We start from the raw sequence: 144179 nt of genomic DNA, 5'->3' as shown, positions 1-144179 counted from the left end.
TAATGGGGAGGAAATAACATAACTGGTACCATTGCTATTATCAGCAAATACAGTGAAACCTGTGTAAAAGAACATGTAAAAGCTGCAAACCTGTTCAATTTGGAATATTTCTACAGTCCTGGCATGCCTTATGGGAATTATTTATATTTAGTCTGTATAAGCTGAAAACTACCTAATATGAAAACAGAAAGGAAATTTGGAGGGCATTTGTAGAACCAACTTGCATATTCTGGTAAGTAACTACATATTTTGTGTGTTTGTGTGTGTGCATGGTATGAGCACAGACCAGAAGGGCTGGAAAGCAGAGGGAAAGAGAAACTGGAACAGGGCGATGAGAACTTTCTCCCTATAAGACGGAAAACTGTTTAAACTGGAACTTTTTTCCTGGCCCTGTGATTATGTCTTAGATAGCTTTTACTGCATATATGAGAGGCATAAGCACTTTCTGATATGAGAAGTTAAGTTTTCAGGCTAAGTGCAGACAGTCAAAAAGCCCAAGGCTAAATTGATCCTGTCTTTGCAGGTTAGTCTTAGCTGCATAGACTGAACCAATAAGCAAGTGTACAGGTATTTACTTTTGATTCTGGAAATGCAGCCACATGCCTGTAGTAACTCAAGCCACAAGCTAGGGGCTGCTAGAGCACACCTCCCTACTCAGCTGGAGCAGTCAGCTTGAGCCAAAGCTAGCCAGCCTACCCTGAGGGTTGGGGTTTGTAGGAGGAGCAAAGTATCCTGGGATACTGGAGGACTGTGAGTTAACGTGAATCTGGAGGGGATCTGGGACAGAAGTTCAATAAACTGATTTAACCTAAATCAGTTAAGTCTGATACTACATCCGTCCAGGTTTATCTTAAACCGGGTTCAGCCATTCTGAAAGCATTTTATGTGCGCTGAACTTTTGTTGTTACAGATTTGAGCCAGTTTCTGATCATTTATACCAGTTTATGTGCAATTTCTGTCCCTAGCCTTGGTGATAATGCTAGTTGTTGCTTCCTGAGAAGCATAAGTGAATGTTTCACTGAGTCACAAAAATCATATACTTCTCTCACTAAAATATTTAGCCAAGAAGACAGATCAAACTGTGACCCAGTCCTCTGACCAATGCGCTCAGAATCACTCACAATGGAAAATGCTGTTGCCCCAGCATACAGGGATATGCCCTGGATACCAAGGAATTGTTTAAGCCAGGTTACTGTAGTAGAGACCCCTGAAAATCACTTAAAAACTCAGGGTTAAAATAACTAATGTGCTCATTAAGTATTTTGCTGAATGGGCTCAGCATTAGATTAATGGCTTGCCTTGATAGCTCTTTCCAAGAACTATTTTAACTGTATTATTCCCTGTTCAGAGGTGAAGAAAAACCCTGCAGTCTAAAAGCATTTTTTAAATTGTTTCACATAGTTTAGTTATTCAATTAATGCAGGCAGACATTCCTTTTATTTTTCTTAATTGTTATTATGATCAACCATGTAGACAATACTTGCTTTTACAACCTAATGATGAAATAAGTTTAGGGTCTATAGGCACAAGAATTCTGAAACAATTCTATTTGTCATGAATAAGAAGTTAAAAATTAAAGATATCCGTTAGGAAAGTATTTATTCCATGCATATTCTGAACAGCAGGTAAGGCTATGCTTAACTTAAGTGCATACCTACATTTGACAGTTAAGTATCTGCTTAAAAGAGCAAGACTAAATGCAAATATGAAAACAATTTTTATTCTGACTTAGGGTCCACAAATACTTGCTGCATGTTGATCTTTTTCATAGTAAATAAAGGATGCAGGAAAGGTCTGTGGTCCATGCTGAGCAGCAACTTTCTCTACAGATAAATTAGAACTTGAACTGATCTCCCACTGACAGCTCTTCTTTTGGGCCAAACAAGTTAAATTATAGGAAGCACTGGTGAGAGACTCACTACTTTACTTCTCTTTTAAAAGTCTATAAAGGATTGTCAGTGTCAGATATGTTGTGATCCATTCTGCCCACGTTATGATGCAAGTAGTACATAGGGCCCAATTACTGTCAAACTGGTTAAACTGTTTTGTCGTAATTCCAATATTGGAAAGGTAACACTGCTGTGGCAAAAAACTACTTGTATGTAAAGGTGCTGAAGGGTTTCCTCAGAGCTTGCAAGCTCAATCAGGGTGTTTGCACTCTTGGGACAAGGATCTACAGCAGGCTGTGCACACAGGATGCATGCACATGATCAGACAGCTGTAACTCCAGGGCAGGAATCCCGGGAAAAAACAGGGGAGACTAGTGTCACGGAGCGGGGTCTAGGGAGCAGCCGTGATCTCTCTAGCACCCCCCTTTACCATGCCAAGTAGGCAATTCAGCACCCTCGTTCTCACCCGCCACGTCTTGCTGTTATATAATTTTATAAGGGAGGCTGCCCTCTTCCTCCTGGACACGGTGCTACGTTCATCCTGACCCCTATTCTGTAAGGAGTGACCTGGTGCAGCTCCCCAGTCTTATGGGCTACGTGTGCCTCCAACCTCCCCTTTAGCACGCTCCAAGCCTCACAGATCTTCCAGACGTTATCCCGCCAATAACAAAAAGGCCTCCGCTGGACTGCTCACCCACACCAGGCCCTTTTCTCCCATAAGTGCCCTCTCCGGGGCTTCTCTCAGTACGCGGCCTCTCCAGGGGCTTCACCCACACAGACAGTGCCCCACTGGGGCCAGTCTCTCCACGCTTCTGCATTCCTTGTCCTCACCGGGCTTCTCAATGGGCTTGCTCCCCTTCCAGGGCTTCTCAATGGGCTTGCCCCTTTCTGGGGCTTCTCCCTTACAGGCCGTGCCCCACTGGGGCCTGCCTCCTGTATGTCCCGCGATCACCCATACTCCGGCCTACGCCTCGCACTTCCCGCGGTCTCGACTGCACTCGGGCCTTGTCTCCTGCGCTTCCTGCGGCCACCCGCACTCAGGCCAGTGCCTAGCGCTTCCCAGGGTCTCGCACGCACTCGGGTCTTGGCTCCCGCACTTCCCACGGTCGGGGCTCAGGTGGCCGTAGCCGTGCCTGGCCCCCTAACCCTCCATCTGGGTCTTCCACCCTGCTCGGGCTTCTCCGGCTATCTCCTTCCCTGGCACCGCTCGCTGTGCCCTTACAGGGCACCAGGAACCCCCACACTACTGGGGAGCTCCCCTGAGGCCTCCTCCTACCCCTACAGCCTCGACCAGTCCTCCGTTGTAACGATAACAAACCAAGGAACATAAAGCCATGAGCCAACCAGCTATAACTCAAAAATAAACCCCCTGGCTAGAACGTAAATACTGTGCCACCATGGCTAACCTTCCAAGCCTCCCTGTCAAGGTTCTCTCCACCCTGTACCATGCTGCAGCCGCTCGAGTGGTCAGGCTGCTCTGCTCTGCAGCAGAGCCACTGCTCCCTAGGCTGCCAGAGGGGGACTGCACCCTAGGCTTCAGCCTGGGCTGTTTATAAAGGCCCGGCCCTGCCCCCTTCCGGTCACCTGACCAGTGCGGTTGCCCCAGCAACCAGCACCTGAGCTGCCCTGAAGATTGGCAGCTGCCCTTATCCCTTCATAGGAACAGGGCACCTAAGTCACCCTGTGACAACTAGCTGGAAAGAGGGAAGCTGAAGCTGAAGCTGTGCTGAGAAGAGCCACTTCTGAGGGGGCAGCTACCAGGACAATTGCATCTGAGAGGACTGGCTGAAGCACTGTTGCTGAGTGAGCCGCTACTGAGGGCCAAGGAGCCACCAGCTACTGAGTACCCAGATTGCCCGGTATCCTTTACTGAAGGAGCAGGGATTGTGCAAACAGGTTCCCCGCCCCACTCGGGTGCAGGGAGTCATTGGAGGGAATCGGGGACAGGGGTTGGTAGAGGAGGTTTTCTGGGAGAGGTAGAGAAAGCAGCAGTGTGGGAGCTCCAGCAGAGAGCTCGAGCTGAGAAGGAGCACTCCAGGTACCAAACACAAGGGAGCTGCCTTGGGGAACGGTGTGATTGATCGCAGGCATCTAGGATAAACTGGACAAGGGAAGAAACCCTGGTGTCTGGAGCAGCCACACCCGAGGTCCTGACAGACACCCCCATCTTCTGTCCAGATGACGGCATCGCCACCCCTCTTCTGAGGCAGAACGAGCACCGCTCCCTGGGGCTCCACGGCAGCCACTGCACAGTGGGCTACTTCACTGCAGGGAGAGTGATTTTGTGGAGACCTGGCTGATTAAGTGTATATACCTGTTAGAAGTTGCCTGAGTGTTACAGTTGATAACATAATTGTTATATGATAAGTATTTGCTTTATCTGCTGGTATAGATTATTATTAAGCTCATTGAAAATATTTTGTTTGTTATTTATGGGATGTTGAATTTGTCAATCTCTCAATTATTATTGTAAATTATAAATTATTGTAAATAGTTATTTAGTGTGTGGTCTGGTGCGGGGAGCACCACGGAAGAGTACTGCAATGAGTGGTGGCTCCCAGCCTGTAGATCGAGTGAGAGTAGACTGAGACCTACTGACTCCCCAGGATCCCCAAAATTTGGACGTGGCTGCAGGTAGCGCCACTGCCAGGGTCACATATATTAATTCCCAGTCATTCACAAGACTTGGTTCACTAGCTGCAAGGCAGTCTTTTTATATATTCCCTAGTATTCCCTATTATCCATTTGTATTTACTAAATATGAGCTTTTCCTTTTTTGAAAACTAAATAGAATAATTTATTCATTTTGCATGTGATGGGAGTTGCCAAATTGGATCCATTTTGAGATCCTGGTTCCCTCAACAAGTTTAATATCTGTGGGCCCAAGCTTTGCAGCTCACATCCTAGCATGGATCTAAATTCAAACTTCCTCATTACCTTTCAGTTTCTTCCCTGCCCCCAAGGTCTACTGTCAGCAGTAGGCATTTATATATGTGCTCCAGAAGTGGAGGGGGGGAAGGCACTTTAATTAGAGTAGCTCTCAAAGAGCCACTCTAATTGCAGTGTCCAGAGCATCTTGTGTATCAGTGTCCCCGTGCTTCTAAATGGCAATGGGGGCACTTTATCTAAAGCTCATCAAACAAGCTTGATAAAGCACCCCCACTTCCATTTTGAAGTGTGGGCACACCGATGCATGAGACACAGGATGCTGCTAGAGCATGGCAACTGCCATGCACCGGAATTACAGTACATGGAACCAGCCTCCCTGCTCATGTATAGTAACCCAGTGTTACTAAACAGCCTCATCTCTGATCAGTACTGAAAAACCCCCCAAAACCTAGAAACAAATTCAGACATTGTATGTGTCATTAAAAACTCCCAATAGCACTGCTCTTTCTTTTCTTTTGAATTGAAAATACAATAAATTACCAGAAAAGAAATGTGCTCTTTTTCTGGTTTCCCAGTTGCAGTAATAATATAAATACTTTTCAATTCAATCTCAATTATCCCTTCTTCTTGAATACACTGCCCTCCTTCTCAGACAGTTAATGCCCTTTTTTCTCCAAGTTTTGAGAAGTGGCAGTGTTATTCTTGTTTCTAAGAAGTAACTACCATATTCCCATTCACTAAAGCATGCTTTAAAAATCTCTGTTTTCCTTTCTTTTATGAAAAATACGTGTAGATCCTTTAAGGATCACAGGGCAATTCTCAAGGTGCTCAATGGGGGGATTTAGCTCAACTTCAGTGACAGCTGGATTAGACTCTTGGGCAGGAAATTGGATGCAAAGACTGAAAAATGAGCATTTATGTAACCAAGTGCCCAAATACAGAATCCAAATGCTCTACTTGGGCCTCCTTATTTGAATTCAATGGCTACAATAATTTTCCTGGATAGTAGAATTATGACATCAGAAATGACCCAGCCAATCATCATACACATGGGAGCCTCATGATTACAATGCATTTAAAATTCTACAATTCAGCAGTCTTTTTACATTTTGATAAAGTCACAGTTCACAGCTATGTCTGAATTCTAAATATGACCCTTTAATGACATTGCAGACAAAAATACTACATCTCTGCTTGCTAGCAGTGGATTTTTTGCTACACCTAGTGCACAGAATGATTAGATATTGGAGAGTATCTGTACAAAAATACTATCAGCAGTCAATCTGGAGCTAAAGAGTGCTTCAGGCACATGATACCATAGGTTATTTTCAAACAGAATTTAATATTCTCCTGAATGTAACATCTATATTCAAAGAATCACTGTATCTTTGTCAGAACACCAGTATTGTTGAGCATTAGCCTCAGCTTTTAACTTCTGGCCTGTTCTGAGCAAACATTCTTTAGATCAATAAAATCTCCATTTCACTTCATCAGGAGCTTGTTCCTAATTCAAAGAGGTCACAGTTAGTCAGACAAAAAACCTCCAACAAAACCCAAAGAAGTGGTATACATGGCTAATGGCCCACACATTTTCAAATAAGAGACTTGTGAAAGATTCAACTCTCACAACTAAATTGGAATAATTAGTTATTAAAAATGTCAAAATATTTGAGTATCTTGAAATTCATAATCCATATCAGAACACATTTCTATTTTTAAAAAGTAGAGGCCATTTTTCTCTTCCTGTGTTGTTTGTCATTTCTTAAAAACACTAAAAGGGTTTTAACCTTCCATTCTTCTCAGTCCTGCTAACATTTTTTAAATTGCATTTGAGAGGTTATAAGTAACCCCAGCTTTGCATCTGCATTACATGCCTTGAACTGTGTTCTACACTATTTCTTTTTGTCAACAAAACTATAGCATCAGAGGAGATAAAGACAAAGGACAAGCTGTATGTAATCTAAGGTCTTTATGGCCAGGGACAGAAGTTACACATAAACCAGTTTAAGGATCAGAAACTGGTCTAAACCTGTAATAAAGAAGCTTGGTGCATATAAACCAGCTTTAAAAGGGCTGAAACTGGTTTGAGATAAATCTGGTTGAATGTAGTATCAGACTTAACTGATTTGGGTAAAACTAGTTTCTGAAACTTCTGTCCCAGACCCCTTTCTGATTCAAGTTAAATCACAGTTCCCCAACAGCCCAGCATACTTTCCACCCCTGGGCTGGGGTGGGCTGTCTGCTCCAGAGAGCTGGGCTGGCCCCACCCTTCTGCTCCCCGCTTGGAGAAGTGAGGACTGGCTTACAAGAGGTGGGGGCAAGCCCAGCTGGGGATGCAGCCCAGTCTATGGGGGGGCTTCCTCCCCACAGGCAAACCCCGTCTGGGGTCTGGGAGGGGGCTAAACACTCCTTCCCCCACTCAAACTTACTGCTGGCTGCCATGGTGGACTACAAATCCCAAAGACACCTGGAAGCAGGAAGAGGAAGTGATGAGCAGCCCTGCAGAGTCCTGCTGCTGTAATTCTAGACTGCAAATCCCAGAGACTTTGAGGGCAGCAGGAAGAGAAAGTGAACATCATCCAAGAGGCTGCTCTAGCACCCCCTGGCTTCTGGCCTGAGCCACTGCAAGCATGTGGCTTCATTTCCTAAATCAAAGGTAAATGTCTGTTCACTTTTGTTTCAATTTAATCTGTGCATTTTAAACTAACATGCAAAGACTGAATCAATTCAGCCTCAGGCTTTTTGACTTTCTGTACTTAGCCTTTAAGAGTAAAAGTATTCGTCCTTTTACCAGCCTCCACCCACACTTAAATTCTTTGAATTAGGAAAGAGAACACAACACAGAAAATAAATCCAAATCAGAATTCAAATTTCCTAAAGATTAGCGGTGTCATATTCAAGCTTAGGCTTCCTCCCATTATGGAAATAAAGCTCAATACTGAGTTGAGCACCACAACTTCCATAATATTCAGAGGTGCTCTACTAAGAACTGCAAACTTAATTCAGGCTCATCTCTAACTGATATGCTTTCAAAGGTTGATATTCATTCCAGACCATTGGAGAATTTCAATAGTGGTTCGTGTATCCAAATTATACTAATATATTCATACTACAGCTTTTCATTTGGGGAATCTCAAAGTGTTTGAACAAATATTTAATTAAGCCTCATATGGCACAGTAGGAAAAATGTTTTTAATGATATCCTGTGGTCAAAATAAAAAAACGCTGGCAGTAATTTCACAGTAATATTCAAAATTAACACATTTTTCTTTGTAGATAAAAGGGAGTTGTTGGTAACAGAAAGCAAAATCTGACCTTTTTAAGGTCATATGGGTCATATCACCCAACTCCGAAGCATTTCTGGGATAAAATATGTTACCTGTTTGATAGATCATGGCTACCATATGTACAACATTTAAGACAGAAAGTAAAGAAGCATACTTTTTCAGATAAAATTGTGTTGGGAATGTTCAGGAGGAAAAACACAATTACTTAAGTTGACTTTCACCTAAAGAACTATATTCATCTTCACCACTTCTTAGAAATAGTGCCTACAATCTTTAATGAGTGGTCAGGACCTCAATAGCTGTTGTCTTAACCTAGAAAACACTGCATTTAGAACATAAAAATATTAAAGGTTTTTAACAGAGTTATAATTAGTTTAACCCACAAAGTACCATGCAAGTTAACCTTCAGATATGTAGGGCATTGCCCATTGGATTCCTAAAGAATTCTGTTTCCAGAAATTGAAATTAAAACTATTGTTACTCTGTAGAATTTATAATATTATTTGTAAGCTCTTTTCCTGTCATAGGGACATTATCCATGGGGATGGATAATTGAAGAGGTAGTACTAAAGAAGCATAAAACTGACTCATGAAATAACCCATGTCTTGTGAGTTTCACAATTTCTATATTATTTTTCCATGAACCAAATACTCAAAGGTTAAAAGGATCAAACTCCATGTCATTAACACTAAGTGGAATAAATAAGAGGAAGGAGACTTCATCTTATAGCAACTTGTAGCATTTTCTGGCTCTTACATGGGATTGGGGTTAGGGACAGACATTCAAAAATCCAGAGCCTGAATTGATTCAATATTTGGAGGTTAATCTAACCTGCCTAGATTGAACCAACTTGCAAGAGACTAGACATTCCCTCTGAACTAAGGAAATTCTGGCACATGAATGCAAATAGACAGGCTAGGAGCCAGGGGGCAATAAAGCGCACCCTTGGCTGCAAGAAAGTTGTCTTGCAGGGTGTGGCCAGCCCCAGCAGTAGCCTAGAGTGAACTGGCCAGGGAGAGGGTTTAATTCCCCACTCCCTGTCCCACTGACACAGACCCAAGCCAGGGTCCACCTGGTGCTCCCCCCTTGCTGCCACAGCAGCAAGAGTGGGGCAAAACTAGATGCCATCCAGAATGCCCCCCTGAGGCAGGGGGGTCAGGGAGGGGGGTTATTCCCCCCTCTGCCCCTGGAGACCATATCCAGGGTCTGCCTGCCCCAACTGCTGCCGCCAATCACTCCCTGTGTGGGGTGAGCAGTGGGATAAGCCCTCTCCTGCCCCCTCCACCAGATGCCAGAGGGAGGGTGAAATAACCCCCTTCTCTGCTTTCCACTGGAGTAGCAAGGGGGGAGGGACCATGATGGGGGCAGCACCCCATCATGGTATCCAGGAAGTGTGAGTCTCTTCCCAGTGAGGGGGCTATGATTGAGGGTCAGAGCTGCCATAGACTGCATGGGGTGAACTGCAGCACAGGGGAGGGCAGAGTTCCCCAAATGCTCCAGTGCTGCCATCACTTGCTCCACACAGTCTTTGGCAGCTGTAACCACCCCATAGCACAGCCCATCCACTGGGAAGAGGTTTGAGCTCCAGGACACCATGACAGCAGCTGCTGCCCCCACCATGGTTGCTCCCACCTCACCGCTCTAGTGGCAGGGGTGGGGGTGCACCCAGACACTGGCTGGCATGGCCTCTTAGGCAGGGAGGAGGTTTATTCCCCACCCCCATGCCCCTGGGGGACTGTAACAGGGTCTGCCCACCCTGACCACTGTCTCTCGCTACCTACATGGGGCAAGCAGTGGGATAAGCCCCCTCCTGGCCCCTTCACCAGATGCCAGAGGGAGGGGGAAATAAACCCCCTGCCTGTCCCCTCACCTAAGGGGCCAAGCCCCCACCCCTGCTGTTGGAGCAGCGAGGGGAGAGAAACTATGATGGGGAATACAGCCCCTGTCATGGTGTCCCAGAGCTTGAGCCCCATCCCAGCATGTGGCTGTGCCCTCACCCCAACCACTACCCTGACAGCAGCAAGAGAGGAGTCCCAGGCAGACCCTGGCTGGGGCCCGAGCCAGTGGGACAGGGAGTGGGGCATTAAACCCCCTCCCTGGCAACTTCATTCCAGGCTACTGCCAGGGCTGGCCATGCCCTCACTACTGGAGCAACCAGCAGAGAAATGCAGCTCCATCCTGGTGAGGTGGGGGGCAAGACTAAACCTCTTCCCTGCTCTCATCTGGGACCAGTGTCTGGCCAGGCCCCTGCCCCTGTCTGTCCCTGCTCCAGCTGGAGAGCAGAGAGGCAGGGCCAGTCCTACTTTCTGGAGCAGAAAGCCCATCCTAGAGAGCATGCTGGGATGGTGGGGGACTCTGGTTTAACTTAAACCAGGAAGGGGTCTGGGACAGAAGTTGTATAAATCGGTTTGAACCCAATCAGTTAAGTCTGATACTACATTCAACCGAGTTTATCTCAAACCAGTTTTGACCATTTTGAAACTGGTTTATGTGCATTGAAGTTATGTTCTTACAGGTTTAAACCAGTTTCTGATCATTTAACTGGTTTATGTGAAACTTCTTTTCCTAGCCTAGGTGTTGTTTGGAGGTTAGGGTTCCCTCATGTTGGAAATGATATCATCACCTCTCACTTCATATTGAACAACATCTAATTCCAGAACAAGCCAAGCCAGGAAAGTCCTGAACCTGCACCAGCCAAAAAACATCACTCAGCATATACAAAAGGGAAGATGTTCTGTGTTTGTCACAGTCAACCACCAAAACCTGCTTGCCAAAGTCTATGATATGAGGCACAACTTAGTGCAGTTTATCCAATCTCTTTTGCAGCATAGATGTTTTGCAGTGTTTATAAATGTGCTCTGGGAGTTGGGAAGGGGTTCTTTATTTAGAGTGGTTCCAAGAGCCACTGTAATTGAAGCATCTGGATCATCTCGTGTATCAGCATCCTCACACTTCAAAATGGGTTTGTTTTTTTTAGATCAAATAGGATTATTCTAATGACATGAATACATGTGAGTGCAGTGAAGTGTAGACCATAAAGCACCTCCTCAGTTGCTGACTCCCTTGGAGAAACCTGCATGAAGTAGGAATTCACTGAAGCAATGGAAAGAGCCATTACTTGTACACAATTCCGGAAGATGTTTAGTCAATGATAAGGACATGAGAAAGATATTTTTTCCAGGTAGTTCTTTTGGTTTACATGTTTACACAAACTAGAGGTATTTTTTTCCAGTAGGTACCTGTGACAGGTGCGCTTCTTCGGGGTCTGTCCACTTATGGCCTCTCCCACCTGTAGAGGCCAACCGCCCTCCTTCTCGCCTGCCATGCCTTGTTGTTAATTGCTTAATTAGAAGACATTAATTAAGAGGGAGGCTGCCCATTTTACTGCCCTGATGCAAGGGGGCACCATCTGCAGCTCCTTTCCTCCCCTTACACCACAGCCCAAGCCTCACAGATGGTACTCAAATCAGACCTTACTATATTCTGGCCCCCCTTGTCCTCCCTGGGCTCTCCGTGGCCCTGCTCCACTGGGTGCCGCACTGGGTGTTCATCAATCCTGCCCCCCGTCTCCAGGGCTTCTCCCGTGGCCCCCTTGGCTCTGGGGCTTCTCTCACTCAAGTGGGCTCAGGTGGCCGTAGCTGTGCCTGGCCCTAACTCTCCTCCTCGGGGTCTTAAACCACCTAACCTGGCCTCCGACTCTACACCGCTTCTCTGTGGCTAGGGTCCATACCCCCGAAGTGCTGTGCCCCCACAGGTGCCAGGGCCAGTGCAGCCCAAATGCTGTGCTCTCGTAGGCGCCAGAGTCAGTGCACCCCAAATGCTGTGCCTTCGCAGGCGTCGGGGTCCCCACGCTACCAGGGGTCCCCTATGAGGCCTCCTCCAGCCCTTAATAGCCTCACCCAAACCACCAGTTGTAAACAATAACAGAAAACTCAAACCCCTAGGCTATAACATAAATCTCTGCCAATCGGCTATAACATCATTCGAGTCCTCACTTCACCGAGTTCCTTCACCTTCAGCTGCCAGCAGGGAACTGCCTGCCTGGCCTCATCCTGGGGTTATATGGGAGCTAGGTCCTGTCCCTTCTGGTCAGCTGACTCCCACCGGTTACCCTGGCAACCTGCAGCTGGATTCCTTACTTATTGCTCCGCAAGTAGCAGGCACCTCAGTGCCCTGCTACAGTACCTGAAAGGTATTGAACCTCTGAAGAAGTGAGGAAGGGAAGTGCTGGGAACTGATAAACATTCCAAAGATCCCATGAGCCCAGAAGTCTTCCCATGGATGAGCAAAACAAGGGCATTGAGGAGTGAAATTGTGTTACTGTTAACTGCTCCTGGCTTTTGCAATTGTCTGTCTTGCCCAAACTGCACCTGTAGCAACCTTGCCTGTATATGAAAAGAGAGAGCTCAGCTGACAAATTATGAAGACATTTGCCCAACCCCAAAATATTGCTAAGTCTTGTAAAAGTTGACTTTAACAACTCCCAAACAATTCTATTAATGCATTTCAACTACCAATTAGTATCTTCCATGCATTATTTGTCATACTAAAAATTATATCATTCTGCTAATTTACAAATACTAGGAAACTGATTGACTTGTAATGAGAATCTCAACCACAGTGAGAAATATCTATGGTGAGAAATAAAAAAAAGACTTTTAAACCTCCTTCTGTTTTAATGTCTTACTAGTTGCATGATTTTTAAGAATGTTTTCTTAATTTATTAATTTTAGTCTGATCATGCAGGTAATATGCGTCTCAACCATCTCACTGACACTGTACAAAATATATCTGACTAAATGTATTCAATTAAAGAAATAGGGTAAAAAAGCTTGCCTATTAATACAAAACCTTTTAACATAAGAAAAATTACACACTGATTGATCATTCAGTAACTAGATGTTCTCCTACTTTTTTCTATACACTGATCTGCAACTACACACACAAGCAGACCTTTGACTGGTCAGCAAAACATAGAAATCCTTTTATTGGGCTTGGCACAGGGGAGAAGTTTTCAGGATTGACTCTATGAATACAGTATAATCTTGTGACAAGATGAGGGTAATTGGCTTCCCAAGTGTTAACTACAAGGTACATTTTCAGCAGGAACAAGCTAAGGACATCACCTACTGAGTTGATCTATCTGTTTAACCATTTTGACTTCACTCAAACTTTGATCTCAAGTTCACAGTCCTGATTTAATTTTAAGTTGCACAAACTGTTCATACAAAGTTCAGTTATGGGACTGAGGAATTTGCTTACAAGTTAACACCTTACTTAGTTAGCATATAGCTATGTGGCAGAAACACAAAATAGTACCTTGGACATATTAGATATAGGTCCAACATCCATTACAACAATTATAATCTCCTTTGGCCCAAAACTATATATACATTTTCCTTAGCATTTCAAAATGGTAAAGAAACAAAAACACACATTACAAAAGCTCCTTCTTTTCCTACATTAGGCCAGAACTGCCCCTTTTAAAAAGGCAGATTTCTTCTCTTGTGTATTTGTATTCTTTCCAGGAAGGAACACCAATACAAAACATACCCTATCATCTTTTTTTTTTATATCAATTTGTATGAACCATTTCAAATGAGATCAGAATGAGCCTGGAAACTCTGAATTTACCTGTGATACAGTCACTACTATAATTGCCTCTTTAGTTTTAAGTACTCCTGCTAAAAGAGTAACAATTAGCCCAAATTAATCCTACTTTGAAACAGTTTTAAAGGGCAGCACAAGATATATCATGTATCTGTTGCTCACCATCCCATTTATTTAACCTTATAATGTCACTCTTTTTGGATAGTAGCAGTAAACAAATCCCATGTGAAAGCTGATAAAATACTTCTTTTGTAATGTTAATGTTACTGGCTCTGTAAATCTCTGATTCTAGACACAGCCTGAACTCCTTCCTGCCTTTGATTTATGAGTGGGCTGACCTGGGCCTAACCCTGTCAGCTTTAGTTCTGAGACAGTCTTAGGATTATGGGTCTCTGATCTGGTAAATTCCTAAGAGGAAAAATTTAACTGTGGAAGGCTCTCTCTGACAAGTGATAAAACCCTGTTCTTTTCAGGTTACACCAGAGACAGAGCTGTGGGCAGAATTAATTGAGAGAAACACAGAGGGACTAAATTCAGGAAAGAAAAAAAGAGAATAAGGAGCTTATAGGAGACTTACTGCAAAAGCCAAGAAGGTGGATTGGAAGGAAGCAATCAATTCCCATTTATAAGGAAGGGAGTCTAGCAATGTAATTAGCATCAGAACTAGATCAATTTTTAGACAATGTATTTTATTAGATTGTTACATGACAGTGTACTAATTAAAACTGATTGGCCTAATTAAACTCGCATTAATAACATGGCTGGAGCTGGCAGGAGTATTGCTTTGTCCAGTATGTGTTTTAAAGATAAAGATAGGGCCGAGTCACCGCATACGTTCCTTGTTTTAAAATATCACTGCTTTGTAAGAAGCCAGCAATGTGCCTGTGATAACTATATCCTTGCACAGCTTGTGCCTTTTCTGGAATGACAGAACAGGAAGAGGAATGGCAAATTGGCTAGGATGCAAGGCAAGATTAAAGGACAACTGGAAACAATGGTGTTGTTATAAAAGCAACTGGTGACAAGCAAAACCGAGGCCCTAATTCATCCTTGTTAGGCATCTGGTGTAGACATTTACACTGATGCTAAGTGAGTGGAAGCCGCCACAAGATCAGACTGGTAGTATTCAACTGCTGTGACCTGGTGTAAATGGCTACACAAGGTGTAAGGCAACGCAGGGGTCTGGTCTATATTACAAAGCATTCCTGATACAGCTGTATTGTCAAGGGGTATGTGAACCAGCCAGTTCCCTTGTATGGACACAGCAATGCTGACAGGAGAGGCTTTTGTAATCTGAGTTTTTTCTGTTCAAGGGGGAGGTGTAAGCAAGTGGGCAGAAACTCCGCTTCAGCCAGCACCTCATGTTTTAACTCAGCTGACACGGAGAGAGAGAGGTTCTAATGTAGACAAGCTCTGGGCTAGAAGAACATGGCTCTTGGTGCTCAGTAAATTGCAGCCATCAAAGCTGTGGAGATTAGCCCACCCACAGGTTTTCTGTGTTCCTCCATGGACTTCCTGAATAAACAAAAAGTCCTAAGAGGAAAGGCTGGAGGAAGCTGCCTAGATTTGAGTGTTGCAGTGAAATTCCCCTCATAATAAATGTTTTATAGGAGGGTGATACGTAGGCAAAATTCTACTTCTATGTTCAAAGTGAATCATGAGAAACACTGCTGAAATAAGTGGAATAAAAACAGCATAACGAATAGCTATAAGTGAGGGGACCAGACAGACCCTTTAAGGGTAGGAACAAGCATTATACATAAACCGGTTTACATGATCAGAAATCCGGTGGAGGAGACAGCAGGCGGGTTATTCTGCTGCAGGGAGCAAGCGTGACAGTGATGGTGGGAAGACCCAGCTGCCGGTGGGGGAGAGGAGAGACTAACCCTCCTCCCTGACCCCCTGTGCCTCAAGGGCCATGGTGTCCCACTGCTGCAGCAGCAAAGGTAGAGTGGCCAGCAGGCCTGGCTCAGGTTCCTGCTAGTAGGATAGAGAGAGGGCAATTAGACCCCACTCTGGCCAGTTCAGCCTGGACTGGCCACATCCCCCCACTACAGCTTCCCTGCGGCCAAGGGCATGCTCTAGCGCCCCCTGGCACCTGGCCTGAGCAACTGCAGGCATGTGCCTGCATTGCCTCAGTCCAGAGAGAAAGTTTGTGCTGTTACAAACTGGCTTAACCTAGGCAGGTTAGACTAACCTGCAAAGGTTGAATCAGTTTAGGCTCTGGCTTTTTGAATGTCTGTCCCTAGCCTAAGGGACTTACCCTCAGTGGGTGAAACTGGTGTTATTCCACTGAAGTCAATGGGACCTCATCAGTGTATATAGCCTGAAAATCTCACCCCGTATCTTAATAAGCAGCCTTCTGCAGATTTAGGTACAGGTGTTGAGAAGATTCCGCTGTCACCTGTGATGTACATGGGATTTCATTTTAAGCAATTAAAAGCACAAGTCAAATTATGTTTGCAATAATCAGCCACGCCAGTTTCAGTCCCAAACCATCACTTACTGTCTACTTGGGTAACTTCCATAACCTTTCTATGCCCAAGTCCCCCACCTATAAAATGGTAATAATGATCTGTAAAGTGCTTAAGGTAATGGGGGAGGGGGCTAGAAATGATAAGGTACAACACTAAAGCCGTAGCTACCTGTGGCAGCAATCTGCTCCTGCCAGGATGCCCCTAATCATACATTGTCCATCTGCTCCCACTGACAAACTTCAAACCAGGAAATGCCCCAGTGAGGCTGTTTGGGAAGATCCCTCATTCGTCACTCTTGAGGCCTAAGATGTTTGACACCAATTTACAGGAACAACCCTAGAGCAATGGCATAAACAGAGCGGGGCAAGTGGGACAGCCTGTTCTGTTTCCCCTGCCCTGCCCTCCCCAGAAAGCCTTGCCAGAGCAGATACAGTCCTGTGCCCAGTATGTATTTATGTGTGGTTGAGAGCAAATGGGGAGCCAGAGTTGATTCCCAGGGAGCCTGGCAAGAGGCTGCTGCTACTGCTGCAGCAGAGCTTACATTGCTAGAGCAGTAGCAACACAAGAGGTAGCATTAGCCCAAGAAGCTAAGTGGCTATATGCCTTCCTTCCCATAATACACATACCCTGCCCCACTTCCTAGGCACTCAATAAGCTCCCTACATCTCTGCCCCAGAGACTCTTCACCAACATATTTCTAGGTTATGAGCACGTGTGAGGGAGTGCAGGGGATGAGTTCTGCACTGGAATATCCTGAGTCGTGCAGACTAGTGCAATGTAGATGAGCCCTGGGGAAACAGAGAAGCTTTTAAAGGGTGACCACTGAATGTCTTGTTGGCAAGTTATTCACATCAGCTCTCTCATATTCCTTATGCACATAGTTGCTCAATCTAATTTTTGTTTCTGTCCCTACTTGAGATGAGTAACGCTGAGTAAGGTTTATAAAAACAATGGCAGTGTTAAAATGGTGGTAAAGCTGTGACAGTCCAGGAATTATGCGAGGGGCAAGGATTTCTTAGGGTGATATCTTTTACTGGAGCAACCGTATAGTTAGGACAGCATTAAACAAGCTTTCAGATGCAAGACATTCTTTCTCAAGTCTGACTTTCATTTGAAAGCTTGTCTAATGCTATCCCAGCTATGCAGTTGGTCCAATAAAAGACACCACCCAAAGAAAACCTTGCCTCTTATATAAACACTACGTATTTTGGGGGTACATGTTTAGTACTTGCATTTCAGGAAGAATACAAAATCACCTGTAGATGTGTTCAAAGCAGAGAACTATTCAAAAGTCAGTAGAATAGTCTCAAACAGCATTGTAGAACATTCACCCAATGCAGTTTGCAATGTAGGTATCATCCACTATAATTTTGCCTTAACACACACTACTTGTCACTTTTAAGAGAACACAAGAGAGCATGTAGGGTGCTTACAGATGTGGAAAAAAACCCCATGCTTTACTTTCAACTCAGCACAGCCCCCCACAGCACATGCCTAGAAGAAGCACTGCATCAGTTTGACCCAGCTCACCCAACATCTGTATAGATCGCACACACTTCAACAGGGCTTTTTGGTGCTTTTATCCAATAGTTGACTCAATCAGCCTGTAGATGTGTTCAAAGTATATATTTTATTAGATAAAAGCACCAAAAATCCCTGTTGAAACATGCACTCTATACAGATGTTGGGCAAGCCAGATCAAACTGATGCACTTCCCCTTCTGGTAATGCACTGTTTTGCTTCTTTTTTTTTTCTCCATGTCTGTCAGCAGCTTTAGTTTCCAGAATAAGCAGCATTTTCTAACCTTAGAAGAACTATATGTTTAAGCCTCTCCCAATGTATTTCTGACCCATACTGTCATATTGCATCACTCCACAGTTGTGGGGAGATTAGTCAAGCAGAAAGAGAACCACACAGCTTACATGGCTGGTAAGTTTATTGTTCTGAACAGAAACCAAAACTAAAAGTAAAACATGGTGCCTAAGGAGAAACACAGCCTTACATCATTTAAAGAAACAGCACCATACATAATGATTAATGCACAATACATCATACCATGCACACATACCATACACTTATTGATTACAATAACTATGAATTACTTCAGTAATGGAAGAGATAGGAAGGAAAAGGGCTGGGCTACCACAGTATGACTCACAAGTACATAGCATAAAAATGCTATGGTTAGAAAAAGCCTGCTAATACAGGGTCTTTGTAATGTCCTTGTGCACTTTTAAACGTTAATAACTTAGATTGTAGGTATGATAGAAACAATCTGTAAACGGCATTTAAAAGCAAATTTATTAAGGTTTTAGGACAACTAGAGTACATCAACATAACCACCATCCGTCATAATACAGTGCTCAATCTGATCTTCCAACAAAGGTAATGGATGCCGTGGGCACACTCTAGAGGAGCAGATACTTTAGAAAGATAGTGGAATCAGAGCCCTTCTAAACACTGGTGCATGACCTTCTAATTTAAAACTAACTTTGGTAATAATACACCCTTATTTGTCTTGTGCTGGAATCAGTATTTAAATGGACAGTGATTAAATGCAACACTCGAAGACCAGAGTGAATAATGTGCATTGCAAGTTAAGTAACTGTGGTTTGTCTGTGAAGATTCAAAAGTATGCCATCCTCGACCTTTTCATTTGTGATTCACCTGTCCATGTTTCTGACAATTCATACGTTTCTTAGGTCTTCCTTATGCAAGGAAAATTGACCAGCATAACTATTGCAGTGTACTTTCACTTATTCTGAAATAGCTCTTCTGTATGAGTTTAAATTCCAGAATTTAAAAAAAAGGTATAATTCCCCTGCTTTGTGAGTTAATCAGGACTGTCCAACCGGCAGGTGGTGAACCATATTCAGCCTGAGAGCAAATACCATGTGGCCTAGAGGCATGGTGAGTAAGGGCCAAGGGAGGAAGGTGACATACACTGGTGGCTCAGCCAGCATGGAGGGGAAAGGAGGGACAACGTGCTGTTCACATTGCTGGGGAGAAGGGATCATGCACTGCTGCTGCTGCTACCTGCATAGTAGGGGCTCTGCACCACCAGAGCTGCCTGTGTGGCAGGAAGGGATCATGGGGAGACCACCGCTGGTGGCCCATGCAGCATGTGCGACCCCTCACCATGCCAAAGTTGGACACCATGAACTAAGTAATTGTTCTAGAATAAAAAGTCATGTTTATTTCAGTACAGAATGGCCATATGCTATACTTGGGAATACCTCCTGCAGAACAGTTGATTCTACATGTGTAATAGTGGCCAATTTCCCCATGAAGACCGTAGTCAAAACTTCCCTCCATAGAAAAGAGAAATGGCAAACTCACAGAGATCCTAGAAGAACCATAATAATCATGTAGGGCATAATCTCAGTTATTAAGATACCCCATATGTTTATGTATACATAGTTTTTAAATAAATATCCCTGAACATTACCGCTTCTTAAGGATGAACATATACTGAGGCAAGGGATGCTCTAGAGCCACTAAAATGTATACAGCAATTAATGGATTTTTAATATTTTAAGCTTTCCAAATCAACTTTAAATAATAAACTTCACATTAATTATGCATAAATGAATATAAAAAAGTGGTTACGAAGATGTATATACCACTAAAACATTGTCTGTTTCATGAAGTGAGTCCTTGGAGAATCCAAAATAGCTAATGGTTCATGGCAGTTTGGTGAGAAGCACACAGATTATTTTTGTGACCTTCCATCGTGCACAATAGTTTTCCAAGTGCATTGGTGGGAAGGGTGTGGTATATCATAGCTGTTGGGCAAGGGATTTTTTTACATGTATTTGAACATGTCTATATTACTCATGAGCAATTCCAAATGGGTTATATGCAGCTCACTGCAAACAACTACAAAAATAGGCACAGATTCCCTAAAACAAAAATACCTGTTAGGGTGACAATATTTGGATCTTGGGGAGCACTGGATCTTCAGCTGAATAAAAGGCTTTACCTGTGGCCTAGCAAAAGCTGCTAACCACAAGACAGAATGATATCTAAGCCAGCCATTTGCTTATGCTAAGTAACCATCCTAACTGTGACAACCATTTTCTGAGGAAAAAGCAGTGAGTGAATCTCTTTGAGTCTGTGTGCTGTGAATGAGGTGATGTTTTAGGAATGTGGAAGATGGTACAACATGAGACAGAAAAAGAGACTGGAATGTGAAAAACAACACGTAATTGGTAACAGAATCTGAAATGAACATATGCGAAAAGGTGAATGGTGATCAGTGGAGAAGCCTCCAGAAGCTTCCAGATTTTGGTCAAAGTCTGCCCATTGACTGAAGAAAAGGATTCAAGGTCTTAGACATGCGCTCACAGCAAAAAGACATGTAAATGAATGAAATGCATAGGTAATTCCATGCTAATGCAGCAAACAGTAAACAGAGGTGGAGCTTGAGATGGGAGGAGAAATGGGTGGAACAAACGGAGGGGCAGGGTGAAATAAATATTAATGAGTATAAACCAAAGTGTATAAATGTGGGAAAAAAATATTGTTCACTGCAGCTCCCCAGTTTATTAGTTTTTCGGGAGCTAGACCCAAGCTGTCTCCATTCTAAATAAAGCTGTTGGGAGCAATTTGTGCAAGGAGCATTTGCTCCCTGTCTGCTCTGCCTAATGAGTAACAGAACCCATAAGCATTTGGATCACCATCTCCCTAGTCATTGGGCACCGCATGGAGTCGGGCTCTAACACTACCCAAATTCAGCACCTGCACCTGTATTCATTTCATCATATGGCCTACCTAAACCCCCAGAGTTTGACATAATGACTTTGGGTGACATGAGCAGGCTCTTTCTTAATCTTTCTTGGACTGAGGAAACTAAGGAACTGTCTCTTTCCTTGGTCCCTGGCTTAATTCCCAGGTACAAGTCCCATGTCCATTACCTTCTTCATGGAAATGAGACTTTGAAGGCCAACTGACTAAAGCCCGGAGACCTCAGGACTCTGCAGTTACTTAAATATAACCTTTCCCAGAGCTCCAGAATTAAATCAGAATTCATAAGTTATACACAGACATATTTTTCCAATCACCACAGGAACAACAGCAATATTACATAATTTTCACAAATGAGGGTCCCAGTTCTTCAAGTAAATTACCAGATTTTAGTATTTTTCTGAAAATTAGATTACATTTATTCACTTGCCTAAGTGTGGATTTGGCTACTTAAAGTTAGGCAGGTGGGTTTGCAAATTGTGGTGTAAATCTTCAGTCCATCCCGTAAAATTCAGTTATTCCAGATTTATTTCAGTGTAACAGAATTTAGCCTTCTGCATCTAAACTGATACACAGACAACCATGCTGAAAGCAAGAAAGAAGACCTAACTGCCCTCAGTCATGTCTGTGTAAAAACACTGATTGTGTTTGGTTTACACAAATGTAATCAGAAGTAAATTTGTCTCTGTATTAGACAATTTCAGAATATTTGTACAAACTCCATACCTCTGAGCTATACATTAGGGATGTTTTTCATAATTATTTGCAACACTGTAGTCTTACATCTGTTCTACATGTTTAAATACTTTGAACAGACAGCTGTCTCCTTCTCCAACAGCACCTGGAAGTAGATTATAATGCCAAAAGAAGGGCGTTTATAAAGCAAAGGTTCATAAAATATGCAAAATGGAAAAGTATGGAAGATACAGAAATTTTAGCAAATGTAACCATGTTTTTTAAGTATATATTTTAAAGCGAATTGCTAATGCATGTTCAGTATAATGGACCATATCCTCAGTGAACAAAACCAGTAAGCTAAGACAGTTTTATATCAGCTTTGGCTCTGGTATACTGTTTTGAAATTTGCATTTTTGATCGTTCATTTTTCTTTATAATCCCCAGGCTGTTTGTTGAGGGCCATAAATTCTGTAAAATAATGAGAAAACAGAGATATTTGAGACTCTTTTTTCTGCAACTCTCATTGAGGAGCATTATTTTTTTTTTTCATATAATTCCGTGAAGATGGAAATTGTTGAGGTAGTTTTGCAGTTTAAAAGATGCTTAACATCTACTCTCCACTGGTTCAGGAATCTGAGAGTGACGTGTACTGCTGTCTTATGAAAACTGCCTGGTTCAAAATAAGTATCTGAAGTAAGAATAATCTGTACTTTCTATGTTCTTTTCCTACAAGGTAGACTGCCAATATTATCTACACAGCCTCCAAATCCTTCTTCACAATTTTTACCCATTGGTAGTTTGGTCACCACAAGGAAGTGACCCTTAGAAGTCTGTGAGAATAATTTGAAAAATGTGAGTGGGAAACATTGATAGTTGTATCATCAAATGCATCAACTGCTAATGGCAGGGGTGGCTACCCTGTGGCACAGATGACATAACTGATATGGGTAGCCTCTCTGTATGGCACACGGCAAATGGCAGATAGAGCAGGGAGCAGAAAGCTGAGCAACAGATCAGCAGGGATCTGGGATTTTACCTTTTACCAGGGACAAAACACAGAGTTCTTGTTTTACAGGAGAAACCCACAAATTTTGCCATTTTGCAATGAGCTCCCTGCAGGCTGGTAGAGTTCCAGCCTGCAGGGAGCTGGGAGGGAGCGGAAGGAAGGTGGAGAGACAGGGGACACCACGTGCATGGACATGTACATGGCCCCAGGCAACCTGAAGAGCAGCTCCAGCAGATAAGGGAGAGAGAGCTGGCCAGAGCTGAGACTACTGCCCAGCCATGTGGGGCTTGGGGCCTGGGGCTGCAATGCACGGCTACAGGGCCCCAAAGGGGAGTAGGACAAGGCCATGGGTGGCTCATCCAGGGCAAAGGGAAGGGGAAGAGGAAGGGGAGGGCTGGCTCCCCACTATTGCGTGCACTCCCGGGGAGAGGGGGGGACCTATGCCCCCCAGATCTGTACCCAGGGTAGGCGCAGGCTGTGAACTCAGTCTTCCACCCTGCTTCCCTCCCCTTGGGCCTCCAGAGCCCAGCGGGCATGACCCAGTGCGGCTGGGGACAGCAGGGCCATGTGAGGAATGTCCTTGCCAGTGCTCCCCACCCCCCTGCACTGGTGATGCATCTCCTGCTCCTGCCGCTGCTTTGAAGGGTGCAGCCCCATGCCACTGCCCTCAATACAGCCCCACGCGCAATGGCAAGGAGATCCCCACACAGCTCTGCTGTTGCCTGGCATACCGGGTTGTGCCCACTGGGCTGTGGAGGCCCCAGGGGAGGGAAGCAGGGCAGCAAGGAACAGCAGAGCCACCTGGAGAAGCCACTAGCTGCTGTTCCCTGCCACCCTGCTTGCCTCCCCCAGGGCCGCTGAAGTCCAGTGTGGCAGGCAGCAACAGAGCTGTGCACTGATCTCCTCACTGCTGGTTGCCCCCCTTCCCCGCTGCCTCAGTGATGCACCTTCTGCAAGAGCCCTCAGCCTGTGTCTGCTCAGGGTACAGATCTCAAAATATGATACAGATTTCAGAATATGATACTCTGTTCTAACGTGAAGCAAAACCAAAATGTGTCTTGTCTAAGGAAATCCCAGTTCCTGTACGGCTTGAGATTTTTCTAGGTCAACAAGAGTCTGGTTAGGAGTAACATTCTTGTTATAAATTATAATCCATTCTGCACTGAAAACATACCCTTCAACATCTCTTTTAGCACTGCTAACTAGCCAGACTGCTGCAGTCTGGGTGCCTTGATCAGAGCTCCTGCTGGCTGTTGCAGAGACTGCTGCCAGATGGGTCTCCTTCAAGGCAGGAAAATAAAAGAGAAATAAAACTATCCCATGAGCTTCCTCCCACTGAGGTGGTGCATAAGGTCCTCCAAGGAAGAAGCATTTATTACAGTAACACATCTGAAAACAGGCACCTTTATGCCAGATGTTGGACACGCTTAATTAAAAGAAGAGAAAAAACAGTGTGGGAAGAGAAGCAGAGGCACAGAGAGACATGACTTGTGCAAGGTCACATGGTGATGGCAGAGGTGAGAATAGACTTCATTAACCCCCCCCAGTGACCAATCCAAGTAGAACATATTAAGTACAATTTCCCCCTATATGGGGATAGTGAGGTGAGAACATAAAATAATACTTTTTTAAAAGAATGGAGGAAAATAAAGACAGGATAACATGTAATTTTGTAAATCATGATGGAACGTGACTTCAACCAATGTCAGGAATGGGCCTATATATTACTTGCTTGCCTAAGGTTGTATTGATTGTAGACAGATTAGAGGAATTTGTCAAAGGCCATTTTGATTGTAGGCATTTAGGAACTGATTCATCAAAGTGGTACTAGTACTGTGGAGAAAAATAGGTAACTGCACAGAGGTTTTCTTTTTAAACACCATTAATACTGGATTCTATTAATACTGGATTTACATTCAGATGATTTGCATACAGACAGCTTAGTCTGTTCTCTTCTGCTTCAGCTAGGGCCAAGGGAATGTCAGAACATTAATTTTTATTCTCAGAAATTATTGCTCTTGATCTGTGAAAAGTACTTATTACTCTAACCACCAATATAAGAACTCAGACTTATAATTAACCCTCTAAATGTAATGATATAGAGAACACTTCACAATAGCAAACATGTCCATAAACAAAATATCACATTCAGTGAAGCTGATAAGTATTTCAGGAGGGGTAAAAAGGGCATATTTTGCTTGTGGATTTACAAAGCCACATTTTTATTTTAGCATTTTCTTTGAAAAAAAACAAAAGCAGAGGTGCTTTGTATGTGACTCATTTTATCAGAACTATCCACGTTCAGACTGGTTCGCTATCTATTCCCTATTAGGGCATGGAGATAAATCACCATGCTCAGACCCACATATCTCCTGGGGCATCTTCTCTTATTCTGGGTGCATTTCACATCAAGAAATGGAATAACTGCCACACCATATTTAGCACAGGAATGCAGACATGGAAAGCAGCTATGAACAGCTACCTGCTTGAGTGTGAGGCATCTGGCTTGTCTCCCCAACAAAGGAAGGGCTCCCTAATATACCCAAAGCTCTTTTTTCTTTAACAAAACCTAGGCAAATCAACACAGCAGTCCTCCTGCCTACCTGACAGTACCACTCCAAGAAGCTCCTTCCCTTGAATACCCATTTCAGTATTGGCTATGGGGCCTTCCCTGTTGCCCTCTGAGCCCTTTAAAAGAAATAATCAATTACTTCCCAGCTAAGTCTGATAATTGTACAGGGCAGGCTGGCTCCTTGCTGGTGAAGGGAAAAGGCATCCTTTTATAAAGGCATTCTTGCTTGAAAGGGAGAATAAAGGTGTGATTCTCATAGAGCAGTCATGACTACAGCTGTTTCATAAAAAATACTTATTATGAAACAACTTTGTAGCAAGCTTGAAAAAAAATCTGGAGCTTTAAATATTTTCTAAAAATTAGAAGTTTGAATTGAATTTTTTACCTCCCTACACTGTTCTTTTTGCAGAGAATATAAAACAGAATGAATTACCTTCTCCCTCCCAAATTTCTCTAAAGGGGAAGAAGCTGCCAAAGGAAAAAAAAAAGTTATATGGTAAAAGAAAAAATTAGGAAGATGAGAAAAACAAAACATTCCCCCTCTTACAGCTATGAACTAAAACAGAAAAAAGGGTGTATGAGGGAGAAGAGACAAAGGCAGAGATACAGGATCAACACACACACAAGTTTATTTTGAAAACATCCAGTTTCTGACAAAATAACTGACTGAAAAACATTGACTGTATGCAATCATGCTTTTATACCAGATGCCTTGGTCTGTGTAGAATATATACAGCACCCTCATTATGTAGAAATTTACCGTTAATATAAAGCATTAACTTCAAGCAACAAAGAGTGTATGCTCGCTCCATAAAAGCTGTCCATCCCATTGCACCTGTGGATGAGTCTCTGAAGGATGTGTGGTTGCCTGCAATTTTTAAGAATGTTATATGTTCCAGTTCTCTGAATGTTACTGCATTTTCTATATGATTAGAAGTTGTTAATTCAAGCAGAGATTTGTTGTACATCTGTAGGAAAGCACACACAAACTTAAAAACAGCTCAGGTGAACTCAGCAGTCTGGTTTGTAAATACAGCCAGTGAAATTCAAAGAATAAAAACTGGAACAAAGAACTATGTAGCCCAAAGAACAAGTGAGAAAACAAGTCAGAGACTGCCAGAGAGGAGTCTAAGTCTTTTCACAGTCACCAGAGATTGGGTTGGTGTATAGGTTAAGGAAAGCCTTTAGGTCAGATATGTATGTGGAACTTCTTTTGTATTAAAAATGCTTTTCTGAAGTGATGCTTTTGTTTGCTTGTCCCCCTTCCCTTCCCCACCCTGCTTTCTTCTAATTTTTTAGCAGTTTGATTCGCATTATTGTACTCACTACTGATTACAGCTCTGCAAGGGAAGATCTGCAGATGCTGAGCCCAAGTGCTGGGAAATCATGGTTGGTTTTCAAGCTGCTGTAGCCAGGGGATCAGCTCTACAGCAATCCTGACTGGGAAGGTTAGATGCAGCCCAAGAAATCAGAGTAGATGGAAGGGGCAACGATATCCCAACCTGCCATCAGCAACACATCAGAGACTTCTGGATATTAAAGCACATACTTCTATTGCCTGAGCTGGTACACCCATCTCTGTTAACCAAAGGGTATAAGAGGTTCTTCTAACTCTTTGTAGCCCACAATGGAAAACAGTAACATGCCTCTCAGACAATGGTCTAACACAGGGGCAGGCAATTATTTCACATGGAGGGCCACTTACTGAGTTTTAGCAAGTTGTCAAGGGTTGCAAGGGTAACCCCACCCCGTGACAGGTGACCCCCTGGTCACCATCTTGGGACCAGAAGTCCCACCCCCTAACCCCTGACCTTTGCCACTGGAAGCCTCCTCCCACCCCCCAAAGTACTCCTTTCAGCAAAGGTTTGTAATCTCAGAAGCAGAAAAATACTAAATTATATTCTAAAAATCAAACATCTACTACAACATTCATTAATTTGATTTCAAAAAATATCTTTGTCCTCATTTCCATGTGGTTGTGTAGTGTACATAAGTTTAAACTGAAGTCTTACTCTTGTATGTTGTGGGGGGTACAGGTTTGTGGGGGGCTGTGGGTGTGTGGGTATGTGGGGTATGGGGGAGGGTGTAGGTGTGTGTGGGGTTTGTAGGGGGATGCATAGGCATGAGAGTATATTAGGGGTGGAGAGGAGAGCATGTGGGAGTATGTGTGGATATATGGGGTGGAGTGTGGGTGGCTATGGGTTTTCTGGGGGTCTGTGAGGGGGGGAAGGGTAGCTAGGGAGGGTTGTGGCATGTGTGGAGGGGGAGGGCATGCCTACAGGTGTCCCCCCTGCCCCCTGCAGTAGGCAGCACTCCTGCCAGCCAGGGTTCTGCACTCCTGTCATTCCTGACCCCAGCTTCTTGTCTGAATTTCCCTCTTGGGTACAGGGAGGCAGGAACAGCCCCATAATCCCAGGCCAGAACCCTCTGCTAGGCAGGGGTTTCCAGATGGGACTGGGGGGGGAGATGGGGCCAGGCAGGCCTTACTTCTGCAGCAGCTTGGTCCTGCCAGTGGCTTCCCCTGGGTCCTACTGCCTCTGGCTGCTGTCATCTTTGACAGGCAGCTGGGGCAGATAAATAAAAATTTAGAAAATGAATTAGGGGTCTTGTGGGCCAGATAGTATAGGCTGGTGGGCTGGATTCAGCCTGTGGGCTGTATTTTGTCCACCCCTGGTCTAACAGTTACTACAAGTATTTGTTCCCCATGTCATCTGCACAGCTGCTGACCCAACACACCTTCAATACTATTACTGTCTTCTGGAAACAACACATGGGGCAATACCCAGATACATAAACTTGCTCATTATCTTTGGACCACTCCAGCCTAACTCAGTACCCACACAAAAGCAGGGCCTATCCACTACTGTACACAAAACTGCTTCTTTCAAACTGCTAAGGAATATGAAATCATACTTTTTTAAAAAATGAAGGAAAAGGAAGGCAGTATAACATGTAATATTTTTAATCAAAAGATATGACTCTGACCACATCTATCACTACTCCTAGCCCTCTGCACTCACTGTGTTTTTTTATAGCAAGAGATCATCTTTATTTCAGTCTCATGTGCATTAACAATGGCCCATTACTACTATCTGTGTGCATCTACATGTGCAATTAATATGTAGGAATAAATTCTGGTGCAGTTTGTGCTGGAGTTCCTCTCTCCCGGGTGTAGCTTTTAAATGTTCTCCCAGGACCACAGCACATTGAGCTGGGGCAGAGGAGCCCCAGCTGGCAGAGGACCTGGAGGGGACCCAGACCCCTAACACAATGTGCTGTGGAGGAGCTAGCTTGGGCACAACAGTGCTACAGTGCAGGGCTAGCCAGCAGGCAGCCCTCTAAATGTGCATTTTGGCACACAACTATTCTGCTGTACTTGTCCCAGAGTTAATTCATTTATAGTTTCCTAATATTGGTTCACATGTAGACAGCGATGCTTTACTGAGGAGCTAATTAGTCTACTCTACAAGTAACGTGCATGTGTAGATGCTCCCACTGCAAACCAAAGAAAGCACCTCAAATACCACTTCTAAGCTACACAACTGCTAAGGTAACCTGATTTTTGTTAGCATGTGGAGGACTGGTAGTTACTTATGCTATACCACTTCCACTGGAAAAGAACTGTATGGAAGATTAACTCTTAGCTTCCCATCAAAGGTATTTACTGTATTGCAAGCAGGTGACCATTAAAAAAGAAAAGGAAGTGACTCACACAATTTCATGGAACAAAACAAGAGGCTCCACAAAAGCCAGACTAAAGGTTTATAGCCTAGACAGAAACAGAAAAGAAAAAGTGAGGGTGTCAGTCTGATATAAGCACAGGATAAGGGGAAAAAAACAAATTTAGAATGGCTAGGATGGCACTGGGCAAGAGCAGAAATAACAAATTTGGTGTATGAAGATCTCTATATCTGGGTATGTGTTAAACCTCACATTTTATAACATGTGCCACAGCATTGCCTTGCATGCAGAATGGTTGCACAAGACATGGCTAGTTTTGGCAGAGGGCAACCAAGAAGTACCTGGTTCAACTGAGAAATGGTGGAAAGAAGCAGCAGTTCAGAAAGCAGGTATGCTTGAATGAGTCACTCTGACTTTCTTCTGTCTTAATGTATGAAAAGAAAGAGAACAAAATTGTGTGCAATTTTTTTTCAAGAAATAGACATAAGCTGTCCAATGGGTAGCCTGTGAGGGGTTATGTTGCAGCCCCTCCTACCTGGCTCCTACCCAGGCACTATCCCCCTCCATTGCTCCCTCTTCCAGCTTTCACTGCCTTACCCCCCGCCCAGGGGACAGGACAGTGCAGTGCAGCACAACATGACTGGAAGAGCTGAGGGTGAGCCTAGGGTGGTGGCAATGTATAAGGGGTGCATGGGGATGCACGTGTACCTCCTTAATGCACCGGTGCACCCCATGACCATCTGTGATCACCGCTTAGGCAACAGGTGGGGGGTGGGGGGCAGGTGGGAACATGGATGCCCCTCCTGCAATCACCAGCCAGGGGGTGGGAGTGCCTGAGCACTCGGCAACCTTGTGCCTCCCCTACAAGCTGGTGCCCTCCCTGTGAGCACCAGCGGGGAACACCAGCTGCAACTCTCTCAGGAGAAACTATGAATGGGTGTATGTGGCCTCTGTCAGACTAAGAGTGGCTCATTGTTGAACAGATCATTTCTCACAGCAAACGAATACTCATGGTCTGAGTCCTCCCTTCCTCATTACCCTGTATAAAGTCAACCAGAAGGAAAAGACCAGCTGTGACTACATGCCGATTCCATAATTTGTCTCATAACTGGCATTCTTTATTAAGTTAAGAAAACTTGAAGAATATTTGAATAACTTGTAAAATTATTGGATAGTGAACCTTTACAAATGGGTTTTTAAAATAATGGAAAGTCTTAGATATCTTTTGTTTCATTTGACAGGAAATATAGAACAGGTACTTGCCAGGTTGGATTTTCTATTCCTATAACAGAAGTTGTAAATGGCATATTATCTACTTTCCTATCCTATTTGAAAAGTAGAAAAAAATCTATTTTATTGAACTGGATGCTCACTTCTTTCTCACTAATGCAATATTAAAGGCCCTTTTATATTACTAGAGCATGAGTTTCAAATTAAATGCAAAATATATTTTGTCAGTTAAAGTAAGGCAAATGTGGCCAGTTTTAAAGAAAGTGACAGTTTTGCTTTGTGCCATGTAAGACTATCTTCAGGCATTACAGACTAATGTATCATTGCTGGATAGACCGCAGTTCTTGTTCACAGATGAATATAAGTTTTATTAAATGGGATTTTATTGATATTGGTTCTCCTATTAACAATTCTTTTCTAAGTTCCATCAACAGATGTTTAAGTAAGTTCAGAATAGAAAATAAAAGGGGTTTTTTGTTTTGTTTTGTTTTGTTTTTTAATTACTTCAAAAGTTGGGGCAATATATTTCTTTGACCAAGATGAAAATATGTCTCTGGACTACAGATTTCAATCACAGCAGTTTAAATATAGCAATCATTTAGCAGTGTTGAGGTAATGTTGTTGTTATTATGGTCCAGATAATATGCAAGAGGCCAGAATTCTTGTGTGTGATATCTTTTATTGGGCAAACTTCATGTCTATCCCAACCATGCAGTCAGACAAATAATTTACATCTGCATCTAACTGATGCATATATTGATTTAATATTATGAAATGGCACGTTTTGATCCTTGCCATCAAAATCTGCTCCTTCAAGAGGCATCTAACCAAATCCATTCTTATTTGAGGCTCCACAAACAGTTATAACTAAAATAGGATTAAAAAAGTAAGGTTACATTGTGCTCTTGAATAAACCCACAAGGTTTTCACTTAAGTCAACTGAACTGACATAGACAACTGTATTGGCAGTAATTTGTCAGACAGATAATCTATACTGGCAAGTTTTACCTGTATACACATTTCAGCTAGAAGCATGTTTTAAAATTGGACTAGCTATATCAGTAAAACAATAAAGTGCATAACATTATTGTAGTGGGTGGTTCATGCAAATAACACAGTCTTAAATTCCCCTGGTGAACTTGCCTCACAGGACACAACATAAGTCATCAAATTACCAAACAAGCATAAACAAATAAAGAATTAACTCATATCCTACAGTCTTTTTCCAGACCCTGAGAAACTACCCTAGCTGGATGCTGCTGCTTCTGAGGCCTGAAGTCACCTTCTTACTTGGCTGCAGCTAGCTTGCAGCCCAAGTCATGCAGCCTGCTACAAATATAATATAGTTTCAGCCCCCCAAAAATCATGTTATTTGGTCAATTTATGCAGTACTGAATCCTTTTTTCTAAAACTAATACCTTTCAGAGACTCAATTTTGTCAATCAGAAATTGTTTTAATGAACATTTGCTATCAACCATGCAAGTTAGCTTGAAGAATCTAAAAAAAATATATCAGATATTATAGTGTACACCCCTACTATCACATAGTATATATAATAGGGTGTATGTTCACATTTGAACTACCATCACTAGCAGTGGTCCCATTATAGCTTTGTCAGGTAATGTAACAAACCACTACAAATAGCTCCATTTGCTGTAATTTTTAGCATGGGAGGTTGCTGTAAGAGTGCACCACCCAGAATCCTTTACAGATAATCATGTTATTCTTTTAGAGAATGGAAGGGGGAAAAAAAAGACTAGCCAAAGCAAATCCTTAGCACTCAAACTCAAACCTTATATGTAGTCTAGATAATGTTGCATAGGGGTTAATTACTCTGAATGGTTATATTTCCATATATGGGACAAAATGTAAAATAAATCATTTAATCTTAAGTAGGCAGGAAGAAAAAGTGACAAACAAATACTATATTTGTTTGTCTGTAACCTACAACTTAGCATTCAAGGTTTATTTTACATAGGAAAAATGTTAAGGCAGATTTGGGTTTTTAGATACGATTTCTAGGGCTGTGTGGAATTTTGCTGGCTGTTTCATTTTGACAGTTTTGACTAGTTTCGAGCTCGAAACAGCAACATCAAAATGAAACAGAGGACTTTGAAAGAACCTCGAAATGAAATGAGGCCAGTCGAAACGTTTCAAAACTTTCTGAGTTTCAAAGCAGCAGCCAGGTGGTGGGAGGCAGGGGAGAACCAAGTCTGCGGCATGTGGCTCAGCCCAGCGGGGAGCGCAGCCCTGGCTGTCCCCGCTTCCCACCACCAGGCTGCACTCTGATGGACTCCACCAGCCCCATGGAGCTCAGCCTGGTCCCGGAGCTGGCTGGAGGAGGGTGCGGGGCCCAGGGCAGATCAGCTGGTGCAGGGATTCTCCCCCGCTCCGGGATTGGGGTGGCAGGTCCCCACACCAGCTGATCTGCCCTGGCCTTATGCTGCTGGCCCCAGGCAGCAACACCCGTCTCCTGGCAGGCAGATCAGAGGCCTGCCGGCACTCCCAGGAGGGCTGTGGGGGCTGTGCCAGAGTCCTCCTGGGGCCGCAAGCCCCAGATCTGCCTGCGTAGTGATAGGAGCCGGATGCTGCTGTTTGGATCTGGCGGCAACACCAATCTTCCCAGCACCAGTCAAAGGTGGCAGCACCCAGCTTCTCTTATCTGGCAGGCAGATCGGGGGCTCACACCCCTGGGAGGACTCTGGCACAGCCCCCGCAGCTCTTCCGGGGCTGCCAGTGAGCCCCTGATCTGCCTGCCATCTGATGCTGCATTTTACGTTTCCCCATAATAACTACAGGGAAAACATCAAAACAGCATCAAAACAGCAAAACAGTTTCAACGAAACAGAACAGTGGTTTCAAAACAAAACAAAACTCAAAATGAAACTGTTCAATTGAGTCATCAAAACTGAAGCTGAATCAGAACAGTGCTGTTTCACACAGCCCCAATGGTTTCCACATATCATAGGAAAGCAGGGCTGGAAGGTATCTCTCAAGGTTATCTAGTCAAGCCCCCTGCTCCACCAGCCAAGTGCTAAACCAGCCAAGGCTCTGTCCAACCTGTTCTTGAAAATTCTCAGGAATACGGCTTTCTCAGCTTCTCTAGGGAGCCTCTTTCCAATGCCTGATCACCCTCAGAATCAGAAATTTCCTCCTAATCTCCAATCTTAATTTCCCCTGCTGCAGTTTAAAGCCATTACTCCTACTCCTGTGAGGAAAGAGAGAAAAGCCCATCTCTATCTTGTCTATTATAATCCTTCAGCTATTCAAGAAGTTATCCAATTTCCGGCCCCTCTCCTCCCATCACCTCAGTCTTCTCTTCTCCAGACTAAGTAACCCTAATTCTTTCAGTCTTTGCCTCATAAACCATGCTTCCCAAGTCTGTAAGTATTTTTACTGCTTTCTACTGGACTTTTTCCAATTTGTCCATATCCTTCTTGAAGTGTGAGGCCCAAAACTGGACACAATACTCCAAGCGAGGCCTCACCAGTGCTGAACAAAGCATAAAAATCATTTCCCTTGATAGGCACTTCTGTTAATACACCTTTTGTTAATATAATTTAGTACACTGACACTTCTGTTACTACAACCTAGTATGCTGTTGGCATTGTTTTGCAACCAGAGCACACTGATGACTCACATTAAGTTTATGGTCTACTGTAAGCCCCCAGGTCCTTCTCTGCAGTACTGCAACCTAGCCAGTCATGTATATATTTATATATAATCATAGCTACCACATTTAATAAGTAGTTACTTGTACAAACATATTTGGAATTACGTAAGCCTTGATAAGGGCAGCTTGCATGAATGTTATCACCTAAATGACAAACAGTTCCACACAGAAAAAAGGACCTGCATTTACTGTCATTGTCTAGATAACTATTGAATAATTACTCTAAACCAAGGCAATTAGTGTTTCTTTTGGTCCTGTATGTATGATAATAAGAGTCATTCTCTTTGTAATAAGACATATGATTAATATGGGTGTCTGGTAATTTCAGATTAGTAATTCTCCAAACCATAAAGTGATACCCATGCACTAGCAAAATTGATGTAAATTGATGCTGATATAAATTATCTAACACAAATTGAAATTTACAAAAACCATTAAGCACCACAAATGTGACGATAAATCATACTCAGCTACCCTTTGGACTTTGTCAGCTCTTCTGTAACACAGATTACTAAAAAAGAATTATTCAAACTTTTGGCTCTGTTACTATGAACACAAATGAGGTAAAACAAGGTCAGATTTTAGCTGGATTAGGCTAATCACCAAACCACAATGATGACTCTATCTCCTCTAACACAATATATGCTATGTTTAAACATTCAATAGCCCAGAGAGTAATTAAAAATATTGTATAATCCATGGCAGTCTTTTCCATTAACATTATTAAAATATTTTTGTTTTCCCATATCCAATAATCCCAATTCATAATTTTAAATGGTGGCATTAACTTAAAACAGCCAGATTTTTCAAGTCACTCACCCTGCAGCAAGCTAATATGCTGGAAATAGAAGCTGTGCACTATTCAGCTAATGCAACAGAGAATTAAAATTATAAAACTGCTTTCTAAACCCACAAATCACAGTATTTGATTATGTTTCATTTCACTTCCACTAGTATAAATGAGGTTATACTAGTTATAAAGCCCATAGCTACAGCCAGCCATGAAGCTCTGAGCTGGCCCAGGGTGCTCTATTGTGGATAGGTTATGCCCTCCACAATAACCCAGCATTCTTATTCAATGATCACATGACCTTTCTCTTGTCCTGCTTCACCCGACACTACGAGTGATCCCCTGTAGCTCCAGCTTTCCTGCAACAGACTTGCCCTCCCCATAGCTCAACCATTTCCCACTTTGGTGCTTCTCCTCCACACCTGTCTCTGGTTCTGCTTGTTGAGGTGTTTAACTCTCAGTGGGCCACTCCCTCACTACCTTTCCCACAGCTACAGCCCCTCAACCAGGCTGGCTGACTCCTCTTATAGGGAGTTATAGTACTGGCGAAAGGGGTTTGTGCACCTGGACACTATATAGAGGCTCCCATCTTTGGAAATAGCATCACTATACTGGAAAATACAAAGGGAGCCAATATCAAAGGGAGTAGGTCCATTGGAAACTAGATAATGGGTCAGTTCTTGTGTCTGGAAGAATGAATACCTCTCCATTTCCTCCATTATGCCATCCCTTTGAGTAGAGAGTCACAGCTCTGACTCCTGTTGAGGTATAGTAAAGCCATGACAAGTAGGATCTCCAGAAAGGATGCTTGGTCCAACACAGCTGCCAGTGAAGCCAATAAGATCTAAAGCAATAGGATTTAAAGGCCAGTTCTGACTTCTGAAAATCCCAGTAGCTGTCAGCCACAGAAATCTCCTATCCTAAGGTATTCTCAGGACAGTTAAGGAGAAGAAACTAAAGGTCTAACATTCATTTATGTTCATTAAAGCTTGTTAATCCTATCCTGTAATGATGCTCCCCATTTTCCTGTAGGAGTAAAGTGAACTTAGACTGCTGTGCTTTACTCTCTACTTTCCAAAGTATCCCTCATCGATAGCACCTAAATTATGGGAGAAGTATTCTAGTGGGTAGCAAACTTGGACTTTTTATTTGTGACTTCAGTATCATTCTGTTGGTGACCTATCTTTAATATTAATTGGAACTAATAAATATTCCTTTTTTAAAGAAACAGGTCAAATATTTAGATACCTAAACATAGATAACGGATCCTAATATTGAGCTCTTTTATAGAAATATAACCTTGGCAAACAGGTTTCCAGAATTCTGCATAAGGGCTCAAGTACTAAGAACTATGGGTGGTATAGAAATTTTTGTTATTAATGATGTAAAATTCTGGTAGCACCTGAAGTCTTCAATCAGTATAGAGGCCCCAGTACAAATAAGTGTTGTCAACATTCACATTTTTATTGCAAGTTTCACATTTTCTGATGTATTACCTAAGACTGCATGTGCTGGGGTCAAGTTCTTAGCTTTAATTTAAAATTACATTTCCAACCACCACAAGTGCAGAGAAAATTTTGAAATATGAAGCCATCATATAATAAATCACTTAGAAACCAGAAAGAAAACACTGAAAACCAAAATTGTATTATTTTCACTTTTTAAAATGATTTTAAAGCCCTGACTCATGGCTTTTGAATGTTTGAGGGAGGCAATTATGAACCTTACACAAAGACACAGAAAGATCTCACTGCCTGAGTTTGCCTGGTGATAAAACAATAGGGCACCTAATCAGGAATGATCTAATCACATCAGTATGACATCACATTTGTATTTTACAGCTGAAGAAACATGCATGGGTGACTGGTGCCACCTTAGTTGGGGGGGGTACATGCCCCACCCACGGACCAGCCAGTGACTGGTTGGGCCCCCCCGCAGCCAATCATGAGATGGCAGATCACCGCAGCCACTTCCGGGAGTTTCACAGCACTCCACTCCCTGGCTGGTGCTTGCAGGGGGGTACACCAGTGCTCCCATCTGCCCCCTCTGCCCCACCTGCCACCTAAGCAGCGAGCACAGTTGGTCGGGGGTGCACCAGCACTCCCAGGGGGTGCACATGCACCCCTGTGCACCCCTATGCATCACCACTGGGAACAGGAGGGCTTCTATGAATGACAACAGAAAATCTATTGACAAAATAACTTACACTATTTCATGTTGGTGTCTTTAGTTTCCCTGTTTCTAAACCACATTGTATCTTGACTTTAAATGTCTATATCCCTTGCTAGCTAGGAAGGATGGAAGTGATATCTTGCATCTTTCTCAACTTAATTAAAATCTACAGCAATGATCCTCAACCTGGGTGCCAGGAGATCCTGTTCAGGGTGTTGCACAATATTAGGTATGCAAACACCTACAAGTGATTCACAAGATAAACCCATACTTTTCAAATAGGAATCCATAGTGTCAAAAATATTCTGATATGTTATGGCCTGTCTAAGCTCTTTGCAACAGAAGAATTTCCCATTTTTTCTGTACTCAAAAATGAGTGAAAGCCAAGAGTGGCATTTTCTGAGGAGTATCTAGAATTCAACATGGGTGGGTTGAGTCACTTATCTACAAAATGTAAAACTGAGGCCAGGGAGGTGACAGTGTAAATTTAGGAAGTCACAGCATTGCTTAGAAGTAGAGACATATGCTCTAAGTAATGTTTTGCTACGAAGAGTTACTCCTGGCTCTATGCTCCAGAATGGATAAGTTCTAACATACTTGCCTAAAATCGTTCCTGCATGAGACTTGACATAACTGTTTTGGTCAAAATAGCACCTGTCTTTCATCTCTAGTTACCTTATACTGAAGTACCATCAATACCCACTGAAGTAGGAAAAAGTAAACATGCTGTATCAAGAACAGCATTTCTGAAACACAATGTCTTGTGTCATGGTTTAGAACACTGAACAACAAAAATTCAGAACAGGACAGCCTGTTAAAAGAAAATAAAATGAAAGAGCCTGAAAATGTTTCTCACTGCCAGCAGCGAGTTTAAAAATTATAGTTTTGAGCACTAGGGTAGAAAGGACTGGGAGAAGAAATAAGAATGTGCAGTCAAGATGTGGCTTATTTGTGTATAAAATATAGGTGTAACTGGGTGGAACGCTTCCAGCAGGGCCTATAACAACATTCATCAGCCGGTTGTGGGTAGCTGCTAAATTAAATGGGAGAAGGAAATATTGGCCTTACTGAATTGCAAGAGTGACTGGTTAGTTGATATGCTCTAAGAAAGCTACTGTGCTAACTGTCACAAAAAGAAGAAATATATTTGTGGTAAGTGCTGCTGAACTGTGGATGAAGCCTACAAATAAGGTAGTTTACTTGGTTCCCCCACTTCTGCTTTCTCTCTCTGGCTAGCATCTAGATATTAATCTCCATGGGGCTAAAGAATAAAAGAAAAAAGTGATAGGCAAGAAGAAAAAAGTGATAGGCCAGCAAAATGAAATCAAACCATTTTTATCAGGAGCTAGCACAGAAGCCATCCTGTCAAGCAGAGTGGTTCAGACTTGTTTGTTCTCTTAGGAACATATAGGATTTCTATAAAATGTTGCATTTTAGTGCATAAAGTTCCTTGTGAGTGAAAAAGTAATTAAACCCCAGGTTTCTGTTGGTCTCTTTTAAGGTCACTGCACTGGAACCAATCATATGGTTTGTCACAAGGCACAGGTTACAATTCCCTGATTGGCTCCACCTACCTCATGAACTCAGAAGGCCTCTAATGTAGAACTTCATTTCATCAGCACCTTGAGAAAAAGGAAAATCAGGAAAAATACTGTGAAGTACTCCAAAGTAACAATTATCTCCTGCTGTTACTCCACTGAAGTCAAAGGGGTTTCATGAGGGATGAATTTACCTAGGCTTCTTTTTCAAATCAACGTAATTATTACAAGTGCTCAAGAACTCCTTTTTTTTCCCCTGTACATGACCTGGCATAACTTGTTGCAGCTGTTTCACTTCTGTTCATTTTTCATTCATATTGTACAAGAAACATTAACTTGACAAGAATGTTAGCAGAGAATTTTAAGCAAATATTAAGTACTATTGACTGAAAATTTGAATTGACAAATACTAATATTTGCATAATTTTGCAAACCAAGCGATATGCTTATCTAAGCAGGAACAACAATCTAATGATCTGCATACCCAATTCCAAATTAACCACATACCTTAGACATGAGTATTCTGAAATTTTTCATGAGAAAGCTGGAAATCAGGAGGCAGTGGCTTCTGCTCTGTAATTAATCAACAGACAGATACTGGAAGCAATCAGTTCAACCGGCCCTACAAAAATCTCAGTTTCAACAAAAAAGTATTATTTTTTAGAAGAAAAAAATCTATAATTTTTCTTTCAGTTCTAATACACAGTTAACAATTTTTAAAGAACCAATGCAATATTTTATTTGTGAGTCATCTAAACAGAAAGAATCAAAATTTTATTCTTCAAAATAAATAATTGGTGTGGCTTATCTTTCAAACCAGTACTGGACTGAGACAGAGATGATCTGTCTCTGATCCTATTCAACCTGGCAGTGGAAAAAATAAACAGGAGCATAAATATCATGAGGGGAGAAGTTCAGCTGAATGGAGAGCAGAAAGTCCTCGTACATGCTGATGATATAGTTCTCATCAGTGAGAACACGAACAATATAGAAGGTCTCTATATGTGCTAACAAGTTAAGCAAACAGAATCAGACTACAAGTAAATATGGACACAGCATAGTATCTGGTGGTAAATAGGGCAGCAGTAAATTAGGGACCTCACATAACAATAAACAACATTAATTTTAAGTGGCTCATTTCAAGTATTTAGGTTCTATCATAACATGGGATGGTACTCAAGGATAAAATTAAAGGAAAAATAGGAGGAAATAGGGCCTACTTTGTATTGCACAATTTCCTGTTATCCAAACTCACCCCAAGGAAAATTAAACTTCAAGTTTATAAAACCCTAATCAGGCTATGTATAACCTATAGCAGTCACATCTGGGTTCTCTCACAAGCCAACAAAATACTACTAAATCATACTAAAAAGAAGATTGTATGGAAAATCTTTGGTGCACAGTATAATCCCTATTCAACCCATATGAACCAAGAATGAGTTACAGGCAACCCTCGCCATCCGCGTGGTATGATGATCCCTGAGAATGGCGAAATCCACCAATAGGGCACTGCGTCCATGAATAAAGTCTGCGTTCATGAATATAGTGCCCCTGGTGGCTGGGGATGACAGCGGGAGCAGGGTGGCAGGAGCGCAGCAGTGGGAGCCTGGCGGCAGCAAGCAGAGAGCTCCTAAGGGGCTCTGGTAAGTGTTTAGAGTGTATTTTAAATGCGGGTTTGGCATTCACGAATATCTGAAACCGTGAATACTGAACCTGTGAATACCAAGTTTCCTGTACATCAACTGTAGAGAGATCCAGCTCTAACACAGGAAGTTAGAGCACAATGACTATAGTAGCTAAGCCATGTCAAAAGAATAGAAGCAATCTAGACACCAGAAAAAGTGCTTCTCTGCGGGCGGGAAGGAAGAAGGCCACCTGGACAATCAAAATGAAGATGTCCATTAGGTGATGCAGTGTTGGATCAACAGAAATGAAATGTGGGTGACTGGAGGATGAAGACACAACAGACAGGAATAGTTTAAGATAGTGGAAGCAGCCAAGGGCCTCTAGGCCTTTAGTGCTAAATTACTTACCTATCTTTCAAGACACTTATAACTTAGCCCAGCGTAAGCAATGACAAGTGATAGTCTGCTTTTCTCTAAGCAAGTGTCTTCTTGTAATGGGATCACTTACATAAACTACCTAGATCAAAGTAAGTTAGCAAAAGTGGTTTTTTCCAGACATTTAAAAACATTTGACTGTATCTTTTGCTTTTGCATTCCTCTTCATATGAGCTAGAAACATAAAGAAATGTCTTGTAAGCTGCTTCAGAAAATCTCTGTATGATTTATATTAAGCTCAGATTGCAGCAGGAATCTTTCCAGCATGGTCCAGAGAAGAATTGAGTTATAGAGTTTATAGCTTGAGGCTATCAACTGAAACTGAGCTTTAATTAAAATGGATTTGATAAAGCACAGTTGAGTTTAGGATGACTTCAAATCTATTTTAGAAAGCTGATCTGGTTTCCAGCTTTAATATGAAATAACGGTACTATATGGATATTATGATTTTAAAAGGATGCTTAAAAAGATAGAGATGAAATGTAGGTTAGACATTAGAGCTATCGTCTTCCAAACAAAAAGCTATTAACCCCACATCTGTTGTCTGTGAGACTTACTCATCCTAGGTCAGCTAAGAAGTAGCAGATCCTTGGTCAGTGGCTTGTTAGATCAAATGATTACACACGAAGTCATCAAGGCCTGAAGAACTTCATGCCAGAAGGAACTGAAATAGATTAATCCAGACCCCTTGGCAATAATATTTATGAAGTTGCGGGAAATGTCATGATACCAGAGGGCTGGCAAAGAGCCAAATAATGTTCCCCTTTAAAAAAGGCAAAAAGGAGGACCTGGGGAACAACAGACTGGTTAGACTCACCTCAATACCTGGGAAGCTATATTCTAAGAAAACCCATTTGCATTATCTGGAAGATAAAAAGGCTGATCACAAGTGCCCAGTGTAGCCCGACCCAGATTTGGTACCGCTCATATTAATATTAATGTTGAAGAATGTAAGCATGCACAGTAGTGGTCAGTTCAAGAACCTCCTAGAAAGAGTGAACTTCTGAACCACTGACCAACTTAAACATGGTGAGCAGATGTGTTTATGGAGTTGGCAAGAAAACAAAGAATGATTTCTGATGTAAATAAATGCAAGCAACAGCTTTGAGTGATAGTGAATGCATCTGATAAGGTATCGTACTTGTTGTCATGCATTTTTGCTACAAAAGGACACTGTAGAAGTATCTCTGCACATGCCCGGGTCTTCTGTGAGACTGTTTAGATCACTCCAGAACTGAGTTTATATGCATCTAAGGGACAGCAAGTTCGGGGCTGTGTTTGGCATGTCTGCAGATCTCTATGCTTGATTGTGTGGTCCTGTGAGAGCAGCCAGCTTACACCACAATCAGTGAGAAGAGCTTAGACTTTGATGAAGTCTCTGAAGAGTAGTGATCTCCTGGCTGGCGTGTGGCTTATCCCATCATCTGCAAGGTAGTGTACTGATTATTGTCCCTGCACTGTCCATGTCCATTTCAGACTGCTTTACAATCCAATGTTGTTGTTACTGACCTTTCTTATCTGTGCTTTTATTAATAAATTCTTAGGTTTTCTTATAATATCTTTTGTTTTTATTATTGTTTTCTCCCAATACACCAGAAAACCAAACAGGGCATCCTAACCAGCATTGCTGGTTGGTTCAGACTAATCTGACCCCGTTGGCCCCCCTTTCTGGGCCAGAGAGAAAAGCAGAAACAAGTCCCTCCTGCAAGCTGGCCCTCAACACCCTCATAGATTTAGTAAGAACAAATCGTGTCAGATTTGATTTTCCACTTTGACGAAGTAACTACTTGGGTGAATGAAAAGTTAAAGTTTCTAAATTACATAAGATGACAAAAATAACCTTCCAATGTGAATAGATGTAGCACTGCTGTAAATCGCTTTAACAGAAGCCCCAAAAGTAACACATTTCTAGCATTCATATAATAGGCAGATGTTACTCTCATTTAAAGAACACAATCATGCATCTAATATGTACATGCAATTACTTATGCACACAAATTAGGATATTGCTTTAATAAAGTCCAAATGAACCAAAAGATACTGGCTGCCCTAAAATGCCCTTCATGTTGCTTGGCAAACAAGGTTCTTTGGGTGAATATGATATCCTTTATCAGATTCACCAACTTAAATAGATGGGGGGAAATATTTAGCAAGCTTTTGGGTTTAAAAATCCTTTGTCAGGCTGAGGAAGCATCTGCAGCTGGTGTGTGCTCTTCTGGGATGGAATGAACAAGAAAGAAGCCAGAGGCTGGGCTGGTAGGCATGCATACAGGCCGTCAGTAAAGATGTAAATTAAGGAGTCAGTGGGTGAAAGAGAGGTGGTGGGGGGGAAGGGAGAGAGCAGGGAAAGGCAATGAATGTAGCAGGTAAATAGTGGAGAGGTATCTGGGGAGATCTGGGGAGTCTGTTGTTAGGCAGGTTATAATGTGTCATAAATCTAATGTCTATATTTAGTCCATGATTTTTTGTATCCAGGAGGTTGATGAAGTGAAGTTCATAGGCTCGTCTGTGAAGTGTTTTGTAAGTTCCCTTTGAGGATCAGGACTGAGAGATTGGCGAGAGTGGTTTTGGTTTTCTTGTCAGAAATGTGCCCCCACAGGTAATTGGGTATTCTTGTCTTTGATAGATTTCCGGTGTGCATTCATTCTGGTGCACAGTTGTTGTTTGGTCTCTCCTATGTATTTTCCATTAGGGCATTTGGTGCATTGGATGAAATATATTACATTTCTGGAGGTGCAGCTGTAAGATGCAGGGATGCTCATGGCTCTGTTGTGGGGTGTAGTGATTGTGGAGGTGGTGGAGATGTGTTGGCAGGTTTTGCATTTCGTGTCATGGCATGGTCTGGATCCATTCGGTGTGTTCTGGGCCATAGTAAGTTTGCTTCTGGTGATGAGGTTAGCAACATTCGGTGCATATTTGAAGGCTAGGATGGGTGGTTCTGGGAAAATCTCTTTAAGAATAGGGTCTCTTTCTAGTATGGATGGCAATTGTTTGAGGATTTTCCTTATGGGTTTGATGGAGAGGTGATATGTTCAAGTCGTGGGGGGGTTTCTTCTATACTACAGCAATTCGTCACGTGGTATCCATGTGGCTATTTCAAACGTGCGATCTCTCTTTCTGGAAGAGCGTCCTTGCTGGATTGGTGAGGTGGCAATCCTGGGTGTTCTCCTCAGTGCAAATTCGGTGGTATCAGAGGGCTTGGCTTTCTTGATGTGTTTAGGGTGATTGCTGGTTCTGTGCAGATATGTAAGTTGGTCTGTGGGTTTCTTGTATAATGTAGTCTGTATTTTACCATTCTGGATATTTAATGCTTCATGATAGTTAATGCATATGTATTTAATAGCTCACTTATTACATAAAGGCAAGCTTTTCCCTTCCATAATTGCGTCAGTAATCTCTTGTTGCTGGGGTAGATTTGATTCACTGGTAATGGTTAGTAATTTGGCCCCTAAGCCTACTTTACCTGTAGCACAGTTTTGGGCACAAAGTAACAGGGCTTGGCTCCCCATCCCAAACCCCTTCTGTGGAGAGGGCCAGGGAGCAGGTTCAGGATAGAGAGCCAAGCCCTGCGATTCTAGGCCTTGTTTCAGTCTGAGAGGTTGGAGTGTCTATGACTACGGGTGGCTGGGTCCAACCAAAATCTCACTGTGGTGCCGTAATTCCTTGGGCTATACTACATAAGAAGTTTAAGGGTGACAGTTCAAGAGTGCACAGCCTTGGTTATATGTCAGGGCTTGGAGACAAAGCACAAGTTCAAAGCTGCCCTTGTCTCCTTCTGACTCAATAGAGATGCTCAAGAGCCCTAATATGTATGTTCCTGTAACAAAGGCGCTTGACCCAGGGGGTGGTCACAGCTCCCCCTGGTGGCCACTCAGCCCTTGGTTGGTCTGCCCTGCTTGGTCACTCTCCTTTTTGCTCACTCGCCATGCCTGATGTTGTTGCATTAATAAGAAAGGCAATCTGCCCCAGGGCTTCCCAAGCCTGGTCTCACTCCGGCTCTGGGGACTAATTACATGTTTTTGGGCACTTAGCTCTAGCGTGACACTAGGCAACATCAGCTTTTTATATTATTCTTGGGACTTGGCCTTTCCCGGCCTCATCCCCCCTTTTCTGTTGCTGGTTCCTATGGCCTAGGCACACTGCACTGGACGTGGCCTCTGGGTCCCAGCCCTGTCCCTGCCCCTGCCCCGTTCTGGGCTCTGGCCCCTCTGGCCCCACACTCTGCCCTGTTCCGGGTTCTGGGTTCTGCCTTGAGCCTGCCATCAACAGGTCTCAAAGCAATCACATGCCCTTAGGGTACTAATGGGATCTCCAAAAACTGTCCTTCACGGTCCCTTCCACAACCACCAGTTCAAACTCCAACCAAAAAGATAAGCAAGATAAGCTCCCAGGCTACAGTGCAAATTAACTCCACAATGGGCATGTCAACACATTGCCCTAGGGTGGTGGTGTTACAGTACCATGCTTTAGTACTTCCTTTTGGAAGTAACTGCCCATACTGTGCCATGTGCACAGTGCACGGTTAGTTTTTGCCACTACTTCACCATAGCAGCATGCTAAAATGGGAGAGCACACCACTACAGCGAAGTAGGTGCTGATCACATGTAGGATCACTTGCTTGCTACATTGCCGTAGCACACTGCAATGTGTAGGGAAATGTGTAGACATGCCCAATGGGGTTCAAACCTAAGCCTAGTTCATTGACTGTATTCTCCTGTAAACCAAAATCACCTTGCCAACTGTTCCCCAGGCAGCTCTGCTGCCAGCCAGGCTCTTCTCTGCAGCTTCCAGGCCAGAAGCTCTTTCCTCTGCAGCACCCAGGGTCAGACTGCCCCTCTCGGCCTCAGAGCCTGTGTTTATAGGGCTCTCTGGCTCCACCTCCCTTGCCTGCCACAGGTGTTTTCTGATTTAGCTTGCTAGGGTAGCCTCAAGGGGTCGGTCCCCATGTACAGGGGTATGTACTTGTAGAGGCACCAATAGTAATAGCACAAATTTGTGCCACTGTTTGGTACCCCATCATATGCCCCTGTGTGTGCATTTCAGCGCCCAGCAAATTGTCCTTAGGGGTAGGAGTAAGGGTAGGGGTAGGGATAGGGGAGGCTGGGTACAAGGTCCCAGCACTATTACCCGATATCCTGGTGCAGCAGGGGCACAGATCTGGCAGCACAAAGCCTGGCTGGCAGCCAACGCGTTGTTCTGGATGGCCAGCCCTCCATTTGTTCTTGCATGCTCCTAAATGGTGTGCTGCACCACATTTTTCCCCATGTTTTTATTTGTTACCATGATTTCCCAGTAGCAAATTTTGCCACTGTGCTGCAAATCTGCAGTGTAGCTCATGGTTCCACATTTCCCACATGCTGCTTGCAGCATCACAAACTGGACATCCCTACACATGGGGACCTGCCTAGGGAGGACATCTGCTGCCAGGGCCTGTGGTGTTTCTATGTAAGCCCCTGACCCCTGATGTTTCTGTTACTGCCGGCACTGTGGTAAGTGTTCACTCAAGTTTTTTCCATCCTTAAGTCTGCATCTGGGGGCTTGTCTGGCCAGCAGGCCCCAGGGTTTGCTCCTTTTCAGTAATGGGGTAGGGGCCCTGTTACAGTTCCTAAATGGTATTATACACTGGAATGCAATATTGCTGCCCTACAGTTAACTAAGCTTTTTTATTTTTTTAAACATACAGAATTTTACAAATGAAATTTGAAAATTTTCTTTTGTGTGTATTAGTCAATGCTTCCAATATTTTTCCCCATGCAGCAGCCCTTACATTAAGCAGTCCTGTATTTCAGGATAAATTACAAAATAAAGTGATGATCAGTAAAATAAGTGCATCAGAACCCAACCTTGGATTAATGACTGCTGTTGTGTGACAGAAAAAAGGATTTTCCTTTTTTCAAAAGCAAATGCATGTTGTGCATGTTCGAGATTGTTCTTAGAATTAAGGCCCCTCATTAAATATCTGCCTAACTGAGATTTGGCCCTGTTTTCACTCTGCTCAACACACTGCTAATTATCTCAAGTCAAGGAGTAATGCTAGTCTACATGCTCCACAAATATTAGATTCAGAACACAAATGTTTGTTGATCATCCTAAACTGAGTACTCAAACCACAAAAATTTGTCCCAGATAAACAGTTACGGTGTTGAGTGTCCACAAAAATGCTTGCAGTTTTGTTGATTAACTGGAATCTGACCTACATCTTTCCAATAACTGTCCATATTGCAGCAGCTTGCTTCTTCCAAAGGAAATACCCTTTTTTCAGGAGTGAGACTCTAATCTAAGTACAGAAAATTCAGGAGGAGCTTAACCTATTGAAAAAAATAATAAACGACATGCTAATATCTTGGAGAAGAGAGTAAATTAACAAAGAAGGATGGGGGATGGATGAGGGATGTGGTAGTGGGATAGAAAGATCATGGGGAAAAGCATAAATCTGACTGAGTAGTGAGGGAGCAGAGAGGAGCTGGGATCAGGTATTAAGGAGACAATATGGAAAGGACATTAGGAATAGAGATTCCCTGTCAGCCCTGCATTGTACTTTCACACTGGAATCTCAGATGCTCTGTCCCTCAAGGGATAACTGCTCCCCTCTCCCTGACCTAGACTCATCTGGGGTTTGTGGGGGATGCCCCTAACTCTCTGAAGATATCTTTCTTCAGTCGGCAAATGATTGGGGAGCTGGAAAAGGGATGAATTCTTTCCCTGACCTCCACATGTTGGAAACAGGGTCTTAGGAGTCCCCAAGAACATAGGGAATTTTGAGCCCTCATTCTCTCACATTTGAGCCAACATTTGTACTGCTACATGGGAAGCTGAGAACACATATTCTGGAAACACTGCACCAAGCACACAACACTGAGATTGGGCTTGAGGGTTAAGTAAGGGCATGCCTGAGTTACACCACCGTGCCTCTCAAGCATTGGTATTGGATAGGAGAGATGTGAACAGCTGCTGAGATGAATGGAACATCTGTTTGTAAGACACTCCACACACGTACTGATAATGCCTTGAAATCTGGTACATCTCAAATACATCCCGTAGCAAGTTGGGGTCTCTCATTCAAAAAGCCTTTGTTTTTCCCTTGGATAAACTGGCTTCCCCCGGGGATCATCTCACCCTCTGTGGTCTTTTCCCAGACCAGAAGAGAGTGCCTAGGCATGATGTTGCAGCCACCAGTCCCGCACTCATCACTCGACCTCAGTTTCACTCCAGGAAACTCATGGTCTCTCAGCTTTGGTCTTAGCTGCAAACCCCAAGAGAGTCAACACTGGTGTGGTGTGGTGCAGTGCTTGGGGCCAGCCTGGGAGCTGACCTGCCTGCTCTCTCCCTCTCTCAACCCTGGAGGCTTTTTAACTCCCACACAACCAGCCAAGTATCTTTATCAGCTGTGCCCAGTCCTTCAAAGGAGGTCTGTAAGCACTCTCTGCCTGCCTGCAGCTAGCTGCAGCCTGTTCCCCCACCCCCTTACCCCTGAGGCATGCAGCCTGCTACAATTCCACTAGTCCACCAGATAGAATTCCTCTCCAAAACCCAGCATTATCAAAGATGGACAGCTTCTATACCAATTTATTTTGCACACAGCTGGGGAATGCATATCTACTACCTCTTTAGAAAAGCAATGCTAAATGTAGTATTTAGAAAGAACTCTGCTGTATGGATAGGCGTTAGTCTAACACTTGATACTTCAGGGTCCCTTCCTCTCTGAGTGTGTCTATGCTTCTCACCCAATGGAAGTTTGGAACATCCCTCTACAAAGGATGCAAGAGAGGACTAAGTACTTCTTCTTTTTTGCCTCCCTTTTATGGCGGTAGTTTATGTGAGGACCTTGCTTTTCTGGAAAAATGAATTTCTACCCCTCCACTCATGCATAAGACATGATAGGATAGGGGACGGAAGGTAACATAAAATTTCTCTTGTGAAAAACAGGAAACACAGAAGTAAAGAATCCACCACCTACAACAGAAAATACAAAGCAACTTTTTATATACTAATGGCTTTTAAAAAGCTAACAGCTTACTGGGACGGGGGTCAATGAACTGGAAACAGTGAAAAAGGAAACTCTATTTTTTGAAGACTAGAGATAAAGCACACTGATTTTCTCTCACATGCTTAATGTTACTGTAATACCATGTAATTACATTATCAAGATTTTTGGGAGATAGATCATATCAGTTGTTTCTCCCATGGCACCTCCAAATTTTTCAATGAATAACTATAATCCTATAGTCTATTTTAGCAAAGCATAGAGGAAAGAGGAAGAACATAATGCCTTTATTTAATTTCTACTAAGCTACAATATCATCTCAACTACAAGAAAGAAACCATGATGATTGAATTAAGAAAGCATTAGTAGTACAACTATTTTGATCATGCTGGAGATCAGAGAGATGCTCTCTAATGCTAGAAAAATTACCCTCTCTGCAGGATTAGTTAGAATATTTAGTGGGAATTACTATCTCCTGGGTATTGTTTTCAGACAAAGACACTGCAGTTATCAATTTACCACCTGACATAGAAATACGGGATTTATCATAAAAAACAGCAGGAAGAAAAAACAATGTTCGTGTGTGAGAGAAAAGATTATACAGCCTATTTGTACTGGTAAGTAAAAGGCTTTCTGAAATAATACATTACAAAGAAGGATTCACACAGGGAGGAAAAATTATTTTAAGACTGGCATGGTGTCAACAGCCGTCCAACAGCACTTGCACAAAAAAGAACATGGGTGATTGAATAGAAGTCCCATTGTCATTCAGCATATGAAGGGTTTGTGGGATTGAGCCAAATGACAGTATGGGAAGCTGTCAAATTTGACTTGTATCTCTTTGCTTTTCTTCCCCCCCAAAGAGGTTCATACAATAGTGCAAGTTTCAATCTATGTAATTTCATCCCTCCCCACTGGGTCAAGTTCTGTATTAAATAATAAGTTGAGTTCCCACAAGACAAACTCATTGAATGGCTAGTTTCACTATAAAATTCCTGCTTTCCACTTGGTTTTGGTGAAATACCATATGAATAATTAATACTATTTGTACGCTAATTTAGAAACAGGCCAGGTTTGTTCCTGGTCTGAATTTTGGTTTGTAACAATAATCCAAAACCAGATGAACTGTTCATGATTTTTACATATTTTTATCCCACGTTTTTCAGAGTTCTAGTTAGAAACCAGTCACCCATAAAGATACATCTCAGTGTGAATTTCTCTACGTACGTATTTACTGCCTTAAATTGCACGCATCTTTCTCCCGAGACTCGGCCCTCCAAAATTGGTGTATGTGTCTTAAATGGGAAAGGTGATTATTCATTTTTCCATAAGAGCACAGTGCTTGCTTCTGAAATGGCTGCTGCTTCTCTGACATAGTAAGCATATGGGGGCGGCGATCTGGGTTAACACTCTCACAGGTGCTAAGCCTGAGCTCTTGTAACATATGGCTGAAGTGGCAAGTGAGTATCTGGATGAGGCTGGTAGTGTGGAAACAACACTTTATTATTCACAACAACTTACATAAAGAACTATTTATACTAACTGAGTAATAGTCTTACTACTACCCTTCCAATGGCCTGGGACCTAGCCTTGTTGCTCCTGCTGTCTCACCCTGACCTTCTCCTGGGCTACTACAATTCCTGGACACACTTTGTGTCACATAGTCTGCCATGACTGGAAAAATTATTTTTCTACATTCTGCCTTTCAAAAACAAGGTGCACATCTTATCTGGGGACATGCAGAATGTGGAATAAATATGGTAATGTGAAAAGCTGAGAACTCAATCTCTTGATTTTCAACATATTTAGATATTGTTCTATACAACTCACATGCCCAACTGACTTCAGAGCATGTATCTTATTTTCAGAAGTTACTTTGACTAATGACTGTGAGGCTCTTAAATCAACCAGACACTGCAACACTCAGCAGACCAATATCTAAATATCTTGACAACATCTAGCCAAATGTCCTGATCTAAGGGTGTTTTTACATGTGTTCTGGGGCTTGTAGGGCACTTCAATTAAAGCACCCGGAGCATCTTGTGTACCAGCATTCCTATGCTTCAAAATGGTGGCAGGGGTGCTTTACCTAAGTTTATTGAAACAGCTTTAGTTAAAGTGTCCCACCAACATTTTGAAGCATGGGGATGCTGATCCATAAGACATAGGAACTGCCTGAAGCACGCTAATGCCCATGCTTCAGCAGATTTGATTAATTAAGTCTGCTCAGATATGCTGTAATTACAGCGTATCAGAGCAACCTCCTGGCTCGTGTACAAGCACCCTTAGTCAGCAGAAACTTGAACCTATGCAAAGCCCTATTGAAATAAATGGAGTTCTGCACTAGTGATGCGTCTTTGCCCATTTGCAGAAGCCAACATTAACTGTATGCACTAAACTGTAAAAACACTGTACAGCAAGCAGGTGTTAAATATTTCAGAGCTTGCTACATTATGAATGGCTTTGATCAGTGCTCAGACTTCTCAGACTAGTAACAGATATCTATGTTTTGATAAGTATCATGGTGTCTTTCCCACCAGGTTGGTTTGCTTGAGATTTGAACATTATTTTGATCTAGATCTGGGCAAAAGAAAACCAGAAACATGTTAGTCATGGAGCAGCTGGCATATGTAATTTAGTACTCCTGCCAGGTGTTAAACAAAAACAGCAGTTTCTTGGTTTAAAAAAAAATTATATTAATTAGATAAGCAATCTGGATGGTATTTATATGTAACTGCTTCTGTGATTATCCTATAACAGGGACATAGGTTTATGAGTATCTGTTAGCCTGTGATTTCTAAATATTATATTTTTTGGCATTGCCAGCTAAAACAATCGTAATGATGCTGAAAAAGCAATTGATTGAGATGTACCTAACTACGTCACTGACTACAATACTCCAAGTACCTAATTGTATGGATTCATTTACTTTAACTATTGGCCTATTTAGTTCACAATCCAATTCAAGGAGCCAGGTTCTCTTGACAGGTGTTTTCAGCTAAGGCTGGAAGTCTGATAGTGGAGTACAGTACAGGCACAGGGGTAGGTACAAGGTCATAAAGTGCATCACAAGGACCAAAGGAAAATCATGATATCTTAGGAGTGGGAGAGGGGGAATCTCCAATTACTCATCTCTTCACAGACAAGTTCTGTTAGTGGACAGGAATGTCTCATATTTCTAATTCATATTCCCATAAGAGGTGATCTTGAGGGTGCCACAGAATTTCTCACCTACTCTGCTGTTCAGAGAGCACACTGGCTCCTATACATGACCAAACTCTATCCTAAGGTATACCTTTTCAAACCCCAACTTGCCTCGCATTATGAGCATGTGAGTACCAGACCTGCAGTTTTAGATCAACACATGCAGTTATCTGTTTCTGGGTTGTGCACCCACAATGATCAGTGAAAGTGGATAAGTCAAGGCAGAGAACATCTGTGTTACCCTGTGTTTATAAAGGGACTAGCACAATGGAGTTCAGGTCCATGTCCTGAACTCTTAGGCACCACCACAGTAAAAATAACACTTGTGTATATACATGTGCCAATACAGATTCCAGATCCACACATTTAAATCCAGCACAGACGCTTCTGAAAAATGACAAGATATGTCCAATCAATCATCTAACCTGTTAAGAACCACTATATTCCAGACCTATTTGTAGTACAATACAATTCCCTGGGTTTGCTGCTAGATATTATTGGAACAAATGTCCAAACAGTGCCCCTTATTTATGCTATGACCACTCTACTGGTTCATCTCTTTAGTGCAGCCGTAAAGTAGATTTACCTACAAAAGACTGAATTTAACCTAAAGAGAAAAATAAAATGCAAAACAAAAATTTCACAGTTTTGAAAGTGTTGCTGTGAGCCCAACAAGTCTCTAGGCCCGATTCTGAACTCATATAAAGGCAAAGAAGAAGAAACCTTATGGAAAGCAATGGACTGTACTAATATAAAATCACTATAAGGATGCTCAGATTCAGGCCCTCCATATTTACCACTAAGGCTGTTATTCAGTCAAGGAATTTGTGGCATTCTGGATCGATCATCAGTTAGTTGTGACATTCTGCGCTTCAGTGAAAATGTGCACTGAATAAACACTGTAAGGATGACAGCTTAATATTGGGCAGCAGTTAGAGAAAAGTCAGGTCATATTTTTCATTTCCAAAAGCAATAAACAAAGGACCATCCCAACTGCTAGTAATCATTTAAGTAGATTTCCTTCACATAAGAATCTGGCAGGGTTACAGCACTGGAACCTTGATTCTAGGTTTTTTGGATTATTTTTTTTTTTTTACAATAGCACTTACTTGTCAGCTCTAAGCCACAATGGAGAGAAGTTACTGATGATAAAAAGTGGACTTGGAGAGCTTCCGGCCTGCATCTTCTTTCTCTCCATCCATTTGTGGTGCTTGATGTCAAACTAAACACAACTGCCATTATATCATCCCATCACTAGAAAGCCTAGTTAAACTTTCAATTCTAAACTTCACCAAAGGCAGAAAGGAAACAATTTCACTTTCTAGTGCATTGGCTTTACCATCTTTTCCTTTGCAGTTTCCAGTAAGAATCAACTGATTGGTATTATTACTTCTAGATAACTTATTTTCCAATGATTCTTTTTCACAGTATAACCTGCAATTACTGGCTATGTCCACATGAGCATGGACATTTTTTTCCCCAGGGACAGCAAGCAGGAGAGGACAGCTTATGCTGCTGCTATTTGTCCCCAGGAAACACCTATGCCACACACCCTCTGGCATGCAGCAGGTTACCCTGGGGGGAGGGGACCCTAACTTGGGTCCTGGGGTCCTCCTGGGGCTGCAGCCACAGCAATCCAGCCACCCAGAGTCTGTTCAGGAGCTAGAGTGTGACTCCAGCTGGCCAGGCTCCAGTTCTGTGTGGCACACGCTGTCCCCATGCGTGCTGCCCACTTTTTTTTTTTTATGGAGAATACCTGAATGTGTCGCATGTGGCACTGCAGACATGCACTGCCACACTCATCTGGATATGGCCACTGGGTCCAATTCTGCCTTTGGTTCTCTTCTGTCACTCCAAGTAAAATGAAGGAGAGTTGTAAACCTTTGATGTCTGAACTGGTGCTCCAATTTAGAGGTTAGAAGACAAAGACCTACTCACTCACGCAGCCCATTTTTCATCTTTCTTCTTACCAGCATATATTTTAACTCTATAGATTACCCTTCAATGTATTATCATTTTTTTTCAGTTGAAACTCTTATCTGTAATAGTATGAGCTCTCTAACTGGAAGTAAATTTGCCATTAGTGCAGGTATGCCAAAACCTAAGTTGTTGTTTTTTTCATTATGAAAACCTGTGCAAATTCCAAAACGTAGCAGATATACGACATAGCCTATCATTCCTTTGGACGTGAAGTTGCATCTTTCTAAACTCTAACTGCTACAAGTTCTTAGCCAAATACATTGAGATACTTACCATATGGTTAGTGAGAAATAAACCTGCCATTGTACAAGCAACATGCAAATCACAGTCCCTCAGCCTGCAAAGTACATACCAAATCCTAGCATCTACAACATAAAGCCGTTCGTCTGCATCCTATGATATAATTACACCAATTCCACACTGGCCTACATCTTTCACTAGATCTTTCCCAGACCCTCTTTTTATAATCAGTGCAAATATAATGATCCAGCCATGCCATTTCTCTTGCTACCTCTATGTGGGGAATATATACTTAACATGTATTGTATGTGTTCTGCAGTTTAGGGATTGTCTTTTTTTATTTTATTTTGTCTTGTCTTGTACTGAATGCATGATTTTCAGTGATTGATGAAAGTTAGTACTTTGTGTAAATGAGAATTAAGGATGTAGTCATGGATCATGACAGTATTCTCGCCCTCTGAATGACTAAGAGAATTCCATTTCATAAGAACATAAGAATTGCCATTTACTGGGTTAGACTATAAGCCCATCTTCCCAATATCCTGTGTCACACAGTGGCAGATAGTAGATGCTAAAAGGGACCGTGAACTGGGTATAACCAAGGGTTTTTTTCTACTGTTCCTCTCTCACTTGCAGCCTCCAGCATTTAAAATCTAGGAAGTTCTGCTTCAGAGGCTGTATCCCTAACTCCCATGCTCAATAGCTACTGGTGCCCCTTTCCTCCAAGAATTTGTCCAATCCCATTTTTGAATCTGGCTAAACGGTCAGCTTCTACAACATCTGGTAGCAATGAGTCCCACACATTAATTACATACTGTGTGAAAAAGAACTTCCTTTTGTTAGTTTTAAATTTACTACATACTAGTTTCATTTTGTAACCCTTAGTTATTGTATTGAGAGAAAGAGTGGGTACATCTATATGAGACACTTACTGCAGCAAAGACTCATCAGCCCCACAGTAAAGCATCACACATATGGCTCTATTAGGTCAGAGTAAACTAATTTACTCCAGCGCAGAATAGTACTGTCAGATACAAGAAACGGACTCCACTGAAATGAACATGTAGATGAAAACCCGGGTGTCTGGGGAACAAGGGTGTTAGAGTGAGGGGGCTGCCTGCTGGCTAACCCTGCACTGTAGCACCCTCATGCCACAGCCAGCCCCTTTGCAGCATGTTCATTTCAGTCAGAGTAGCCTTGAGCTGGTGGCTGAGCCCCTGGATCTCCTGGCAGCCAGGGCTATGCCTCCTGGGGTCAACATGCTGCAGTCCTGGGTGCACATGAAAATGATGTGCCCAGGAGTTTAATGCATGTGAAGATGCTGTGCCTTGGAGCAATAAACTTTGGCGTGAACTGTGCTGAAGTGTATTGCTTCAATTAATTTCACATGTAGATGTGCCCAGTAAATAAAAAATCCCTATTTACTCTCTTTGTCATTTAGAGTTTTGTAAACACTTATCATACCCCCCTCAAACATGCTTCTATAACCTTGCTGAGGTATGGAGACCAGAACTGTATTCATAGTGTGGATGCACTGTGGATTTACAAAAAGGCCTTAATGATACTTTCTGTTTTGTTTTCAATTCCGTTCTTAATAACCCCTAACATTTTGTTTGCCTTTTTTATGGCTGCTAAATGCAGAGCTGATGTTCTTAGCAACTTGTCCACAATGACTCTTGCCTGTGTGATAAAAGCCCATCATAGTGTTGGTATAACTTGGGTTATTTTTTTTACCCAGGTGTATCACTTTACACCACGGGCAACTGGTACCACCTTAGTCAGGGAGGGCACAAGCCCCCCCAGTGACCAATCAGTGACTGGGAAGGCCAATCTTACCAACCAGGTTGCAGCCGCACTGCTCCCAGAAGTGGTCGTGGTGCTTCATCCAGGTGGTCACACTCTCTGGCCAGTACTCACAGCAGGGGCACTGGTGCTCCCACCTGCCCCACCTGCCTGTCAATGAAGATAGGAGCGCAGCCTGTCAGGGGGTGCACCAGCACTCTCAGGGGGTGCACGTACACCCCCTACACATTGCCAGTGCTTTACACTTCTCTACACTGAATTTCATCTGCCATTTAGTTGCCCATTCACTCAGTGCAGATCACTCCAAGACCCTGTCATTGACTACTTTCCATCTTGAGAACTGGCTATGGATACTTAATCTATGCTTTCTATTTTGCAGCTCATTTCTAATCCATGAATGGACATTCACTGTAATCCCATGACTAGATAATTTAGTTAAGAGCTTGTCATGAAGGGCCTTGTCAAAGGCTTTTTGGAAGTCTAAATATACTATGTCAACTTGATCACGCCAATCTACCTATTTACTGGCACCCTCATCAAACTCTAGTAGGTTTGCAAGGCATGATTTTCATTTGACAAAGCTGTGTTGATTCCTGCTCCTTTCAGTATCATAAGAAAGCCTATAAGAATAACTTCAGTTTAAGAGGTTTGGATTTACCCAAATGTTTAATAATTGTATCAGAAAAGTCAATTACTTTCCTAAGATCAGTCTTCATGAAGACAAAATAAGATTCATTTGATATATCCACAAGCAACCCAAGGAGGCAGGAAGTACAGCACTTGATTTATTTTATAGCATTTATAGGATATCTGCTATGGGTCATTTTTAGGGAAATTATTATCATCAGGTACTTGTACTGAGTTAGGTGTTAATACTTCTGTGACTAACAGGCTAATAGGCTTAAGTCCTTATCAACAGATCCAAAGTTTGTAATGCAGTCCAGCAAACTTACCCCTTTACAGAGTGGAAGAATGCTCTAAAGAAGAATCTGTGATAATGGACTGACCAAGGCTTTCCCTCTTCCAGATGGTAAAATCTCTCGTATCTTCTTCACCTTCTAAGAGCTGGCTGAAATCAGCTGAATTAGTGATGGATGACCATCAAAAGGGCTGAACTAAGGCAAGTACCCATAAGTTGGAAATGTTTATGTAAACTACCTAAATCTCTGGTGTCAGCAAATCGCATGATCTTTCATCTCCCCAATTCCATTTAAATTCTTGAAGTACAAATAGAAACTAGAAGGAGAAAAAATGCAGGTTTTTTTAAAACTCATCACTAAATTGGTATTGGCATCTTCATTTATAAATCTCATTTCTTTGACAGTTACAATTCCACGGGTGAAACCAGCAATATAAAATGTCAGAATGTAACAGGGAACCCCTGCCCCTGTTACTAGGAAATCATGAACAGATAGGAAACCAGGAGTCAGGCAAGGCAGCCAGCATCGAGGTCCAGCTGGACTGAACCAGGGATTAAAGGTCCAGATAGATAATGAAGCAGTTAGCTATATCTGGCCCTAGGAGAGAGGGACAGAAGGCCAATCACATGACTGGAAGGAGGCTGAGGAATAGAAGCCCAGTCTCTGAGTAGGCAAGGGAGAGAGAAACTACTGGAGGGAAACATGCAGGCACTACACTGAAGCTACCTAGAAGAGCTAGAGGTGAGCAGGTTCTAACAAAGGTATGGCCTGCAGGCAACATTTACTCCAGAAAGACTACTTTTTTTTTAGAAGCATCTGGCTTTTGTTTCCTTTTGTTTTGGACTTGGGACAGGAGGACTGGATTGTGGCTACATGGGTACAGGGGACCACAGGCGGGGTGCTGGGGTGCATTTTCCTGTTATTGGTGCTAGCAGTTAGCCCAAACCAGACTGGCCTGGTTAGGCTGAAACCTTAGGAGGGGCTACTGCCAAGGCAGCGCCAATCCCCAGGAGCTGGAGTCCTAATCAGTGCACCAAGGTGGAGGGTGTGGCTAGACAGAAAAAGGGGGTTCAGGCTGTAACAGCTCTAGCCCCAACAAGTCCTCCGAAGCCTACCCTTAAAGAGGAAGTCTTAAGGGAGAGCTAAGAACCCTGGCTGGGTCTGGCCCGGCCTATCCTGGCTGAACAAACCAGGCTGCCCGCGAGGTTACTACTGGCCCCAGGACTGCCTTCTTCAACAATAAATAACACCAACGGTATGACAGGTGAGAGATAGGAGGTGGAGCAGGACGGGTCATGAGCTAGCAAGTAGTGAGGACCCCTGCAGGTCCTATACAGAATATTAACTTATTCATTTTTGAATTATGAAATCCAATTCTTTATTACTGAAACAAATACCATGTAAAAATCTTGCAGCTGGTAGTTTAAAAAACAATGAATTTATAGAAAACGTCTCCAGTGCAGATAGTATATATAAACATATCTTTGAAAAGAAATTAGTTCTTTTTCACCTACAAGTTTTTAACACTGACAAGTGCAAGGTGTTGCACATGGGGAGGAAGAACCGGCACCACACTTACAGGTTGGGGAACTCTCCTCTTGCCAGCACGGAGACGGAAAAGGATCTTGGAGTCGTCATTGACTCCACGATGAACATGGGCCGGCAGTGTGGGGAGGCAGTCAAGAAGGCCAATCGTACCCTATCATGCATCCACAGATGCATCTCGAGCAGGTCCAGGGAGGTGATCCTCCCCCTCTATGCGGCACTGGTCAGGCCACAGCTGGAGTACTGCGTCCAGTTCTGGGCGCCACACTTCAAGAGGGACGTGGACAATATGGAAAGAGTTCAGAGGAGGGCCACTCGTATGATCAGGGGTCAGCAGGGCAGGCCTTATGAGGAGAGGCTACGGGACCTGAACCTGTTTAGCCTCCACAAGAGAAGGTTAAGGGGGGACCTTGTGGCCTGCTACAAACTGGTCAGGGGGGATCAGCAGGTATTGGGGGAGTCCCTGTTCCCCCGTGCGCTGCCAGGAGTGACCAGGAATAACGGTCACAAACTGGCGGAGGGTAAGTTTAGATTAGATATTAGGAGGCGCTACTTCACAGTCAGGGCGGCTAGGGCCTGGAACCAGCTTCCAGGGGAAGTGGTGCAGGCTCCTAGCCTGGGGATTTTTAAAAGGAGTTAGATGAGCACCTTGCCGGGGTCATCTGACCCCGGTGCTCTTTCCTGCTAAGGCAGGGGGTCGGACTAGATGATCTACCTAGGTCCCTTCCGACTCTAGCTACTATGAAACTATGAAACTATGAAACCTAACCAAAAAAAAAAAAAAAACAACCAATATATCAAGTATTTTTTTCTTAACTTTCAAAATAGTTGTTCCATGAGGAGAATGCAGGTAAAAAATTTCAGCAACAGATTCTCTGATTCTGGGGACAAAACTTTCAATAAAGCTAGTAGGGAGTTTTGGTTAAAAAAAATTCCAGAATCAGGGAAACTTCACAAAATTGTTTGAGATTGTAATATTCCAGTAGTTAAACCAACACTATCAGACATCCATGATGTTTACATGTAGATAAAATGAGGCAAATGGCTACTTTGCTGGATCCAATCTGGTTTGGTGCAAGAAACAAGGAAAACAACAAAGGTGTTTCAGTTTTCTGCTACCCTCAATTCCCATTTCTCCAGCACCTAGGAAACTTCTGTCCATTGCATCAGCTAGAGCCCCAGAGATGTTTTAACATGCACCCCACTGCAGTGTCCCAGAAGGGGCAGTTCTGGCTCTGGAGACCACTTCCCTTTGGCCCCAGTCCCTATGTTGTAGGCAGGAGTGGCTAACCTGCTGCACAAATGCCACAAATGGTACAGGCAGCCTCTGTGCATGGCAGAGGGATGAGTGAGGGAACAGGGAACACAGCAACAGATAAGCCTGGGACCAAAAAGCAGAGCAACAGATCAGCCAGGAAACAGAACAAGGAGCAGAAAGTAGAGGCAGATCAAACAGGAGAAGGGGATCAGAGTGGCACTCAGGAAGGATGCCAAAAAGGTAATTCTAGCCTTGAGAGGCCTGGAAGGGCTAAGCCTCACAAAACATAAATAACCTTGCAGAATTCCCTCCAGAAACCTCAGGGAGGTAGCTAAATCAGCTTCAGGGATGATGATCCAGGTACTGGACTACAAAGTTAAAAACTTTCCCAAGGCCAGTGAGTCAATAGCAGGTTGGGGAACAGATCCAAGAATCCTTGCTCCCCTGTGCTTCGCTCTAATTACTCCACTGTGCTCTTTCTGACTCAGCGTGCTTATAAGTGCCAGCTCAATCCCAGTTCCCCATTTTCTTTTCAATTTATACCCCATGGTTTACGTTTCCCAGATAAGGGCAGTCTTTTGCACGATACAATTTTCTCCCTTTAGTATTATAAACCAAAATTATAGTTTTATTTTATTTTGTGCTAGACAGTTCAACTCTTGAAAGTATACACCCTATTTTGTTTTTATCATGGGTTGTCACAGAAAGCCCTGTGATTGATCAGGGATTAATAATTGTGACATCAAGTTGTCTGTAACACAGCCCTTTTCCAGGAACGTTGTGTTTGTTGTCTTGAATGAGTCTCATCAAGTTGAAGGTCCAAAAAAAATTGCACACTAAATGCTCCTTTGGGCACAATCCATCACCCGCCCATTTCCAAGTCACTGACATGCAATTAAAATAGCATCATATAAATAGATGGAGAGAGCTTGAGATTCTGGTAGCTCCTCTGAGAAGACAGTGCATTAACATATATTTTACTACTATGCAGCTTAGGGCTCGGATAGAAGGCTAGCTTACAGTTAAACAGAGGCAAAAATTTACAAAGAAATGTTCAAGGTAACAGAACAGTCTGACTTAAATGAGGAAAAAGCCCTGGTATACAAGCTGAGTTGTGAGGGCTTAGCTAAGAGTTAAAAGCCCAAGCAGGGGGAGGGCAAACAGCTTGAGCTGGGAAAGAAACAGCCTAGGGTTTGGAGGCCAACTGAGGGCACTTACCCAGGTTACATTATTTTCTGTGATCTGGCCCCTGAAAGCACTCCACAGCCATGACATAAAACACATTCACAGGTGCAGAGCACTTTTAAAACAGCCGATTGCATGAAATATTAACCCTCAATAAATCAGGTATTAGCTGAAGCCGCTCTATAGCAGAGTGCCTTACAGAATTTTGTTCAGGTTCCCTGCGAGGGTTAATTTTTCACGTTGACTTTTGTGGGGCTGAGCTGGTACTCATGGCAGTGAGAACCAGCCCAGCCCAGCCCAACTCCCAGGGCCGTCATGGGGAGAAGGTTTCCTCTCCATGCAACAGAAGGGTATACCTGCTGGTGTTTTGGGGGGAGCTGGCCAAGCACACAAGGTGAGATCAGGGTGCTCTGTTTCTTCCTCCCCAGCTCCAGGCATGGTGAAGCCTAGCAAGCTACTGTGTGCTGCTGCTGCTGTCAAGAAGCTTGGGCATGGGGTAGGAGAAAGGAGTCTCCCCCACCTTGCGGGCCCCAGCCTGACTTCCCCCCCACCCCATACCCTAGTCAGGGTAGCTGGGGAGACTCACGAGGCAGTGGGGGATCCCTTTCCCCACCCAAGACTCTCAACAGGGACAGCATACAGCTGCCAGCTCATGGCTGGAGCTGGGATGGAGAGGAGAAGGGAGTGTCAAGGATGGGGAGAGAAGTGGTTCTATTGGGTTCAGTGATGCTCTGACATAAGGCACTTTGTGTAAAGTGCCATGAGTTAGTGCACCTCCCTAACAGGCTGCCTAAATGTCTGTAGGCATCCTGAAACTCAGAAGAGCTTGCTTCTAGGGAAGGCCAAAACTGCAAAGCCCTCACCTGCCATCTGGGATAAGACCAAATGTTTTGGTTTTGCTTGTTTGTTGTTTTGGTCAAGTGTTACTGTTTGTGTTCTGGACTATTGATTGGATTGGTTCTGGACTGGATGGGGCAGTCTGCATGAAAACTGCATGAGAGCTGGCACCCCCACTTACAACAGTGTATACACTTAAAACCTGTATTTTTCATATCTGAAAAGGTGACCTGATTTTCTGACAGGGCCTGTTAACCCAATGTTTACTGCTGGATGCCAAGAATTTTGAAAATCACTACTTATTTAGAAGATAAAATGTGGCTTCAGTAACCTAGATTTGACAGCTATTTCTGGAAAAAAACAGGGATCTTGTTTAGTTTAAAAATTAAAATGGAAAAGGTTTTGTTAATATAGAGAGTAAATTCCAAAGCAACCTGAATACTTTTGAAAAGTACTTTTACAAAGGAAGATACCTTAAGAGAAATAACTTTCATTTTTCAAAAGTACAAAGCAATTTAATGGGAAACAAACTACTCTGAGTTTTCAACAGTTTGAAATTGTGCAAAAATAATCATCTTTTTTTTTCCTTTTAGAAAAACATGAAGGGGTGTTTTTAGTTATATACAGAGTAAAATAAGAAAGGAGTAACACTTTTATCTTAGGGAAGCAACATTACCTGACAATTTTTCAGCTGACAAAAATTGGAAGACAGAGCATGAAAGCTTGAGAAAGTAGTTTAGGGTTTTCCATACTTTCATAGTTCTCCTAATCTTCATACAGGAAAACATGTCATGACAAAAAAAAATTATGTGAAAAATCTGAAGGTTTGCTTTCTAGCTACAACAAATATAAAGTTTGATACTTGTGAAAGATTGCCAGAACCTTCAAGATCCATATATTTTATTTCAAGAGCAGGTACAAAAAGCTGATTTTGCCACAGCCTGATGTTTTGTCGACTGATCGGGAAGGACTTCATCTCTAACGGCAAGCTCTTTGCTGGACATGCCATCATTTTGATGTGTGTGTGTACTGAATATAGCACAATATGATTCTGGTCCATAACTAACAGCATGCGTAGATGAAATGGGGGCCCTAAATTGAAGTAGTGGGTTTTTAAAAACACCACATCGATTTAGGGTCAAGTAAACTCCTGTGTCGTACATACACCCATGCATTTACCTGCCACTCCAGTGGTGGAGAGGGGACAGTGAGCTGCTGGCAGGTAGAGCAGTCCCTGGGTTGCAGGAGGGACTGGTGTTTCCCTCTGTGGCAGCGGCAGCCCCACTCTCCAGGTGGCACCTGCCCGCAGGCACCTGGCATGGGTGGTCCCAGGGGACACAACAGCCACAGAGGGAAGCACAAGGCCCATGAACAGCTCGGGCAGGTAGGCAGAATCCAGGAATACAAAAAAGATCAGGTTCACTGCTTTTTTTTTTTTCTCCCCCTTGGGCAGAGCCTGCCTTGCCAGGCTGTCTGCATGGGCTTCCGGCAGAGCCTCTGAGCTTCACAGAGCCTAGTGCTTTGCTCCGTGACTGTAGGGAAGCATACTAAAACTGCATTTAGGACGCATTATGCCACCAAACTTGCTACAGTGGCTGGAATTACTGCGCAATACGCTGCCAACACATAGAGACACAAACACCATTAAAGAGATGCAAAAGCATTTAACTTGCGTTAAAGTGTTGTGCACATATGCCTTTCATTTTGTCTACACATGGCCAAAGGTATCAAGTCCACCAAAATACAAATAAATAATAATAAATCACCAATGCCACCTCTGAGATATAGTGGCAAGTCTTCATACTTAACTGTTATCCTTTAGAGAATGCCTTCAGGGATGGTGTTAGATTTAATATATTTAGACATCTGTCCATTAAATAAAAGATAGAGACCATAAATTCATCTTGTACCAGTAAGTCAACAAGCATCTATCAAATGGGTAAGAATCTGAGCTATTTTGAAGCCTGAACTATATGTAGAATATATGTCTCTGGGTGCATTTACACATGCAGTTAATGCGACTGAATAACTAATCCTGATGTCACCATCTGCACGTATGTTTAAGTTCAGTAATTCACTACACTGCCAGATTCCACTTGTATCTGACAGGACTATCCAGCAGCGCAGTAAATTAGTCTGAGCCCTAGTTGCCCCGCATGTGTAGATGGTGACACAGCAAATTAGTCCACACCCTCTAAACTCTATACTCTATTAAAACTTTAATACTCTCTTCTCAACTGGTCATTTAAATCCTATATCTGAAATGTTTATACCTTTTTAAAATAAATACACAATTGTTTTTGAAGCATTTTCTTTCTGATGCTTATCACTGTGCAAGGCACTGTGTATGCCACACAGGAAATTTATGATTAGAATTTTTTTTATAAAACTAGTGGCCTAACTCTTGTTCGTATATGTTGTTAAATTAAGTAGCTGCTGGTTTTTGGATTTTCTCTGCAGATGGGTTATATTATGTGCTTTTCACAAAAGAAAAATATTGTGTAAGGCTTAAACCAATATTTTTTTTGAGGTAAATGTAAAATCCCAGTTCTGGAAAACTTTAAACTCTCCAGCTGTTTATACTACAAGTAAATGCTAAAACTTCTTTGCTTTTCTCAAAAACCTTTTTTTAAAATAAGTGATTTCCTCTTCCCTTCAAATATTCACATACCACAAAAGAACTATAAGTCACTTCATGTATAATTTATGATCACTACAGTAAGCTCAAATGCACCTTACCTGTCCTGCAGCTGGGTGGAAGGACAGGTCTGAATGGTTGTTGGAGATGAACAAGAGGGTTAGGCAAATGCAGAAGCCTAGAATGATGGGCTGGAATGATTAGGAACAAAGATCTATTCTGATGGGCAAATGCTGTCATGTTCCATAACTTAAGTTATTGTACAAATGGATTCTTGAATACAAGATTCAAACAGTGCCTTTAAAGTATAGTCTTTCACTGTAGGTAGTACGGAAAGAACTAAGGCCCCCGACACAAGGAAGCCCACTTTACTATCCCTTAAATGATATTACATGCAACTTTTTCTGTATCCAGCCATCACCAATGATCAACAACAAAAAAAAGAAGCTTATTGCCCAGCCTTGTCCAGCCTGTATGTTTTGTGGTGTTATACACCTGTAGAGGGCTAGGGTAGTATGAGCACTAAGGCGTATAGCTGACAGCCTAGAGGTTGCAAGTTTAAGCCCATAGCAGAAGCGTTCACAGTGCAGCCCTGCCAGATTCAAATGAATCTTGTGAATTCTTCTAAATACTTTGTCACAAGGACATTAAAAAGGAAAGGAACACCTCTAGGGATGCAAGAAAAAGCAGTACCTATAATGAGAATAATACATCGTCTATGGTTGGTCCAGAGCATGACAACGAGAGGTGTGGAGAAATAAACACATTTCATGCTTACTTTTCCTTTTGTTTGACTCCAAAGCCTATCTGCTTGGGGAGAGGGGGGAGGGGAGGAGGGTGTTATTTCTGGCCCTTGCAAAAAAATATCTACAAACTTAAAATCTACAAACCATAAAAATATCTACAAACAAAAAAATCTACAAAAGAACAGCAACCTTAGCTGTCTTAACTGTCTAAATATGAGCATCCTATCAAAAAATAATGTTTAGCAGCTCAATATAAGCTAGAGTTAAAAGAGACTCTCATTCTTGATATACGTCTCCAGTTAAGATTCAGAAGAAACCTAACTGAATTTCCAATTATATGAAAGAGAGGTTCCAGTGAAAAAGTGCCATATAGGGAGTCCAATTTTTAAACAGCTCTCATTCATGTTAATTGGTCATATTTTGTTTCTATTTAGAAAATACTTTTGACAATAAACAGTAAAAATTTATTTTTATGGTTAATTTTTCAGACCTGAGCATGAACTTGCGCAGGAGGAATAAAAGGGGGTTTCTTGGAGACAACCTGCAGATGCAGGGAGGCCTGGCCACTGACTGGACTACAACTGTCTAGCTCAGTGCTTTTCAACCCATGGGCTGAAATGCAAAAGTGGGTCACAAGAATATCTGAAAGGGTTGTGAACAAACTTTAAAAAATGGATTCTCCTTTAAAGGAGAAAAGCACGGGAGGCTGTAGCCTTTCCCTTGCAGGCTGGCAGAGCTCCAGCCTGCAAGGACTGCTGGGGTCCCCCATGCCCCACACACTCGGGGACTGGGGTCTGGGGGCAGTGGTCAGTGGATCAGGAGGAGAGGCACTGGATCAGAACTGGCCAGTGTTTACAGATGGGTCTTGGTACAAAAAAGGTTGAGAATCACTGGTATAGCTGATGAACAGAAAACTTGGATGGGTTTGAGGGGAAGCCAAGAGCTTCTTCTGAGCAGAGTACTGGCTGGAAAGGCAGGCTTAGATTTGTGAGCAAGGAAGCTGCTTCCTGGTTGCTTTGCTATAAAAATGACTTCACATACAGTCTTTAAAAAGAAATAACTAACTTACATCAAACATTATTCCTTCTGTTTGAACTGGATAATTAAGATAACGGATAACTGTTTGGGTCAAAAAAGCCACAGTCATTCTTGATGGTGGAGGGGAAAGAGAAGGAGGAAGAAGGGGAGAAAAATTTTGAAATCCTTTACTTTAAGACTTATTTTCATAGTTTTGAATACATGCAAAATTGTCAGCCAGCTAGACTAAAATCTCTTTCAAAGCAACAAAGGGAAGGGAAGCCTTCCCTTGACAAATGATAGAAATCATGCAAAGGCCTGTTGGCAGCAGCACAAATCGAAGTAAGCTTTAATAACAAATTAAACCAAAGGTCTGTGTGGTCATACATGGCTAGGCAGACATAAAGACTTGCCACTTACCAAATTCAGTAGCAGGGGTTATCAGTGGCTGAACCGTTGTCAGTTGTGATCAGGTTGGAGTAGCACTAGAACATCAGGCTCCCTCAGTTTGGGTGGTCTCTGCGTAGGTTTAGAAAATATCATTGGTCATAGTATTACTCCTAATGTCCTTGTAGTTGTAATAAAAGAACCTCCAAGGCCACCAGCTCCAGTTCTTAGTAATTAAGAGTATTTGGGGTTCATTGTTCACAAACAATGAAACACTAATATCATGCATCAGGCCTGGTGCTAGCAGGCTTATCTGAGAGACATACCATAAAATATGGCCCCATCATAGTACTAAGTTTTCAGACTTTCCTGGCCCCTTTCATACATTGATCAAAACACCTTTATGTTAACAGTTTACATCCTAGTTCTACCAATCACTACATGTGTTTAGAAGACATCATTCACATTCAACTTCCAGTAGACATTGTGACCTTTGCACCAGATATTGAGAGCTGTTCACCAGGATACTGTGAGCTCTGTTTTGGTGTCTTGTACCCATCTTACCCATTGTTTTCCATTTGTTGGTCTTCCAAGAAGCTAGTGCTCATAAAACTACCAGCAGTTCCACCTAAACCATGCTGCTTTCTGGTCACCAAGTTCTATGACTCAAGCTCTTATTGAGGCCTACATTGATTCATGCTGGGAACAGAACTCTGCACCAATCCATTCTCCAGCAGCACCTACAAGAGAGTGAATAAGGAACCAGTATGCATCACAGGCACCCACAAACTCAGCCTACTAAGACTTTATACATAGAAGTCAACCCATTAAATTGAATGTAGAAGCAAACTTGAAGCCAGTACAGAGTGTAACAAACAGGAGAAATATGTTCTACATTCATCCTAGTCAGTAGAACTGGGTCAGCAGTGCAGAGCAGAGTAGCTCCCATAAATAATGATTTGACTGTTTTCATTAAATCATTGTGCTTAACAACAACATTTGAGTGATCATGCGTTCTTGGCACAAATATCTGTGGAAAATTAATTTCAAAGTCATATGCAGGAGCATTTGTGCCAGAAGGGTTTGAGTAGTCATCCGATGAGGAAAACTAACAAACACAGCTCAAACAGCAACTGTCAGACAATCATAGGAAGCGGTCAATAATTGGGGCTTTTAAAAATAACTTGTGCCCAAAAAACCCAAATAAATTAAACATACTGCAGTAAATTACAATCTGCCAAAGAATATTTAGCAATTAGGAATTAACAATTGCATGTGATTTATTGCAAACTGGCTAAAACCTGCAAAACATTTGCAATTAAATTTGTATTGAAAAAGAATTTCTTTAAATACAGGATTTTTAGTAATCTTTTGACTGAATACTTTAACAGAATCAGAACTTCTCACCCTTGAAAAGGCTATATAAAGCTGTTCATGTGTAAACACAAGTGTGGGAATATAAATATATATTTTGTCAAAAATCTGACCTTGTGACTTGTCCATAGTCATAAAATAAGAGGGCCCTTGTTCACATGACTAAGGGCCTTTGTACATTTGAGTAAATTGCCCCTTTTTGTGGTTTAAATGCCCTTTTCAGTGATTTAATTGTGTACCAATGTACACATTTGGTGGCATATTACATTTAAATTTCTTAACAGTGTACACTGTGGCGTATTTCGATTTAAATGACCTTTTTATGTAGCAAACTAAAACACATCCCATGTAGTTTAGTTTGCCATGTAACAAATTACAGTGATATTTCTTTCATGTACAAGGGCCGTATCTGGAGAAGGCAGCGGAGACGGTGCATGGGGCCGTCTGCCCTCCTGCTGCCTTCCTGGGGCAGCCAGCCCATTCCCGGGTAGTCCCAGGCAGTGGGAAGGCAGCAGGGATGGTGCACGGAGCACTGGAAGCCTGGTAAGCCCAAGCTTCCCCAGGAATGCTCGGGCTTCCAGTGCCTTGTGCACCATTGGATCCAGTGGCTGCAGCCTGCGAGCTGGGGCTGCACCTGCACAACTAGCACCCCACCTGAGTGGCCCCAGGAGGCACTGCCACTGTGCACAGAAGCACTGGGCCCCTCCACAACTCAGGAGCTGCGCAACCTGGTGGCAACTCGCGCAGGCAGGTTATGCCAAGGAGAGGGAAAATTGTTGATGGGCCTTATCTTTTGTTTTTTATTCTCCCAGAGCCTGCCTGCATCTCCCGTGGCCTGGGAGTGACATGCTGCTGTGTGTCACAGCCCCTGAGCTGTGGGAGACCCTGGTGCTTTCCCCTGTGGTGGCAACACGCCCTGGGCAGTACCCATGCAGTGGCACCCTGCCCAGGAGGTCCCAGGGTGCCACTGCCATGGAAGAAAGCAGTGGGGGCCCCTGCAGCTTTGGCGGAGCCTGCCTGCTCCATGGTAGGAGTCCCCAGTGCTTCATTCTAGCTCCTCAGGATCCATAATAATAACACACTTATTCTGTCTGTCCAAAGCACTCCTATTGGTTCTTTCAGTAAGCGTTGTGACTGGCTGCCAAGACAACCAATCAGAGTGCTCCAGATAGACAGACTAGATTCTTTAAATTCTAATGCAAAATGAAAGCAAATCTCAACAATACTTTGTCAGACAGAATTCTTGTTTTATAGCCAGCCCAACACAGACTTCTAGTGCAAGGGAGATCCAGTCATTTGCTCCCCAAGCTTTGGCACCTATGTACACTAGGGATAATTAAAGATATAGTGTGGCTACACTTGAGGATGGTACATAGACTGTGACAATAAATACCAAAGAGAAACCTGTATGACTAATAAATCATACCTAGGCTGACTGTAGTTTCTAAGAGGCATAAATCACAGTAATCTAATCTTAAAGTCATAAATAGTTAAGTGATTAACAGGGTCCATATCACAGAACAATGGTAACAAATACAGATGATACCTGACACTTCAGGAGCTGTTACTTTGGTAAGGAAAACAAATACAGCCACCAAACAGAGAGGAAACATGCAACCTATGTAAATTCTCCACGTAGCACATCCTCCTAACTTGTCTCAAATGAGTTTTAACCAGCTCCTCTGGCCCCTATGGTTATCAGCAAATCCTGAAGCATGAGATCTGATTGTGCTTATTTTATCTTGCATAACTAGAAATGGTGTCATTGATCATAATATTATCAAGCCCTTTTTAAAAATGCAGCTACAGTATCTCTCTGTAACCACCTGCAGTAACAATTTCCACAGGCTGAGAACATGCTGTGAAATGAAGCTTTTTTTTTTTCCTCTTCCTGGTTCTAAATTTATCTAACATTATAATCCTTATCTATCAAAATACATGTTTATAAATAAAAATCACACCTAAACTGTAAAAGAAGGGCAACTTGTTTTTTGTTTTGTTTTGTTTTGTTTAAATCTGTTTCTGATATTCCTTCACTGAATCACTTTAAATACAAATTGCAAATTATTGGCATGGGATGATGGATAATATACATCACAAGAAACACAAAGTGAAGTCTGGACAGTTTTGCAAGTTTACAAGCTCCCTAATGATCTATTGTCTTCTATCTCTGACTGCTGAGAACCTATATACACACTAATAAAGCTAATCAAGCCAAGCATACATTCTTTATCTCAGTCATCTTGGGCCAAATTTTAAAATGCTGACCCCCAAATCACCCCTCTACAACTCTTATGGGACAGATTCCATTTTTGCTTGGACAAAATGAGAAACCAGGTTTAGCTCAGGGGTACCTAAAAATGTGTCTAGAGCACCCATTGTTTGTCTGAGAATCATTAAAGAATAATATACTAGACACTTAAGTACTTGTATGCATTCATTTTCCACTGGCTCTACTACTACGTTTTTCCTTTGAGTTTTGGTTCAAGCCAGAAGTATAATATTAAAGAGGTTTGGTGTATGTATACAGATTTTCAAATGACTATACTTTGTCATAATGCATAACCATGCATTAAAGCAAACCAGAAATTTACTTCTGCAAGTGTTGATGAAAACAGCTCTTTAATATGCATGCAAAAAAAAATCGTTCACAGTTATCTAATAAGAAAACAGTAGTAATACGTTTTGACTTTCGTCTGCATTCAAAATGGTTATTTGTGACTAGTCCAATCACAGTGAGTTGTTTATAAACAATTTACAGACTTAAAATAGAACAAAAGTATTGCTTGGAACACAAATTTAAAGTAATTAAGGTCATCTTTGGGTTATTCTGTGAGCAACTAAAAAAGAAAGCTTGATTACAATACTGTCTCAAATTTAGCTTTGTTTACCCCCTTCCCACCCCCAATAAACCAATAAAGAATAGCATAATGAGAGAGAAAAGTGGCAAAGCCCCAACAATCTATTACACACACACATACACAAATGATGGCCAGTTCTTTCTGATGAATATACCTCTTCTGCTCGTGCTTGTAGGGAGGCAGTTAGACAGGCCAAAGCTACCATGGAGCTGAGGATGGCAACCCAAGTAAAAGACAATAAGAAATTGTTTTTTAGATATATAGGGAGTAAAAGGAAGGCCCAGGGAGGAATAGGACCCCTGCTAAATGGGCAGAAACAATTGGTGACGGACAGAGGGGACAAGGCTGAACTCCTCAACGAGTTCTTCGCCTCAGTGTTCCTAAGCGAGAGGCATGACAAGTCTCTCACTGGGAGTGTAGGGAGGCAGCAGCAAGGCACCAGACTTCCATGCGTGGACCCTGAGGTGGTGCAGGGTCACTTGGAGGAACTGGATGCCTTTAAGTCGGCAGGCCCGGATGAGCTCCATCCGAGGGTACTGAAGGCACTGGCCGACATCATTGCAGAGCCACTGGCAGGAATATTTGAATGCTCGTGGCGCACGGGTCAAGTCCCGGAGGACTGGAAAAGGGCCAATGTGGTTCCCATTTTCAAGAAGGGGAGGAAGGAGGACCCGGGTAACTATAGGCCAGTCAGTCTCACCTCCATCCTTGGCAAAATCTTTGAGAAAATCATCAAGGCTCACATTTGTGAGAGCCCGGCAGGACAAATTATGCTGAGGGGAAACCAGCACGGGTTCGTGGCAGGTAGATCGTGCCTGACCAATCTAGTCTCTTTTTATGACCAGGTCACAAAACGCCTCGACGCAGGAGGAGGGGTGGATGTCGTATACTTGGACTTCAGGAAGGCCTTTGATACGGTATCCCACCCCATACTGGTGAACAAGTTAAGGGGCTGTGACTTGGATTACTGCACAGTCCGGTGGGTGGAGAATTGGCTGGAGGGTCGCACCCAGAGAGTTGTGGTGGATGGGTCGGTTTCGACCTGGAAGAGTGTGGGCAGTGGGGTCCCGCAGGGCTCGGTCCTTGGACCGATACTCTTTAATGTCTTCATCAGCGACTTGGACGAGGGGGTGAAATGTACTCTGTCCAAGTTTGCAGATGACACTAAGCTATGGGGCGAAGTGGACACGCCGGAGGGCAGGGAACAGCTGCAAGCAGACCTGGACAGGTTAGACAAGTGGGCAGAAAACAACAGAATGCAGTTCAACAAGGAGAAATTCAAAGTGCTGCATCTAGGGAGGAAAAATGTCCAGCACACCTACAGCCTAGGAAATGACCTGCTGGGTGACACGGAAGTGGAAAGGGATCTTGGAGTCCTAGTGGACTCCAAGACGAACATGAGTCGGCAGTGTGACGAAACCATCAGAAAAGCCAATGGCACTTTATCGTGCATCAGCAGATGCATGACAAATAGGTCCAAGGAGGTGATACTTCCCCTCTATCGGGCGCTGGTCAGACCGCAGCTGGAGTACTGCGTGCAATTCTGGGCGCCGCACTTCAAGAAGGATGCGGATAACCTGGAGAGGGTCCAGAGAAGGGCCACTCGTATGGTTAAGGGCCTGCAGGCCAAGCCCTATGAGGAGAGATTAGAGAAACTGGACCTTTTCAGCCTCCGCAAGAGAAGGTTGAGAGGCGACCTGGTGGCTGCCTATAAGTTCGTCAGGGGGGCACAGAAGGGAATTGGTGAGTATTTATTCACCAAGGCGCCCCCGGGGGTTACAAGAAATAATGGCCACAAGCTAGAGGAGAGCAGATTTAGATTGGATATTAGGAGGAACTTCTTCACAGTTCGAGTGGCCAAGGTCTGGAACGGGCTGCCAAGGGAGGTGGTGCTCTCCCCTACCCTGGGGGTATTCAAGAGAAGGTTGGATGTGTATCTAGCTGGGGTAATGTAGGCCCAGCACTCTTTCCTGCTTATGCAGGGGGTCGGACTCGATGATCTATTGAGGTCCCTTCCAACCCTAGCATCTATGAATCTATGAATCTATGAATCTATGATTCCTTAGCAAATATAAATTGGATCAAGATGGAAAAGCAAATTTTCACTGTCCTTTCATTTCAATAATTGTTGTACCAAGCACCTGCAAGCTGCACAAAATTGTTCTCAAATTGATCTGTTCCCAAACAAAAAGAAAGAAGGCTCTTGCTATTTCACCTGACAACTGGCCACAGCGTAAACTTCCCTTTAGAAAATAACGATTCCATATATTTAGGGAATGGGGACAAGGAGACATGAATAGGATAACTCACTGAGATGAAGAAAATGATGGACCAGGAACCAAACAATAGATGCTTTATCTCTATTTTAGGTTGTGAACCAATGAATATATATCAGACACTTGACAGTAGAGGGCTTCAGATCACCTACTGAGCATTTAGAAAGGGAAAATTGAGCTCTGAAGTATCACTTTGAAATTGTACAGTCCACTTATATTTATTTTTCTTATAAAGTTTAGTAATTATTCCAAGGGGAAGAAAGTATAGAGCAACTTCTGTATGAATAAGAAAAGAATCATGTAATGATTACTATGGTACCCTAAAACTGCTCCTTAAAAATCCATAAAGATGTGAAAGAGAATATCTGTGGAAGCTGACATACCTAAAAGTTGATGTGAATTCATAATGCAATAGCTACTCTGCGCTAATGCTTTGGATGAGCACTCTTAGGGTATGTCTATACCATCCCCACTGCAATCCTGAGACCACCACTGAGAAACAAACCCTCCCTACTGGCCCTGCCTCTCACTGCGATCATTTTTCAGAGTTCACTCAAGATGCCAGTTTTGGCCCTGCTTCTGAAGGTTGTGCTGATGGCAGCCAGCACTACTCTAAACAGTGACCAAATGATAAGTTAGGCATATCCTTAGTGTACAAAAAGGGACAGAGTCTACTCCACTTACTAAGCATGCAAGTAGACCTAGATTTAGGGTGTGGACAGATGGCACACATGAACTGGTCCAAGACTGTCAGTGACTGGAAACTGGTTCACAGTTGTCTTGAGTCAGAAGTGTTCACACATACACTGTTAAGGGTTCTCAGCAGAACACTCACCTTTTAGGCACGCTGAAGCACCAGAGCTCTGGGTGCTCCTGAGCTACCAGAGGTTTTGTGGCTTTTGAAGGACATTTCCCCCTCACAAGTCACTGATCGATTTTACTTCAGTTCCTGGAAACTGAGCAGAGTTTGGTGAATCCCAGGCAGAGGCAGATTTGGGGATGGAGAGGTGGCCAGGCTGAGGTAGGGACACTGCCTTGACCTTTGTTTCTGTGTGCCTGGGGGCTGGGAGCTCAGGGGATCAGTCCCTCCATTGATGGCACTGGAGTTCTCGGACAGATCCCCTGCCTCAGGCACACAGAAGGAAGAGACCATACAGCTCCCCTCACCTGGCCACCCCCCACCCCAAGCAAGCCTGGGATGCAGAGAACCCTGGTCAATTGCCACTAACAGAAGGAAACTGACCAGCTATTTAACAGCTGTGGAGGACTGCCCCAGAGCTCAACTCAGGGATGCTGTGGTCAAGCAGAGATTAAGGTAGTAAGGTTCCAGCTGTATACCAGGGCAGACAGTCGCCAGGCAGAAGTTGGGGTGGGTGTGGTGAGGAGCAATGCAATGTGAGATTCTTGGATGACTAACCTGACACTGGTCACGGAAAGCTTGGTGTCCACAGGTAACACTGAAACAGTTCACGGAAAACTGGTTCAAAATAATACTTGGTTATGTATCTGAAATTGTTCAGGAGATGTCAACTGTTCTAAATGAACTTGTATATCTAGAGACTTGCAGTTTAAACTGCATATAAAACAGTTGAAGGGCACGTGCAAATATCTGCCATACCCAATCTACAATCATGTGGTTTAAAGCCTTGTGATCATAAAGTAAGTGTAGTGTGTGTATTCTTTTGCCAGTGCTGAGAGCTGCACCAGGAACCCAGTTCAAGAAAGTCAGGGTGCAGAGAGGAGCAGGCAGGATCAGCGGGGCTAGCAAGTCCACAAGGGAAGATTGGTCAGATTGGAGGGGTGGGGGCCTGGTGGGTCTGCAGGGAGGTTGAACCCACAGGATGGGAGTCATCTGTCAGGGGTCGGGAAGCTCAGGGTGCTAAATATAACTAAGTCAGGTATGTGTGTGTGGCGGGGGGGCGTTATAAGAAATGTAGACCCAAGTTTGGGATGAGTGGCTGAGTTTTCCCAGTTCTGGGACTGTGCTCTGCACGTGCACAGGTGTTCAGTAGATTGGAATAACTTAATGCGCCTCCTCAGAGGAACTAAATTAAACCAGGCCAGCCATTTATTTACCTGATCCAATCCCACCCCTGCCCCACCCGCTAGGACATCTGTACAGTTCAGCACTTAGATCAACCTAACCCTGGTTAGGTCAATCTAAGTATAACCTAACTCAATCTGCTTTCACCCTAAGTGTTTCATCTGTCCCTACCCTTACCCACTTAAGCGTGATCTTATTCTACACTCTACTTGAGTCCCTGGAAAATAGTTAATGGATTGATCTTCTTTCTCACTGCTTTGTTGAGATTCAATTTTAAGGGTAAGATGACAGTGTGTTACAAAAGTAGATGCATTAATGGATTTTTCAAGATGCATTAATAGATAAACAGCCAGAAAACCTTCTGTCTCTCAAAAACCAGGATAAAACCAGTCAGCAAGTTCAGAAAACTTACTTTGAACTATTAAAATACTGCAATTTGTTTTGTGAACTGTTAGCTTTCGAAGCAGATACTAAAATGCTTATCAAGGTCGTAAGGCTGATAAAATTAACCTGTAATAAGAAGCCTTTATTTATATTTGTATAAAGTATGCTACATGACCCCTATATGAAAGATATTTTTCTGAGTAAAGTCCTCTAGCAAGAAATACATTCCCCAAAATAATACTGCTATAGTCTGCATAGCTATAAGTTTGTCCAAAAAAACTGCAAAGCTAGACAAAGCTAGTTCTAAGGGGTTATATTATTTCCCAGAAAAAAATAAATTAGCAAAAGTTGGTAATGGCTTCATGCTATCCAATATGCTTCAGGCTGTTAAAAACAAGAAGAGAGTTGATGAGATACATTGCAGTGGTTTTTGTCCATTTTTGTAAGGGGATGTATGTGTTCAATTGACTGAATGTGTTCAACAGTGCTGAGATTTTTTTTTATTATGTTTCATAGAAAAGTAGAAAGGTTAGCTTTATGGCTGGAATTAGGAAACATCTTCTGCTTGCAGATTCGGTATCTAAATCCATAGTTAGGTACTTTAATCAGATTTGTTTCCTCTTTTTGATATAAAGTAGAGGCTCAGTGTTTCAGAAAGGCACCCAGATAAATTATATGATTATCTCAAAAGTTTGAGAATCACAAGTTTAAATATTTCATGACTGCATTTCAAATATATTTACTTCTATGTTTTTAAACTAATATGCATCTTTAAATAAATACAAATTAAAGTAACTACAAATATATTAGGCGATACACCACATATGTATATTTCCACATACACACATTTTTTTAAACTCAAAATGTTTGCATTCCTAAGATGAGGGAAGGAATGCATGAAAACAAACTGCATAAAACCAGTTATGCTCTGAGACCATCTTGAATGTAAAGATAATCAAAACTTACATCAGGAAAAAAAAAGATAACAGAGTAAAAAGAAGAAACAACAACATATACTGTTTCTGTAATTCTCAAAGTAGCACAGAACACTGAAAAGATTATTAGAAGAAATAAGATGAGATGGATAGGATATAATTTGAAATCTGTATAGAAAGAAATACCAAATGCAAGTTACAGCCCCACCAGCTCCATGAATGCTTCAATAGCAATTGAATTGGTGAAGCAGGTGACTGGAACATTGCAAGATGGAATGGGAAATGAAATTGCAAAGGATGGTAAAATGCCTGAACTATTAAATAAATATTTCCTAACTATACAGTCAGACCTGGTTCATCCAAATCAATTTGCAAAGGCTCATTTTTGCAGATTTAAGAACCCTTCAGATTTAAAAGTTAATGGCAAATGCATCCTGGAAGACTGATTCCCATTTAACTTTCTTTGGATACCTAGGCACAGTGATACGTAGATCGCATTTAACTGCGATTGAGTGCAATGAATGAAAAGGAAGACTGAAAAGTATTGTTTGCATTTATTTATGTAATAATTGTCCCTTAACACAACTGGCTGAATGAATATAAACCTAGGGAATGTGTGTAAATAGTAAATTACTGTCTTTTTAAAAAAATAATTAATTCTGTTTATTTCAGAGCAACTCACAAGTCTTGAGTTTTGTTTTGTTTTGTTTCGTTTTGTTTTGGGGTTTGTTTTTGTTTGGGTTTTTTGGGGGGGGGAGGAGGGTTTACTACACTTCCCCAATTCCAAAAATGTAACCTTGTGCGGCTTTACTGTATGTGTTTTAAACTTTAGTTCAAGTGCCCATGCCACTATTTTCAAGCGTGGGGATGCTGATACACAGGATGCAGGAGGCTGCTGGAGCACAGTAATTGCCACGCTCTGGCAGACTTAAATGAGTTTGCTCCAACACACTGGAAAAGTGCCCAGAGGCACTAGATTTAAAGCACATTAACTAAACTACATTACTGCATGTGTAGACACATCCATAAGCACCACACTAAACCAGTAAATAAATTAAAGCATGTAGTATTTATTTACCTTTTCAGACTATATTATTATATGAAAAATGAGTGAGTTACACTTCAGAAGTGATTGTACATTTGCTGTTAGTTTTACTGAAACCAGAATGTATTGCAACATTAAATACAGTATAGTAAAAAAATCCTCTATGCTTAACAGAAGAAAGGAAACTAAAAGCAAACAGCTTCACTGCAGGAAATTCACACTGGCAGGCACCATTTCACACTTATAAAATGGTTCAAATGGGCTGACAGACAACACACTTTAAGTCACATCACTTAAATGGTCTGGATGTAGCTTTTACCAAGTTTAGAGTTACTAAAATTCATTGGCATGCATGTCTTCTCCAGAAATTTTCCAGATTAAATAAGCATGCTGTTTATCAGAGTACCAGTTAAACAGAGGATGGTATAAAGTGGTGTATAGATGCAATTGACACTCCTATAATTCTAACTATTTTCACTGGAAGAGTTTAGTTTGTATACCTTGCATTTGAACAGACAAGGTTTTTTGGGAAAATGTGATATCCTTTATTAGATAACTAAGTCGTTGGAAAAATTGTTCTTTACAAGCTTTCAGGCACAAGCACCTTTCTTCAGGCATAGGGACAGTCTCCCTGTGCATATGCCTTCCTACGCCTGAAGAAAGCTGCTTGTGCCTGAAAGCTTGTAAAGAACAATTTTTCCAACTATTTAGTTGATCTAATAAAGGATATCACATTTACCCAAAGAACCTCGTCTGGCTGTGTCTTTAGACCAACACCCCTACATTTGAACAGCATTCAATCTTGAGATAAAATACTGGACAATTTTTTGTTCAGAAGTTCACATGACTAAAAGAAAGTTTTAGACTGAATAAGTAAGTAATCAGTCAACTAACTAGGACATTGTCGCGCTCATGTTCTGTGTAGAAAAAGCAGTAACAGGGGAGAAAAATAAACACAGCTGGCTGCATCCTCAGCTGTGCTGAACAGCACTCTGTTTTATGTCTATGCCAGCTTGTACCCGACCCCAAAGCCTCTTATATTAGCTGGAATCACCAGAGCATAGCATGCTCCCAGCAAGCATCATATGCCAAGCGGGGAGGTTAGCAACTATTCCTTTGGTCCCCTATGCTGTGGGAATCCTTGGTGACCCACTTTGGTTCCCCTTGCATCACTTGAGCTGGAGCTGCAAGTATGAGCCACTGTCTCTCTCTTAGAGTCAGCAAGGCACTCAACATGTTTCAGCTTCACTTCTGGGGTGCTGATCCATTACCAATATGAGTTTCTTTATACCTTAAAAAAAACTAAAGGAATAAAATTTAAAAAAAAAACACAGACAAATCTACCATTCAGAGAAGTAAAAATAGTTTGTGAGGTTTGGCCATCACTGGCATTGGCCATTAATTTAGCTTAATTCACTACGCACCATTTAGCTTTCTAAAATTTTGGTAGGGAACCAGTACAGCAGGTGACATTTTAGAGCAAGGCTAAATATACAGTCCTAGATTTTTTTTAACTGGTACAATGAGAGTTAGATTTACCTAAAATGCATACAAATCTAAAGCTCTCTTTCAAGTGGGCGAACTTCCCCAATATGAAAGAATGTGTGTGACGACTAACCTTCTTTTGACCTCAAAATGTAAGTAGTTTCACAAACATGAAAAACTATTCACTCATCTCAATCTTTTCACCAGTGTTATTCTTAGAGCTTTGTAAGACACAAAGCAAGATGTATAATAAAAAATCGAAATGCAATGCAAATGACTAAGGTTTCATAATAGTGACAAACTTAAACCTCTGTTTGACTAATGAAAAATGCATTTCACAAAATCTTAGTGGTAAACACCATTTCAGCTCAGACTCATTCTTTGTGAAAATGAGTCCACTGTCATGAACACTCTAGGTTGCTCTTTGTAACTTCTCTCTCCTTGTCTTTATGCAGCAGTACAGAAATGTGTATAATCTGCAACTGCATATTATACATTAATCATACTCTTTACAGTGTTTCAGTACAGTTAATTACTCTACCATAAGATAGTACTGTCCCAGCCAATACTATCTTATGGCAGTGTTAATTAGTTTACTGTGCCCTAAAACCAGCATATGTGTAGGCAATGACATATTACTGCGGAGCTAATTAGTCCACTCTGCGGTAAAGCACACGTAGATACACACACTGTGGGATACAAAGCATACACATTAGCAATTACCACAAAACAGCTAATGCACATTGAATCCTCAGCCCTTCTGCCCTTATAGTAACTTGTTCCTGATCTGTGATCTGTCATTTGAAAGATGCATCAGGTTAGAAAAACCTCAGAGAACCATCCAAAACCTTTTGATATTTATTCAGTAAAACTAAATCTTTCAAACAAAAAAGAAAAATGCTATGCTTTTCCTTTGGCATGCATCTGCTAGAATCAGTTAGCAAAGATTTGGGATCAAATGCTTACAATTATTTCACCAAATGAGAAACAGTTGTTCACATGTAGTGCTGCACATAATTAAGCAAGATCTCTTTGTGCATTTTACTGATTTTTTTGCTCTGCTCTCATCATCCCCTGATAAATGCTAACAGGCTAGACAGACTGGGGAAAAAAATTTATAATCCAGCTTTTTGTATTACAAATACTAACAGGTGAGAAGCCAACTATAGGGAATTACTGAACAGTAACTTTTAACATTTTATTTTTATCTGAAAATATTTTCATGTCTATCTAAAATGCAGTTAAGAGATTTCACTATCTGGTAATGTGTCAAGGAAATATCTTTGCTGATAAGATAGCCAGAGTATTAAGATTCATGTTTGCTTTACCAATACTGCACCAATTTAAATGGAAATTCTCCTCTTGTCTTCTTTCATCATTTTTATGGAGCTATAGAATTGAAAGTGTTCCAGACCAATAGTATTTATGATGGCAAAGCAAACATGGTTTGCAATAGGAGAACCTTCTGTTTCAACTTTCATATTAGACTAAAAAGTCAGAGTAGGTTGAGATGAAGTGCTTCCATTTTATATTCCATTTGTCCAGTGCATGCATCATCATTGTCTATCCTGGAGCTGTGAAAATTGAATTCTTTTCCAAAACTAGATTCAGAACAAAATCATATGCTCAGCTGAATATATAACAGAGATACCTTTCACAGTACAGAAGGCTGTTGAGACAGAGGGAAAGAGAATACTAGTAATTTTCAAGAGCATAAAAGTATACTGGCATCCTAATAAAATTGCATACAATGGTGATATTTTATGTTATGAGAGTATTAGTTAATGCTAAAAATAGACTCTTTGAGCTCAGCGGGGCCCCTGGCAGGGAGTAAGGGTATAACTTCCATAGAAAAAATTACAAGATAAGTACAAATAAATACTCTGTAAAACAAGATCTCAATTGTCTCTCTCTCTCGCTCTCTTTCCAGCATACACATAAAGAATAAAACGGACAGAGATTGAATTTATCCTTAGTCCTGATTTTGTTTCTCCAGTATAAGAATCAACACATGGGTAAGGCTTTATGAGGAGTTATGCATCTTTTACATGTACTCTCACCAAGTCTAATTATTTGTAATCTTATTTCTTAAAATGATACATTACAATAATATATCTCTCTCAAAAATAAATATGAGTAATCGCCCATTCTTGAATCAGCTGAATGCAGTTACATTATGTTATGTTATATGGTTTATAACATAATCATTAGTTATGGCTGACAGTTTTAAAATAGTTGAGCATCTAAAACACCATGTATTTCTGATTCCTATTTCCAAACACTGTAGGCCTGATTTTCACAATTTTCTGTTGTGGTTCTATATGCTTAAAATACCACAAAGTCATGGTATATGTAAATTAGGTATATGCCCATTGAAATAACATATTATGCACTTTAGTGGCTGTAACTACTTTGTGCATGAAAATGCAGTGGTTGTTTTTGCGTAATTCTGGAAATCAAGCTCAGATTTTCTGCTCTATTTGCATCTTGGATCACCTCTCTTTCAGGTACTAACATAAGCTATGCTACACTCTGTAGAACCAACAGTGAACATAACTATGGAAAACAAATGGATCCTATGCCTCTTTATGCAGTAGCAAAAATCATCAGCTACATTCTACCTGTAAAATCTTTATTAACAATTCTCCAAATGCTGTTTTTTTCACTGAGTGCAGGAAATTAGATATTTTTTATGTTGCAAACATGCAAAAATCATATCTTTAACTATCATGTGATACCATTCCTTCAGAACAAGATGATTTCTGGTTGGAAATAAGTTTTCCTTTACTGAAGGAACTAGTCAGGGGGGATCAGCAGGCATTGGGGAGTCACTGTTCCCCCGAGCACCGCCAGGAGTGACCAGGAATAACGGTCACAAGCTGGCAGAGGGTAGGTTTAGGTTAGATATCAGGAGGCGCTACTTCACAGTCAGGGCAGCTAGGGTCTGGAACCAGCTTCCAAGAGAAGTGTTGCATGCTCCTGCCCTGGGGGTGTTTAAGAGGAGGTTAGATGCACATCTTGCTGGGGTCGTTTGACCCCCAGTACTCTTTCCTGCCATGGCAGGGGGTTGGACTAGATGATCTGCTCAGGTCCCTTCCGACCCTAGAAACTATGAAACAATGAAGGATTAGTTCTTTCTTCTTAACAGAAAATCTGTAACACGTGGCCTAAGTGTCAGGTAAACTGGCTTGTTTTCAAGCTTATAATGAGTGTGAAAAACCAAATGTCCAGATGTATTTATAAATATTTCACATATCCCAACTGGTGGCTACTTCGACAGTGTCAAAAACAAAGCTCAGTTTCCAGATATTATACTGACCTTGCAGTGATGGCAATTAAAGAAACACACACACACACATATAGTTTGGAACTGATTTAAGGCAAAGGCCAGAGAGACATAACTGCTATCCTGACTAAGAGCACATAACTCTCCAAAATCAGTGTTAATCTGGAGCTAATACAAGCAACAGCATGTACCACTTTCCTGTGTAGTCTTTTCTAATGAAGCACACACTTAGGTAGCGCTCGGCTGTACACACCAATTATTGCCAAGTATAGGTGTGTCCTCATAATATACAGACTGTTCTCTTAGCCCATGCTCAGTCATGCAGCCCTGTTGGGGTTTTGCATTTGACTACATGTTGAAAATGTATTAAGTTAGGATAACCATCAGGGTTCCTAAGCCAGGAAATTATTTTTTACTGACAATATGCACACTTCTTACTGACAAAGAAACTGTCATTAAAAAACATAGATTTCATAGATTTCATAGACATTAGGGCTGGAAGGGACCTCGGGAGATCATCGAGTCCAGCCCCCTGCCCAAAGGGCAGGAAGTCAGCTAGGGTCATAGGATCCCAGCAAGATAAGCATCCAATTTACTCTTGAAGGTGTTCAATGGAGGCGCTTGAACCACCTCTGCTGGCAGACTGTTCCAGACCTTGGGGGCTCGGACAGTAAAGAAATTCTTCCTTATGTCCAGCCTGAAACGGTCTTGCAGGAGTTTGTGACCATTCGACCTCGTCATCCCATGGGGCGCTCTGGTGAACAAACGTTCCCCCAGATCCTGGTGGCCACCCCTGATAAACTTGTAGGTGGCCATCAGATCACCCCTGAGCCTACGCTTTTCCAGGCTAAAGAGTCCCATGGCTCTCAGCCTGTCATCGTAAAATCTGTTTTCCTGACCTCTGATCATGCGCGTGGCTCTCCTCTGGACTCTCTCAAGCTTCTCCACATCCTTTTTGAATTGTGGAGCCCAAAACTGGACGCAGTACTCCAGCTGCGGCCTCACCAAGGCCGAGTACAAGGGGAGAATGACATCCCGGGATTTGCTCGAGAAGCATCTATGGATGCACGCCAGCATTTTGGTCGCTTTACTAGCCGCAGCATCGCATTGGAGGCTCATGTTCATCTTGTGGTCAATGATGACCCCCAAGTCTTTTTCTTCTGTAGTGCTAACCAACGTAGCACTGCCGAGCCTATAAGGGTGCTGCAGGTTTTTCCTCCCAAGGTGGAGAACCTTGCATTTTTCGGTGTTAAACACCATGAGGTTCTCATCTGCCCATTTGCTGAGCTTGTCCAGGTCAGCCTGGATCACCCCGCCTATCTTCTGGCGTGGATGCTTTGCCCCAAAGTTTGGTGTCATCGGTGAACTTGGCCAGTCCACTCCTGACTCCAATGTCCACATCATTAATGAAGATGTTGAACAGTATGGGTCCCAGGACAGAGCCTTGAGGGACCCCACTGGTCACAGGGCACCACGATGAGTGACTGCCATCAATCACAACCCTCTGGGTCCGACCACGAAGCCAATTTCCCAGCCAGCGGATCATGGTGGAGCCAAAGCCACAACCGGCCAGTTTGGCCAAGAGGTGATCATGGGATACCAGATCAAAAGCTTTTTTGAAGTCAAGATATATGACATCAATCTCTTCTCCCTTGTCCAGGTGATAGGTCACCTGGTCAGAGAAGGAAATGAGATTGGTCAAACAAGACCTACCCGCAACAAACCCATGCTGGCTGTCCCTTAGAATGTTAGCCTGGGCCAGTCCCTCAAGGATGGCCTCCTTAATAAACTTTTCTAAGATCTTCCCCAGGATAGAAGTCAGGCTAATGGGCCTGTAGTTAGCCGGATCCACTCTCCTCCCTTTCTTGAAGATTGGCACCACATTGGCCTTCTTCCAGTCTTCGGGCACTACATCAGAGCGCCAGGAGTTTTCAAAGATCCGTGCCAGGGGCTGGGCTATGACGCTCGCCAGCTCCTTGAGTACCCTGGGGTGCAGGTTGTCAGGGCCGGCTGACTTGAAGGTATCCAGCTTCTCAAGGTGTTCCTTCACGAGGTCAGCATTGATGGAGGGTAGGGGATCCCCCTCATCCAGATTTCCCTGTCCCATAGCAGGCATGGGCATCTCGTGTGACTGATGAAAGACTGATGCAAAGTACCTATTTAATAAGTTGGCTTTTTCCTGGGCGTCAGTTGCCCCATCTGGTTTAGCAGGGGTCCAACATTGCCCTTGCTTTTCCTCCGGCTCCCCACATATCTGAAAAAGGACTTTTTGTTGTCCTTGATGCCTGAAGCTAGTTGGAGTTCAGTTGCAGCCTTGGCTTTCCTGGTTTGCTCCCTGCAGGACCGGACCAGCGCGGAGTAATCCTCCTTGGAGGTGAATCCCATCCTCCATTCTTTGTAGGCTTTCCTTTTTAGCCGCAGGAGGTCCACTAGGTCCCTGGAGAGCCAGGGGGGCTGCTGTGCCTTCTTGCTGCCTTTCCTCCGTGTTGGAATAGATTTAGCTTGTGCACTGAGGATCACTTCCTTGAGAAGCAACCACTCTTCTTGAACTCCCATCTCCCTGGGGTCATGGTCCCTAAGGGCCTGACTGACTAGCCTCTTGAGCTTGTCAAAGTCGGCTTTTCTGAAGTCAAGGACTTCTGTGTTGCTGACTGACTTGCCAGCTTTACGGCGGATGGTGAAGGTGATCAGCTCGTGGTCACTGTCACCCAACTTCCCATCAATCACTAGGTCGCCGATTAGGTCGTCCCCCCGTAGCCAGTACCAGGTCAGGCAGCGCTTTGCCTCTCGTTGGCCCATAGACTTCTTGAGTCAGGTAGAGGTCATCCATGCACGAGAGAAAGCTTTGCGCCCGCTCAGATTTAGCTGAGTGATCTTCCCACGAGATGTGCGGGTAATTGAAGTCACCCATGACAACCAAGGTCCTGGAGCAAGCGGCCTCAGTCAGTTCCTGGGCGAACTCCTGGTCAAGCTCAGGACTTTGAGTGGGAGGTCTGTAGTAGACTCCCACCGTTGTGCCCCCTGTGCCGAATTCCCCACGAATTTTTACCCAGAGGGTCTCTAGCTGTCCATGCCGGTCGCCAACATCAGCTTGCAGGGACATGTAGCTTTCCTTCTCATAGAAAGCTACACCCCCGCCCCTATTTTCAACACGATCCCTCCTGTACAAGGTATAGCCCTCTATCCCCGTGGTCCAGTCATGGGTGGAGTCCCACCAGGTCTCCGTTATCCCAATGACATCATATTTCTTTGCACTGAGCAGGAGGACGAGCTCGTCCTGCTTGTTGCCCAGGCTCCTGGCATTAGTGTACAGGCAGACAAGTGTGCCCTTGGGGGCTCTTGCCTTGCCCACAGATTGTACCAGGGCTGGGGCAGGGGTGGGCTCCCTTAAGTGCCCCTTTAAGTGCCTTGGTCCACTGGCTTTGCATCTTGGGTTGGCAGCCTTGTATGACTACAGCAATGGCTTTACACCCTGCTGCCCTCACCACAGGGTCTACTACTCACCCATCCTGGATCACAACTGCTCCATGCTTCCCCACAACCCCTTGCTGACCCCCCAGCCTGACCTCTGTTGTCCCCATTCCTCCTGTCCCAGCATGGACCATCACCTACTGTCTCTCCCCTTTCCCAGCCTGCCTGGATCACCCCTTGTGCAGGGTCCATTCCCTGTCCATTTGATGCAAATGGCTCTTAGAGGCAAGGGACAGGCATAAGGACCTAGTAGCAGTACATTGCTATAGAGGCGGGGAGGAGTCTAGCAGGCCATGTTGAGCACAAAGCCCTGACAAGATATCTGTGTGAGCAGGGTGCTGAGCTCCTGCTCAAGTGGCAAGTGAAGCTGCTGTGCTCCATCTGTCTTTCAATGATGCTCCAGGTTTTTTAAAGCTGCAGTGGCCCTGTGCTTTTACAAAAGGGAAAATGTTTTTATGGCTTTTTACAGAATGCATTTTTTTTACAGTGACTGTATTTCTTGAACCTCAAAATGACCAAAGTCCCCTTTCCCACATTTTCCAGTATGGTCAACTGTTTCTGAGCTGCTTTCTCAGCAGAAGACACCAGTGAGTGAGAGGGGCAAGACATCTGACCCAGTATCTCATCAGTTTGGTTAAACAAACAATTTTTCCCCATTTTCAGGAATGTTCCTTCTTCTCAGGCAGGGCAGTTTCTGAGAATGGAACACAAGATTTCATTTGGAGAAATCAGTGGGATGCCCAGGAAAGGTATTTAAATTAGGACTCTCCTAAGAAAAACAGAACATACAGTCATCCTAATTAAACAGCTGCACTCTGGTTACCGTGGCAAGCCAGTTCTAGCTAACTATAGCCTGACGTTCCATTTTTTCATTCATGTAATCTAGCACTAGTTTCTACAGGCGGGGAACTTGTACACGTGATGCCATTCACATGTACAAGTGACAAAAATGTTACCTTGTGTGGCTTAATGGTATCACAGTGTACAGATGCAAGAATCTGGGGAGTTTTAAATGACTTTGCATCATTGCAAACTAAACTACAACTTTGCAAATTGCAATGATGCAACTCACCCCCGGGCTGCAGGAGAGGTAGGCAGGCTCCGCAGAAAAAAAAGAATTGGTCCCCTTGCCGCTTCTGGCTTCAGCAAGTGCCTACTGAAGGCAGAAGCTGCGAGGGGCCAGATCATTTTTTGTTGTTTTTTTCCAGCAGTCTGCCCACCTCCCCTGGGGCAAGGGGGTGAGCTGTTAGCGGGCTGAGCCTGAGTTGTGGGAGCCCCCAATCCTTCCCTCTGTGGTGGTGGTGCCCCCTGGCCCTACCCAGGTAGGCTGCTAGTAGGCCAGGTGCTGCCCTAGCTCAGGGTCATGGAAGAGTTGGATTGGGCCAGGTGCTGCCTCCAAGCTGGGGCAGCATCCAGCACACTAGCAGCCCACCCAGGCGGCCCTGCACCACTGCTGCAGAGGGAAGGACTGAGGCCCCCCACAGATCAGAAGCCACTCAGCTTGCCAGGAGCTTGCTCCCTAACTTCAAGAGAGGCAGGCAGGCCCTGCTGAAGAAAAGGATTGGGCCCTTCATGGCTTCAGCCTTCAACAAGTACCTTCTCAAAGTTATGTTACTTCAGGAAAGGGTTAACTGGGCCTTGCTATCCAGTTTGTGTTAGGGTAAATTCAGTCTGCCCCATGGAGATAAAATAAGCAATTTGCAGTCCTCCCCCATCCTAGGAAGCACTGCTTTCAGCCCTCCACACAACCCAGAGCAACAATAGAGCCAAGACTTCCTAAGTCGTAGCCACACCCCTACTCACTAGCCACTTAGGCTAAGTAGAGACAGTCAAAAAGCCCAAGGCTGACTTGATTCAGTCTTCAAAGCTTAATCTAAACTGTGTAGAATAAACCAATAAGCAAGTGAATAGACATTCACTTTTATTCCGGAAATGCAGCCACATGCCTGCAGTGGCCCCAGCTAGAAGCTGGGGGATGCCCAAGCATACCTCCCCGCTCAGCTGGAGCAGACAGCTTGGGCCAAGCCTAGTCAGCCCACCCTGTGAGGGAAGGTTTGCAGGGGAGGTGCGAAGCACTTTTGCTGGGGGACTCTGAATTAACTTGAATCTGGAAGGGTCTGGGGCAGAAGTTCAATAAACCAATTTAATCTAAACCAGTTAAATTTGATATTAGATCCATCCAAATTTATCTTAAACTGGTTTCAGCCATTTTGAAAGCAGTTTACAAGCACTCACATAAACCAGTTTAAGTGATCAGAAACTGGTTTAAAGCTGTAACAGAACAGATGTTCAGTGCACATAAACCAGTTTGAAAATGGCTGAAACCAGTTTTAGACAAACCTGACTGAATGTAGCATCAGCCTTAACTGATTTGGGTCAAACCAGTTTATGCAATGCCTGTCCCAGACCCTTTGCTGGTTTAAGATCAACCAGACTCCCACAGCATCCTGGCATACTCTCTGGGCTGGGCAGGGCTCTCTGCTCCAAAGCAGATCTGGCCCCTCCCCTCTGCTCTTCCCCATGCCCTGCTCCCACCACTCACTGCTTGAACAGAGATCCCTTCCTCCTCTCTCCCACAGCAAGGACTGTAGCCAGCATGTAGTCTGCTAGCTAATGCTGTGTGAGGCAGATAGGACAGTGTCCACTTAGGGCTTTTTGGAGGTAATCAACAGCTCAGCTGGTAGTATCCCTGCATTCCTTGCTTTGCAAAAAGCTGTTTAAGAAGAGCTTGTCATGAGTGAGGCTTTGTCTTCTGATGGGGCAATAAATGCTGATAACAGCTGATAAATGTTCTGTTATCCAGTGAGGGGTGGCGGGGAGGAGAGCCCCTTCCACAGTGTCCTGCCAGGGCCTGGCTATGTCCTCCTCAGCTCCCTGTAGAAGAGAAGGGAAGGGAGGGCTGCTCTAGTTCCCCCGACTTCTAGCCTGAGCCACTGCAGGCATGTCCCTGCATTTCTGGGATGTCTGTCTGGTTATAAAACTGATTTAGCCTAGCCAAGTTAGACTAACCTGCAAAGATTGAATCAATTCAGGCTCAGGCTTTTTGAATGTCTGTCCCTAGCTTTAGAGATTTGAACCAATTTCCAATCACTTGTACCAGTTTATGTGCAGCTTCTGTCCCTAGCCTAAGTGGCAAGTCAGAGCTGTACAGGCAAGAAACAATATTAACCCCTAACATGTGGCTGCTCACAGCATGTTCTAACTTTACAACTATATAACTTTCCACAGATTTAGTATGGTTTGAGTATAATATGTAATTTTACCCATAGTTTCAACACAGACTATCTATAGCCATTCATGTAGGCTAGAACTCTGCTGTTCCTGGGGAGAGATTTTGCCTCTAGATTGTGCTAGAGCAATACAGCAGCCTTGCTTTGCTTCAAGTTCCAACTTCTACACTGGTCTGTTTGGAGTCTATACAGAGTCTCTTTTGTATAGCACAAGGCAAGTTATTCCAGCAATTAGAATTACTCAAAATGCCTGAAATTGGAGGATATTCAACAGAAATATGCCAGCTTTTTGCATACTGCTCCAAACAGTCATGTTTTATTTTCTTCCCAGAAAGGATGTTGACTCTCCACAACTGTCTTGTATAAAATGTTTTAGAAATATATTTTCCATGAATATTAATTAAAATCTATGCTAACAAATCCTCTTGATTCACATTTGCATAACTCTTACCAGGTGAGCACAGCAACCACAAAACTGCACCTGCTCTTATAGCCTCTGTAAAAGAAAAGATGAGTCAATGTGCTAAAGGCAACGGAATAACAAGCTGATTTTTGGTGTGTGATAGCTTTGGATAGGAGGCAGGTGGCAGAGTGGCTTAATCTAATAGCATTTCACCTTTGGAAGCTTTTGTTCAAGCTCCAAGGTCAGTCACACATAGTAGATATATATCTAAGTCACACATAGTAGATATCTGTACTATATAATTGAATATATATATTTAGTTACTTGATTCAGACATTATTTACAAGTTGCTAATTTTTGACATTCTGCCCATTTTTTTTTCATCTTGGATGACTAGTTTGGATGCTTTGATATCCTTTCTTTAATTAGTTTCTAAATCATCAGCAGACTTTTCCACCAGTATGTTTTTCTCCTAAGAAATTTCACTCTTGAAAAGCTACTGTATACTGTGAGGAAAACACCCACCCACAAGTTCAAGGCATCATTAACACCTTTAACTGTCAGAACACTATAAAATAGACAAGATGAGAGCACATGCTGTAATTGCAACCAAAACCAAGCTTCCACTATATTGCACTTTCATAAGCCGAAAACATTACCAACTATACTACTTCATTTGAACTCAATGAGATTTCTGCTCCCAAGTTACTCAAGTGCTGTTGAGAATCCTATCCTTAAGAGTTTAACTTTACACTGTTTCTAAAAAGTTTGACCTCTGTTAAAACTGGGACAATTTTCAACCTAATACACAATCTATCCTTCTCCAGTTCTCTCCCTCTCCTCCCCTAACCTTTCATCTTTGGAGAGAATTGTTTGGGGAAGTTTGGAGAGAGAATGAGGACGGCTGACAAAACAAAAAGGTTTAAACCAATAATGTTTAGGTTATTATTAAAAACTCTTGATAAAACATTTTATATCTTTCTTAGCTCAATATATCTATAAAACACATGTGCTTTATTTTATTAACTTTAATTTAGAGTGATGTGTGTTTTTGTGGGGTGTACCTTTTGATGTAAGAATGCCATGGGGATCACCAAAATAAATATTAACCTTCATATGTTCCCATGGGGTAATTTCCTACCCCAGACGCATATTTTGTCAGTATCTTAAAGTTAATTAATTCTAAAAAGTTTCCATTTAGAACACTGGCACTGGCACCACAGTGCACAATATCCCCAAAAGAACAGCCAGATTACATGAACGGTTTGCTCTCTGTGGATGAAAACCTGTCCAGGGTAACATGTTACCCCAGGCACACTTGAATGCGTTTCCCCATATGGGGTAACAACTCACCCCGAGCCCGTGTTAACACACTGAGGTAACTTGTTACCCCAATGCAATTTCTATATAAATGACAAGCCTAGGCCTGTTTGGCCACTTTGGATGGATGCATCTGAAAGGTCAGCATTCATTCACACCTCATTCATGTCCACTTCAAGTATCCATGGTAACTAATGGATGGCCATCCTCCACTCTGCTTTTGCTTTTGATGGGGAACTCACCCTAGTTTCCTATGTTCCAAAGAAGTCCAAAGTTGTGCTGTTGCTGTCAAGCACACGTCATGACCCGTCAGTGGGTGGAGAGCAAAGAAAGCCAGACATGGTCTATGACTACAATAAAAACAAGGGTGGCATGGATAATGGAAAATCAACAGATGGCCAATGACACTATTTACCAATATGCTGGATGTGGCTGCCATTGCCAGCCTCATCATTTGGCTAAACCACAATGCAAACTAGAAGCAAAGATCATATTTAAGAAGATGGTGCTTTTTTTTGCAGGAGCTTGCAGAACAGTTGATTGCCGGACAAATAAAACGAAGAATGATGGATATACATAATCTGTCTAAGCCCATCAAGTCTGGTATGACTGACCTAAATTACAAATTGCCACAGTGCACCCCAGTAGAACCTTCTGCAAGCACGAGTAGACGGTGTGCTTTTTGTCCAAAGACAGATGACCACAAAACCTAGAAACTATGTGAAGATTGGAAGCGATTTACTTGTGTGCACCACAGTACATCACTGCTGCTTTGTGAGGAAGGCAATATTATGTTAAAACAGTTAGGAGATATTTTTGGAAGTAATTGTTAGTTTGTCACTGGTTCCATTTTGCAGGTGGGGTAACAAGTTACCCCATGAGATCAGCAACAGTTACACTTTCATGAAAATGGATGATTAAATAACACACATAAGTAAAATACAATACAGGCAGTCCTTGGACTTACGACACAATTGGTTCCTGAAAGCCACATTTTAAGTCGAAACGTTGCAACTCAGAACTGATTTTCCCATAGGAAACAATGTTATAAATGGGGGATTGGTTTCTGAACCAAGGCCCAATACCCTATTTTCAACAAAAATAACCCAGAATCAATTATAGATGAGTAATACAGCAACATTAATGTATTACTATTGTAAATAGCAATCATATTGATTTGGAAGGACTTCTTTGAGGTGATTTTGCTGGACTTTTTGAAGGGCTCTTGGTTGGACTTTTTGAAGGGTTCTTGGCTGGAGTCTTCTCAGGAGTCCTGGCTGCAGGTTTTTCTGGAGTCTTGTCTGCTTTCTTAAAGAAAGTGTCCAAGGAAGTTTGGACAGATGTTCTCCAGGGAGATGGGTGGTGCAGCAAACTGTTCACTGGCTTGGTGTGGCATCAGATCAAGCATTGTTAAGTCGAAACTGAGGTCAGAAAGTTTGAAACAGGGTGTCAATTTACAAACATTGTAAGCGCGAAATGTTGCAACTCAAAACGTTGCAAGTTGAGGACTGCCTGTACATTTATAAACACAAACACATAAGAACAGTCACATTAGATGAGCCTAGCATTTATTTCTATCACACAGGGCAGCTAGGTTACTGGCCACACAGGGATAGAGGAGCCAACCAGGGTCAGGAGGAGTGAGCAGAATCCAGGAACAAGCCAAGTAAGGAAGCAAGGAGGATTTTCTGAGAGCAGGGCTCTAGGAAGAAGCCGAAGTCAGGAAGTCAGAAGTTCAGGCACAGAGTGGAGCCAGACAACAAGCTGAACTAAAAAGCCAGGAGATCAGAACGAGATGTCAGAGCACAAACCAAAGGAAACATCTTGGCAATCTGAGATCTGGTTGAGTCCTGTTGCCCAGACACTTCCTGTTCTGGTCACAGATTTATATGGAGGAAACAGAGGGTCAGCTCACCCCAGCAGGAAGTGGGCAACGGTAGGAAGTAGGCAGAGGGATGGGCCCAACTGAGTCTTCAGGCCTGGATGAGCAGCAGTACTAGCAGGCCAAAACCCCATATGCACAGCTCTGGCCTGACATCATCCCTACCACGAGCAGTCTCTGGGGGGTCCTGGTCTGGGTTTCTCTGGGTATTTTTTATGGAATTTTTTCAGCAAGTAGGGGGTTGTAGATGCTTTATGCTTGTTCCCATATGTGATCTTCAGGCCTGTACCCTTTTCAATCTACTGGAGAGATACAAAGTGGAGATGGGAGAAGGTATACTAAAATCATGGACTTGGGTATTCTTCCTCCTGTCCCTGGATTGTTATTGGGGACGGGGGAAGGGGAAGGAGGAAGAAGGGGAGAGTAAGGTACAGAAGCAGACTGGCCATTTTTGCCGATGACACCAAACTTTGGGGCAAAGCATCCACGCCAGAAGACAGGAGGCTGACCTGGACAGGCTCAGCAAATGGGCGGATGAGAACATGATGGTGTTTAACACTGAAAAATGCAAGGTTCTCCACCTTGGGAAGAAAAACCTGCAGCATGCTTATAGGCTTGGCAGTGATACGCTGGCTAGCACTATGGAAAAAAGAGACTTGGGGGTCATCACTGACCACAAGATTAACATGAGCCTGCAATGCAATGCTGCAGCTAGTAAAGCAACCAAAACCCTGGCTTGCATCCATAAGTGCTTCTCAAGCAAATCCCAGGACATTATTCTCCCCTTGTACTTGGCCTTGGTGAGGCCGCAGCTGGAGTACTGCATCCAGTTTTGGGCTCCACAATTCAAAAAGGATGTGGGGAAGCTTGAAAGAGTCCAGAGAATGATCAGAGGGCAAGAAAATAGACCTTACGATGACAGGCTGAGAGCCATGGGGCTGTTTATTCTGGAAAAGCGCAGGCTCAAGGGTGACCTGAAGGCCACCTATAAATTTATCAGGGGTGCACACCAGTGTCTGGGGGAACATTTGTTCACTAGAGCGCCCCAAGGGATGATGAGGTCAAACAGTCATAAACTACTCCAGACCGTTTCAGGCTAGACATAAGGAAGAATTTCTTTACTGTCTGAGCCCCCAAGGTCTGCAATAGCCTGCCATCAGAGGTGGTTCAAGCACCTACATTGAACACCTTCAAGAGTAAATTGGATGCTTATCTTGCTGGGATCTTATGACTCCAGCTGATTTCCTGCCCTCGATCTTCTGAGGTCCCTTCCAGCCCTAATGCCTATGAAATCTATGAATTATGGGAAGGAGTTCTCTATAAGTGGCTTGAATGGATGTTCACATTCCAGGGAGTTGTAGTTCAAAGGCTGAGTTGATTTGCCAGGCTATGGGGAAGGCACAGAGGATGCAGCTCCCTAGCTTCTGTGGGTCCTGGATGTCAATGTTCATCTGCCTGTTGCTTATTCTTTTACTTTTTCCAGGCATTGTTTTAATGTCTCCTGGAGTTTATGGAGGCAGTGTACTCATTCCATAGTAGTGGGATGTAACTGGATATGGGACCTTTAATTTGCAAAGAATACATTGGGCCTGGTCAAGGCATGCTCTGAGTTATTGTAGGCAAATTCTGCAAGTGTGAGGAGTGAGAGCTAGTTATTTTGTTGAGCATTAAGACAGCAATGGAAATATTACAACCTGCTTGACATCTGATTCACCAGGTACCTGCCTGATCTGACCTCTTACATTCTTCTTTTCCCCCACCTTTCATCCCTATCTCCTCTCACACACTTTTCTGCCCTTTGTCTCCCTGATTTCCAACTATTTCCTTTTTTCATAGTTAGCCTCTTTTTTACCTTGCATTATTACCACTGTAGTGTTTCCCTTTGGCCTTCTTTTTCCCTACTTTCTTTCCTCTCCCTTCCCTGCTTTACCTTTTTGTCTTTCTAATTTCTGCTGGAGTGGGGGGGGTCCACAGCTGCCACAGAGGGAAGCACCAGCCCCCCTTTTCCCCTCCCCGCAGCACCAGCACCAGCCCCACCCTGCACACTCTGGCTGCTTGCCAGGCTCCCTATTGCTCCCTACTGCAAAAGCGCTATGGCTGCAGCTCCCAGAGGCCCCCAGGACCCCAGGTAAGGCTGGCCCCAGCTTCCTCTACCCCAGCCAGGTGTGCCACTGCTACTGCTCGGCAGGGAAAAACACATTCCTGCTCATGTGGACATGCCCACTGAGTCCAGAAGGTAGTTTTCCATTCATTATCAGCCCTAATTTGTGCCAGGTTATATGCTTTTGGAAGTTGAGCTTGGCAAATATGTAAGGAATTTGTAGTTGTTTGAGTGGCACTGGGATAAGAAGTAAGGGGCAGTGGTTGCAGATGGTGACCTGGTTCAAGGCCTGATAACCTACACAAAGGCAGAGGCTCTCATCCTTCTTTTTAGAGTCCCCAGCAGGTTAATGTAACTTTCTTATGAACCTTCAGGCCAAGTTTTCCTGTAGGTATTCCCTGGGGGCAGAAAGTTCTGAATCAGACATGGCATAGATGCACCCCCCAGTGGGAGCTTTGTCCCATGCTGTAGATCAGTGAGGCAGTCATAATTCTAGTGGTGGGGGAGGACTTCCACATTGTTTTTCTCAAATGTATCAGCTTAATCCTGGTATTTCTGGGGCAGGCTGCATATAGCCTCTGGAAACCCCAGAATCAAAAGGCAACATGGAGAACAGTTTGCCCAAAAGTCTATGGTCTTGTGGTGCCCATGAATGTTCACCTCCAGAGTGATGGTCTCCCAATCCACATGGCCCAGTGCAAGGAATGAGCCATCTATAGTTCTAACCATGGCAGCAGTGGATGCCTTAGAAGGAGAGCATATGGACAGAGCATATCTAGAATAAAGTATCCCCCCATCATACCCTCCATGGCATGCATCATCATTGGCTTAGAGATGCCAAAGGATACATCCACGACCATTCTCTTATTAATAGACCTACCATCCATTAATTGGTCTAGTCCCTTTTTCTGAACCTGGATCTCTATCTCTACAACCTCCTGTGGCAACAAGTTCTACAAGTTAACTATTATATAAAAAAGATTTTTTTTTTCTTTTTGGTTATAAGCTTGTCTCCTACTCAAGTATACCCCCTAGTTCTAGTATCCTGGGACTTAGTGAATAACAGTTCCCTATTCACTTTGTCCACACCCTTCATGACTTCATAGATTTCTGTCATGTTCCCATTTCAGCTTTCTCTTTTCCTAACTAAGAGGTCCAGGCTTTTTTAGTGTCTCCTGGAATGGTAGCTGCCCCATACCCCTGATCATCTTGGTTCCCTTCCCTGTACCTTCTCTAATTCTATCTACTACATCCTTTTTGGGGATTCTTATGAGAGAGAGAAGTGTACTTTATATAAAGAGCTCTTTATGAATTAAAAAAAAACCCTTGCAATTGGTTGTATATGCACTACATGAGGAAGATGGGGAAAGGCTTAATTAGAAGTTCCTTAGAACTAGGGTGTAAAGAAAAGACACAGGAAGGGCCTCTGAGTGAAATTGTCCTTTTATGTCACTGAGGGGGCTGGCCCAGGAGAAAAAGAACCAAATAACTGATCATCCTGGGCTCCTATACACACATGCAGAGGCTGCTCCAACATGCTGGAAATCCAACACGTCAGAACAGAATCGATTCTGCTGGAGCACAGAACTTGATGTGCTTCAGCAGCCTACTGTGCCCTGTGTACCAGAATCCCCTGCGCTGAAAAAATGGCGGTGAGGAGCTTTGAAGTAAAACACTTTCAATGAGCTTTAGTTCAAAGTGCCCTGCCACCATTTTTTCAGAGCAGAGATGCTGATTCACATGACATGCAGGCACTTTTAATTAGTACTGCTCACTAATTAAAGTGCCAGGCACCACATCCTGCAGCACATGTCAAAATGCCTCCTGACTTCACAGAATGCTTTACAAGAAAGAGTTTTGGCCTATTTAATTTCTCCTATGCCTAGAGAAAATCATTCTTTTTGCCATTTTTTTTTCACGCTGTGAGAGGGAGACATGGAGAAAGAGGTCAGATGAGCAGAAGGAAAATGCAGAACATGTACATCTGTCTCCATGCACTGAGCCAGGGCAGAGATGTGCCCTGGACAAGACCTTACTGCTTTGGAAGTTGACTGTTGGTTACCCCTCTTCCCCTGCCTCCTCCCCCTTAGGGTTTTTTTCTGCTCTTATCTGTAGTTGCACCACAGGCCCCAAATTCAGCAAGAAAATAGCAAATGTTTAAGCTCAGGCAAATGTTTACATGGCCTGCTAAATAGTGATGGTTTGCTAAATTAAGGTATCTGATCTGTTTGTGTGTCGAAACAGAAGTGACAGCATCATAGGCAATGCATAAGTGCTGCTACTGCAGGGGCCCAACTCTGTGCCACCACCAACAATGCCCCTACTGCTGCCAGGCATTGGGTCCAGCCAGGCTGCAGCCCCACCCCCTGCTGTTGGTGCAGAAATAGCACTGTTGCCACCACCCCTACTGCTGCCAGGCCCTGGCTGCAGCCAAGCTGTCGCTCCATTGCTCTGTGTTGTCGGCACAGAAACCTGGGGGGACACATGCCCTCCCAAGCCCCCTGACACACTGCCAGTGGATGGTGTGGTAGTGAAAGATGGCAATTACTGGATGGATCCCCTCACATCCTCCATTGCACTCAGTATGGCAAGTACAGCATACAGTTCAGGTGGGGTGGACTCCTCAGTAATGTATTGTATTTCCACCTAACTTTTATCCATACCACTACAGGGACTTACCTTCTAAAGGGTTCATCTTCACATGCTTCTAACATCCCCACTATAAACTATGGACTTTGGAAAGACCATCTTTTCTGTGACAACCAGAACTTTCTATCCAAAACTGAAGCTCAAGGGCCTGATAAGGTACAGCTAAAATACAACAGAACTGTTTCTTGGCTGCCAGCAACTCTGGGAGGAAAAAAAAATGCACTTCAAAAGGAGAAAGAAACCTGTCCTAATACAAATGTCTTTAGTAGCTAAAATGGGGAGTTAGAGAAAGCTGAACTTCAATGATACAGATACAGGACCTTTAAAAAAATTAATGTCCTCCCCTGGGTTTCCAATAGCTCCTCCTTAAATACCTTCAAAAAGCCACATTTGTGCTTTGGAGATATTTCAGGACTAAATTCAGGAATACAGTTTGCCATAAAAATGGATTATCTCTGCCTTACTACCAAATATTTTAACGCTCTATAGTTTTAATATGGAAAAAGCTGAAGCTTTGAAATCTTAGGTTTTAGTTTAGAGGCTTTCTGAAGCCCCCTTTGGAAACAAATGTTGTCTCAAGAAGGATCCCATGAACAGACTTCTGCATGGCAAAGATGAACATTGATGGAAGCTTCAGCAGAGAAAGCAGGAGTGGAACAAATTGGTTAAGACGCAAATATAAACTCGCAGTCTACCTGTGCTGTAGATAAATTACAGAGCTTCCAGGACAAAATCTGCAATCTTTCATGAACATTTATTTTTTAAGTTTTAAAGGGGTACAAGGGGAAAACTGAACTAAAGACAAGATGGTAAATCCTATTATTTCTTAATCGTAAGAGGAAAAATAAAAATTATGGGGAAATATTTTTAAAAAGTCTAATTTTCACTTCATTCTGGAATTAATGCTGTGAGATGCTGAGCATTTGCAAATCCTATTTTGCTCCCATGAGCTCAATATCCCTAATTTGCATTTCTAAATAGAAATACTAGGAGCATCAAGCTCAATCAATGTATAACCTCTTTTTCCAATAATTCTCCCCATATATTTTTATATCAGGCAATGAAGCTACAAGTTAATTTCTGATCACTGAGAATTCACAGAAAGATGAAGAATCTCTAATATATGCACATCCACCAAAAAAGAAACCCCACAATACAAAAACAAGAATTAGATGCAATGACTGCCCTTGTTTATGGCATGGTTAGAATTAGATGCCTTCAGTTGCCTTCTAACTTGTCATAATACCATTTGCTGGTGGAAATAATGGACATGTTGAATGTTAATAAGAAGCAATCCACATTACATCTTAAAAATGTAGAATCATGAAGTGTAACTGATGAACACAGGCCATCAGAAATTAATTCTTATTACCATTTGCTACCAAAGAAATTCAAAGCTGTCATAAGTGTCTTGTTAGAACTATTGTTCTTGTCGCCCACACCTATAAACACACTTGAGTCTCCTTAGTGTAACTAATTTTGATAGTCCTTTTTAGAGAGAGAGAGAGAGACAAAGAAAGAAAAGAGAGGAAGTTATTTAAGGCATATTCTCTTCAAGTATAGACTTTGCTGAAGCCTGCTGTTTGAATGTATTTTTAAGACTCTGCCAAGGACATGCTGACATTGGGATAGGTGCTTTTTTATATTGTAGTTTAAATCTTAACTAACAAAAAAAAATCAGCAATAAAATGCAGGTCCAATGTTAAGCCTCCCACACCCTCTGAATGCAAAGCTCCCATTGACTTTGGCAGCCAAAGAAAATGCCTCTTTTTTGCTATTCTAAGTTAAGCAGACCCATGGAGTTTTCAGCAGAAGGATACTAAGTATGCAACTCACACAAAGCTTGTACTAGCTTGAGATTTGCATGGAAAAAAAGAAATGAGAATTTTGCTCACCCTCATTACAACATTTGCTAATAGTATGTGAGCATTCTGGGTGAAGTTGCACTGATTTGGTGGCTGTGTCAAAACTATGGAAAACAAGATTTTGCAGTGAATCAGTTCAGTGTGAAGCGATATGAAACTGGAGAGTTTTTATTCAAACCAAATTCTCAAATGCAAAACTAAACCATGAGAGAGCACCAAAAAGATGAATGAATAATTAAACAAAATAGGCTTCCATCAAGCACTGTGGACCAGAACCAGTGTTGTACATAGCTGTAGGTTAAATAACATAAATGTGTTTAAACAGTTCACTGGCAACTTGCTGGATAAATTGATAAGACTGAGTTGTTGAAACCAAATGCCTATGTGGACAAAGCTTATTTGTCTTTTTCTACTACCTAGTGAAGATGTCACCTATTCAGGACAACTAGCTGATGTCTGATAAAACAGCTGACAGATGAAAACTCAAAGGGCAGGGGTTTTAAAGTATCTCCCTCATGTAGAGGACCCCCTCCTAGAACATACTTTTTAAAATGTTCACCTCCAAATCCTTGTAGCATTTGTTCTATAATTAGCACTTTGAAGCGCCTGATGCAGACTGCACTCCCCAACAGTATCCTGTGCAAATTTGGAATCAGACTACACCTAACTTGCTCTATAATAAAACATACAAGTGCATTTCTGCAAAAAATGGTATTTGCGGCTGTTCCACAGGGAATGCAAAGCACAGGTGAGAACAACATTAATCTTGGTGCTTAACATGCTGCTTAAGTATTAATTGGCTTCAGATGATGTAGATTGTATCTCATGGCACGATATGCTTCATTTTAAGAGGAAAAAACAGCCACCTACAGAAAGTTGCATCCAGTTTCTGCTTTAGTACATAATTACCCAGGAGATTAAAACAATCACTGTAAATCATTTGCAGTGGATGAGTGGCAGAATGAAGGGTCATGTATAAAGCTGATTTCAACAGTTTTTTATTGCATTGGGGAAAAAACAAACACTTTATTTGTTGAAGCCGCAATACATTAATATATAGGGATCAAGTAGCGATTTCACAATTTTTGTGGAAACTGAGAAAAAAAAGCTGGTTTCCCCAATCACTGCAAAAACTGGCATTCCCCACAGTTTTGTGTGGAATTGCCAAAAACAAACAAAAAAAACCTTAAAAAAAATGCTGGATCCCCAATGGGACCCAGTGCTGCTGTGGCCCAGCCTCATAGCCTGCCAGAGGGAGGATGAGCCATTGATATGAAGGGAAGTAGCCAAGATGACAGATGCACACTCCTCCCTTTTTGGCTGATTGGTGGAGAGGGCTGTCTTTTGTATGGACGCACCCCTCTCCACCAAGCATCATAATGGGCAGCCCTCTCCACCAATCAGCAGTTAGAGGCAGGGCCACTGGGGATCCTCAGCCAATCTGCGGGGGGGTGGGGCTTACCATGAAAATGGCACCAGGCATTGCAAGCAGTCTGTGATTTTTACTTCCCCTTGGTGTGGCTTTAAATAGATCCTTATTAATATACAGTCCACTGCTACCAGCAAGAAATAGTGAAGTGAATGGACTAAATGTTTTTTTACTGCAGAAAGATGTCACAGCTGTTACATTTTCCTGGTACTTTCTGTTTTGCATGAATAATCTTGCTCTTCCAAATTCAATAGCATTTTTATCCCGCTAACCAATTTACAACACACCTAAATATTTTTTAACACCTTTTACTAGAGAAAAGTAAAAATTACTAGAGAAAGTAATTACAGCTTATGAGATGTTAAGAGAACCACAGATAGGAAGTCGACATCTGCCTACACACCTATTGCGTGCCAGCCAATGGAAAATAAAATGTCTTTGCAAACTAGCACTCCAAATGAAGAGTAGTAGTATAGGGTAAAATTCAATGATCCTTGTGCCATGCCTAACTGCTGAATAATCCTAGTCAGATGACAAAGGCTACTGGATTAGATTTGGATAGAAGCTATCCCTCTAATATTGCTGACCCAACAGTAGCATCCCCTTTTCTCAAATGGAATTCAGGAGCGACAGGAAGTGCAATGGTTTAAATGCAAACCTGGAACTTGAGAGATGCAAGTTGGATTCTCTGCTCTGACAGCTTCAAGAAACTGGACAAATCACTTATTGCATAGATACAACCTATCTCCCTCGCTTTTAGGCCCACAAGTTCCTGAGCATACCCCCATCCACCCGTACTTTTTTCACACACACTCAAATCAGAAATGTGGTGGTGAAGCTTCCACACAGCTACTCTCTAGCATGCTCAGCTGTGATGGTTTAGCCAGGGATGATCCTGCCCTGAGCAGGGGGTTAGACTAGATGGCCTCCTGAAGTCTGTATAATTCTATGCCTGATACAGAAGCCTCAGGAGCAACCACACAATGAACACCCAGAAAGCAGCTTTACTTCTACATTTGTGGGTTTGTCTTGTGGGCAAAAGTGGGTCTCCCTACACAAGCACACTGGGGATATGGTTCCCTTAACTCTGGTTGGCAATTATTTGTGCTGGAGGGTCACTAAGGGAGTTGTGTTGAGCTGTCATGGGCTGGGTAAGCACTTCCCCCCACTCCCCTATGTGCAACAGCTCACCAAAACTCCCCAAGTGTCTCTACCACAGGGACTGGGCCAGCACTGCAAAGGCCCAGCAATCCCAGGGTCTCCGTAGACCCTGGCCTGGGACCCACCCAGCTCCATCCCATCTGCCTGGCCACCCTGGCCTGGGACCCACGCCAGCCAGGGTGGCCAGGCACATGGGATGGAGCTGTGGGCAGGTGGAAAGCTGCATCCAAGAGTGGGACAGGCAGACAGGGGCAGGCCTGGGGCCAGGAACATGAGGTGTGATTGTGGGGAAGTTACAATGCTGGGCCAGTCCCTAAGGAAGAGCTGTGATCCCCCCCTGGCAGAACCAGCTGCGCATCACACCAGGCAGGAAAAATGAGTGGAAGGCAGCCAGAAGCTGAAGCCCTGCACACTGGGGCAGGAGTCACCTGGCTACAGCTTGCCCCCCACTTGGCTGGGCTTGTGGTGCCTGATATGCACCCTTAAGAGCCACCACCACTTTCCAGTGCCACCTGCTTTCCAGAGCGGCACAGCAAGGGCAGGAGGAGGAGGAGTTGCTGGACAAAGGGGGAGCTGAGCGGCTGCAGCCACACCAGAAGCAACCCCACTGGGGTGCACACTAGCCAGGGCTGGGGTGTTGGCAGGTGCAGGCAGGAGCATGGTGTAGAAGTGCAGGCAGGAGCAGATGGGGCTTAATCCCATGTGGAGTGTGGCAGGAAGTGTTCTGGGGACAAGTGCTAAAAGACTGCGGGAAGATCTGGTACTGGGTAGTGGGGGGGCATATGCGAGACTCTTAGCCAGACATACACCAGTGACATGTAAAGCACAATTAAAGGACAATAAATCACCCCTACCACACAAATTAAATCCATGTCTGTTGTGAGAAACAGCAACAAGATTTTTTCCATGGTGAGAAGAAAGGACAAAAAACAGAAGATGAGGGCTAGCACACTTGATTAGGGAAGGCTTCAAAAATCCAAGACATCAATACATATGGTTCAATAAGTGTAGGTGGCTATTACTACACTTCTGGACTCTGGTGATTGTACCAGGCACTCTCACTTTTTATTGCTGGTTAAGGACAACATTGCCAGGTGTCAGTGGTATGAGGGTACAATAATTCAAAGCAGACTTTCACTTATTCTATATGGACCCTACAGTTCACAGTTATTTGCAAACAGACATGCTTGAGGTGTTCATCAGCAATACAAACATTTGGTTCTCCTCACAATGATAAGGAATGAATACTGCATACCCATTTTAAGCCAGCATCTGAACTATTTAGATTTTTAAAAAAGCCTGGAAATAGGAGACCATGTGTTAGGTTGCAATATGGGGTTCCATTGCTAAGGGCTCTAATCAAAATGCATGTTTTTGATGCTTTGCAAAGCAAAAAAGTATTGAAAATGTATAACTCCCCTCCATAATACTCTATAACCTTTGATAGGGTCCTTGACAGATCTTGGAATATATTGCTGGATTCTGCCATAGCAACAGATATATAGGAATATCACAGGTATACACTCTACCTTTTTAAGGTTTGCCAGCATTTGAATCTTTTTTTGCAGATTTCACTGCAAGCAACAGCACGGCTAGGGCAGAAATTCAACAAAAAACATTATATGTGATCAGAAACCAGTTTGGATCTGTAATACAACAGGGCTAGGGACATCCATTACACATAAACTGGTTTAAGTGATCAAAAACTGATTTAAACTTGTAACAAAACAGACTTTCAGTGCACATAAGCCAGTTTCAGAATGGCTGAAATTGGTCTGAGATAAACCTGACTGAATGTAGCATCAGCCTTAATTGATTTGGCTCAAACCGGTTTATGCAATGTCTGTCCCAGACCCCTTGCTGATTTAAGTTAAACCAGACTCCCCCAGCATCCTGACATACTCTCTGGGCTGGGCTGGGTGGGGCTCTCTGCTGCACAGCAGGGCTGGCCCCTCCCTTGCTGCAGCTCCAGCAGAGCAGGGTCTGCTGGCTTCCCTGTGCCCGCTTCTTCCTCCCCAGCCCCCAACTTAAGCAGTGATTCCCTTCCTCCTCTGTCCCACAGCTTGGACCATAGCCAGCATGTGGTCTGCTAGCTAATACTGTGTAAGACAGATAGGACAGCATCTGTTTAGGGCTTTTTGGAGCTAAATCAATGGCTCAGCTGGTAATGTCTCTGCAATCCTTCCTTTGGAAAAAGCTGTTTAAAAAGAGCTTGAGTGAGGCTTTGTTTTCTGATGGGATGCTAAACGCTGATAAATGCTCTGCTATCAATGTGGGGGACCCCACCCTAATCACAGCAACCAGCTGGGGCCTGGCTATGTCCCCCTCAACTCAGCCCCATGGAAGGGAAGGGAGGGCTGCTCTAGGGCGCTCCCCGCACCACACCCGTGTTCTAGCCTGAGCTACTGCAGGCATGTTACAAAGTGATTTAGCCTAGCCAGGTTAGACTAACCTGCAAAGACTGAATCAGTTCAGGCTCAGACTTTTTGAATGTCTGTCCCTGATGTAGTATAAGACTTCACTGATTTAGGTTAAATTGCTTTATTTAATTTCTGTACTAGACCCTCTCCAGATTCAGGTTAACCCTCAGTCCCCCAGCATCCCAGGATGATTTGCTCCCCTGCAAATCCTCCCCTCCTCTCATGGAGTCTCCAGGAATTAGGTATATATCTCCAGGAGACTGCTGAGTCACCCAGGAAATAAATGATAAGGCATTCATTAAAATAAATATTAAATGTTGAATCTGATTTATACAGTAGTCCAGTGCATTTTAAAAAACTTAATATTAACATGTATTTGTCTTCCTGAAATGAAGTCTATTCACCATAATCCATAACTGGTATACACAAGCACACGGGCACATTCAATCAATAGATCTGTCATTATGTCATGTGATGAAACCTCCCAGAATACATTCAAACAGAATTGGCAACCCTACTGGGCCACTGTATGCATGTGGCTGCATTTCCAGAATCAAAAGTGAATGTTTGTTCACTTGCTTATTGATTTAATCTATGCAGTTTAAATTAAACTGAAAAGTTTGAATCAATACTTTTGGACTGTACTTAGCCAGAAGATGATACAACGCTGACTTCACAGACTTTACACATGATCAATATAATAAGTGCCAAACCAAAAGATACATGTTTGGGAGGTTAGATTGGACAAGATAAAAATGTTTAAAAATAGCTGGCTCAATCTAACTCAGTTCACCTGAGAAGGTGCACTAAATTAAATCAGGCATGGGTTAGCCCTATCTACCAATTGTGTGTACACATTTGGAGAGCAGCCTAGGGGCTGGGAAAGCTCAGCCACTCATCCCAGCCCTGGGGCTATGGCTTTCCAACCCCCACCCCAATCGGACAGGGCTAAGTTTAGCTCTCTGATCCTCCCACCCACAGATGGACAACTCTCCCACTGCAGACATATCAGCCTCCCCTGATCCCATCAAACTTCAGCCCCTGGATCTAACCCCACCCTGTGGATCCACCTGGCCCTCCATCCATGCTGACTCACTTAGATTGTGTTCCCCACACAACCCTGACACCGGTGAATGTCGGCACAAGTGGGACATGGTCTATGATCATGTGGCTTAAAGCTGTACCCTTGCAGCTGAGAAAACATAGCAGCTAGTCTCTCAGCCATGGAGTTGCAGGGGCCATCCCTGCAGCTGGGAGCCCTGTCCACTGAGGGGCTCCCAACCACAGAAGCTTGCTTCTTGCCAATGCATGGGGAGCCCAGGATTGGGTTCTCACTGCACTGCCAATAAGATGTGATGGGATCCATTTGTGATCCCACAAGCACACCACCTGTCATACATGTGGCATGCCAGGAGATAGGATTGTGTGTATCATGCATTAGATCCTATTGCACCCTTTACGTGCACATGTAGAGGGGCCCATAGTGAGATACTTGATGGAGGCTGTAGGGCTGTGTGTAGATTCAGTCACTGATTCGATTTGGAGGAGATTTGGCCTGATTCAGTGGCCAAATCTCTGAATCTAAATCAAACTGGGAGACCCGTTAAAAGGTCTGCATCAAATCCGAAGCCTCCGAATTGATTTGGAAAAGATTTGAACAGATTCAGAGATTCAGATCAGCTGCAGAAAGGCAGGCACAGCCAGGTGGCTGCAGGTTCTCCCATAGCTCCTCCAGCTGTAACTGCCTCTTCCCAGGCAGGGGGAGCCACGAGAGAAGCCCTCATGGCTACCATGCCTGGCAGTTTAAAAAAACAAACAACCCTGCGCTTACCAGCTGCAGCAGCAGGGATCAGGGCCTCTGAAGGCTCATGGTAGAGCCCCGCCAAGCAGCACAGAGCTTGCTCCATCCCCCCCGCCTGGGTCCCACACAGCAGCTGCTCCATGACACGGCTGCAACACAGTGCAGCAGGGCACCACATGCTGTCTGGGAGCCAAGGCCACTGGGGCTGAGCACTGCCAGGCTCTGGCTGATGGGTGAAGCCGCCCCAGTTCCCATACGGCACATGGCACCCTGCCAAGCTGCACTGCACCCGCACCATGGGGCAACTGCCACACCGGTGCCAAGCAAGGGAGGTGATCCCTGCTGCCTCCCACTGCCATTTGCTGCATGGGGGGGCTCTGCCACGAGCGCCCAAAGGCCCCAATCGCTGTTGCTACAGCCGGTGAGTGCAGAGCTTTAAAATATAAATAAATAAGGAAAAAAGCCCTGCACTCATTGGCTGCAGTAGTGGCGATTGGGGCCTCTGAAGGCTCGTGGCAGAGTCCCCTCATGCAGCACAGGGCAGTGGGGGGCAGTAGAGATTGCCCCCCACCTTGCACCCATGTGGCAACTACCCCACGGTGCAGGTGCCACACACTGTCTGGGATTTGGGCCCACTGAGGCTAAGTGGTGCCAGGCTCTGGCTGACTGCTGGAGCTGCCCCAGCTCCCAAACAACTCACAGCACCCTGCTAAGCCATGCTGCACCCACACAATGCCACAGCTGCTGGGACCAAGCAGGGAATCGGGCTGGGCAGGGCAACCATAAGGGCTTCTCCTGTAACCATAAGGGCTTCTCCCCCCCCGGGAGAGGCAGGTGCAGCCGAAGGAGCCACTGTGCCTGCCTCTGCCTGATCAGAATCAGTGCCGAATCTAAGATTTTGATTCAGCAGAATTGAATGGGGACAGTGATGTGAATCACTGAATCGAACCACTGTCCTCCAAACTGGCCGAATCCAAATCCGAATCAAATACTTCCCTATTCACACAGGCATAGGAGGCTGTGCAAGTAACATAGATGAAAGCAGTTGTCTGGCTCAAATCAAGCCAAAGCTTTTAAAATAGTAATAGTTGACTTTTGGGGGATGTTGAATGCATCTCTAAGCTCTCTAGGATGCAAAAAAATCCTGCAGACTTTTGACAGGGCAGCTTCAGCAACATCTGCCTATCAAGAGGTGCAAGTGATGTGTCAGTTCTGACAGAACCAGGTTGCTGTCAGAATGCAGCAAAAATAAACTCTTGAGAGAATAAGCTTCATAGAAACAAGAAAAAGCAACTTCTCTCAAGAGTTCTACAATTCCTTCATACTTTCTTTATAGCAAAATAAAAGGTACTAAGAGCATAAAAGCAACTATAGCATATAAGTATCAACTATATTATAAAGAAATAGAGCCTCTTTTCTTGGATTGGTCTTAAATAAAAAAACACCAAACAAACAGCAAATGGCAGTTACTAGTAAAATTATGGTTGTCCACAGCAGTCCTGTATCCAAGATAATGAAGATCTACTTCTACATTTGCTATCGTTATTGAATAGCTACTTGGATGGAGATAGAATTGTTCTTGAAGGAGTTGGCTTGGAGAAGGTACTTTTTAAGGTTCAGGGTTTCTCTCACCTACTCAAGGGAACTTTTTTCCATTAAACTTCCCATATTATGAGGTTTGGGGTGGGGGGGGGGGAGTTTAAGAAAATGTTTTTGGGTTCTCGTGCCACACCCATCACTATGATAATAAAGAGCCCTTTCAGCTGGAAGGGAAGGGGGTTAGTAGAGTTACTGCCCATTGTACCGATGTGACTTACTCACTTCCTCTGAAGAGGTCTCATTTTAATGTCAGAGAATGCCAAGGGGGTCTCTTTGACAGTCTAAAATGTACCTCCACCTTGTCACATGTTCTGAAAGAAATGTATGTGTGCTGTTACCCCGGAGTCCCTTCCAATTTTCTCCCACTTCAGTTCAGCCCCATTCATTTGTATTCATGAATTTATTTTGAAGCCAAATGTGTATTACTTTCTACTTGTAGACATACAATTTCATTTGCTGTCTTTGAGACCACTTAAACAGCAGATCTAAATCCTTTTTGAATTTTACTTGCTGCTCAGTAGTGACCTCAATTTCGTGATTTTGTAGCATCAGCAAATTCAATTAGTTTCTTCCCTACATCTAGGTCATTCGTATAGATTAGAAACAGAGGAGGTCAAAGTACTGACCTCCATGGTGCTTTCACTTCGTAATTTTTGCCAATTGAACATACCTGCTGTTTTCTATTGTTTAATTGGTTTGTATCCATTTTTATGAACTACTCTGGATGCTTGAACTTTGATACAACCTGACAAGTAAAACGCTGTCTGTACTTTTCTGAGCTGCCAAGAACTGTCTTGTGGAAATGGAAATTAATCACCATCAACTTTAGTTCTGCTATGGAAGAAAATGCCCTAAAAACAAATCTAAGAGAGAATATGACTGCTTTCTATAAATACAGTAGTGCAGTGGCAATGAGAAGGGAAGTGAGCTGTTGAAGCTCAAGGATAATGTTGAAACAAGAAAAAGGCATTAAGTGCCCTTGAATGAATTTCAGCAGGAAATTAGAAGCTTCCTCACTGTAAAAGCAGTGAGGTGATTGAGCTACCTTCCAGTAGAAGGAGTAAGGGCCAAAATCTTCCTGGTTTTAAGAGTGATCTTGATCAACTTATGAAAAAGATTACACAATGAAATTGCCTTCCATAGCGAAGGATTGGACTTAGACCCCATCTACAGGTACAGATAAAGGCCCAGGTGGATCTAATCCATGATCTACACAGTCAAGCCTCCTGCCATGTGACACATGTGTATGGTAGGAGTACAATTGTGGGATTCCACATTACATCCAGTCACACTTTATGGCCAGGGCAGAGGGAGCCTAGGATCAGTCTCCCCCTGCACTGGCAAGAAACAGGCTCCCACAGCTAGGACCCCCCTTTGCTGATGGGGCTCCCAGCCATGGAGACTATGCACAGCTAGGGCCAAGAGACCCCATAACTAACGGGGCTCGCAGGATATGCTCATGGGATGTGCCGTGTGGGCTGGTGGTTTCAGGCACCCTGAGCCTTGGGGATCATGCCAGTGGGGGTTTCATGCTGGGCAAGGTGCACCACGGTAGCTGGGAATCCTGTTGGCTCCCAGGCACAGGGGAGACCTTGCTTTATATGAAAAATAAAGCTCAATAGCAACTAGCTATAAAGTTAGTACAAATTTTTGAGGCCTAACTCCATAGCTGGTTGGAGCTTTTTATTGTGTGATAGCCACTTTGCACGTGTAACCAGTTAATTACACAATACCTGTGATGTACAAAAGGGGCTTAGTGACTCATGTTCAAGTTTTATGCTTCCATATATCAGGAATTTCCTATTTATAAATAATTTTGTTCTGCACATGCAACTAGTTCAGAAAAAAATCCCACTTGGCACAGGGCTGGCCAGGAGCTGCCCCACAAGCAGGACAGTTCCTGCCCACCCCATAACTCGTGTAGACAGCTGACAGAGCAAATTGCTCCCAGTCAGCCCAGATACAGGGGTGGACAGCAACTGTCCCACTTGTGGGGCAGCTCCCAGCCAGCCCCTTGCCAAGCAGGGCTCAGCCAGCTCAGCTTGGGGCAGGCAGGAACTGTAGGCTCAGACCACTATGCCTTGTTTGTGTGGCCACATTCTTAGACTAAGCTACCTTGACAATTTATGGAAGATTTTTTTATTGGGAAAACTATTTGGTATGTTTAAGGCATTTAATTGGCAGCAAGTCTGCAATAGTAATTTTCTTTAAAATGCACCATTTGCAGATGCAGGGCAGAGGTATTAAAGAGCACATTAACAGATGCTGGGCTAAGGTGCCAAAAAGCACAATTATTTCTCAGTGTACAGCTACAAACATGGTACCATACCACTATTCTTAAAAGTACTACTATGGTGCCATTCCCCATGATATTTGAGTGCACATTTTCCTGGAGAAATAAATCAATCAAATTATTCTGCCAATATAAAGCTAGATATAGTGAGGTCCTTGGTATCCTCATAGAAACTATTAAGCAGTTTGTAGGTTTAAATATCAAGACATAAAGATGTGCTAACTGGGACATATTTGTTTTACTCCTGTTCTTTCCCCTCTCTGCTTTACCATTTGTCTTTCTAATTTCTACCTATTTACATTATCACCAACATCCTGCCACACCTTCAGCTTCTCTTGTTTCTTGGAGTTTCAGAACAGCAGAGACTCCCTCTGCCTGATGACGGTGACTGCACCCAAAAGCTTGCCAAGAATGTTTTTCCAGCTACCCAGTTGGTCTAATAAAAGGCATCACATCTACTCAAGGAACCTTGCCTAACTGGGACATAGTCTAAATTTCATAAACTTTCAAAGATTTTCACATTGCTTGCCCAAAAATAAGACTGGTTTGCCATGTCAGGTTGGTAAGTATATGATTACAGGTACATTGTACTGTATATTCAGTGCCCTCTTTTTTTTTCATGTAAGCTCAAGAAAGGCAACTCTGCCCCCGGCATCCAGCAGTACACTTGTTCCCAGTACCCTTATTTGGCATTACAGTTTGTGTGGACAGATACAAGGTTTCCCCCAAGTGGTACATTCTAGGACAAGCTTCTCTTTCCTTTATGACCACAAGAGCAGAAGTTATTTTTGCCCTGCTATCATATAAGCACCTTCTACTTCCATGTCTCCTCATGCTGCCAGTTTGTACTGCTTTGCCAAGACATCAGGCAAGCAACTCTTTATTGCAGGCCAGTTGTTAGAATCGAGAAGGTGGTGCCTGAAGGCACACTTCATAGCCCTTCAAAAGTGGAAGGGCACTGAGCTCTTTAGATAAACTGCAATCCTCATGTGAACAAACAGGATCAGAAGCAGGCTCATGTTACTATCCAGAAGCAAATTACTTCACCACCCGATTAGCCAAGAACCTGCACCTGAAGATTTACGGTGTAAATTTTCAGGTGGTTTACCCACACACTACAACCATACAGAATTGAACCCAACATACCAAATGCCTTTTAGGGAATGGAGTTTCCAAACTGTGTGGGGTCTCACATGGCTCCTGTTGGGTTGTAGCATCCTGCATGCATCTTGCACAACATCTGCAAGACTTTTTTTTTTCCATACCAAGTAGAAACTCAGCCATTAATCATTTCCTTTACTGGTTTCAATGGGCAGAAAGTACTCCCATAAACACTGATACAGAGAAAATCATGACACTACATCTTGTCTATGCAGGGCATGAATAACTGTTTGCAAATGCATGTTTTCTTGATTATGCATTACTCTTCATTTACCTGTATAGGCTAGTATTTTAAATAGAGTGCCTGGGAGGAGAGCTCTGTCTGCTCAAGTTTCTAGACAGTATATTGTACCTGATTAATTTGATGGTCTGCATTGGCTAAAGGCTTTGGTCTTCACTTCTGCAGGGGTATTGTTTTGCCTTTCAAGTTAAGTATAAGTCACTGAGCTTGACTCACAGGGCACTATAATTTAATTTTCAAGTTCTCTTTATTTTCTGATACTTTAAATCAAAACTTTTGCATAAGCTTGGCTCTTCATTTCCTTACAAGGAAGTGGGGAACCACCAATAGCACTTTTATTAAACAGTTATTTCAAAGAATACATTGAAGCAAGTTGCTCATAAAAGTTATCCTTTTAAAGGTGTAAAACTGAAAACCCACACATCAAAGGAAAAGCCACACACAAGCGGCTTGGTTTCTGCAATGCCCTTCTTGTCTTCCTTTTCCTTCCCACTTTGTGGGAAGATGCACAGAGGTTGAAATACATGCTTTTATTCCTTTTCATTCTTTTCTTGTTCCAGGAATTTTTCCAATCAATCTCTGCTCTCATTTATTCTGTAATGGCTGCATCTCTGCCAGTGTATTATCTATAACCTCCCTTTCTATTAGCTTTCATTTCAGCTGCACAGGATCAGTCTCCTCCTTTAGGTCTCAAAATGCCTTTAAAGAGGTAATTAGTATATTCGCTGTTTTTAAATTTGAAGACATTTTGCACACATACCTTATTTCTGCATAGAGACAAGGTCAGTTTTCTACTTAACTTTGCTAGCTATCATGGGTAAGCAAGATGTGTAAGGTCAGCTACTGACATTCTGCCAGCACAAACTTTACAAGATGCTCTGATAACTGCACCTGTTAAGTTCATTCTAATTTCCTAGAAACTTAAAAGACTCATAAAGAAAACCATATGTGTTATGGATTTCAAGGAAAGATTCAACTCCTAACAGGACCTGTGACTAGTGTTGGGTCAGAGACATTTGTCTTTGTGTTGCTCAGCATGAAAAAAATATCCTGAAAGTTCCTGAACAAAAAGAGAGCTGGCACTTTAGCTAGGGGTCCATTAATCTATGCGAAGGGGATTAAGGCCAGGTACAGATGTTATAGCATAAGTGATCAGAAACAGGTCTATACCCATAAAGAACAGAAGTTTGGCATACAAAACTGGTCTGTATTCAGAACAGAAGTTCAGCACACAGCCTGGTTTAAAGATGGCAGAACTCAGCCTAAGATTTGCCATCCCTCAAAGGGTGAATGTATGTATGTTCTCTTCGCTACCAACATAAATGGCTCCACTTATAGAAAAACCCATAACTTGGATCAATTCCACCTCAGGCTTTTTGAATGTCTGTAGCTAGCCTAAGAGCCTGCTGACAGCACAGCATAGCAGTGAATGAAGGGGTCTCCTCAGAGGTAGACCTGAAAAGTTTGCCCAATCAACCAAGTTAACCTGTCATGCAGCAGGAGTTGCATTCAGTAAACAAGCTTCTTCTTCTTCTTCTCTCGCACCCCCAATCATAGGAGAGAATATCAAAACAAAGTGTGCAGTGGATGACTAATAGCTATGGACTGGTCTCATATCTGGCCTCAAATTACTGTAAGCCTCTTCTGGAAAGGCTGAGAATTACCCCCAAGGACCTTTTCTTTTTAAAACAAAAAAACCAAAAATAAAAATAAAATAAAAAACCCACACATGCAATTCCACTATTCAGCGCAAGACATCTTCCACCAAAAGGACCTGGCAAGGAGAACTTATGTTAACTATAGCACTAAGAGTTATTGTACATTAAATAAGCTATGTAGTTCAAAGATAATGCTAAAAATAAAGTGCTCTGTCTTAGGACTAATCCAGAAGCAACTGTTTTGTAGCAAAGGTATAAATCAGCAGCATGTAAATTGTAAGTTATTTACAAAAAAAGTCCTTCCCCACTGCTTGGAGTGCAAATGATGATCCTTGGGAACACCTAGTGTTCAACCTGTGTCAAAAGATGACTGGCAGAAAGATAAAATACAAAAAGTTTAGATCCATGTGGCTGGATTGAGGGTGGTGGGGGAGCAAGAAAAGGCAGCAAGCTCTGAATGTCCCTTGCACATTTTAAACCTTTAATTGAAGCTAATCACATGCAGGGGAATACAAAGTCATTCAGAATTATGGGAACATTGGCCATAAACTGGGAAAGTCCTCCCTAACTACCCCATATCTTCCCACACAAAAATAGCAGACAGAGCTGGCAGTACTTATTGGACTGATGCTTCAGGTGTTCTGCAGGGACATCTATGGTTTCACCTTCAAGAAATTCCTTTGAAATTTTGTTGAGAAACCTATTGAAGCAGCTTGTTCAGCAGGTTATTCCTGATTAACCAAGATTGTCCTAAGTCCAATCCCTTCTAAGAGTTTTCTTTTTGCAGACCCCCTATAAACAATGGGTCTCAGAAGGCAGAAGGACACCCGCAGATCCCTTGTCAAACTCCATGTAGCAGAAGCATGTAATAGTGTATTGTCAGACCTCTCATTAACATCTGTCATGCTGTAGCAGCACTTCTTGCCTCCTATGTTCCCAGTGCTGAGGCCCAGCCAGGTGGGTGCCAAGTAGAGCTAGCTACTTCAAAATTCTTTGAAGTTATGGTTCTTCTCCTAGTGGTTAAAAATGAGGTCCTAAGAAATAAGCTTCCTAAAATCTGTTCTCAGCCTGAACCCCTCTGGCCAGCTAGCTTCAGGTTGAGAAAATATGCTTAGCTCCTGCTTTGCCAAGCCAACTGTGTGCTAGGAGTCTGGACTTGTCTTCAAACCAACAGGAAGCCAAGGGCTCTAAGTGTCACTGTGAGCCCAAGCATGCCAACAGCTTGCAGTAGAGGTACACCTTTGACATGCTGTTTGCTTTCATGTGCCAAACCTGTTGCCTGGTATATGTGAATAAAAACACTCACAGGTCTTCCATGAAAGAAGTTCCTCAGTCTTCCTCCTGGAAGGGACCAACTCTGAAAATGTCACCAGATGTTATTTCAGCTCTTTAAGTTTCTCTTCTAATGGCATGTCATTTGTGGCCATAATATTTTAATACATTTGATTATCTAATGACATCCCATACAAATATCCAGGGCAACTTAGATTGTGTCCCATTCATTTCATGGGTAGTACTTGCAAATGCAAGAGCAGCAGTCTTTTTTTTTTTTCTTTTACCGTAGTAAAAGAGTTAAATTACCAGGAATTGATTTTTTGTTGCCTTATCTGAATTACTGCATTACAGTGTTTTTTTCTGTTTGTTTAGTCTCTAAATACTTTTAGAATGTAAAACTATTTGTAAGTTGTCCTATGCAAATTTGAAACCTTTTCAATTTACAATTGCAAAGTTCACAGAATCCCAAAAGGCTTCATATGCATCAAGAAATTGTTTGGCTATGTGAAAACACAGCAGCAAATGCTGGCATTTGGAAATGGTGACGTAAAGGCTTCTCCTTCATTTTTATGCAGGACGTTAGCCAATGCTTTGACTAACCCAAATGTTAAGAAGTTTGGCTTATTTCTTTAACAAAGAATAGTAGGAAGTAAATGTTGACTGAGGGATTTTGAAATAAAAAACACCACTCCAGTATGGGGACATTGATATTCTTAAGGAGCAGATCAATATGGGAGAAGTCAAAAGCATAGTAACCTGCTTACTGCCAAGGCTAACAGAGAAGCAAGAACAGGACTGCAATGTTCTCTTTGTATAAAGTCAGATTTTCAAATGGGACTATTTTAAGATCAGGTTCCACCACCTAAACTCACGTACAGTTGTACATTGTTTTTAAAATAGACATATTGATTCCCATGCAAGTCCTCACAACTGGCCCTTACATACTAAACTTTTGCTATACAGAACATAGGTAACAACAGTGCAAGTTTTGGCATTTAGTGGTAATCACTGTGGTGTCTGCTACATGTGGAGAATAAAAACTGGCAAGATTGCATGCACTGCAGATGTACTGAACAAACTACTCTGTAGCAGTAAAATCTCTTCTCACAAGCATTCAGCCAAGTTATTGCTGCTTTTTAATGGGCCAAGAGAGCTCTGTACTTTTATATCTCTATCCATGCTAGTATATCCAGTGAGAGCTCGTATTTTGTCACATACGGTGTAAACACACATACACCCCTGGTAAAGGTCCCAACATATCACCAACTTGACTGTATACAAGGGATTCTTTTGAAGAGGAATTTCACTTAAGTTGCTATGAAGTTTTCCCACATGACAGCTGTACCCTACACTGACTGGGGGTAAGGGGATTTTTTTGTTTGTGCTTTGGTTTTTTCCTACTGAAAAATGATAGTTAGGACACTGTCCCTTTAAGCATTCAGCAGCTATCTGAGATTCAGCTTCTAGAAGAAAAGTTAAACTCTTTTTGTCATATTTCATTCTCTAAGACCACATCCACTTGGGCATGGATGCTTGGTTCCCCAGGGACTACTAGCAGTGGGACACCTTGTTGCCATTGCTAGTTTTCCCCAGGGAATTTCTGTGCTACACATCCTCTGGCACGCAGCAGGTTATCCTAGGGGAGGTAGGGGAGTCTGGAGCCAGCAGTGGGCTGGCCCCAGCAGCTTTATCTGGGGTCCTGGGGGCCTCCTGAGGCCACAGCAGGGACGATCTTGCTTCTCAGAGCCAGTAGCTAGAATATGGCTCTGGCTGGCCTGGCTCTGGTTTTCAGCAGTGCATGGCACCCCCACATGCACTGCTCCACATTTTTGTGTGCATGGGTTTTTTGACCCCAACCACCCCCCAAAAAACCCCAACCCCTGCACTACTATCTTACAGGACATAGAACAATTGAATGTACAGCATCTGGCATGTCCGCATTACCACATACCACACAGTTGTGCTTATCTGACACAGCCTAAGAAGCTATAACTACAGCAGTTTTTTTAAATGTTTCTTTTTTTTATTCTAAAAGGCAAGATCCTCCAGTCTAGCCATGCTATGCTCAGAACAAGAATAGGAAGAAGCAACACATGAGCAGTGCACCATCAAACCCCTTGAGTCAATGGACATTTCCTCACCGACTTGGATAACAGTAGGATCAAGCCCGGGGAGCAGACAAATGACCCCAAGATATTGATTGTGAGCCCCTTGCTTTTTTTTTAAATAAAATGTTCATCCCTCAGGCTATAGAGGCTGGAAATCCCTGATCTAGGCAGAAAAGAGCGTTACTGACTTGTGCTGTTATTGAAAGACTCATGATATTTGGCATTTCTCTTAATCCCTAGCTGCTGAGTCAATGTAACTGTGTGAGAATCTCATTTCTCTTTTATAAAAAGTTTCTAACCCTTGGAAGCAGGGAACAGAATTAAAACATGAAGACTAAAGGGTCAAAAACTAGAAGGCAAGTGTAACAACAAAATAAAACTACATTAAAAAATAAATTAGTGACCCAACTCATGATCTTCAAATCCTCAGACAGGATGATGCTGAAAATAAGGCTGTAAGAGTCTTATTAAGATGTTATCTAAAATGTTTTCTACCAAAGAGAAGAATTATAAACAAGTAGAAATATATACATATTAGGCACCAACACCAAGGGAAAAGAAACATTTTTGCCCTTCTCTATGTAGGCACTCATTAGGCAAAGCACTATTAACCACTTCAGTCAGATGAATAAAGATAATTTTCTATTAATGATAATCAGAGTTAATTATATCCATACGTTATACTTTAGTCTTGCCTAGCTCCCTGAAGTATTCTTCTAAAGTTATGGCATGCCAGTATTTGAGGCTCATTAACCCCACCCTGCCATATGAGGCCAATTGTGGCACTTCAATAGAAGAGCCACTCAGGCCCCTAGTTTAGAGCAGAAAGTGAAGTGAATACCTCCAAGGTGAAACTGCAAGTGGCAGAATACAAATATCTAAATTGAAATATTATCAGGAGCTCACAACTTACCTTTCTTCTGTTCTTGGGAGGTAGCCATAATTTCAGTTTACAGCTCACCTGTAAAGTATGGCAGTTATTTTGAAATAACGAAATACCAAGCTATGTTATCAATGGTATCTAGTGCCATATCCAGACACCTGGCATAGATGCAGATATCCAAATATTGATTGGTACTTTCCTTTCAATTATTTAGGATACTCAACATTTTTTTTAAATGTAGAATCTCTTGAAGCATTTTTCTTCAATGAGCATTGACTCCAACTTCTTATTCTGTGGGATTAGTCAAATAAATTGACAGCAAAAAGCAGTTGAATGTTAAGTTTTATCTCCCCCACACCACACACATTTTTGGAAGAAGAAAGGAAGCAAGCCAATGGACACATCAACTCCTAAAGCCCTTGAGAGCTAGAGGAGGGGAAAGAATCAACTGACCTGGCCATATCATGCTACAAAGCTCCAGAGTGGTAAAGCCTGCACAAGGCACCAGCTCTAGCTCTGACCCAGTCCCCTTCCCTAACCCTTCAAGCACTGGTGGAGCTTCAGAGGGACGAGATAATTATCCACTGCTAAAAATTGTAGCATGCTACTTCCTATGCCAGTAGGAATACTGTGCCAGTAGGAATACTATGGATTTCAAAAGTACAGTGCAGCCAAGAAGTGGATGCCATGGAAAAAATATGCCCTTTTTTTTAAAAAAAGGCAGAACAAACAAAAAAGATTTCTCCAAATTTATGGATTTATAGAGCAGGGATACTACTAAATAAGTATGCAAGGCTCTGAAATAGGAGAAGAGAGACCGGAAGTAGCCAAAAGAATTTTATAGCTCGATTGCCAAAAGAAAGATTGGCTTGTTTAGTATAACACCTGGACCATTATAAAGGACAGACAATTGTTAACACCAGTAGAATGAAGAACAATGAGCCATTAAGTCAACTGACTTCCTCAGCTGCCTCAAAATAAATATTGCTGTTCTTTATGGGAAATTCAAAATGGGGTGCTTCTATGCTGGGCAAGGAAAAAATCAGCTTCTCTGTTTAAGACATACACCCCATTTTTTGTTGGGGCAGCAGGAGTGCATGTTGAATAAGAAAATATGGTAGATTACCAAGCTAAAAATTAAACTGGATCAACTCTTTGAGGGGACCTGTGCACCATACCTCTGTTCAATGTGCAGCTGCAGGTCAAAAAAGCAAGTAAGAAGGAAGGAGAGACTGCATAACATAGAAACACGTTAATGCTTTTATATAAATCAACAGTATCTGGAATATAACCAGTATTATTTCTGTCCCCAACCCCAGTCTCAGAGATGATATTGCAGAATTAGAGTGGCTCTAGAAAAGGGGTAAGAGAGTGATTAGGGATAGGTACAAATCATCATGAAGAGAGACTGGGCTTGTTCACCTTAGGAGGGAAATAATTAGGGACATAGTAAAAGTACATAAAACAAGGAATGACACAAAGAAGGTACTTATGGAGAAAAGAAGTTTACAGAATGATAGAATACAAGAGCAAAGGCACATTGAATGCAATTTGCAAGTGGGAAATTCAAAACTGATGGAAGGAAATACTTTTCAAGTGTGATTAAATTAGCAAACTCTTTGCCACCAAGTCTTTGGGTCAAGAATTAGCAAATGCTTTGCCAAATGGAAGTGCTTTTTCCTCACTTTAAAAGTCAGACATTTCAAATATTTAAAAACTCGTCTCCCTGCCATCTTCTCGTCAACAGATTCCTACTCTCACAGATGCCCGACTTGTTCTGGAAGTCTTTGCCCTGAGAAAGTCGGCATCATGAGCCAGAACCCTGTCCTTGGAACATGGTCAAATGAAAAAAAAAAAAGAAAAGAATAAGAAAAAGCTTGAGCTCAGATCTTCAAAGTATATTAAAACCAGTGCACGCTTAGCACCTTGATACCTTTGATTCCAATGAGTTAGGTGACACTATGCCCTTAAGGATCTGGGTTTTGGTCCTCTCTCGGGATCAAGTAGAGGATTTATGTAAGCTTCATAGGCAGAAGAGACGGATGTACAAAATAAGGGCATGGAGTTTGGCAGGAGCTGAAAAGAACAACTGGCAGAGTATGAACCCATATGGTTAAATCAGCCTACTGGGGGCTCCAAATAGGTTCTGTGCTCACGAGGAAGCAGAAGTAGTCATACCACAAAACCTACTGAGAGCACAATTTAGCCTCAAACTTACAGTTTATACTGTAGTGGATGGAGCTTCATTAATGAACTTACTACAGACAGTGTGTACCAAGAACAGAACTGAATCTACTTCTTCCTCTTCTCCCTTACCTCTCCTTCATTCCCTTCTTCTCCCCCCACATTTTTTGTTTTTAGGAAGATCGTTACTTCTGCTAAATTAATCCAATCTTTCTTTTTTCATTACTTGCAAGACTGATGCTTTGTAAACATTTAATGCAATTCAACAGTTATGTCAAGCATATTTGACTAACCTAAAATTTAAAGACATCAGCTATTATTAATGAAGTGTTTTAAGACCCTTTTTGCTGATGCAGTTAATACTTGTGGAGCTTTACATGCTCAAGTAGTGTACCAACCTTTTGCTGCATTGCAACAATAGTAGCCACATCCAAATTATCTTGCTTCCATAAAGTATTATATGTATATATTTAGAGAGAAATCTCTAAGCAAGTGTTCAAAAACACTTTGTAACTTAGTCATAGAAAGAATAGGAGTGCTCTGAAAGGACTAGTAAGTTAAACCACATTATAAAGCAAAATAGTTACATTTTCCTCTACACCTTTCCTGTCATCATATTAATTCATAGTAAAAGGAGTTTAGGAACCAAGATTTTAGGAGGACCCCAAAGTATTTTGAAGCAGATAAGAAAACGGCCATTACCTTCACTGTTTAACACAAAAAAGATGTACCGAGTGAAATCCTGGATCCATGGAAGTCAGCAAGAGTTTTGCAACCAACTTCTTTAGAGAAAGGACTTCACTCATAATGGATGCAAAACCTCATTTCAGAAACAAAACAAACAACCCCCACCCCCCGCCTCCCCAAAAAAACCCATGCATTATATACTATTTTGTGTTGGACTGATACTTCTCTAAAGGGTGCAAAATGCTTTCTCCAGAAGCATCTGGTATTGACTACTTCTGAGAAAAAAAACCACACTAGGTTAGGACTGTTACTGCAAAGGCAAATCTCAGTTTCAGGAGTCAGACCTGTTTCCATCAGAATTGAATTTGCTCCAATAAGAAAGCAGCACATTGAGCCTGCTCATAGGTCAATTCTGGAGTACTCAAACAGAAGCTCTGATTCTCCTTTGACTTCCTTCAAGGACTTAAGCATTATTGACTTCAGTGAATGTATTTATTTTTAGCAGTGTGAGAGCAAAATCAGGCCCAAAGTTCCAGGGTCTCTGCCATTTATGAACTGCAGTACCAACTTTCAGTTAGAGGTACTAGGATAAGGGAGGGCTTGATTTTAATATTCAGACACTGAGGCAGTGCCAGAAAAGTCACTGACAAGCAATCACCGGAATCCAAAGCAGTGATGAAGTTATTTTCCTTTTTTTTTTGCTGTACTTTTTAGTAGTTAGCATCTGTTTCAAAGCTATGTAGGTACTAGAGAAGTTAAATATTGCTGATGCTTTCCCTGCTCTCTTTCCCTCCAGTAGTGGATACATGATAATTTCCCCAGTCTTGAAGACAAGAAAACAACTGGCACCCATTTCCAAAATTCTAAAGAAATTTCCGACTTGAAAGCACCAGTTCTACAAAGAGAGATCCAACCTTATTGGAGCAATTGGAAAGGATGTATGCTCATATACCATTCCCAAATTGCAATTTAGTTCATGGATTTCTCCTCAGAATAGCATTGCAGTTGGGACTGCAAAGACAGACTGGTCAGGTTGAGGAAAAGGAAGAAAAAAAGATGTCAGCACTGCTAACTCAGAGACCCTCTGGCCAGAATCTTCTTAGCTCCTACCTTTCTCGCTCTTTGGAAACGTGATGTGATGGTTTGTGTGCATCAGTAGCAGCATAGTGTTCTGAGGGAATGCCATGGTTGCGAATATTGGCAATCATGTGCCTACCGAATTATTTCTAGGTGTCTTGATGGGGCTAATCAAGATGCCAATTAACTTAAATTCACTTTTGACTTCACCTGAAAACACCGCAATTCAAAGAAACAGAAACACCTTTCTCTACAGATTTCTTCCATGCTTAAGTGAAGCCTTCAAAAACAGGCCACCACAAACCTACCTGTTAAAATTCAGGTTTGGACTTGATCACCTAATGGCCATCAGGTAGAATATGGCCTCCCTTTTCACCTCAACACTGAGGTGGACTCCAAGGTGCATTACTGTTTGGGAAATAGCTCGTTCCTCCTCCACATTCATCACATCATGGCAGCACTGAATCACAAGCATGGTTATGTCCACGGGCATCTCTGTATGTGGTTCCAGACAGGGCCAAATATAGACATGGGCGAACCAAGAGACTGCCAAGGGCCTGGACAAAAAGGAGCCCCAAAAATGGTAATTTTAAAATTATTATCATCATTATCTCTAGTGAAGGGAGGCCCAATACTAAAAGTTTGCCCTGGGCTAATTAAAATGCCCGCCCTGGTAGTGGTAGAGTGGCTCCTGGACAGATGCTCTAATTAAAACGCTGCAACCTCATATGTATTCAGCATCCTACATTTCAAAATGGCCACCGAGGTGCTTTAACTAGAGCTCATTTGATGAGTTTTAGTTAAAGCACCCCGGCCACCATTTTGAGATGTGGGATACTGAATATACATGACAGTGAGGCACACTGGAGCATTGTAATTTGAATGCTCCAGCAGACTCAAGTAATCAAATTTGCTTTTGATGTATTCTAATTAGAACACATGGGAGCACATGTATTGGCACCCCATGTGTGAAACTTATAAAAAGGTAGCAGTTATCAATAATAGCTGGGGGAAAGATGCTCAAGTAAAACCCTGCAAGCTCAGGTTCTTGGATCTGCTATGTTCGGCTTCATCACCACCTGGGAGTTATCTCTGAGGGCCCAATTCATCCATCAATTACATCAGTGGCAGTCTGTAGCTATGATATTTAACAGTTACAATATATGAAATTGGGATTGTAGTCACATCCGAGATGTTTATGCTTTGTCTATGCTAGAGATGCTTATCTCCATTGAGAATTTCTTTTAAAATTAGTTCAGCTAAATGGGGACTCCCACTACTGTGAACATTAGTAGAGAAAACGTTCTTACAGCCAGAGTCATTTTTCCTCATTGTGTCAATTAGGCCTCTTTCAGCAAGTTCTTAACAAGGTGGTTATAATGGAGGAGTCATATCAGACACTGTTCTTTGGATGCTATTGGGTTTTTAATTCTATCTAGGGACAAAATTTTCATAGCAGTTAAGTTTTCTGGAAGGTTGCAATTAAAATAGTAGCAGAACTGATTTCAGCCAGAAAAACCTCATTTATACTACTGCTTGTTTTGGTGGGGGTATTTGTTTTGTGGTAGTACTTAGAAAGTCCACTCACAGATCAAGACCCCATTTTATTTCCATGCTGTAGAGCAGGGGTTCCCAAGGGCACATTCCAATTTAAAAGGAAAGGCAGCAGGCACCAATATGAATATTAAAGTTTAGAATTTAGATCAATCCAATCATCTCATCCATTACTTAAAATTCCATTAGATCCACAACTTCCCTTTACTTTGTATTCTTTTGAAGTTTTGTCCATGGCACCCGTGGGCACCACATTAGGAACTGCTGCTGTAGAGTCAGACTACCAAGCCAGTTAACTTCTGTTGCATTCCTTAATCCAGGGGTTAGCAACCTACAACCTGCAGACTGGATCTAGCTGGTAGAACTGCGGCTTTGGTAGCATTAAGTTGTGGGGGAACCTTGGTGGCATTCAGCAGTGGGGACGTTGCCCAGTACAAACCATGCTGAGGCTGGAAGCTTTCCTTTATCATGCCACAGGCACAAATGAGAAGCAACAGCAGAAAGAAACAGAGGTAGTAGCAGCAGGCAGGTCCTAAAGCCAGCCTGCTTAAGATATGCGCTGGACCATTCTGGCCTGCTGCCACAAAAACATTGTCAACCACTGCCTTAGTGCACACACTACAATAGAGAGATCTTTTTCCAAGGAGCTGTTTTATAACAACTTTGTATTTTAAAACAGTTATGCTAGAGGTTTTATTACTATTTTCAAGATTATTAAATTGTGCAATGGTATGTATTGAAAAAGCTGTTTTTTGTCATTTCGTTCTTCTCATTTATTTCTTTATAAGTCATTTGTTTGAACTGCATTATCCATTTCAAATTGTTAAATCCAACCCATTTCATAAAATGAAATAGGCTCCAAGGCTGTACATAAATGAAGAATGCTGCAGCTCCCAAAAGGGTGAATATGCTTAGCCTTCAAGCCACGTGCCTTAATATATTTGAGGTTACTGGATTATTTTGTGATAAATAATACATACCATTTATTATTATTATTACCAACACATTTCTTTCCTTTGTTAACTTATTCTGAGCACTAGGCTCATTTTTGCTTATAAATGAGGTCACACCCAGATGTCCATGGATGTTTGGTTCCCTGGCGACAACTAGCAGCAGCTTACACTGTGCTGCCACTATTTGTCCCCAGGCAAGTTTCCCCAGTTTATCTGCAGTCCTGGGGCCTCCTGGGGCTGCAGCAGTGGTGATCTTGCCATGCGGAGCCTGGCCGGCAGCAAAGCATAGTAGCAGCCAGCCAGGCTCTGGCTTTGGGCAGTGCAGGCTGCCACCACATGCACCGCTCCATGTTTTTTCTGTGGGTTTTTTGACCCCTGGATATCCAAGGATCAAAAAAAGCCCTGTGTGCTGCTCCTTTGCAATGCATAAAACTGAATATGCAGTATGTAATATTGCAGGCATGTCTGCAGTGCCATATACCGCACAGCCACGATCATCTGGATATAGCCAAAATGTTTTAGCAATGTCTATCAGCATTAAATCCATTAGCTTTTATAACAGGTAAAATTCACTATTAGTTTGTTTTTAAAGGGATCATAAATTGTCAACAATCTCCTGATTTAAGGATTATCTCTACCATGGCTAATGGGTCTTCAAGTGACTTAAGAGTTCAATCCTTGAGCCACAGCACCATCTACAGTAGTTGCAGGTCTTTGTGCAAGGGTGAGTAGACCATAGGCCAGGATTTCTCTCCTTTTCCTTCCTCCATTCTCTCTTCTCTGTTTTGAGGGCAAGATGCTTTACCTCAAAGTGGGCTTCTGCTTGGCTGAGTTTGTGGGCCCATTAAAGTAAGTTAGCCAGGTCTTCCCAGATCTTGATGTTGGCTTCCATTTTCTTGAGGTGTGCCTTCAAAAATGTCCTTACAGCATGTCCTCTAGCCAATGCAAGATCTCAGACCATTACTAAGCTGGGAGCCGAGCACCTGTTTTTGGTAGTCAGGAGTCAGACATCCGAACACAATGTCCAGTGCAGCAAAGTCAGTGCTTGAAGATCACCAACGCAATGCTGGTAACATTAACTTCAAAACGGATGCTGACATTTATGCAGCAATCTTCCCATTTAATGCAGAGAATTTCCCAGATGCATTGTTGGTGATACCGGTACAGGGTCTTAAGATTGCAATGGTAGGTCGCCCATGTTTCACATCTGTAAAGGAGAGTGGGGATAATGATTGCATTGTAGACCTGGGTCTTTGTGTCTCTTCAGAGATCACTATGCATAAAGACACACCAAAGAACGTTCCTGTGCTAGATCTCTTCCATGTTCACTCTGAGAGGTGGTAACTGAGATAGGGTAAGTGCTCAACTACCTCCAGGGTCTCTCCCTTAATAATATTTTGTGGAGGGATCAAATTCATGGTCCAGGGCAGGCTGATAGAGTACTTTAGTCTTCTTGATGTTCAGAGAGGCCAAAAGTTTGATAGGCTTCTCTGAAAAGATCCAGCAAAGTCTGGAAGTTTTCCTCAGTGTACACAAGGATGTCACAGATATTGCTATACTGAACTTCAAGGATTGTTGTTTTAAGTACTTTGGTCTTTGAGCAAAATCATCCCAGACAGGAAGAGCCCTCGACCATTCAGTATTCAATGTCAATTCTGGAAAGAAAACAGTCCTTAATGAGAACCAACATGACTGACAAAAAATGGAGAAGAGAATTAGGGTGATGACGCATGCATGCTTGGCCCTAGTGCAGATAAATGAATCTATCTCTGATTTGCTACAGGGACTGGTCACAGTCTTCTGGTTACGGAGAAGCCTCAGGACCTTGATGTATTTTTCAGGACATCTAAATCTGGCCACAAGGCTGCATGATTGATGGAATCAAAGGCCTTAGTGAGGTCCTGATATTGTTCCCACAAGGAAGAACCCTAAACAAGAGGAGACCGCCATCTTGCTGCAACTCGCTTGTCTTTACGGCCACTGAGATCCTAATACGTTTTTCTACCTGATTTGCCGTTGAGGACTTGGGGTTGGATCATGGTTTGTCTGGAACGTCCCCTCAAGCCTGTTCACCCCGGATTACCCTGCCTGGAGCGTGAGACTCTGGCTAACATAGTTCTAAAGATCACTGGGATGCAAACCTATTTATCACTACACAATCTCAGTCCATGGAGACATTTTAAACAATAATGTTTTAAACAAGACATTTTAAACAATTAATAATTCTAATATTCCTTTAAGTCCAGTTGTGGGTCAAAAATATTCTACTTCAAAAAATTTCAGAGTGCTGGGATGCAATGAAAAACCACACATACAAACTTTTGGTATTTCCCAATTCTAATTTCATTTAATGTGTTTTTCCCCCCTTTAAAAGAAAGAAAAAAGAAAACCTATAGAGAAAAATATTACTGTATTTTCACATGCAGAACCCATGGATAATCTGTCAAAAAGGTCTTTAATTCAGTAGCAGGACAGGTTAGGTTATATTTGTGCATAGGTAGTATAAAAGGAAGCTAATCAAGCAAAGCTGTTTCTGTTTTCATCATGGGCATTGGTTGTTTTCACACAGGCAAACAGGTCCACCTGCAGGAACGATTTGAAGGTTTGGGTTATCTGCAAGTGTGCAGATTCTAGTATTTATTTTTCCATGAACTGTACTTTTATATATGGGTGTAGGTTATCTGAGTGGCAGATTAAATGTATGAAAATATAGGGCATGATACCAAACAATTAGCAAAAGAAAGATAGTACAAGTGACATGAACCATGCACTCAGCAAGGCAAGGGCAATCTCATTTTAAAAGCCTCACATTAGAGTTATTGAAGAAAAAATAGATACTGATATTGTTCATTCTGAATAGTTTTTTTGTGATTAATCTTCTTCCCTCACTTGTCTCATCTAAACCAAGTCACTGTTGCATATCCTGGATCTCCACTAGCTTCAGTCAAGCATATTGTTTTCTTCCAACTCCTTTTCTCTCATATCCCTTTCCACTCTCTCTCTCCATCTCATCTTCCATCTTCCTCTTTCCTTCCTCTATGCTAGTGCCATTCTGGTAACTTCTTTTCACACATATTGTTTTGGACTTCTTTGAACATGCCATGCCAGTCTTCTCTCTTGTACTTTCTTAGATACCTCCACTACCTTCACCAATCCTCTGATGCAAGTATTCCACACTTTATCCATCTTCTTCACTCCACACATCCATCGAAGCATTCTCATTTCTGTTATGTTCACTCTCATTTTTTGAGTTTTCTTCAGGGCCATGTTTCCACTCCATACAAGAGTGCTGGATGCACACATCTTGTAGACTTTCCCCTTCAACTTCACTGATACTCTCCTGTCACATAATATTCCTGTTGCCAATTTCCAGTTACTTCATCCCGCTGTTATTCGATGATTCACCTCATCTAACTCTGCATTGTGCTAAACAGTTGACCCCAGATACTTGAACTTGCCAACTTTTTAAACATGTTTCTCATTGATTATCATATTGCCAACATCAGATACCTCAGAGAAATCACAGTACATACATTTCATTTTGGATTGACTAATCTTCATTCTTCTTCCCTTTGGCACTTCTCTCCATTGGTTCAATCCAGTTTGCACTGCCTCTAGACTCTCCAGGGATGGTCTCCTTTTTTGTTCAGTAAACAGCCAACATAACCATAAACAGGAACAGGCTCAAAGCTGACCTTTGATATACACCCACTTTCCCCTTAAAACACATTGTCTCTCCTGAACCGCTCCTCACTTTCATTGTACATTTCCAATACATGCCCTTGATGTTTCTGACATATTTCTCCAGCACCTCCTTAACTCTCAGCCACTCCCATATTTCCTCCCTGCATACAGGATCATAGGCTTTCTCAAAATCAATAAAAATTAACTGGATATAGTTTCATAGTTATTAGGGGCTAGAATGGACCTTACAGAACATCAGGTCCAGCCCCCTGCATTTGGGCAGGAAAGACTGCTGGAATCAGATGACCCCAGCAAGGTGGGTGTCAAAATTGCCAGCGTGGGTGACTGTAGCACCTTTGGGGGAAGCCTGTTCCAAACCCTTGGTACTTGACTTGTAAAGAAGTTTTTCCTTATATCTAGCCTGAAGCAATCCTCAATCAGTTTGTGCCCATTATTTCTTGTCCTCCCCTGGTGGGGAGGGCTTTGGTGAACAGATGCTCCTCCAGGATATACATCCTTGATATACTTATAGGCTGCCCCTCTGAGTTTTCTCTTTTCCAGGCTGAATCGTCCCAAGTCTTTCAGCCTCTCCTCATATCATTTGGTCTCTGGGCCTCTAATCATGGTGTGGCCCTCCTTTGGACTATCTCGATCTTCTCCACATCCTTCCTGAAGTGCAGCATCCAAAACTGAATGCAGTACTCCAGCTGCTGTCTCACCAAGGCCAAGTAGAGCAGGAAGATCTTTGCAACCTTCCCCGTATTTCTCCATCATCTGTCTGATAGAGTTTTTTGTGGTTAGTAAAGATTAATATTGCCAAGTACACTGCTGTGGTACCTGAGGATTTATACATATGGTTATGGTGGGAGAATCTACACATGCTATTAGCACACAGCAATAAACTCTGGCACATATCCTGCCAAAGTTTATTGCTCCTGGGTACCAGATTTACACATGTGCATGGGACCGCAGCTGCAGCTGGCGTGGCACGAGGGTGCAGCCAACAGGAAGCCCCTGCACTGAAGCACCTTCATGCCCCAGCTAGCTGTGTGTGTACATGTGCAGTGCTGCAGAGTAAGAAACTCTGCAGCAGCATAGTACTTGTATTTACAAGTACTACCCTGCTATGGAGTTTATTAGTTTCCTGTGGCTTAGTAGGAGTGCATGTGTAGACACAAGACATTTACTGTGTAGATAATTAGTCTACTCTGCAGTAAATCTCATGTAGATGTGCTCACTGATTACATTGCACATAATTTATTGGGAGTGAACAAAGGTTCAGGAAGGAAGCATGACTGAATAGTAGTCAGACCACCTGCTACTGAGTTAGTTGGTCTCTTTTAAATAGGTATTTTTTTAGTGTGGCAGAAAGGAGGGTGACTATGAAGAGTGAAAAGATTTCTCCTAATGACTGGATTTAAACCCATTTAATTTGCAGCTTGAACTGTTATTGATCTCCAGCACTGAAAGGCTAGTATACTTCCATCAACCATAACTTTGTCCTCTCCAACCCCTTTTGAAAACATCCCTTACAGGGCAGAGAAGTGATTTTTCTGCCTAAATTACAGGCAGCTCAAACTAGTGAAGTGTCAAAAGTACCCGCCTTTCCTTTGAACCTCAACAAAGCTCTAAGAAACCATTTCAGAAATTGTAACTGAGTGGTAAATAACAAAATGCAGAAGCATTTCTTAAGGATCCTGACTCAGCAAAGCTCTCCTTCAAAAAAATAGAAAATAATTTTTTCATAGATCTTGTACACAATAGAGTTTATACCATTATAAGTATGACATCATAGCTACACTAGCACAGCTACCTAGTGTTGATACAATATATTTTAATAAAGAGGGGGTTTTTTCTGCTGGTGTAGCTATACCACTTTCCCAGATGACGTAAACTAAGCCAACAAAAGGACTCTTTTATCAGTATCGCTACATTCACACAAGAAAGTTTACTGACATAAGTACATCAGCTACAGGGTTTGATCTTTTCATACCTTTGGCTGAAATATCTTTGCCAACAACGCTCTGTAGTGTAGATTCAGCCAAAGACCTTTTCTTTTTTTTGGTTTATGTTCACCAAATCCATGAATTGTTTTCATGGATGTCACAAGTGTTAAAACAAACAAACAAAACTTTACCCAGTTGTTTAACATCGATACTTCCTAACTTTTGTTCTATAATCAACAGTGGGCATGTCTACATGTGCCTGTACAGCACCATCATTACTGTGCCTTTTGGAAGTACTAAATCATGGCACAGTCACAGCCTGTACCTTGCCAGGCTGGAAGCGCACAGTTATTTTTAACCACTATGTCACTGTAGCAATGCATTATAGTGAGGGAGGGCATTGCTACAATGACATAGTGTCTCATGTAGATGCCCACACTGAGAAATCAAAAAGCCTACTTCTGTTCATCCCAGTGTAAGTTATAACTTCACTCAGAGAGTCTTTTGTCTTAAAATGTTGGGTACAAGCTTTTGTTCTTGTTAGGGTTAGAGCCAAATACACACGGCATAATGCTGGAAACAAAGCTGTTCTGATATAGAAATATCCTGTGAATTTTTCAAGTTAGGAGCCTTCCATGGCTTTGAGAGACATAAAAACAAATTATAAAGGAAAAAAAGGCAAGATCATATGATTCACTCCATGTAAATGTGCATGTAACATTTGGTTGCACAGAAAAAAAAAAAAACCCAGGAACATAAAGCATTTCAAATAAAAATATGTAACCTCAACTCTAGGTCTTCACTGCTTATGCTGGAAGTGAAAGATAGTCACAGAATATACTTGTAATAGCTTAGGGACAACACTGAACTTGATTCATGACTGGCACCATACTATTACTGTGCTCAGTTTACAACCTACTGTGATGCACCCTTGCTGGTTCAGAATGTTATGCTTCACATTTCTTTTATTATCTGAAAAAACGGTCCCATCTAATTCTTAAAATGCTGGATTACTTTTCTGCACAATGGGAGAAAAATAGTATACCAAAGGTATTTTATTGCTGCACACACAGCTGGATTTATCAAATTATAGTCCTCAACTACATAGTGTTGTAGACTAATATTTTTCACTTTATGTGAAAAGGCCTAAGATAAACGAGCCATCAAGATTTCAGAGTGGTGTGGATAAGGCCCTCTGAGCCAAAGTGATGGCTTCAGTTACAATTTGGGTGCTAACTGGTCAAAGAACTGGGCTCACTACTTTTGCATTCTGTGGGCTACCAAAATAAGTGCAGTCTATATAGCGTCAGCTGGAATAAAATTCAGCCTTGGTATTACTGGAAAATTCTCCCTCTGAAATCCAGGCTAAAAACCTACAAATAAAGACTATGGGTTAGATTAAATATACTGTTGTATCTACATGTATGAGGTCTGAAAGGGGAATCTTAGATTGAGAAGGAAAGGTTTTGCCCTCTACTCACTAATTAAATATTCCTCTGGAATACAAAATGTGCTTGCTTTTATGTCCACTCAATAGTGTGCTAATGCAACTTAACTAATTTCTGCAGAAAATGATGCACCACTTGGACCACTAACGCAGCACTAACTCTGCCCTAGTGACCAACATGATTGCCAGCCTAGTTTCAACAGATACATTACAAATCCACAGGGTCTATCAATCTGGACTAAACAACCAATTGTCAAAACACCAGACAGCACACAAGCATTCTTTTACCCTGATGAAATATACATACCAGGAGGAAAGGTGAAGGAAACTCGTAAAAACTTTGTAAAAATAAAATACATTATAAAAGATTCTTTTTAAATACAAGCTGTAGAGAGAAAAATCACTACAGGCAGTAATTACAGATCACAATAGGATGCTCCACTTTCATTGCTCTGCTGAGTAGAACATACCTGAGTGTAGACAGTTTCCATTCAAGGAGAATTAATGCAAAGGGAAGACAATTAAATCAGCAGTTGTAAAAAGATGCACATATCAAATTTAAGAAACATATATTGTTTTCTCTTAGCTACAGCAAGGCTGACATGCTGAAAGACAACTGGAGGCTGTGCAAGAACATTTTTTTTTAATTTGGCCAATAAGAGATAAGCAGAAATTGCATTTTATTACTAACATGGTTCTAATTTTTCACACCAACCTCATTTGCTAGGAGTCTTTGCTTTTTTTAATTAAAAATGTATTAGAACATTATGGAGAGATCGATTTCAACAGTTAAAAATGAAACAGTGATGAGCAAAAGTTGCTTTTTACCCATACACTTCTCAAAAGGAGACTTCTTGCTAAAGAGAAGCCAGTGGTATCACAGACAGAACAGAACAACAAATAAATAAATAAGTATACCATAATATAAGTTATTTTTACACTGCACTGAAAACCCTCAAGTATGCTAGGAGAATATTAACACTGAAATACCAAACATTCAGATGGTGAGAAGCACCAGAGTGAAGTTTGCTTGTGAAACCCAATGTTTGTCTCTGCTTCCAGCCCCTTTCCACCGTTCTTATCAGATGTCCTGTCTGCTTCCTCTCTTTATTGTATTCAGGCCAACAAGCCTCCTTTCCCTCACCCCCTCCCTGGGCAGCAGGTGATGCCTAGGATTACAAGAGATAAAGGCCATGCAGAGACGCTCAGTTTCTTCTTGGGGAGCTGCTGCTAACCCAGGAGGAACCACAAGTGTACTGATGTTCAGGATTTTTCTTCCAAAGCAAAAACAACCTGGGAACAACCAGAGTTAAACTACTCCCAAAAGAGTTTCTCCTGAGAGCAAATGTCTGTACAATTGAACCTCCTGAGAGAAGGCACAAGCACAGCCTTCAGTATCCAAGGGTACTTCAACTGAAATTTTCCCAAAATACAGCTGGGGCAAAACAGCCAACACAAAATTTAAGTGAGAGATTATTTTTGACAAAGTCATAAGCAGTTGAAAAAGATAACATTACACTGGAAATTACCTATTACTTTAGATAACTCTGTTTCTTGGGCTATATAAACAGCCCAGGTGTATAAACAGGATGAAGCAGCCAAAAGTCAGACTTTTTTTTTTAATGGGCCCTGCTTTGTATTATTAATTTAGGATTAACAATAAAAGCTAGGGAAGGTTGCTCAGCAGTACTTAGGTCCGTTCCAAAGAGCGCTGCAAATATCTCAATTCACCTGCATCATCAAAAAAAGCTCCTAGTGTTACTATTTTAACATCAGCCAAACTGCTCACTGGGCCCTAAGTAGAAGTAAGGATTCAATCTGCCTCAGCAATGTTTTACTCAACCACACAACAGGGCGAGCTTCTGTTGTTCCACATGCTGGTCAAGCATTTAGTTACATACAGTTCCAGTGAGCTGCAGCCTCTCGCTTTAGTGATGATTTATTAAGCGATTTTCCCCACTGTTGCTCAGTTAGAGTTTTCCTAGCCATGACTGTGTGGCACAGATCTCTTAAACTGCACTGTATTTTCTACTATCTTCACAAACAATAACTTTTAACCAGTCAGAGAAAATATAGGCTATGAAGCAACTTTTAGAAGTGTGCAGAAAAGGATTCGTACTCATGATATACACAGCCTGGGTTAAATTAAGAAAGCTGGCACAAAAGAAGCTAAAGTAAGATTCACTGCTAGAAAAGGAAACCTGCATGCACTTTAAACAGTTAAAACTGATGAAACACCAAGTAAAATTTATGGGGAGGGAATTAAGCTACTTCTACCATCTCTCAACCTACAACTAGGCCACAGATCTCCAAGGCAACATGTCTCTGGCCACAATTCCACTTAGTACATAGTGCCAATATCTCCTCTTTTAGAAAATGTTAAGCCGACTACAGCCACATATGTAATGGATACTGTGGCCCACCTCCCCTAACCTGCTCCTAAATATTGACTTGTCTAATGACAGCTCTCCATCATCTCTGGCAGTGGAGAAGGAGTTCCAAGAGAGCAACTCTTTACTGTCCCTATTCCCTCCGTTTCAGTAGGGAAGTTTACAATGGACTTACGATAGCTCTTTCGTGGTCCCTCTCTGCTCTGCAAGCCTCATCTAAAATAAGCATTGCGAGCCATTTTTCAGGCTTCAATACAAGGTACAGAACATGTCTGGCCACTAGCTGGCCTCTTATTTTTAATGTAGAACAAGGGTCAGTAAGCTTTCACTGACAATGGGCCAAATTAATGGCTTGGGCCTTCTTGGACCAGAAGTGGACATTGATGGAAGTGGCAGACTGGAAGTGGCAATTGACACAGGCTGGCATTAGATAGTGCACTCTCACACAAATGTGACCGGCAGGCTGAATAAATTCTGTTTGTGGGTCAGCTCCAGCCCCTAGGCCATAGGTTGTCAACCCCTGATGAAGTAGATATGCCCACTTTTGCAAATGGCTTTAATTGGACAATAAGCATGTCAGTAGCACAGAATCTAGTCATATGCAAAAAGCAATGGATAAGGACTGCATAAAGCAGATCAAGGACAAGTTAATAAAAGACAATACTAATTATGGAAACTCCAAATTAGCTCATCCTCTATGGAAATGCTATTTTCCTTTCTTTGCATACAAAGTATGAACAACAAAGAACCTTAGTGTCAGTGACATACTTGTGATAGTTTGGAAATTTACACATGGACAACTTACTAATTCTGATTTAAGCTACCAAGGGAAGTGGTGCTCGCTCTTACCCTGGGGGTCTTCAAAAGGAGGCTAGATAAGACACCTAGCCAGGGTCATTTGACCCCAGCACTCTTTCCTGCCCATGGCAGGGAGTCAAACTTGATGATCTGCTCAGGTTCCTTCCAACCCTACCAACTATGAAACTATGAAAATACTGTATTATGAGATGTCTCAGTGTCTGTGGAAAACATTTCTGGCTGCCATTTTTTCCCTCCCAGATCTGGGAATATACCAGTAAATCTTGATGACTTCTACTCATTTCAAATATTTTGAGACAAGGAAATAAGGAAGGGGGGTGGGGGGAAACAGGGGATATCCAACATGTTTTGTTGCACCTGGGTGCTATATGGAGAGTGGGAGAACCTGGACCAGAGACCAAAAGACTGATGTTAAATACTGGGTATGAAAACAGCGGACCCCAAAAAATCTGAGGAAGCAGGGCACTACCCAAAAGGAAAAGGGCATGCTACCAGACAGGTGACTGTTTCTGACCACAGAGTCTGCCAAGGTTAAATGAAACTAACTTGGAGAAGGACCCAGGCTCCTCAGAAGAGTCTGACAGCCTGAGAAAGTTCCAAAGTAGGAAGGAAACCATGAGACTGGAAATGAACCTTTATTATTAGAGCTATCTCTTTGGGCTAAATAAAATGTATTTTTTTTTAAGTCCTTGTAAACTGTGTCTTTCATGTGTCCTAGAAAAGGCAGCCTTTAAAATGATCACAAAGATACTGAACAGTGTAAAGGCAGAGTGACAGTACATCCTGTTTTCACCAGGACAGTCCTTTTTTAAACACATCTCTCTGACGTTCCAGTCGTTTCTTCAAACAAATGTTTTGCCCTGTTCACGGGAGCTCCCTACTGGAAGTGCATGGAGGTTTCTGAAAATAGAACAAAAACATTCAGGAGTAGAAACGAACAGAGGTTGCAGCCCCCTGCCACCAGCACACTCCACTCCACACATTCCCTCCTGCACACTCCACTGCTGAGACTGGAGTCTGGACACAGCAGAGCTTTCACAAAGAGCAAGGGTGCGGGAGCACATATCTGACCATCGAAAATGGTATTTAAATGGGGTTTTGGGGGGAACTGGCATAGCTATAAGAATGGTTCAGCATGGATAGCAGGGGTTAGTTGATTTCTAAGAGCCTGGGTCTCATGCACACAGTTTGCTCAGCCTTCAGAAGCAGACAGGCCGTCTAGCAAACAAGGACACAGTCTGAGAAACTGGGGGCATGTACCACACTGTTCTGTAACATGGAATAAGGTGACACCAGCTCACAAGGCCAAAGAGGGGGGTCTGAAATACCTGTTTTGGGAAGGGTGTACATGTGATGGGCTTCAAATATGCTAATGGAACAGAATGTGGACAGTGTGACAACCACAGAGAGACCAACCAGCAATAGACACAGATGAAGAGTCTTCGGAAGGTTAGGAGAATACAAAAGCAGAGACTTGACAGTAACAAAGGGCCTGAGTCCTTGTCTTTTTCTTCCCCATCCTTCTCCCTGAGAGGGTCCCTAAGAGGGGTTACTGAGGGCACCATGGACACAGGGCACACCACCAGCCTGTCTCATCCACCTCACTGGCAGAGGGTAGATGGGCTTCGGCATCCGACCTCCAAGCTGTTGACATCTGAAACCTAAGAGAGTGCCTTCAAAGTGAAGTCTGCGTCTTGGCTCTGATGACAGCCCTTGGATGGGTAGATATATAGATTTGCTTGATTGTTTGTATTGCTTCTTTTCAGTTATCACTATGTATCAATAAATTTGCTAATGTAAAGCTCATGGTCGGCCCGCAGGTGGGTCCCTCCTTGGAACAAGGCATCTGAGTCCTCAATCCAGAGCCAACACTGTTTTGTTTTGAAATTCAAGAATTGCAATCACCCTATCTAATGTACAATGCTGGTCCATGAGCCCTATTTATGTGAAGAAGTTACAAAAAGTGTCTCTGCCCAGGGAAAAAGAAAGAGCCATCTTTTCATTGCAGTCAATAGAATAAACAGGTTCAGAGTGTAACGTGACGCTATGTAAAACATTAAACATTGTCTGGGGGGGTTGAGTTCACTGTCTTGGGCTTGCTTAGTCCCATCTTGCACTACAATCTTTGTAAACCTTTTATTGAAAGTACAGGAAAAGAGACACAGAACATTTGAAATGTAAATGATCAAGTAAAGGCATTCATTTGATCAACATCCCTTATTCCCTTTAGCTGTAAGGTTTTTTACAGGAGGAAAGTCTCCTGTTTAATAGTATTTCCAATTATACTGACTCCAATTGTTACAACAAAGAAAACATTAGTGGAGATAGGCTGGAGAGGCTGTTCTTGCTCTTACTATTGCAGTTGGATCTTGTTACTGTAGTCAGGGAAGAGCAAAACAAGCAAGATAAAAAAAAATGCAGCTTCTGTTTCAGGTACAAATTCTATCCTGCACTATCACTGCTGAAGAAAAGCAGGTACAGCAAACACTCTTATCAATCCCATTCCAAGATGTGGGAAATTTATACTAGCATCAGACTGCTTTTATGATGCTGCTTTTAACTGCCTCTCTGGACACAGGTTCATAGCAGTGTGGCAAAAAATGCAGTCTTCTATGGCATATGAGCCAGACTTAAGAACAGAAGGCAAATAAAACACAGGAAAGAAGCAGGAGCCTTGTTACACCTTATATCATGAGCCACACAAAGGTTGATGGGTGTTAGCGCTAGCTCAGGTTTGGAGTAGTCACACATTCAGGTCATCAGGGACCTGGAGGATTGAAAGGTAAGAGTCCCATCCTTTGCCCCCTACCACATTCTGGGCTTCCCCATGCCCCCTAAGGCATCCCATACCCTCCACCAACTTACTTGTGGCTGCCTGAAATCTCTGTCCCAGGGCACAGGCAGCGAAGGGTTAACCTGCCTTCCCAGCCACTGCTGCTAAGTTGCTGCTCTTCTCCCAATTGAACCCAGCCCAGAGAGTGGCAGCAGCTTTCCCTTCCTGCCTTCTTCCCTGGGACAGTCAGTGCAGGCCTCCACAGATAAGTTGGGGGAGGTGGGGGGAAGGCAGAGGGGAGGGGACAGTGGATCTGATCTGGGCCAGAAAAGGAAGGTGGGGGCAGATGTGGTCTTTACACTAAAGTGTATAACACAAGGGCTAGGGACAGAAGTTGCACATAAACCACTTTAAGTGATCAGCAGGGATCCCGGTTTTCCATTTCCCACAGAAAAACAGAGTAAACTTCAGATTTTACCTTTTGCTGGAAGCAAACATGGATTTCTTCTTTTACAAGAAAAACCCATGGATTTTGCAGTTTTGCAATGAGCTCCCTGCAGCCTGGCACAGTTCCAGCACACGGCCCCAGGCAGCCTGGGGGGCAGATCCCACATGGGGAAGAAAGGGGGATTCAGGCCCCTGTAGGAAGGGAGGGAGGGAGCTGGGCATGGCTGGGGCTGCTGCCCAGCAAAGCAGTGCATAGGGCAGGGAGCAGGACAGGACCATGGGTGGCTCCTCCAGGGGAGAAGGAGGGCTAGCTCCCTGGTGCTGTATGTATTCCTGAGGGGCAGAGGAGACCCATGCCCCCACATCTGTGTGTAGGAGGGGCACAGACTGCATGCTCAGGCTGCTTCCCTCCCCTGGGTCCTCCATAGCCCAGCAGGCATGACCTGGCACAGCAGGGAGCAGCAGAGCCATGCAGGGATCTCCGTGCCGCTGCAAGCTCCATGCTGACCTGGCGATGCACCCCCTACATGTGCCACTGCTTTGAGGAGTGCAACCCCATGCCACTGCTCTCACTGCAGCCCTACACACAGAAGTCAGGGCAGTGCAGAGCTGGCAGTGCCAAGCAGCTCCTCCGTGCAGCTCTGCTGTTCCCATATGCACTGGGTCACACCCGCTGGACAGCGGAGGCCCTGGGGGAGGGAAGCAGGGCAGGAGCCAGAGCCCACAGCCTGTACCTGCCCCGAGCACAGATCGGGGTGGGGCAGGGCGTGGGTCCTCCCTACCCCCAGGAGTGCATGTGATGGTGGGGAGCTCCCCCGCCCCTGAGCCTACAGAGGCAGCAGAGGGGAGTAGGGGCAGGGGGCTACAGGCAGTTGGGGACTTCCTTCAGCAGGGCTGGGGGAGCAGAGGCTGGGGAGGGGCAGGCAAGGGGCACCAGCAAGGCTGTGGGGACTGTGGGGGGGCTTTGATTTTAATCATGGATTTTGTGATTGTTTTATCAGGGAAAACTAGGATCCCTGGTGATCAGAAACTGGTTTAAACCTGTAATAGAAAAGAAGTTCAGTGCACATAAACTAGTTTCAAAATAGCTGAAACGAGTTTAAAGATAAACCTGGTTGAATGTAGTATAAAACTTAACTGATTTTGGTCAAATTGGTTTATGAAATTTCTCTCCCAGATTCCTTCCTGTTTCAAGTTAAATCACAGTCCCCTACCATGCTTTGCAGTCCTGGGCTCCGCTCAGCTGGACTGTGCTGTCTGCTCCATAGAGTAGGGCTGGCCCTGCTCCTCTGCTCCTTAGCTGGAGCAGTAAGAACTGGCTGAAAAAAGGGTCGGGGGGACAAGCCCGGCTAGGGATGCAGCTCCATCTGCGGAGGGGGAACTGCCCTACCCTCCCCCCCCACAAACCCTGGCTGGGGTTTGGGGCCAGGGGTGGGGAGGGAAGGTTAAACACCCCTTCCCCCACTCAAACTTACTGCTGACTATGGAGTACAAATCCCCGAGGCACCTGGAAGCAGGATGAGCAACCCTGAAGAGTTCCACTGCTGTGATTCTGGACTGCAAACCCCAGAGGCCTTAATGGCAGGAGGAAGAAGAATCAAACACATGCCAGAGAGTTGTGCTCTAGCAGCCCCAGCTTCTGGCCTGAGCCACTGCAGGCATGTGGCTGCATTTCCTGAACCAAAAGTAAATGTGTGTTCATTTGTGTCTCATATCAATCTATGTGGTTTAGACTAACCCATAAAAACTGAATCAATTCAGCCTCGGGCTTTTTGCCTGTCTGTACTTAGCCAAGCTGTGCAACACAGATCAAATATAATTCTGCCCTGGAGTAGCATAACAAGTGCTTAAAACCAGCATCAGGCGTTACTGTGTGGACAACTCAGGTGGTAAGACCTTCAGGAGTTGCCAAAAATTACTATGTAACCAGGCCCTAACAGTGACAAAGAAAAAGAGACAGTAGAGAGGAAAGTGACAGACAGACAAACTCACACACCACATGGGATTCAAGCATTAGTCAGAAAACTTGTGGTCTCAAACTTAATCTACCATATTGTAAGGACTGACCACAGATTTTAAAAGGGGCAGGGGCAAAAACTGGAAACTCAGTTTTCACCTTAACTCCAGTCTATAGTAGTTGAATCTTTTCCATAATGCAAAATTATATTTGTGATCAAATTAACATACAAGAAGCAAACTGTAACATTTAGCACCAACATTATTTATCCCAGTGAGTTTTACATAAAAGCTAGAGTGGGCTAACACTCTTATGTAGGGATTCCTTTGTTTCCATGTGCAACTATAATATATATTTCATTATAAGATTTCCTTTGATCACATCCATCACCTAGAAGAAAATTTGCATACTGTTCTTGATACAGCATATTACTAAGTTATTCAAGCCCTTACAGAAAGATATAAAGGGTAGTTAAAATATGCATAATGTGAAACAATATAAGAAGCTCAAAGTTGTCTATAAATATTAATCCAATAATTCATACTAAATGAATCTCATGGTTCTAAAAAAATTAAGCCATAACTCTGTTGGTTTAATTTTTGGACAAATACTTTTCAATAGCTAGATATTCCCATTTGAATTACTATTAATATTGCTGTTTGTACATGTTTACAAAGAAACCATCATCTTTATACCTAAGTGCAAAAGAAGTACTTGAATTGCACATTTTGCCTATTATACTAAGAAGTGGGCATAATTTTATTACAGATAAACACATGCAGCCTCAGTACAAGTTATTTTCCCACATAAGGAATAATCAGAGAAAAAGAGTAAGAGTTTATGCAGAAGCTAAGAGAATCAAGCAGAGTCAAGTTATGGATTACATGTAATACGTGATGATTGATTAAAAAGAAATGGTATCAATTGGTTGCCTTTAGTTGGCTCTCCTTACCTTTTAATCAACAGAGACTTGCACAGAAGTCCAGTGCTATTGAAAGCTGTATTAACATCTAATTTGAACCTTCTGTTCAAAGGGGAATGGATGCATGTATATAGCCATGATGTGGAGGGAGGAACAGTGACAACACAGCTACTAAGTGTGAGATTGCACATTTGTCATTAACAAGTGCTAAGTGCCCTTTAGGCATTTTAAAATTCTGCCACTTTGGGCCAAGAGTCTCTTTAAGCTGGGCTACCTAGCTTGAGCTACATTAACTTCTGGGTGTTCACCAGAGAATGCAATTTACCAGAGGTATACAGAACAGGTATACAGCATATATGAACACATGCTCAAAACCCACTTTCATAATTACATGCCAATCTATTTGCTAGTAGCAGCAGAAACAGCAGTCATATTCCTGCCCAACAATTCATATTTTTTCACATAGGTAGGTGACTTCACCCAACAAGGAAGCAGGATTAAATAGTATCAGGGAAGTATCTCAAGGGAGTGCAAACACACACACACACACACACCCCCCTGAACAGTTCACAATCAGTTATAATGTTCTGTCACAATTCTATACACAGGCTTTCCTTGTAACAAAAGATCAGTGTGCTACTAGAATAAAGAATTTCTGACACTCTGCTAAGAAAGTCCAGTGTGTATAGTAGTACAAAAATATAATAACCATCTGTTCTATAGATGTTTTGTACCTTATTATGGAAGACATAGGGGAAAGCCAAGGGCAGCAGAAATCTGCATTAAAAAGTTATGAGGTTGCTGGTGCAGAATATCTGGCTAATCCTCTTTTCAGGATAGAGGATGACACAAATGTATTTGCCTTGTGACTGCATGGATATATAGTGTATTCTTACTCCAATCCCAAAGATTTCACCTCATCAGCCTGGGACTTGCAGCACAGGTAGCTCAGGGTGAGATTACAAATGAGAATTAGCAAATGCTAATTCTAAGGAATATTGGTCTATGTTGAGGTTAACTAGTGTTAGTGATCACTCAGTCATGCTCTCTAATATGCACAGCTTAGACCTGCCACTAGAGGGCTGGGGAGCAGAGGCATGGCTAGGGGCTTTAAGTCTGCCCAAATTAGATGTTAATACAGCTCTCAATAGCACTGGACTTCTGTGCAAATCTCTGTTGAAAACTCCTCGTGGTATTTTCAAGTAAAGCAAGGTCTGGAGAACAACAGCTCCCTGGGCTACTGTTTCTGATTTTGCCATACTTCCTGAAATGATATAGAATTGCTAACAGCCATTATTTGGGTATAAGCTTGGTGGGAATATGTTGCATATCTGCTGCCTCCTATCCACCTGTATGTACTTGCAAAGCGAAGCAATCCTACACAGGATTTCAGTAATAAGAAAACTGTACAGTGATAAAGCCTGCTAAAATGCTCAAGGCAGCAAATGTTTTCTATGATTTTGCTAGACAGTTTTCACTTCATCAAATACAAAGCTTGTGGAATATTCATTCATATGGGGGGAGTTCTGTATTTGCTACATATGAACAGTACAACAACAACAACAACAATTTTTTCTTTTTTTTCCCTCTGCATCACTTTTCATTTCTTCCAGTAAATGTTTGCAGCTATACTGCCAGAGGATGGCTGGCTTGGGAGGTCAACCTCACAGTGTGATGAATGGCTTGGGAGGTCAGCTTCACCACGTGAGAAATGCAGCCACTAAATGCACATAAATCTCCAATACAGGATCTCTAGCAACCTCAAAGAGGAGGAAATTGCCCATGGATGCCTTAAATGTTGGAAGTAGTTTGCTGAATGTGTGGTATATTAAGAGTGATCGTGTGGAAGGGTGAACACATCTTTATGATGAAAGAGCGCCTTGTCTGAGGAATGCAGGCTGTAAGATGAAAATGCTGTAGGAGTACATAATGAACTCCCTCCTTCAAATGTTTAAGCAGACATGGCCTTGTCAGGAATGCTCCAGCACAAAATGCATTTATTCTGGGAAACCTACCTTGTCCCAGCAGGAGTTATTAATGAACTAATGTTCCTAGTCCTATTAGGAGGAACTAATGGAATGGGGGAAGCAGGTATATGCAAATCCAACAGCTGTAAGTAGTAAGTGTGGGTGTTGGGAACACTTGTACAAGAGTAGACTGAAATGTCCATATACTGCTGTTTTTAGCAGCAATAGCTGCCATACTTGAGAGTAGGGGGAGGGGGTGTTTTAATTCAAGCTGTTCCCAGACAGCTGTTCTAATTAAAATGGTTCACCCATATATGTATTAAGTCCCCACTTGTTTAAAAATGGCTGTGGGACCTAACTCTCATTCAATCAGGTTTAGATAAAGCATTCCCATAGCCATTTTAGAACATGTGGGGACTTAATACACTTCACGGTGAGACCATACTGGAGCGTTCTAATTAGAATGCAAATAAGTACGTGCATCGGCAGCCAATGAGAGCCGCCTACTGGCTAGCCTCGCACTGGAGCACCCGCGTGCCCCAGCCAGCACCTCTGCAGCAAACTGAGAACAGCCCCAGGTTGGCCCCTTGGGTCCCCTGCCAGCCATGGCTGCACTTACCTAGCTCAACATGCTGTGCTCCCAGGTACATGTGCAAACACAGCGCCCAAGGCAATAAAGTCCAGTGTTAACTGTACTGGAGTTTATTGCTGCATGCTAATAGCACATGTAGATGCACACACTATTGTACTTCTGTACATGAGGGCTCTCTTCCCTCCTGCCTTTTCTTTGTTGCAGTCATTATACCATCTGTCAAACACTACGAAATCAGAAGGCTAGGTCTTGACACCATTTTGCCTGGACTTCAATGGCTGCACAAGGTAAAAGGCAGTAAGAATTAGACCTTAAGCCTTTCTGGTCCCCTGAGTTCTTTCTCTGCAATACCAAATAATTGTGGATGGGTGCTAGGATTAGCATAAACTTCCATCATCTCACTTTCTAATACCACTAAGGACGCTGGTGCATTACAGAATTTCTCACATCCTATGTTCAGGGGCTATATTGATTTACATCCTGCCTAATAAGTACAGCAAATATTTCACTTAATGGAGTATGAATCTGCAGGATCTGATATTCATCTTGTTCTCATTGTATTAAGATGACGCCTAATATGCCCTGTATGATAACTGCAGTGCATCATGCATGACATGGACAAGCAGTCTTTGTAATGAAAACAAGGTTTTAGAAAGTTTCCAGTATGTACCTGTTCTCTTTGTATACAAAGATCTTTTAAGATTATCTTGCATAGCTAGGAACTTCTAACATTTCTTAATGATTTGTGCTAAGTTTAGATATCCCTAGCCAAATAATAACAACAACTTGTGCAGGTGGAAATGGAAGTTTTAAACAAATTACTGTTTTCCACAAACATGTAAATAATTTGTTTTAAAAAGCATGAAGACAAATGTGAAGGCAGACATATATCTGCATTTATTCTCAGAAAAGCACAGCTTCAACAAGAGCTGGGCAAGCTTCTGCACAACCTACCTCACTCATTTTGAAGAAAGCAAACTAAATTTAGCCCTGGTATAAACGGGAGCAAGTAAATCAACTTCAGCAGAGTTGTACCCCTGACACCAAAGCTGAATTTACCCACCATTGTAAAGGATAGTTCTGTTCCCATGTGCAGCCTGGGCTTGATCCAAAGGGCACTGATGTCAAGGACTGTCAGGGGATTTTGGTTCAAGCCTTAAAGTCTTTATCTTCAGTAATGCATGAGGGAACCAAAGTGAGATGCTATGTTTATTTTAATGATGTGGACCACACTGCAATACACAGTGGACTGGGAGTGCCCGTTCATTCTTCATTGACTAGTGAACAAGCATCACATAGTAAAAAAGGCAAACAGAAAATCCCTGACAGTGTGGTCTAATTTAAACTGATGCCCTAGAGGTGACAGACTCTGCATCCATTACTGTTTTCCAAAACCACAAAATATGTTAATATGCATATGAAAACAAAGGAATGTAATTTGCATAATTTGTCTTGCCACCCCACCACATGTTGGCTCCCTGAGCTTCACAAAAAGAAGTCTGTTACTTCTTGATGAAAGATAATATATAAAGCAATCGAGCAAAGAAAAAAAATCACTTTGGCATAGGCTCAACTTGGTGCATGGGGCTTTACTCTTGCAAATCCCATTAGCATTAATCAGAGTGAGATGATGGGCTTTTTAACATATTTGGTCTGGCAAACAGTATCTGTATAAATCCTAGAATGAAACTTTGATGGGTGTGTAGAAGGGTAAGAGGGATGGATGGGTTACCTCTTTCCCACCAGCCAAAATACTTATCCACAGGGTATAATGAGGAAAATATGGAGAGCTCATTTCTCTATCAGCATTTCCCAAAGTATGGCACACTAATAAGCAGCTGTCACAGGGGTGGGTGCAGCAATAAAATCCCAACAGTCAAGCTGAACTGACACAGTCCATTACCTATTGAATCATGCCCATACAGGTATCTCAATTGAATGATTACAGCAGTACCAATGGGCTGTGCATTGCAATGTTGTATTACAGCTCTCGTTCATAAAATTTTATAATGTATAAGTAAAACATTACATACTATTGAGGATGCAGGCATTTCTCTCACACACAGGCACGACACATACCTTATTAATGCTGCAGT

General features: G+C 42.7%; 1 pseudogene; it reads right to left on the bottom strand.

The window, feature by feature from the left end:
- Positions 1–42750: 42750 nt before the first annotated feature.
- Positions 42751–120763, bottom strand: LOC149874252 (uncharacterized; annotated as a pseudogene).
- Positions 120764–144179: the final 23416 nt, after the last annotated feature.

The sequence above is a fragment of the Crocodylus siamensis genome, chromosome 1 (assembly GCF_052110815.1).
Source record: "Crocodylus siamensis isolate JL-2025a chromosome 1, ASM5211081v1, whole genome shotgun sequence".
NCBI classification, from domain to species: Eukaryota; Metazoa; Chordata; order Crocodylia; family Crocodylidae; genus Crocodylus; species Crocodylus siamensis.
The sequence above is the reverse complement of the archived record's forward strand: the minus strand, read 5'-3'. Positions and strand labels throughout refer to the sequence as shown.